General features: G+C 49.1%; 3 protein-coding genes and 1 long non-coding RNA gene across 5 annotated transcripts; 2 read left to right on the plus strand and 2 right to left on the minus strand.

Moving 5' to 3' along the window:
- Positions 1 to 1,625: 1,625 nt before the first annotated feature.
- Positions 1,626 to 29,798, minus strand: ATP6V1B1 (ATPase H+ transporting V1 subunit B1). The gene is made up of 14 exons (XM_014836683.3): positions 29,545 to 29,798; positions 22,233 to 22,288; positions 9,863 to 9,961; positions 9,570 to 9,663; positions 8,904 to 8,981; positions 8,189 to 8,328; positions 7,100 to 7,201; positions 6,362 to 6,459; positions 5,200 to 5,323; positions 4,818 to 4,968; positions 4,486 to 4,568; positions 3,536 to 3,640; positions 3,178 to 3,307; positions 1,626 to 3,089 (listed from the first exon to the last, which is right to left on the minus strand). The coding sequence occupies exons 1-14, from the start codon at positions 29,660 to 29,662 to the stop codon at positions 2,926 to 2,928; spliced, it is 1,542 nt and encodes a 513-aa protein (XP_014692169.2). The 5' UTR covers positions 29,663 to 29,798; the 3' UTR covers positions 1,626 to 2,925.
- A 1,883-nt stretch (positions 29,799 to 31,681) lies between these two features.
- VAX2 (ventral anterior homeobox 2) lies at positions 31,682 to 58,817 on the minus strand. The gene is made up of 3 exons (XM_014836608.3): positions 58,486 to 58,817; positions 40,404 to 40,591; positions 31,682 to 32,355 (listed from the first exon to the last, which is right to left on the minus strand). The coding sequence occupies exons 1-3, from the start codon at positions 58,721 to 58,723 to the stop codon at positions 31,918 to 31,920; spliced, it is 864 nt and encodes a 287-aa protein (XP_014692094.3). The 5' UTR covers positions 58,724 to 58,817; the 3' UTR covers positions 31,682 to 31,917.
- Positions 58,818 to 60,127: 1,310 nt separating this feature from the next.
- LOC139045507 (uncharacterized) lies at positions 60,128 to 93,212 on the plus strand. The gene is made up of 3 exons (XR_011503940.1): positions 60,128 to 60,362; positions 90,087 to 90,207; positions 92,608 to 93,212. It is a non-coding gene; the product is annotated as an uncharacterized lncRNA (long non-coding RNA).
- A 19,871-nt stretch (positions 93,213 to 113,083) lies between these two features.
- CD207 (CD207 molecule) lies at positions 113,084 to 120,432 on the plus strand. 2 transcript variants are annotated; one of them, XM_070512780.1, is made up of 7 exons: positions 113,084 to 113,221; positions 113,319 to 113,435; positions 114,837 to 115,211; positions 115,806 to 115,957; positions 116,992 to 117,110; positions 117,612 to 117,625; positions 120,298 to 120,432. In XM_070512780.1, the coding sequence occupies exons 1-7, from the start codon at positions 113,146 to 113,148 to the stop codon at positions 120,390 to 120,392; spliced, it is 948 nt and encodes a 315-aa protein (XP_070368881.1). In that variant the 5' UTR covers positions 113,084 to 113,145; the 3' UTR covers positions 120,393 to 120,432. The 2 variants fall into 2 exon arrangements, with proteins under 2 accessions (XP_070368881.1, XP_014692304.2); XM_014836818.3 differs by lacking the exon at positions 120,298 to 120,432 and having other exon boundaries at positions 117,612 to 118,575.
- The last annotated feature ends 1,464 nt before the right edge of the window (positions 120,433 to 121,896 follow it).

Consider the following 121,896-nt stretch of genomic DNA (forward strand, 5'->3'; position numbering starts at 1 on the left):
GTATATTGAAAATCTTAAGGAATCCACTAAAAACCTATTAGAACTAATAAATGAGTTCAGCAAGGCTGCAGAACACAAGATCAATATACAAAGGTCAATTGTATTTCTACAGATTAGCAAAGAATAATCAGAAAATGAAATTAAGAAAACAATTCCATTTATAATGGTATCAAAAAGAATAAAATATCTAGAAAGAAACTTAACAAAAGAAGTGCAAACCCTATTCTCTGAAAAGTAAAAAACTTGAAAAGAAATGAAGGACCTAAATAAATGGAAAGATATTCCATGTGCATGGATCAAAGGGCTGAAGATTGTTAGGGTACTAATAGGTCCCAAACTGATCTACAGATTTAATGCAATCTTCATCATAATTCAAGCTGTCGTTTTTGCAGAAATTGACAAACTGATTCTAAAATTTATATAGAAATTCAAGGGATCTCGAATAACCAAAACAACCTTGAAAATGTGGGAGGACTCCTACTTCTCAAATTCAAAAGTTACTACAAAGCTAGAATAATTAAGAAAGTGTGGTACTGGCATAAGGGTAGACATCTAGATCCATGGGATAGATTTGGAATCCAGAAAAAAGCCCCTCACGTTAGAATTTTTGACAACAGTACTAAGATAATTCAGTGGGGGAGAGAACAGTCTTTTCAACAAATGGTACTGGGACAACTGAATGTCCACATGCAAAAGAATGAATTTGGACCCCACTTCATACCATAACAAAAATGAACTCTAAATGTAAAAGCTAAAACCATAAAACTCTTAGAAAAAACTTATAAGCATAAATCTTTGTGACCTTAGATTAGGCAATGGGTTCTTAGACATGACATCAAAAGAAACAAAAGAAAAAACCAGATAAACTAGACATAATAAAAATTTAAAACTTTCATGCTTCAAAACCACCATCAAAAAAGTGAAAAGACAACCCACAGAATGAAAGAAAATATTTGCATGTATTGATTAAAGACTTTTGTCTAGAAAATATAGAAAACTCTTACAATTCAACAATAAAAAGATAAATAACCCAATTTAAAAATGGGTGAAGAATCATTTCTGAATAGACATTTCTCCAAAGGAGATGTACAGATGGCCAATAAGCACATGCAAAGATGCTCAACATCATTAGTCATCAGGGAAATGCAAATCAAAACCACAAGGAGATATTATTTCACACCTACCAGGATGGCTATTATCAAAAAGTCTGATAATAAGTGTTGTTGAGGATGTGGAGACACTGGAACCCTCATCCACTGCAGATGGGAATATAAAACGGTGTAGCCACTTGGAAAGTGGCTTTGTTGTCTGGCAGTTCCTCAAAAGGTTAAAGAGAGCTAGCATCTGACACCAGGATTTTCACTCCTTGGGATACCCAAGAGAAATGAAAACTTAGTCCACAGAAAACCATGAATGTTCACAGCAGCATTCTTCGTAATAGCCCAGAAGTGGAAACAACCACATGTCCACAAACTGAAGAATGGATAAACCAAAGGTGGTATATTCATACTGTGAAATAGTATTTGGCAATAAAGAGAATGAAGTACTGACACATGCGACGACATGGATGAACCTTGAAAACACTATGCTAAGTGAAAGAAGCCAGACACAAAAGACCACATATTATATGATTCCATTTATATGAAATGTCCAAATAGGCAAAACTATAGAGAGAGAAAGAAGATTAGTGGTTGCCTAGGGCTGGGGAAGAGGCAGAAGAGGGGTTTAAGGGGTGATGGCCAGGGGTGCAAGGTTTCTTTTTGAGGTAACGAAAATGTCCTAAAATTGATTTTGGTGAAGGTTGCACAACTCTGTGAATATACTAAAAATTGTTTAATTTTACAATTATAAATAGGTGAATTGTATGGTATGTGAATTATATTTCAATAAAGCTGTTATTAAATAAAAACAACTCTATGCCCTGTGGACACCCAAAAGCTTTCCCTAAAATGACTGCAAATTGGCTCGGGGATGGGAATTTTATTTGTGGGCCTCCTTTGGTATCACCTCTTGATCCAAGAATTCTGGCCTGGTTCCACAACGCATTGACCCAGAAATGGAACTCGGCCCTTTGCTGAAGTCTTGTCCTCCCGCCCTGCACTGCATCTTAAGAAGCAGTGGTGACTGCACTGGAGATGGGGCAGAGCAGAAGGAGGGGATGACATTACAGAAGAGCAGGCAGCTTTCCAACGAACATTAGGTATCCTGGGTTTTAGGACGCTCTTCACCCATTTCTTAACTGGGGAGGCCTTTCCTCAGCCTTCTGCACCCCCCAACCCTGTCCCTCAGGCCATCTTCCCAGCAACTGCCCTCCCTTCCTGTCTGGAGCAAACCAAATACCTCCCCAGCATCTCTCAGGCAGAGCCGTTTATAATCAGACACTTCTCTTGTGGCCTTCATTGTCCTTTTTATGGCCCCTGAGCTGAGGTTCCACCCAAGAAATCTATCAAAATATTTCATAACAAAGATAAATATCTCCCTAAGAGGAATTCTATTGTCAGTTGTTAAGATACCAATGTGACTTTGTTTTTTTAAAGTGGAGAGAATAGTTTAATGAACCTCATGTATCCATCACTTCCAGCTTTAACAATTATCAGTGTTTTGTTAATCTTGTTTTCACATAAGACAAATACTTCATCTCATTTACTTCTTATTTTGGGGGCTTTTAAAATAAAAATTCAAACGCTCCTGTCAGAGCCAAATAGAATACAGACGGAACCACCTTTTGTTCTTTCCCACTGCCGGGAATCCAGGGCGGGGGATGGAGCGTGGGAGCCCCCACCCGTAGCCGTCGGGGGGCTGCAGGTGGGCGCGGAAGCAGTTGGTTCGGGTGAGTGCGACCACGGCGGATGGGGAGGGGCGCGTAGACTTGGACGCGGAGCGCAGGGTCCCGGGACCCCGTTCGCGGGCCAGGCTGCAGGAGGGCTAGAGCGCGGTGTCCGACATGAGGTCCTGTGGCGCCCCCTCGCGGGAGTAGAACTCATCAATCACGCTCTGCGGGATGCGCTTCAGCATCTCTTTGGGGAAGATGCGCAACAGCTTCCAGCCCAGGTCCAGCGACTCGAACACCGAGCGGTTCTCGTAGGGGCCTAGCGACAGAGCGGGAGGGTTAGGCGTGTGTGTGTGTGTATAGCGGGGTAAGGGGCTTACTGCCTTAACGCCCCCAAAGCGCCTCACCCTGGTTGATGAAGTTCTTCTCGAATTTCTGCAGGAATTCCAGATAGAGCAGATCCTCCGAAGTGAGAGCCTCCTCCCCGACCACTGCCTTCATGGCCTGCACGTCCTTCCCGATGGCGTAGCAGGCATACTGGGTGAAGACACGGGCAAGGGGACGGGGGGGGGGGGGGGGCGCGGGGGGGGGTCGGCGGTCACCGCAGGCTTACCACTGGAGCCCAATGGCCCCCAAACTGGCCGTGCGTGGCCCCTTTCTGGGGGAGTGACTTTTCCAGGAGAAAAGCTCGTGGTCCAGACAGGGCTCAAACCTCCAGCTTCTGAAACTAGCTTACCCGCCAGCCCTGCGCCCTCTCCTTCTTACCAGCTGGTTGGAGACATCTCCGTGGTCCTTTCTCGTCATGCCCTCCCCGATGGCGGACTTCATTAGCCGCGACAGGGAAGGGAGCACGTTGATGGGGGGGTAAATCTGGGGGGGAGCGGAGCAGAAGAAGGGAGTTGCAGAGGCAGGGTCCGAACTTTCCTTTTCTTCCCACTGCTACTTCTCTCCCCTCCCCCTACTGGTTCTCGGGAGACTGGTCCTCATTTGTCCTACAGAGAGGACACTGGTCACTCCCTGCTCTCCTTCATCTCCCACGGATTCTAGGTCTTGGGTATGCTGGTGTCCCCAGGTGTGCTCCTAGACAGGAGAGTATCAAGGGAGATGACATGACCTTAGTGAAAGGCTTGCTATTTCAAAACTTTTGATTATTTGGCCAAAAACCAAGTTGAAGCTTAATAGTTAATAGCTGCAAAGAAAGAACGTGCCAAGCGAAGAAGAAAAGGTCGTGGGGTGCCCTTAACCTCAGATAGGACAGACACAGTTTCTAACCCGTTGGCACATTATTCACTATCTATTTGTGTCAGTTACCCTTGTTTCCTTTTCACCAAAGCAAACTACTGGCAAGGAAGAGAAATGGTATTTATTTAGTATATACTATCTGCTAGATGCTTTCTATATGCCAACTTATTTTATCCTCCACAATGCAACTGTGTGATAAGTATTATTGTTCCTATTTTATAGAAGAGGAAACCTAGTATCAGAGAGATGAAATTATTTTCTCCAGGTCCCACAGCCAGGTAGGCTGGCTTCTGCCCTGACCTGCCTTCTGTCTGTGGACCACACAGTCTTCCAGGGATGGGGGTTATCTCTTGTTTGGGGTTAGCCTTGCCTGGCCCCTCCTAATTCACAGAGAGACAAAGCACAGGGGGTGGGGGTGGGACATCTGTTAGTCTGTGTCTTTGGGGTGGAAGTGAGTATGGAGGGGACAGTACCTGTCTGTTATGAAGCTGTCTGTCCACGTAGATCTGTCCCTCTGTGATGAAGCCCGTCAGGTCTGGGATCGGGTGGGTGATATCTACAAGGAAATGCGTTGGCCTCAGTGTAGATGGGGCCCACGTCTCTACCCCCTCAGGGCCATCTGGGTTCTATTCCCCTCACTGGAGTGATAGGGGTTGGCGGGGGGGAGCAAGAAAAGGATAGTGTCCACCTTGATGAAGGAACAGAGGCACTGCACATCTATGCAAAGAAGCATGGGCCCTTTAAGGGTCCAGGTGGGAAGAGAGGGCAGGGGGCTGTGGAGGTAGTGGGCAGTGAGGAAGCTCACCATCATTGGGCATGGTGAGGATGGGGATCTGAGTGATGGATCCGCCCCGGCCTTCCACACGGCCCGCCCGCTCGTAGATGGTGGCCAGGTCTGTGTACATATATCCAGGGAAGCCTCGGCGCCCTGGCACCTCTTCCCTAGCAGCCGAGACCTGTCCGAGGGCAATAGGGTAGGAGAAAGGGTGAGAGGCAGACACAGGAAGGGTGAGTGGGAGGGTCAGCAACCGTGTGAGAAGTGCGTGGGGGGCAGGAGAGGAATGGCCAGGCTGCTACTGCTCCCTGGAGCTCACGGGAGTAGGGGCAGGCCTAGGTGTGTGAGCTCTGGGGTCCAGGGGCTAGGGAGAGGCAGGGATGAACCTGACACCCCTTGCCGGCCACCTCACCTCCCGCAAGGCCTCCGCGTAGGAACTCATGTCCGTCAATATGACCAGCACGTGCTTCTCACACTGGTAAGCGAGGAACTCAGCAGTGGTCAGCGCCAGGCGCGGGGTGATGATCCGCTCGATCCTGGAGGTATGACCAGTGTTGAGAGAGCCTGGAGGCCCAGGCCTCTGCTCCATTCAGCCCCAGTGCTGAGTGGAAAGTGAACTGGGAAGCTGGTACTGTGCATAGCAGCAGAGTGGGTATGCTGAGCCCCTGCTCCCAGCCCCCAGGTCAGGGCGATGGTTCCTGGGAGTGGGCACTCAGCCAAGTATGACACTCCCTCCTCCTACTGTTCAAGGTAGGAAAGGGGCAGAGGCTGGGGCAGGTGGGGAGTTGGGTGAGGGTGGGACAGTCAGGGCCAGGCGTGTCTAGTGAGGACGACAGTGGCCCACCTGTGGCATCTCAGAGCCAGGTGGGGTCTGCTCTAGCTCCCTCTTCGCCAGGGCACCCTGCACTCGGGTCACTGGAGACTCTCCCTCCATGTCCTCAGGATTCTTTCCTCACTGTTCCTCCCTGCTCCTAAGCATACCCAGTCTGCGCGGTCCACGCGCTCCCTGGCCCGCAGCCACTGGCTGGCGGTCCCTCTGGCTCCAGCCACTCAGTCCTCAGGCTCTGCGCCTGTGAGTCTTTCCTTTGGTGACTCATCGTGGCCCCCAGAGCTCTGTTACTTAGTTTTTAAGTACTCTTAGTACCCAGGATAGTTTATTAGAATTTTTTTTCATCCACCTGATCCCCAGATTTAAACTCACTTTTTCTAAACTTTTAAAATAGAGTTTTTCTAAACAAATGGTTTAGGGAAATATCTCTTTAGGGGTGACTTTGTGGAAGGGACCTAAGGATGAGGAGCCCTGATTCGGGACAGTGGCTGGACGCAGGTTGTGGGCAGAGCAGAGGGGCTGCAGGTGGCAGGCAGGGTGGTGGCCTGGCTCCCTCTGTCTCTCCGTGGGCTGTCCCTGCCCCGTGCCCAATCTCAGCTTCCCCATGTGCACAATAAGGGGTTGTTGTCCCAGCTCTGGCCCGTAGCTGTAGTTCTGGCATGCCCCTGAGCTGTGGTACTCTGAATCTTGGAAGGGGACAGGGCCTGCTGCCTGAGGGCGGTATGGGCATCAGGGGAGGGCTCACGTTGGGTCGTTGGCCAAGTTCAGGAAGAGGCAGACATTCCCCATGGTCCCGTTCTGCTCGAAGTCGGACTTGAAGAATCTGGCTGTCTCCATGTTCACCTGGACACACAGCAGGGAGGGCTGGAGGCAGGGCCTAGAGGCCTGAGGGCGGGGACCCGGGTTCCTCCCATCTCTTCTCAGTAAAGCCTATCAACTGACTGGCTACCAGTCACTGGAGGTGAAGATGCCATGGTCACTGGGGGGACCCTGGGGCTTGAGAAGGCAGGGGCTGGGGTTGCTGCCCAGTCCTGAGTAGGGTCTCATCAGACCCCCAAAGAGAGGTTCAGACTCCAGGTTGAACTCTGCTCAGTACCATCTGCACCACCTTGGCCAGCTGCTTCCCCACTAAACTCCCATCCCCCCCTGGGGCCCTTCTCAGAGCCCCCTGGCATCCCCCTCCTGAAGCTGTCTTGTCTCCCCAAATTCTCTGGCTTCCCCCTCCTCCGGGCCAAGCTGGGCTCATCTTGTAGGTACCATGGCCTTTGGGATGCTCAAGGGACACGCGGCCCTGGTCACTGAGCCTGCCACACCCCCTCTAGTCATGCTCTTGCCTCTCCCACCAGACAGACCTGGACCGGGACGCTTTCCAAGGAGAAGACTTGTGCCTCCCCCATCAGATCAGGCCATGCCAGGGGCCAAGGGAGACAAGGCTGCCCGTCCATGGCTTCCAGAACTTGCCAATCTGCCCAGCCCCTCTTACCCCCATGGCTGCAAAGACGATGGCGAAGTTGTCGTCGTGATAGTCCAGCACAGCCTTGGACTTCTTCACCAGCCCAGCCTGGCGGCAGATCTGGGCGGCAATCTGGGGCGGAGCAGGGGCGGGGGGGTTGCGCATGTCAGCACCAGAGCCCAGAGCCCACCCCACTGAGTACCACTGAGGAGGATGGATGAAGCAATGTCCAGTCCATCCTCCTGCCAGGACCTCTGGTGGGAAGGATCCAAGGCCTGAAAGGTGAAAGGGCTGCCCCAGGTCCTACAGCCTTTTGGGGAGGGGGGCACCCTATTCCGTGGCTGTTAAAGGGCTGAGGGTGCCTGTCAGGAGAAGCAGGGCAGAATAACAGTTCCAAAGAGCAATTGCCTCAGCACGGGTTTGGGGCGGTTTGGCCCTTCACGCCCCCGGTGCCTCCCTGAGGCTGCTGGGGGTGATCTGAGTGCAGAACTGCAGGCCTGCAGGGTGGGGAGCTACCAGTCACACAGGTCCAGATGTGCGTGTGCAGGGGGAGGGCGGGGACGCCTATGCCCTCTAACCACTATTTCGAGGGTGCACTGGGACACATCCAGGATTGGTCATTATGTGGCTGGTTAGGGGAGGAGCATCCAGAAACCTTGTCACCTGGCTGCTCTGAGAAGAACCGGCTGTTCACTCTTGGTGGTAGGAGAGGGGCAGGGAGCCTGCAAAGAGAGGCTTCAGATGGCCGTGGGCCGGCATGAGAGGGCTTCACCCAGTGCAGGGAGGAAAGCCCATTACAAGGACCAGTGGGGAGCGCTGTCAGCCCGGCTGAGCAGGACTCTCAATACTGGGGCTAGCAACGGGCTCTCTTATGAGCCAAGGAGTGCCCCACTCACTCAGGCAGAGGCTTGAAGACCTGCTTGGGGACAACGAGGGGGTCTTGTGCAGCCCTGAGTCCCTGAGCTACCAGAGGACAACTGCCAGTCTGAATGCTGATGGTCCCAGCTGGGCCGGCCCCTGACTGCTCTGCACAGGCGGCCCTCCTTGCTCACCCACCAGCCCCGGCCTCAGCTCTGTCCCTTCCACCTGGCCCTGTCTGCAGGCCCCTGCAGGCCTCACCTCGTTGTGGGGAAGCCCGGCTGCTGAGAAGATGGGGATCTTCTGCCCACGGGCAATGCTGTTCATGACATCGATGGGAGAGATGCCCGTCTGAATCATCTCCTCGGGGTAGATGCGGTCGTGGGGGTTGATGGGCTGGCCTGGGAGGTGATGATGGACCAGGGTTCAGGTCTCTCTCTGCCCCCCAAACCTGGCCCCCAAATCTGCCCCAGACTCCAGAGCAGCACTGTGTAACAGAACTTTCTGTGATGATAGAAATGTGCTCTGATTCCGCTGCCCAACACAGTAGCCCTAGTCACATGTGGCTACTGAGCACGTGAAATGTGGTTTTCAAATGAAATTTTATTCTATTTGAATTCATTTGTATTTAAATGGCCACATGTCAGCGCTCCCTTTGGACAGCGCTGCCCTGGTGCATTAGAAGTGGCAGGCAGGCGGGAGCTCAGGCTGGCCCCCGTGGGCCGAACCAGGGCCCTCTCCAAGATCGATAGGTACTGTGTGGGATTCGGAGGACCTGAGGGCGACCCAGAGACCTCTTACCTGGGAGATCCACCTCTTAGCCTGAGCAGCCCTGGGGGTGAGCCCTGGGCAGTTGCCCCTGGCCTGTGTCTGGGGCAGAGCTTCCAAGGGCAAGGTGGCAGAGGTGATGACTGGGGGTGGGGAAGATGGTTAGAGGCTGGCTCCCGAAAGCCATCCAGAGCTCCTGGTCACTCACCATTGATATCCAGGAAGTCTTCTGCCATGACCACTGGCCCCTTGTCAATGGGTTTGCCGGAGCCATTGAAAACCCGACCTGTGGGTGGGCGAGGGGTGTTGTAGGGTGCTCAGGGCCAGCCCTGTGTCTCTCCCTGCTGCTCCCCCTCCATGCCACCACCAGCTCCCGCCGCCCCCCATGTCCCGATTGCCCTGTGTCCCCCTCCCCCTCAGCCCCCAGAGAGCTGGATACAATGACTGTCTCTTTGAAGGGTCTTCCCTTCTCTCCTAGAAACCTTTACAGGCAAGATCTTGGCCCAGGACCATGACTTGAATGGGGGAGGGCTGGTTTAGGGCTGGAAAGAGGAGACAGCCAGGTATGGCAGATCTTGGGAGTAAATTAGGGGACGTACAGTCCATTTCAGCCTGACCCCAAATAAATGGCACCTGCTGTGCCTCTAGTTTATGGAACCCGCCTTCCTCATTTATTGAACACCTGCTATATGTCAGGCCCTGTGCTGGGGTCAAGGATCAAAGAGAAAAGAAGACACAACCCCTGACCTCAAAGAGCTCACAGAGGAGGCAGATGTGTAAAGAGGCAACGACAGTGCAGTGTGCTAAGTGCTTGGTCAGGGAAGCTGAGCTGGAAGGACAGAGGAGCACCCCTTGCCCCACCCCAGCGCCTCACCCAGCATGTCCTCTGACACTGGAGTCCGTAGGATGTCCCCTGTGAATTCACAGGTGGTCTTCTGGGCATCGATCCCAGAGGTCCCTTCAAACACCTATGGGACAAGAGGTTAGTTACTCTAATAAGGAGCTTGCTGGGGAGAAGGGGGCCTCCCATTCTGCCATTTCTGCCCAGCTCTGGGTAAGGTGCTCTCAGAAAAGTAGGACATTTCTTGCCTTTGCAGCTTATAAGATAGTGTGGGAACTTTGTGGGTTCATTCATTTATTCCACCAGCCAACATCTCATTGACTTACTTGCACAATGGCCTTGGTGCCAGCCACTTCAAGCACTTGCCCGCTCCTCTGAGTCCCATTGGGGAGGGTGAAGTTGACAATCTCGGCATACTGGGCAAACTGGTGGGAGGAGTAACCCAGAGTGCCAGTGAGACCACAGGTGAAGTCCCTGTCTCCTCCCCACCCCTCCTTGATCCAGTCTTTAGCTCCCATCTCCCCTGTTGTGCCCAAACACTCTTGGAAATGAACTTGAGGGTCTGGGAGGTGGGATGCTTGCATTCTGTTTGGGAGGCAGTATACCTGGATGGGTAGGAGTGCCGACTTTGGAGCGGGAAGACCAGGGTTAGAATTGAAGCTCTGATGCGTAGAAGCTGTGTGACCTTGTGGAAGTTACTTAACGTTCCTGAGTCTTACTTTCCTCATCTTTAAAATGGGGGTAATAATGATAATACCTACTTCACAGGGCTGCTGTGGGGAGGAAATGAGATAATATATGGAAAGCCACTAGCTGGTGCCCAGCAGCTCGTAACAGCTCAGTAGAATGTAGTAGCTATTATGGCTGTTTAGTTCTCCTGGACAGCACAGTTGTGTCTGCCCCTGGGGGAAGATGGTGAACACACTGGCAAAGCGCTTTCCTTGGCTCCCAGATGTCCCTGTGTACCAGGGGCAGTCTGTCCCTAGCCATGAAGCTGGGATTGATTCACATGTCTTCCTCCTAGGCTTCAGGAATAAAAGGAATCAAGCCAATATCTGGAATACATAAAGAACTTCTACAACTCAACAGTAAAAAGGCAAATAACCCCAGTAAAAAATGGGCAAAGTATCTGAATAGACATTTCTCCAAAGAAGATATATAAATGTGCCAATAAGCACATCAGATGCTCAACATCATCAGTCCTTAGAGAAATGCAAATCAAAAGCACAGTGAAGGAAACAACAAGTGTTGGAGAGGATGCGGAGAGAAGGGAACCCTCCTACACTGCTGGTGGGAGTGCACACTGGTGCAGCCACTGGGGAAATCAGTATGGAGATTCATCAGAAAATTAAGAATAGAAATACCATATGATCCAGCTACTCCACTGCTGGGTATTTACCCAAAGAACACAAAAACACGAATGCATAAAGATACATGCAACCCTATGTTCATCACAGCATTATTCACAATATCCAAGACATGGAAGTAACCTAAGTACCCATCAAGGGATGAATGGATAAAGATGCAGTATATATACACAATAGAATACTGCTCAGCCATAAGAAACAGTGAAATCCGGCCATTTGTGACAAGATGGATGGACCTTGAGGGCATTATGCTCAGTGACATAAGTCAAAGGGAGAAAGTCAAATGCTGTATGACCTCACTCATAAGTAGAAGATTAAAACAACAAACAATCACATAGAGACAGAGATTGGATTGATGGTTACCAGAGGAGGGAGGAGGGAGGAGGGGGGAGGGATGGGTGATTAGGCACGCGTGTGCGGTGATGGATGGTAATTAGTCTTTGGGTGGCGAACATGATGTGATCTACACAGAAACTGAAATGTGTAACCGTGTACACCTAAAATTCATATAACGTTATAAACCAATGTTACTGCAATAAAAAAATTAAAAAATAAGACTGCGTTAAAAAATATTAAAGAGAACTTCTCTGAACAATACCGCTCCCTATCTCCCCATCTCAAATCTTCTCGTTTCATCACCCAGTTCATTTTCTTCACAGAAATTACCTGTATCGGAAATAATCTCATCTATTTAATTGTTTACTTTTTTTTTTTGAGAGGTGAACTTTCATTTAAAAAGCTCATTCTAAAAGGCTGTGGTTGTTTCTTTGATTTTTTAAAAAATTTTTTATTTTTTTCAGATGTGCATCGTGTTTCAAATTCTGTTTACTTTTTTTTTTTTTAAGATTTTATTTTTCCCTTGTTCTCCCCAAAGCCCCCCGGTACATAGTTGTATATTCTTCGTTGTGGGTCCTTCTAGTTGTGGCATGTGGGACACTGCCTCAGCGTGGTTTGATGAGCAGTGCCATGTCTGCGCCCAGGATTTGAACCAACGAAACACTGGGCCGCCTGCAGCAGAGCGCACGAACTTAACCGCTCGGCCACGGGGCCAGCCCCTCTGTTTATTTTTTTATTGTCTCCCTTCACCAACCAGAATGTAAGCTCCATGAGGGCAGGTACCTTATTAATCTTGAGCAACTCATGGTGCCTGACCTTTGGGAGGTACATAATAAATACTGCTGGAACAACAACAAAAAAGCACAGTGAGATACCACTTCACACTCACTAATACAGCTGTAATAAAAAAGATAATAACAAGTGTTGGCCAGCCCCAGTAGCCTAGTGTTTAAGTTCGGCATGCTCCACTTCAGCAGCCTGGGTTCAGTTCCCAGGTACTGACCTACACCACTCATCTGTCAGTGGCCATGCTGTGGTGGTGGCTCACATACAAAAAGAGAAAGATGGGCAGCAGATGTTGGCTTAGGGTGAATCTTCTTCAGCAAAAAAAAAAAAAAAAAAAGAACAAGAAAAAGAAAAAAGATAACAAGTGTTGTTGAGGATGTGGAAACATTGGAACCCTCATAAACTGTTGATGGGAGTGTAAAATAATGTAGCCACTTTGGAAAACAGTCTGTCTAGCAGTTCCTCAAAAGGTTAAACCTTTTTATAGAGGTTTCATGTAGAGTTACCATATGCCCTAGCAATTCCACTCCCGGGTATATATCCAAGAGAAATAAAAACATAAAAACTTGTATATGAATGTTCTAGTAGCATTATTCATAATAGCTAAAAAGTGGCAACAAACCAAATGGCCACCAACTGAAGAATGGATAAAGGAAATGTGATATATCCGTACAATGGCATATTGTTTGATAATAAAAAGCAAAGAAGAACTGATGCATGGTATAACATGGATGAACCTTGAAAATATGCTAAATGAAAGAAGTTGATCACAAAAGATCACATATTGCATGATTTCATTGACATGAAATGTCCAGAATAGTCAAATCCATTGAGACAGAAAGCAGATTAGTATTTGCTGGCGTTGGGGAGAAGGAGGATTGAGGGTGACAGCTAACAGGTACAGGGTTTCCTTTCTGAGGTGATGGAAATGTTCTGGAATTAAATAGTGGAGATGGTTGCACACTGTACATATACTAAAACCCACTGAACTGTACACTTTAAAAGAGTGAAGTTTGTGGGATGTGAATTAGAACTCAATTTTAAAAAAAGACCAGGCTTTCCCTCCAGGACCACCAGCAGCAGGTGGGCCCCCAGGGAGTCCCCCAGCTTTGCTGTCTGCGCATGCTCCCGGAGCCAGGTTCTCAGTCTTCACCCACATCTGGAGAAGGCTACCAGCTGGGCCAGGGAGACTGGGCAGGGAGAGCACCCTCCCCACTGACCCTGGTCCTCGGCACCAGGACCAAGAGCGCCGGGTCCTGTATCTGCACCTCTTCCCAGGGGAGGAACTGGCGAGGATGGTGTCTTCAGCCAGCCTCCCCACCTTGCTTCCCAGCTTGTTGATTTGCTTCAGGGAGTAAATCATAGTCTTAACCCAATAAAAATAAATGATAAAAAGATGACACCCCTGCCCCCACCGAAGTTCCTAATATTCTGGGAAATTAAACTACTTCTCTAAATTACTCCTTGGACAAAACTGAAATGACAGATTATCTAGACAAGAATGAAAGGCATCACTGCGAGCCGTGATCTGTGGAACACATCGAGGGGGACGATGCTTTCTGATCATAATCAAAGTAAGTTAGAAATCAATAACAAAAGAGAGAAAAACCTCATACATTTGGAAACTTAAAAGCATTCTAAATATAGAAGAATTTATGGTCAGAATTCGAAAACATTTGGCACTAAAGAATAAGGAAAAATTATATATTAACATGTGTGTGATGCATTTAAAGCTTTAAATGCTTATATTAGAAAAGAAAAAAGGTTGAGGAAGCTTAAAAGTATGCAACTTAGAAGTTAGAAAAAGGACAGCATTACAACTCCTGGAAAGTAGAAGAAGTAACAAGAGAGCAGAAATCATTAAGGAAGAAAAATATATATAATGGAAAAGATCAACAAAGCCAAATTGGTTTTTTGAAGAGCCTAATAAAACAGACAAATCTTTGGCAACACTGATTAAGAAAAGAGTAAAGTCATGAATAAATAATTGTTGGATTAAAAAAGTCAAAACTAGCTATGCTAATAATTTTAAAAATTATTAAAAAGAATAGAAAGGAATTATGAACAATTTTATGTAATATGTTACAGAACTTAGATTAAATGAATAAAGTCCTAGTAGAATACAACTCAAACCAAAAACAATTAAAAACTAAATAGAAAATCAGAAGAGTTCTGTAATCCTTGAGACATTGAATAATTTAAAATCTTTCCACAAACACCAGTCCCTAATAGTTTACCAGTGAGTTCTAACAATCAAGGAACAATTTAAAATTTACTTAAGCTCTTCAAAAGACTGGAAAAAAAGTGATAGTCTTTAATTCATTTTATGAGGCAAGCATAACCTTGATACCAAGATAAGATAATTATGGGAAAATTATAGGCAATCTCACTCATGAATATAGATGCAAAAATCCTAAACAAAATATTAGCATACCAAATCCAGCAATGTATAAAAAAGACAAAGTTACAAACAAACCAAATAATAAAAGAAAAAAATTAAAAAACAAAAAATGAAGATAAACACACACACAAATAAAAATAAAGAAGACCAAGCTGGGAGTATTCCAGGAATTTAAGGTGAGTCTAATATTAGAAAATCTACTAAAGTAATTTATCTCATAAGTGGATTAAAGGATTAGAAAATTTTTTACTGTGATCAAGTAAAAAAATTTTAAAGAAAGTTAAAAAAAACTATCCATTATTAGAAATGAAAAACAAAGAACAAAACTACTCTTTGAAAACAGAGAATAAAAGGGAAATTCCTTACCTCAAAGTATCCTCAAAAAACCTACAGAAAATATCATAGTCAATGGTATAATGCGTGAAAGATTCCCTTTAAAATTAGGGGCAAAACAACAATGCCTGGTGTCATCACTGTACTCAGCCTTGTGCTGGAGGGACCAGCCAAAGTCATAAGACGGATGGAAAATAAAGATTAGAAGGAAACAGAACCATAAACTGGAAACCCCCCCACCCCAAATCTGAGACAGTTAGTACCCCCCAAAGAAACTATAGACCAATTTCTCTTATAAATATAGATGCAGAAATTATACATAACCTGTTAGCCAGTCAAATCAAGCAGGATATTAAATAAATAAACAAGTATGGCCAAATAGGATTATTCCAAGAATAGAAGATTGCGTCAGTCAACATTTGGGAATTTGTCAACATTTGACAACACAAGTCATAATAATAAAGAGTTTGTCAACATGTATTAAAAGAAAAATCCCACAGGATTATATAAATAGAAACCAAAAAGGCTTTTGATACAATTTGGCATCTGCTTCTAATACAATTCTATGTAAAATGGGAACGGAAAGCAACTCCTCCAACACTAGACTATTTACCAAAACCAGCATCGACATCCTTCTAAAAGGTGAAATGCTCAACTCATTTTCATTTCCAATAAGATCAGTAACCCAGACAGATGCCTGTATCACTGTTGTTACTAATATTGTTTTGGAAATTTTAGTTTATACAATAAGACAAAAAATAAATTAAAAAGTATACCAATAACCATAAATGGAGAATGTTCTATATTTTTTAAAAAGTGGGGAGAGGAGGAGACTGCATTCTCCAAACATGTCAAAGAATGGCTGTGGAAAAGTTCCGGATTACAGGAAGCGGAACAGACATGATGATTAAATGCATTGCCTGGCTCCCCGGACTCGAGGCTGGATCCTGGATGGGAATGCTAGAGAGGACTTCACCAGGTCAGCTGGCAAACTGGAATGTAGGGGGTAGATTAGAGAACACTATCGGTGTAGATTTCTAAGGTTGATAACTACTGTCGGTATCTAAGAGAACATCCTTATTCTTTGGAAATACACACTGGAGTATTTGGGGATAATTTACTCTCAAAAGATCTCGAAAAAAATTATGCACATACACACGCACTCAGAGCAAATGATAGAATAAATGGGATAAAATGTTAACAGTTGGGTATACGGATGTTCTTTGTACTATTTTTATTTCTGCAACTTTTTCTAAATTTGAAATTGTTTCAAAATAAAAAGTAAAATTAAAGTATGCCGATGGGAAAAGAGACATAATTCCCTTTATTTACAGATAATATTGTTTAGATCTAGAAAAACCTGAGAGGCTCTAGTTAAAAAAAAAAACAAAACAATCAAGGATTAATAAGAAGATTTGGCTGTATACAAGATAAAGACATAAAAATCAATCTCTTTTTTTCTATTCCAACAACAATCAGTTAGAAGAGGGAATGGAGAAAAATATTCCATCCCCAATAGGGCCAAAACACATAAAATATCTGGAAATAAAATTTAACAAGAAAGGTATAAGAAAATAATAAAATCATATCAAAAGACACAGAACAAGCCGTGAACCAATGGAGAACAACACTGCTTCCCAAGACAGAATGACTTCCCATAATAAAAATATAAATCCTTTTCAAAAGTTTATAGATTACATGCATTTCCAGTGGATTATTATTTTTTCTGGAACTTAATAAAATGATCTTAAAATTCATATAAATGTCTGAGAATATCCAAGAACAATTACAGAAAAGATCAGGGATGGAGGATTTGTCTTATCAGAAATCAAAATGTGCTCTAAAGCTACTCAAGTCATGTGGTGGGTGTTGGTGTGACACAGACAAACAGATAAGTGCGACAGCCTGGGGTCCAGAAACATCCCAGATTTTACTATCATAGCATGAATGTGGCATATTAGTTCACAGAGAAAAAAAATTTATTCAACAAATGGTGCTAACATAATTGGGTATCTACTTAGGAGATGCCCCCATCAGAAACAAAAATACATTCCAGTCATATAAAAAATTTAAACATAAAGCTGAAACAAACAAAACGCTAGAAGAGCTTTTCTTATTTTCTTTCTTATGAAATAATCCAGTTAAAAGTCAGATAAGGGAAATATCTTTAAGCAAGATAAGAAATCCAGAAGCCATAAATGAAAAAATTAGAAATATTTGATTATATAAACATTTGACATTTCTGAATGGCAAAGACACGGTAAATAAATGCGAATAATAAACAAAGAGCTCTCACCACTCAATCTATACTGCTCGATATGTAGGAAGATTTCACAGAGGAGGAAGTTTTCTAAACAGATAAAAAGATATTCAACTCCCCAAGTCATCAGGGGAATGCAAATAAAAGCAAGCCAGTACTAATTTTCATCTATCAGATGGGCCAGATCATGGGAGATACCGTCCTCGGGGCTAGCTGGGGTGTTGGAAAGTGGCTGCTCTCACACATGGTTGGTAGGAATGCAAATGACAGCAACATTTCTAGGCAAACAATCTTGCCCCAAATCGTCAATATCTATTTAAAAATAAATATACACTTTGAACCAGCAATTCCATTTTGGGGCACGTGTCCTAGAGCAATAAAGGCATCCATATGAAAGAGATACATATTGCTGTACTATTTGTAATCGCAAAACCTGTAAACAGGCTGCATGTCTGTCAATAATGGGACTATGGAATAAATCGCAGTGCATCCATACTATGGCCCGCTAGGGTGCTATCAAAAGGAATGAGTACAGTGTGTATCTACTGACATGGAGGGAACCCTTGACGTGTTTTAAGAGACTACATTTCTGATGAAGTACATTTGCCCATATACAGCAGGATCTTTACGTTGGTTATCTCAATAGGTTAGGGGCAGATAGTTAATCTTATGTGTCCTTTGTTTTACTAGTTACAAGGAGCATGTTTTGTGAGGGGGGAGGGGTTTGGGGGGAGTAATTAAAATAAAAATTTGGGACATGTTCAAGTATAGTGCAAGTGGTTATCACCATCATTACTATCACATTCGCTGCTCCTCACAAACCAGTGACCTTAATGGCTCAGGGTGGCTCAATTCCCCAACAGGCTGTGACCAGCGTGGGGGCCGCTCCCCCAGGGCACCCCTGCTGGGGTCGAACCTGAGGCCGAAGGGCTTGCAGCTCTGGCAGTCACTGAGGGAAGCCCTGGCTTGGGCCCTTGCTTGTCCTGTGAAGAGCATGCCAGGAAGGCACTCTCGTTCTGCTCCGAACCACCCCTCGGGCTGCTGAGTGGGGGCCCTGGGGGAGGGGGCTGGTCCCAAGAGGCACACTCTGAGGGCTGCCCAGTGGCTAATGCCCAGCTGTCTTTGGCTTCTCAACCACAAGAGGGAGCCCAAGAGCAGGAACTGCGAGACCCTGGGAAACAAGTTAAACAAAAGCCCTAGCTCCTTTCCCTCTTCTGCTCTATGTCGGCCTGTGTCTGTCTGTCTGTCTGTCTGAAAGGGCCCCTGGGCTCCCTTGTGTGTGGAGGTCATGGTGGGCTGCTAACCTCAGGAGGAAAGTTGGTGGACAGCAATTTTAGGCCAGAGTGGGCCTAAAAGAATTCAGGCAACGGCCCAATAAAAACCAGGCAACAGAGTGATAAAATGTGGTCATTTTTATGTGGGTTTATGCGGATGAGGGAAAGTGAGAGGAAAGGACAGTGGACAGGAGGTGGTGCACCGTGTGGCCCTGAAACACGAAATCAGAGAAAATGAACTTTTTGAACAGCAGAGAGATTATAGTCAGACACGAGGAAGAACTGTCAGAACCATCACGCCCAGGCTCGGAGAATGTAGTCTGGAATCCGTTAGGAAGAAAATGCCAAGCTGTATGTGGGCGTGCGTTGGGTATTGGTTTTGGGGGAGGGGTGGTCATAGCCAGCTAGAGCAATGAGTGCAGAGGAGAATTCCAGTGTGCAGCAATGCCCTTTTACCCAAAGGGGCCCTATTTCCCAGCCACATACTGAGCAAGCCTGATTCTGTCCACTCTCGCTGCTGGTTACTAGCAATCACAGGGAGTGGGGGTGGCTCCCTGCCGCCCGTCTCCTCTGCCGGAGATTCAGCTGAGTTCTCAACCAGCAGGGGTCAGGCCTGGGGGAGCTGCTGCACAGCTCCTGGGGGAGTTCTTAGCAAGCCTGGCAGGACTTGTCCAAGGACACGCTGGCCTCCAGGGCCTCTCCTTCCCACAGTGCCCAGGGAAGCCTGGAACTCCTCTGTAGAGACTGTCTTCAGAGCTGATGGACACTCTTTTTTGAAAGCTTTTTCCTGTAAGAGTTTGGGAGCAGCCTCAGACATTAGGAACCAAGTCTGGTGGACAAGGTGAGTGCTTGCTCCAAGGCTCCAATAAGGACTGATGTGAATCACAGAAAACAGTAGTTGGAAGATGCTCTGCAGCAGCTGTTCTCAAAGCGTGGTCCCCAGCCCAGCAGCAGCGGCAGCCTCGCCTGGAACTTGTTAGAAATTCAAATTCTTGGGCCTCTGATCTGTGGAATCAGAACTTTGGGTTGGGGTCCCAAGGATCCCTCCAGGGGATTCTGATGCATGCTCAAGTTTGAGGACCAGGGCTCTGGTGACATCTGTCTAGAATATTCCAGGCCGGTGGATATCAGATATCCAGACTCTTCTTTAATGCTTGTACAACCTTGTGTGAGTGTGATTGTGTGTGAGTGTGATTGTGTGTGAGCGTGATTGTGTGCGGGTGTCCTTTTGTGAGATCAGGCCTGTGGGTATGGATGTTTAACGACCCGGGGGAGTCAATTTTACCCTCTACAAATCATGGGGATAGCCTTTTCTGGGTCACATTCCTGGAAAATCAGATGAAAGTGTGGAACCTACCCCCAGAAAAATGCACAGGCACACGAATCCATACCTTCAAAGGTTTGCATACAATTTCAAGGGCTTTAGTCCCCGGGCTAAGAACCTCCGATCTACACAAAATTCTTTCCCCGAATATTTTTCCGTTTGAGAAGTATGGACACAGACGCAGTAATTGGCTGTATGATTCAATGGGGACAGAAGGTGGCGCTGTAGAGACAGAACTGTGGGAATTTGCACCATCAACTCTAGAACAAGGAGAGGGGCGTGGGACAGTGGAAAGCCGGGCATAGAGGTGCCTTCTCCACCTCCTGAATTTATGAGACTATAAACTACTGATTCCTTTCCTTCCCTCTGCAAGCCCAGGGTTCTCTGGGTGTCTCCATCACCCAGTTATTCTGTTCTGCGAGAGTCACAGATGCATGCAACATTCACGGAACCATAGGGCTGGGAATCTATCTCTAGTTTCCTAGTCCACCCCACTCTTCAGCTGGGAAAATGGATGTCGGCATAGGTACCTCCTCTCCATACACACTGGGTCCCCCCTAGACAGACAGGCGTGGTGGGGAGTGTGATGGAGATGGGTGAGGGCACAGAGGAGGGCACGCCTGTTTCAGCAGGCGTATTAGCATTTCTGCATTCCAGGCAGACCTATGGCTAGCTGTTCTCAAGAGGAAATAATAATAATACATTTATCTGATTTGATTCTCATAACAACCCTGATATCATTTAATGATGGAAACTGGGATTTACGACCCTAGATAGATGGCTTTCAAACTTCAGGGAGCATCAGATCACCAGAGGGCTTGTAAAAACAGACTTCTGGGCCCCACCCCCAGAGGTTTGGATTCTGTCAGTCTGGGGTAGAGCCCAACAATCTTTATTTCTAACAAGTTCCGGGGTGGTGCAGGTCTGCTGATCTAGAATTGACAGGTAGCTAGTGTAAGAGGTGGGATGAAGCTGGGATTAAAATTCAAGAAGAGTTTAGACAAGACAAGACCATCTGGCCCCGGTGCACACATGCATAGCTGCTCCAACACACTTCCTCCCAGGGCATCCCTGACACCAGAGGACCAAATTTGGTCCAGATGAACTTGGAATGTGTTTTCCAGAAATGAGTCGGTCTGATTTCTCTACTACAGTTAGCTCCAGTTTTGCCAGGTCCATATTTAGTCACGCTAACACGTTCCTTCATTTGTCTCCCTCATTTATCCACCCTTCCTTTGTACAAACTGAGCACCTACCATGGTCGGGGTTCAGTAAAAGTGCAGCGTGGGGCCCTGGGAGCTCAGGATTAGTAAACACCATCCAGGTCCAACAGGAGGGCACAGGGTGTGGCAGGAAGGGGACATGGAGGAGACACATGGTCAGGTAGTGACCAAATGCCTTGACGGCTGCTGCCAACAGACAGTATACAAAGCGGAGAGCAGGGACAGGCTCACTACCCAGAAAGCTGGGAGAGGCTTCCAGGAGAAGGTGACTCTCTGCTAGCCCTGGGGATGAGTCACAGGGAGGGGATGGAGAAGGGTGGTAGAGGAGGCAGAGGGACAAGTATGTGCAAAGGCCAGGAGACATCCAATGGCAGCTCCATGCAGAGACAGTGTGGGTTTCTAGGTGGGGAAGGAAGCACGATGAGAAGGAAGAGTGGAAAGGTATGCAGGAACCCTGATGGAATGTGGGCCCTGTAAGGTGAAGGTGCTGGGCAGGGCCCTAAGTGAGTTCAAAGCAGGGGAGTGAAGGGGTCAGGGCTGCCTGGTTGCAGAGTGGAGGATGGGAGGGCACCGGGCTGCGGGCCCAGAGGCCATGGCCGTAATAAGGTGGTGGTGGGGTGTGAGATTGCTGACAGGACATGGGCACTGACAGACTGGAGTCCAGAAGGGAGAAGTCAAGGGTGGCCCCCAGATTTCCAGTTTGGGGATGGGGTGCACCCCCCAGGGTGGGGTGGAATGGGAGACTGAGGGGTGGAACTGGGGGTAGGGGGACAGCAGAGTGATCTCGTCCCTTTGCAGGTCTCCTTATGCCTCAAGAATCCCCAACCCCAGGACTCAAAATACTGCCAGTGTCTGCCATGTTCCTCCAGTTCCCCAGGGGCACATCCCACTTCATTTTGTGAGGCCCACGGTACTTCCCACCCACGCTGCTGTTTCCCAGACTGAGATATTCCAAAGGCCTCTGAAAATCATCAAGCTCTGGAGAAAAGTGGGCTGGCATTGATTGCCACCCCCTCCTCTCCCTTTTACAAGAAGACCCCTGAGGACAGCAGGTGGGAGAGTCCCGCCTGGTGAGGAAGTCAGACCCAGCCGTTCAACTGCTGAAGAAGAGTCGCAACAGCCCGAATCCCCACCCTGGTCCATTGATGGTAGAAGCAGGTTTCCCAAAGCCCAGAATGGGGCCCCCACTGAGAAGGCAGGAAGGGGAAACCTCAGAGGGCAGGGGAGACAGCTGTGGCCGGGGGAGAATGTGGGGTGGGTGACAGGGGATCAGAAAGAACAGGGCAGGCCCGGGGGCCATCCAGGGGCAGGACAATTTAGAAGAAATTCTGCACAGGTGCTAGGGAGCCCTGGGATTCAGCCTTAGTGCCTGGGAAGAGGCAGAAGTCTTACCTTGACTTGGTCCAGCACCACCAGGGGCCCGTTGACGCTGCAGACAGTCCTGTAGGCTGCAGGAGGGGCGGGGGTGGGTGAGGGTCTCACACCCAGACACCCAGACACACACACACACACACACACAGAGGCATCCTCTGCCTTCCCCCTCTAGGCACCACCCCCACCTCCTTCCCAGCCTAGGCCATCAGGGTCATTAGCTGTGACAGGGCCAGCCACCATTGCTGTAAGGGTCATGCCCCTGCCCGCAGGGCCCCCGCTGCCTCGGACACCTGCAGGAGGCTGGGGGAGGGCCAGGGCAAGGGCAGAGGCCCCTCAGAGTCCTCCCCTCCCCCATCCATGCAGAGGCCTCTCTTATCCCTGAGGCGGCTTTCTCATCCCTCTGGCCTCAGCCCCACCTTACCCACTCCCTCCTCTCTGACCCAGAACGTTTTCCAAAAGTTTCTGGCTCCCAGCTATGGCCGAGAACTGTCCTCCCTTGCTCCTTCCCAGGACCACACTTCTCTCCATCGCCCCACACTGATGGAGCACTGTGTGCATGGGGAGCTATGGTGTGTGTGTTGGGGGGTGCAGGCAGTGGTGAGAAAAACCAGCCGGGGTGCCTGCTCCAACCGTGCTCTGCTCTGCCTGGGAGGCTCCCACACTCCCTGGGCTCAGTGGGTACCCATGGTGGAGGGGAGATCAATAAGGAAGGAGGAAGAAGCAGAATGTCCCACAGTCCTAGTGGCTGGAGAGACCCACAACAGGAAAACGAGCTCCACTCACAGGGAACATTTGGGTTAGACATCAAGAAACACTTCCTAACTCCAGTGTGGTGGACCACAACAGAAGGCGCCATGGACTGGCAGACAGGAAGCCTATTTTGTTTCCACTAGGGGCTAGCTGAGGGACCCTGGGGTGTCCCTCACCCACAACCCTGGGTCCTTGTGAAGTGCTAATGTGACAACTGAGATGAAGGAACTTGGCAAGGCAGGGTGGGCAGGGCTGTCTGTGAAGTTGCTTGGTCACTCACAGGCTGGAAGGACCTCCGAGTCCAACCCTCCTTCTACAGGCAAGGAGAACAGGGCCCGGCACGTTGAAAAGCCTGGCCGAGCGCCACACTGCACACTTGGGGCAGGACAGGGGCCAGGACACCACCTTGTGCTTCCCTTCAGACCACATGGGCTCCCAGCCACTTACCCTGGTCCTTCCAAGCAAGCCTGGCTCCAAGCCTCTCCACACCAAGGGAAATCAAAGGCCCCTAGCTCACGCCCTCTGCAGTTGAGGGGGAATACTCCTTATTTTTGTCCGATTTAAGTTCCTTTCCCCGAAACTTGGGCTAGGAAGACCTACCGGGCAAGGCGATCCTTGCATGGATATTTGCAGGGTTCTTCCAAGCTTAAGGCCTGTAGGGAAACTCAGGAACGGGAGGAGGGCACAAGAAGATAAGTTCTTCTTGGCTTAGGCTGGAGCAGGGGAACTCCCTCACCTTTCTGCCTTCAAACTATAGGCCCGTGTGCACCTGCGTCACCCTCTTCTTTCTCCTTCCTCGTGGGTTCCCACGGAGGAGGTGTCCCACCTTCCAGCCTTAGAGCTGACAGCTCCCTGGGGTGAAGAGTCAGCACCTTCCTCTCTCTGTGGTCTTCCCAGCAAAGAAGCTCTGGCATCTCCAATCTTAAAAGCCACTCCCTCAGCCCTTGTCCTTCTCCAATGGAGGGATGCCCGATTTCTTTCCTCCCTTTCACATCCCTGCTTCTCGAAAGCACGTCTCCATTGCTGTCTTCCCTTCCCACCTTCCATCCACACCCCACCCTCTCCAGTCTGGCTTCTCTCTAGGCCACCTCTGGCCTGCGCATTGCTGAATCCAAAGGGACTAGAGCCGGAGGTGCTCTCTCCCTCAGCTCCTGGGAGGCCCTGGCTCTGGGTGCACCACTCTACCCCGTACCCCCGGCCTCGGCGGCTCCTCAGCCTATTTTGAGGCCCCTTGGATAATGGAGGGCCCCAGAGCTGAGACCTGGCTCTTGACTTCTCACTCTCCTTCCCCTGGATGATCTGCTTCCCTTCCTTCCCTCCTCCCTCCCTCTCTTTAAGTATATTTATCAGATCCTTCTAGGTACCAAGCTAGGCAAATAAAGGTAGCAAATAAAACATGGAGCCAAAGTTTAAACGAGGGGATAAGGAGGAAACAATTTAACTACAAACTGCAGTAGGTGCTATGAAGGGAAAGAACAGGGTGGATGAGTGAGAACGGGCGGGAGGACCAGACTGGGTGGCCAGGGAGGAAGCACCTTGCAAGGAGTGCCTCTTCAAGGTCAGTTGGAGTCACCCAGCCAGCCCCCAGAGAGCTGGGCAAGGGGCATATCTGGCAGAGGTGAGGAGGCCCAAGGGTGAGAAAGCACTTGGCGCCTTTGGGGGACAGTAAGAAGGGCAGTGCGGCTGGTGTGCAGAGGCTCGCTCTGGGGCGCAGGAGGACACTCAGCCCAATGAGACATGCGGGCAGGGATGTCTGCGATGTTCATGGCTGAATCCCACCTCTGAGGATGATGCCGGCATAGGGTAGTGTGAAAGATGACAGGAGTGGAGCCATATTAAAAGCGAGCTGGAGCAGCCGTTCCAGAGGGATTGCCTTGCACGTCTTGTTTTCTTTATCTTCCAAACTGGACCAAACCACTGACATTCCAAGAAGTCAATAAGGACAAGAATATCCTGTTTGTAAGGACTGATAAAACTAGACTTTGCTAATGACCAAATCGCTAACCAACCTATGAAGTACAAACAGCCTGACCTCATCTAGCGCCGCTGAACTCTTCTGTAATACAACTCACCTCATCCTCCCTTTTCCCCATAAAAACCCTAAGCCCCTCTCCTGTAATGGAAACACGGTTTTGATTTCTACCTCAATCTGTGTCTTCCAAATTGCAATTCTAATTGCCCAAATAAATATCTGCTGTTCAAATTGTAGTGATTTTTCCTCTGTCGACAATAGACACTCAGTGAATATTTATTGGATGAATTATGGACAGGGTCCGCCTGGTCCCACCAGCTCATTCCCCTATGTCCCACATCAGGAGCCATGCGTGACCCCCACCTTCCCAGCCCCAAACCAAATGAGTGTCCTTTCGCCCAGTCTGAGGGCTTGCTCTCCTGGTTCCTGCCACTCCTGTGAAGACAGAGGGTGGAAAGGATGAGAGAGAGAATGCTCAGGGCTAAGGGGGGTGGTGGGCATAGGAAGACCCCAGTGAGGGAGGGCAGGGGACATCACCCTCTCCACCAAGAAGAAAAATCACTAAGCAGCCACGCACCCCTGCGCACGTGGCATTTTGATCAAATTCTCTGGATTTCTAGACCCTTGTGGGGCAGAGAAGAGCATGTGAGCCCAGCGGAGGGAGGATGGGGAAGCGGGGAGGAGGTGCTGGATCGCAAGAACGCGAATGAGCATGGGTGGAGAGCGCCGCGTTTTAAAAAGCCCCGGGAAGAGCTGGCATCTTGCTGACCCTGGAGGGAAAATACCAGACCAGCCAAAAGGGCTGAGATGGCAGAAGAAAGACGCAGGGTGGGTGGGCGTCTAGGGAGGTGGGGGAGGGGGAGGGGAGGGGAGGGGCCCCCGAGGTCCCGAAAGCCCCGGGGAATCATCTCCAATTCCGCCTCCGCCTCCGGAGACAAGTCTTTCAACTTCCTCCCTTAGTTCACAGCCAGCTGCCCCCACTTCACAGCTTCTGCCACGTGAAAACCTCATTAACCCAACAGCCAACAACTCTACGTTCGTGGGCGGGGGGGCGCCCCAGGAGTCGGGGGAGTGATGATAGTGGTGGGCACAAAGAGGGGAGCAGACCCGCTGCCCCCTCACCCACCTTCCCAAGGAGGAGGGCCTGGTCTGGGGACAGCCTAGGGGCGGGGGGCAAAGTGCTTGCCTGCAGCAGAGCCAGGCCCCCCCTGGCTGCCAGCTTCTCAATTCCATGCCTCCCCCAGCCCAAGCCACACCGGGACCGGCATGAGGTCTCTAAGTCACCCGTCTGGTCTCATCTCACCACCATTATCTATAAGCCACCTTCCCAGGCTTCCAGCAAGCAGGGTGCCTGGCTCTAGGGGGGTTTGTAAATAGGTGCTAGATGAATACATCACTCCATGGTCTGGACCCTTCACTGTGGATAATCCATGCACGTGGCCAGTTAGGTCCACCTCAGGCTATTCATCCCTTCAAGGCCTCGCCCTTGACTGACTGCTGCAGCCCAACAGGGTCCTCTTCCCTCTGAAGTCCCACACGCTACAGGCTGGTACCTGAGAGGGCATCCTGCTCTCCAGCCGCTCTGTACCTTGAGGCGGATTGTGTCTCTCCCAGAGACACTAGGGCTCTGTGTCTCCCTGTCAGACTAGAGCATATCTTTTCCTGGAGGCTCTCTGGTTTGGACACAGCGAACTCGGCGGTTGAGCCACAAAGGTGTCCTTGACTGGAAGCCAGGCCTTTGTTTGTGCCCACCCCCAACTCTGATTGTGCCCATTGCGTGGAGTGGCAAACCAAGGCCCAGGAAGTCGGCTGGTTTCTCCTAGGGCATACCACAAATCAGGACAGTATCCTGGGCACTCAAGGTTGAGGGCCACTACCCCAGCCCTGGGACGCACCCTTCCATCCTGGAGATGTGAAGGGTTGGGAGGGTTTTGCTGGAGGCAGTGGCTGGACCGGAAGACCTCTGAGGGGCGCTCCCTCAGTGGGCCTTCCTGAGACTTTGCAGACACTCCCTCCAGCTGCTCTGTCCCCCCCACCCCATTGTCCTGGCTGACACTTCGGGTTGCACTTTGGGCAGCAGGCGAGTGGAGCCCCTCCCTGCCCCCATCTCCCCACCGCCTTCCCTGTCAAAGGCTCAGCAGGGCTCCAAGCAGCCCACTAATTAGGGCCGGGCCAGCCACACCTGCAGCGTCCTGGGAGAGGGCTGAGCCAGGCGCACCCAGGCGTGAGGCCAGGGTGGGGGCAAGCCAGGGCAGCAGGTCCCGAACCTCCTCCCTGATCCCCGCTGGAGGGATTAGGGGAGGGAGGGCAAGGGCTGGAAGCCGAGATGCTTAGAATCAGCCCAAGACCTTGCTGGGTGGAAGTCTCGCAGTGTAACCCCCCTCGCCTTTCAGTTGAGGAAACCGAGGCACTCGAGCCCCTGGGCGAGCTGACAAGGCTGCCAGCCTGTCCATCCTAGCCTTGGCTCATGCTGTGCAACAGGCCCCCCCCCCCCGCCCCCCCGCCCCTCACCCTAGCATCGTCTGACCAAATAAAGCTCCATGCCACCTTCTCTCCGTGGGGAGCAACTCTAGGTCTGAGGGAGGCAGAGGAGTCCCTTCTCTCCCAGGGTGGACATTGTTGGGGTCCCCTCCCCAGCCTGATTCCACCCAAGCCCCTCCTTTTGGGCCCATTCCTTCCCTCAGCCACTGCAGTGAAATCACCTTTACTGCCTCAGGCCTGTTCAGTTCGCCTCCTCCTCCAGGAAGGAAACCTTCTCCTAGACTCACAACCACCTATGGCTGAGCGAGCCCCTTGGTCCTCTGGTCCCCCAGCTCCCCGCCACCAAGGCTCTTTCAGTCTCTACCGCGCAGAGTCCCCAGGGAGGAGGCCAGGCTGGGGGAAGAGGGCAGAGAGGGACTCAGGAGTCCTGCCTCAGCATGCTGGGTGCAGTAGCTCTGGGGGGTCTCCAAGCCCTCCCTAGTCCACAGCCCACTATGCCCCCGCAGGGAGAAAACTGCCCAGGGCCCTGAGGAGAGAGCTGTAGGTGCAGAGGTGCACGGGGGAATCCAGCCTGCCCCTGGGTGAGAGTGTGTCCAGGCTGGGCTGGGGCGGGCCCCTGGGTGGACCCTGTAAGGATGCTGGTGTGCAGCAGAATCGAGGGCAGTGGTCTTTATCACTGCAGTGACATCTTTAACACAAGCATTGAGCAAAGCCCCGTGGGGCTCCCCTGCTCTGCCTCTTGTCTCTGGGTCAGCTGTTGGTGTGAACACACTTGCCTGGGTGGGGGCCACATGGAGCAACACACATGCAAACGTCGGGCACTGCCACCCGTGCTTCCAGCCAGGGTCAAACCTCCAGGGTGCGTCCCTTGGGCCAGGGCTTGTTGACTCTAAACAAGGGCCTGGCTGGGACGGAGCTGGAGAGAGGGAACAGTCAGCCCCCACAGTAGACCCAGCTCTCAGCTGCCCTCTCAGGTCACTCCCCTCCCCCACTGGACTGCAAGGAACTGCAGAGGGAGGGAGGGGTAGCTGGGCTAGGCCAACTTCTCCCCACACACAACCTGTTCAGAGCCTCTGGCCCTGCTTAGCTGGTGCCGGCCAGGCCAGTTTACTCCAGTGAGCTGGGCTGTCTGAGAATTCGAGAATTCACCAGGCCAGGGAGGGTGACCTTGGACAAGGAGAGATGGGGGGACTCCCTCTGGTCCGGGGGCCTTATTGGTCTCTCTATCCCAGACCTCTGGACTTGGCCCACCCCTGCAGGACTGGCACTCGAGCCACACCGGGGGATGGCGCCTGTACACTCCAGCCCCCATGGGCACAGGCACTCCCACACCTGGGTGCCAGGCTCTCGCTCTGCCCCTAGCTGTACCCACACAGACGTGTGATATCACCCGACCACACACTCACCCATGTTCTCCTCAGGAGTGTGCACACTCACACACGTGCACACACACACTTGCCCTCATGCTGCGCACACAAGCATGCACACACACTTATACATTTCCTACCTCTGATCACACACACACTCCCGCTGTCACATACAAATTCACACATATCCTCGCCCAAGTGAAGGTGGGAGCACCCACGCACCAAGACACATGTCTTCCTCTGGTTATATACACAGGACATGCGCCCACTGACGCGACACACACAGTGTCACATGCTTCCCCATCCTGAGAACATGCACGTACTCTGCATTGCCACACACATTCCCCAAGAACACTTGGTCATGCATTTCCTCATGCTGAGTGTTCTGGTGCACACACACACATAGCCCAAACACACACATTCTCACAGGAGCGTGTACACACACACACACACACACACACAGGGGCAGTTGGGAGCTCTCTGGCCTTGGGGTCTTAGTGCAGGATCAGGGTGATGGCAGGGAGTTTCCGCGGTGACTCCCCTGCCCTTTCCTCTGGGGTAGCCTGGGCTGGGGATCCCCGTCCCTCCACCTGCAGAGATGGCCCCTTTTCCAGGCAGCCCGCTGCATCACTCCACTGGATCCAGAGCCCCCTAGGTCTCCCCAAGTCTCAGGTCCTCTTCTTTCCCTGAGGCTAAGAAGCAAGACCTGGGGACCCAAGCAGCTCATCCCACCCTCACGCTCTGGGGGGGTTGTACTCACTGACACGGGGACGGGTGATGTAGTTTCGAGTGACCGCCTGCATGTGCTCGCGGGCTGCGCCCAGGTCACAGCTCCTGATGGGGAGCCCACCAGGCCTACTGTCTACCTTCGTGGCCATGGTGAGGTGTCCGGCTGGGAGCCGAGTGCCTGAGCCTGCTGGTAGCAGGTCCAACACCTCAGGCTCAGCTGGAACTAGAGAAAGCTGACCAGCCAGCCCCGTGGCCACCCCTCCCCTCCCCTCCGCCCCTGAGTTGACTGTAAACAGGGAAAGCCGTGCTCTGGCTCTGGAGCTCTTCCAGATCTGGGAGCTGCCCTAGGCCACCTGGGAGCAGGAGGGTGGGGGAGGGAGGGGCAGAGGGGCGAGGCTGGCTTCTCTGACCTCTGCTCCTGGCTGTCCCTCCACCTGCAACCTGCAGCCACTGTGTACTCAGTTCTTCCTCCTGGAACCTCAGGTGCTCTCCCAGCCCTGCGCGCCTCAACACTCGTCCTGCTCTCCCCCCACACACCCAGGTTCTGGCAGGCTGCCCTCTCCTCAGGTCTTCTCCTCATTGTCCCCCAAGCTGCCCTCACCCTGCACCCCTCTCCTGGCCATACCTGGGTACTTCTTCCCCTGCACAATTCCATCATCATCTTTTTTTGAACATCTGTAGAGGGTTATTCTTGGGCCAGCTTCAGCGCCACCTCCTACAGGAAGCCTTCCCTGAACCCTACAGCACCCTGGATTCACCACACATCTGGTCTCTTTCCTATATCTCTTCCCCTTTTGGAGAGTTCTCTTTTGTTCCTGCCACTCAGCTCTGAGCCCCCACAAGCTGAGCCTGTGTGTCCTCCATCAGACTTGGGTTCCTTCAGCCTTTCTGTCTCACAATATTGAGAGCTCCCTAAGAACCAGGACAGGTCTCTGTTCATCTGATCTTACGACCCTGTCTCAGCTTCTTATATTTCACCTCCAGGATCCGTGCTGCAGGCCTGCCCTGACATTTTCAGCCCAGGGCAGAAAGTACAAAGGAAGGAACCCCCTCTGAGCTGTGAGGCTAGAGGATGTGTCTGTTCCCCTAGGGCAACAGTGTGGTACACGTCTGCCGGGCAAGGTGGGTGGACACTGGGTGGTGGCTAGTCCCGCCCAGCTCAGAGTCTGCCCCAGTCACCCCCATGCCTCATTCTAGACTCAGGATTTCCCTCGCAGCACCCACTCTGGGTGACTCAGGGCAGTCAGTGTGAAACCAAATATGTTTCCCAGAGCAGACCGGAGCAGACTGTGCTTGTCTTTTCTCCCCACAGAGTCAAAATCTCACCCTGCATCCTCTGGTCTCAGGACAAACATCAGGTCTTGGTCTCCGCTCTCACAAGTCCCATTTTTCCAAAGAATTCTCTTCGGGGGGAGGGGGGTGGGTGTGACTATGAAGAGGAGCACAGGGTAGACCTCTGTGGTGATCAGCAGTTCTGTATCTTGATTGTGGCGTTGGTGCCATGAATCTCACACAGGTGATAAAATGACATGGAACCTCATACACACGTGGTGCCAATGTCAATTTCCTGGTTTCAATGTTATGCGATAGTAGTTACGGAAGGTATAACAATTGGGGGAAACTGAGTGAAGGGTACACAGGATTTCTCTGGACTATCTTTGCAACTTCCTATACATCTACAATTATTGCAAAATGAAAAGTTAAATAAAAGCATCTTACTTGAGCAAAAAAATTTTTGAAGTGCTTCGTGTTGTAGTATTTGCGAGGGGTGGGTCCTCTAAGGCATGCGGGGTCTTGCCTGGGTTTACCTTGGCGTCTCTCTCGGGCTCTCTGGATCCTGGTCTTGCCTTTCCTTGTCTACCCTCTTGAAGGACTTCATGATTCCCCCTCTCCAGTGCTATGTTTGAAAGAGGAGCTTGTAAAGGGCAGTGCTGAACCAGCAAAAGCACTGATGTTGCTACACGGGCCTTGGGATGCTTGGGTGGGAGCTATCAGAGTCACGTGCCTGTCGCCCACCCACGTGAGTACCCCGATCCCCCCACAACTGTGAACATGACCCTGGTTTTTGCCCCCTCCCATTAGCGGTGGCCCGATCTTTGACCATTTTCCTTCCCAGTGGGGGTGGGGAGGGGATTGAGGGCAGTGGTGGTGCTGTGGGGACTCTGTTTCCCTTCTTGTCATTGTTTTCCTTTTATTTCAGTGAGAGGCACACGCACACTGCACTCACACACACATCGTGGGACCAAGGCGGTCGTCTGGTCGAGTCTCTGAGCCGGGGGGGCGGGTGGGGCAGGGTGTGTGGCTGCCACCCCTCCTCTGGGGGCCTGCTCAGGGCAGTCCGCTGGGGCACAGGAGGTGGGGGCGGGGCTGTGCTGGGGACTCGGTGTCACACAGGGGTGGAGGCTTAAGCATTAGTTTTCTTGTCGCCAACCGGGCTGCCTACTCCTCGCTCTGGCCGGCTGTAGGGCTCAAAGGCCGAGGAGCCCAGTTCGTAGCCTGCAGGCAGGTCCAGGAGCGGGGCAGTGGAAAAGCAGAGGGCTGGCAGAGGGGGTGGCAGTGGGGGGGACGCCGGGGCCGAAGTCAGAGGGTTGAGGCGTGGGGAGGAGTTCCTGGGGCCACCCAAGGAGGTGCTTCTGTGGCCGGCAGGCAGGCCAGGCAGGCTGGGGGTCAGCGCCAGGAGGCTGGGGGCCCTGGGCACGGACAGCAGCCGGCCCTGTTCCAGCAGCCGCAGGATGTTGGAAGTGGCAAAGGCCTCAGAGGCTGAAGAGGACGCCCGCTTCTCCAGGTCTCTGCTCTGGTCTTTCTTCTGCTTGGTACGGCGGTTCTGGAACCAGACCTTCACCTTGGGGCAGAGGGTGGGGTGGGGTGTCAGGAAGGGAGAGGGGACAGGCCAAGCCAAGTGGGGGCCAGTGGGAGGAGAAAAGGAGGGGAAGGGCATGGGGGTGTAGGGGAGTGGGGAGCAGGTGGAGTGAGAGGGGAAAGAAGAGCAATTCGATTGTCATTAAGGCCTTCCCACAACCAGCCTGCTCTGGGTGAACTGATGATAAGGAACCCTGGCCCCCCAAATCATGGACACCCCTCCACTGCTGAGCCTCAGATGGAAGGGCTGGCAGATGGAGGGTGGAGTTTGGAGGGCACACATGCAGTTCCCCTCTTGGCCCACACACATTCCACTCTTAGGCAGGTCCGTGGCTTCAGCCACCATTTATGTGCTGGTCAATCCCAACTCTACCTCAGGCCCAGGCCTTGGAACCGAGATCCAGACCAGCTGTCCAACTGCCTGTTAGACCTCTCCATGGATGTCACAAAATACCCAAACTCCACACGTTCAGACCAGCTCGGATCCACTCCCCTACACAGGGGCCTTTCCCGCCTTCCCTCTTCCATGAGGGCCATCACCATCTGTCCAAGCAGAAACCTAGGAGAGCTCCCTAAGCCCCCCACTCCCCAGTGCAGGCCCTCTGCTCTTCCCCTGCCCACTCTGGCCTGGACTGTGGCCGCAGTCTCTCCAGCATGGCCTCTCAACTCTGCCGGCCCCTGAGAGACCCCTGGGGAGCCTACCTCACTCCTAACCTCAGGCTGATCAACTCAGAAGGGGGCTGGCTGGGACCCTGACACTAGTTTTGAAAGCTCACTGGGAGATTCCAAGGTGAGAGAACCACTGTTCGAAGGGTCTCTGTGCCTCCATCCCAGCCTCACTGTTTGCAGGGCCGGGGCAAGAGGAAAACTGGAAGGCCTGGGTCATGGCCCTTCCTGACTCTGACCTGCACATGTGTGGGCACCCAGCCTGTTCACACCCTGCAAACAGCCCCTGATGGTTGCTTTCTGGACCTGGGGTTCTGGATAATGGCTGCGTGGTCTGTCCTTGGGAGGACTGACTCAGGGAGAGCCCAGGGAGGCACTGGAAGTGGGCTCAGGCCATTTGGTAGGCAATTCTGGAATCCTGGACACCTGGGGTGTGGCCTAGAAGGTGGGCACGGCTCCTGCTGGGCATGACTCTTCGGCCTTACAAAGTCCTCACCCCATAGGAAGGGACATGGCCAGAGAAGGGCCAGAGTGGGGCCCTCTAAAGCATGGGACCTAGGGTAGGGGCCAGTAGCCCGGTCTGAGGACGGTCCCACCTCTCCTCATCTTGGCCCCCACACTTGGCTCTCTAACCCAGTCTGCCATTCCCGTGTTTGAACCTTTCACAGCCCCCTCCTGCCCCCTCACCTGTAAAGGCCGGGCTGCTCAGTGTGATACCAAGTGTAAGAGGATGTGCCAGGGTGTTCAGGGGAACTTCCAATGGCCACACACTCAAAGCTGGGGACAAAGAGGTGCCAAGTACCCTACCTCTTAAATAGAGCCACCAACAGAAGGGCAGAGACACCTTTTTCCAGGCCTCTGAGAGGAAGCCGATCTCGCCCTCCACCACCACCCAGCACTGGGCTCTGGAGCCCCTGTCCTGTCCTTAGAAGAAAAGGAGGCTGGGAGGGAAGCCAAGTGGTCAGCCCTCATGGTGACAGGGATCTCTTCCCCTCTCTGAGAAGGAGAGGGTGCCCCCCTGCCGAAGGCAAGTCGGGGGGCCCTGAAAGAATCACTTGTAGGGACTGGAAGAGCCTGAGAGAAGGAGAGGCTGGGATTCCCTCCCCAGCTGGAAAACTTGTCAACTGCAGGCCCATGTCACCTGTGCCCAGACTTGTGTCCCCAGGAGCACAGAGGCTGGCCTTGCTTCTGGCCTGGAGGTTTCAGGAGGCTGGCAGCCGCTGGGCAGTGTGTCCCAGCAGGAACCATGGAGTGGAGGGCCTGGAAAGAAAAGGATAGGGAGGCCTCGCCGGTTCCCTCTCACTTTCAGAAGACCTAAGGGAGGCCAGCAACGCCTGTGGCTCCGGATGAAGGAGCCGAGAGGTGAGGAGGAAGCAGGCATGGGTGACGAGGAGGGCAGAGCTGAGGCTGCCCAAAACCTCCTGCAGGAGCAAAGGCCTCCAGCCAGGGACGCCTGGGTGCCTCCCTCCTCACACCAGAAGGGCCCAGTATGTAAAAAGCTCTCTGCCTCCTCGCCCCCCCCCCCTCTCCTACCCTCCAACTCTAAGGGAGTGCATTGATGGGGGGAGGGAGCAGGTGGCTCAGACAGGTCACACAGGCCTTCCAGAGGCCACAGCGGGAGGCGTTCAGGACAGCAGGGGCCTTCCTCCAGCAGTGAGTCAGGCCTGTTCTGAGTGGGGAAGTGGGGAGAAGAGGAGCTGTGAAACAGAGGTGAGTCTGATGTTTTAAACCCATTTCAGTTTCAATAACTGAAAACGACCAGAAAGACACGGGATCTACTTGAGACGGACTGCTTCATTCATTCACTCACTCACTCATTCATTCCGCAGATATGTATGGAGCGCCTATTACGTGCTGGGCGCTGTTCTAGGCTTGGGAGTTGGCAGTGAACAAAGCAGAGCAGGCCCTTGCCGTGTGGAGTGGACAATGTAGGGTGGGAGATGGATGATAAAGAACAAATACGGACAGAGAGGCAGGGCGGGCAGGTGCTTCGAGCAATGCCTCTCAAATTATTTGTGGTGAAGGACCACTTTTTAAAGGTTCCAGTCTGCTGTGGACCAATACTTTTATAAAATACAACTAAAATGAACTACTAGAGAAATTGCTATATACACTTCTGAACCCTCTCCATTTCTGAACTTGTCACGGACAGACAGCAGTTTGTGGGCTGGCACCAGCCCCAGGACCACATTTGGGGACAGTGCTTTAGAGAAAGGATAAAGCAGATAAGGGGGAGGGGTGGGGTGGTGACCATCATTAATGGGGTAGCAAATACTGAAGAGGTGACATTTGAAGAAGCTATCAGGAAGGGATCGTAAAGGGAGAGTTGACCCAGTCCAGCCGAAGGAAGCAACTAGAAAGAAGAAAACTCTTTTATGTTTGTCAGTCTGGGATCTTGATTCCTCCAGGAAGTGGTCCCAACAGATCCTTGGGGACCATGGCTCTGCATGTCACTACATTCCTTTCCCCTGCTGAGAAGCTTCTTGTCTTCTCTGCCCACTAGCACCCACCCTCTTAGGACCTCAGGCCAGGCACCACCTCCAAGAAGCCCTGAGCTCAGTTTCTCATCTCTAAAATGGGGACAGAAATACCTGGCCTTTGCAGGGGTTAAATAAGGAAATCCAAGCAAAGGGCATAGCACGGTGCCTGACCCACACAAAACGTGAGTTATCGTTCATTGCTGGCTTTCTCTGCTTCTAGCTCTGAGAGGGGAGAGGACAGACCCAGGAGTCATGATTCCTGCCCTTGGGGAGCTGAGGGTCTAGTGGGAGAGCCCCCACTCCCAGCAAAAGCAGGGCAACTAGGTACAAAGGGAGTGGCAGTGACGGGGGGTCTGCTGAGGACTGATGAAGCTTTGACATGGGGCGCTCCCACACACCTGCTGCTGCAGCTTGTGTGGTGTAGCAGGGAGAGGTGCCCACGGGCTGGCGCAGGGTGTGGCTGTCTCTCGGGAAGGTGGGCCTGCAAGGGGAGGAGAGGGGAAGGCGGAGGGCAGGTGGAGCTGGGGCGAGGGCGGCATGCCCCTTTGTTGGGCACTTATGGGCTAGCTCAGGGACTCTCAAGCCTGGCTGCACTTTGGAATTACCTGGGGTTTTTTTTTTTTTTCTAAATCCTATTGCACATACCCAATCCCAACCCATGAAATCAGAATCTCTAGGGCGTGGGGCCCAGGCATGGGTATTTTTTTAAAAGCTCTGTGGGTGATTCTAATGTCGCAGACTGTGGAGATGGATGCTGGAGCTGCAAAGGTGGGAGTGAGAAGGTCTGCCCGTCCACTTCCCACCATCGATCCCATGGGCCCTAAGGGTTGACTCCTAAGGCTCAGGAAACAAGGGACAAACTGAGTGAGAGACAGGCTTAGTGCCTCTGAACTGTCTCCTCCTGCAGGAGAATCTCAGTTCCGTCTGAGGGTCAGCCTCTTCTCAGGGTTAAACCCAAAGTTATTGGTCCTTTCAGGCTCATTTAATCACACTCTTCCAGGGGACACAGGTCCTATCCTGCAGCACACTGCTGGGGGCATCGCCCTCTCCTTATCTTCCCAGCGCCCTGCTGTGGTCTCTCTGTGGGCTGCCATCTTGCCTCCTCTCTCTCCTGGTTCCTCTGGAACTCAGTGAATGCTCAGTGGCTTCATGCCCTGATCTCTGTGATTGCCAGACCACGCTGGGACCCCTGGCTGCACACCAGGGGATGGGGGGACGGTTTCCACTTGGCTGCCAGGACTGGGGGAGCATCTTCTGGGAGATGATCCATCACCTTCTTCGGGCTTATGGTCAGTCTTAAATTCCAAGACTCATTGTTGAGTTGAAAATGACACTAATCTTTGAGAAACTTCTTCCTGTGACTGGGGGTCTCACGCTTAATCTGAGATGAACGGTACCTGTGTATCTGGGATGGCCTTGGCTTTTGTAACCTGGACCAGGAAGGTACCACCTATTCGACTGTTCTGGAAGAAGCCATCTGGGGCAGAGGCGATGGGCATGGGGCTGAGGACAATTGCTGAAGGGCCAGAGCTGCTCTTACCAAGCTAAGTGGTGATCCTGTCACTACTGGGTCTTGGCTGCTTGTCCTCAGCATGGCCCCTGGCCTTGAAAAAGTCCCCTAGGGCAGCGGAGTGAGGGGGATCCCAGAGCCAGCCTCTCACCTTCCCTTATTCCACAGCCACATCTTTTCTTGTTCCTCAGCTCAATGTCATCTCCTCAAAGAGGGGACCACTCTGAGCACTCCAATAAAGCATTTCCTCCTGGTCTCTGTCATGTCCTGCCTCATCTCCCTCACAGCACTCAGCACTCCTGTAAATGCTGTGTGTCTTTCCTGAACAGAATGTCAGCTGTGTGAGGGCAGGGGCCTGGTCTGTTTGCTTCTCTGCTGTATCCCCAGTGCCCAGAACAGGACCAGGGACACCGCAGGCCTTCAGTAATAGCTTTGAACAAAAGTATGGGTGAATGTACTGAGAATTCCACAGAATTCTAGCTATATAAGCTTGGGCGAGTTAACTAACCTCCCTGAGGCTCAGATTTCTGAAATGGGGATAATATTACCCATGAAGCCATCTTTCTATAAAGATTAGATGAGCTAATGAAGGTGCCTGCTTTACATTTTGAGCCTATTTAATTTCTTTGTGCCTCAGTTTCCTTCTCTTTAAAGAAGAGATAATAAAGACTTGTTCTGGTATAATAAAAAATATATTTGGTCCATGTCCCTGGTTCTAGGCACAGAGCTACTACAACCCCAGGAATTTCCTGGGTGACAGGAGTGTCTTTTGTTAAGCATAAGGAGCCCCATTTGAGCACACTGGAGTTTATGCTAATGAGGTGACTCAGGGTAGGCCCCTAGATAGCCTCAGGGTGGGGCTGGACCCAAAAGACCAGACAAGTAGACCTGTGATTAGAAAGTTGAACTTCAGCCCCATCTCTGACATCAGGGAGGGGAGGGAGGCTGGAGATGGGGTTTTAAAAACTCTTGAAGAATGAGATTTGGAGAGCTGGGCTGGTGAACACGTGGAAGTGCTGGGAGGGAGGCGCACCCAGAAAGGCGTAGGAGCTCCCTGAGTCTCCTCCCAGACCTGACTCTATGCATATCTTCCATCTGGCTATTTCTGAGTTGTGCCCTTTATAATAAAACTGTAAATGTATGTAAAGTGTTTTCCTGAGTTCTGTGAGTCATTCTAGCGAATTATCAAACCTGAGGAGGGAGTGTGGGCACCCCCAAGCGTACAGCTGGTCAGTCAGAAGTATGGGTGGCCCCTGGGACTTGCAACTGGCATCTGCTGTGAACCTGCCTGTGCACCGAGCCCTTCACCTGTAGGGTCTGTGCGGACTCCTGGAGCTGGTGTCAGAACTGAACTGACTTGAACAGTTGGACACCCAGTTGGTGTTGCAGAATTGGTTTGCTGTTGGTGTTGGAAAACACCAGACGTTTGGTCTCAGAAGAAAAACCTCACACGCATCCCCCCAGGTTGTGGTGAAGCCTAACGAGTTAGGACACGTCCAGCACTTAGAGCAGTGCCTGGTGCCCACAAAGCTCGATAAATGTTGGCTCTGCCTTATATTATCTGCAAACCCCCAGAACTGGGGAAAGAGAAAGGAGGCGGTCAGCAATAATCAGTGAGTTAAGGATTCGTTGAGGGCTCACGGTGTGCGGCTGTGTGCTGGACTCCCCAAAGAGGCCTGAAGAGGGCACGTGGCCTCCAAATACATTCTTGTCCTTGGGAAGTACATACTAGTTGGTGCCCACTACACACCACACACACTCACACTAAAGGTCAAGCTACTTTGAAAAGTTCTCCTGGGACAAAGTCAAGAAGCCCTGGGGAAGGCTTCCTGGAAGAGGAGGGGCTTGGCCTTGATCTTCAAGGGAGGGTAAATGTAAGATGCATGGGGGGCAGGGCAGGGGAAGAATGAGGACCCAGAAGGAGCTGCCGACCTGGGCATCTGAAGTGCCCTTGAAGAACAAAGTTTCAGGGGAGAGTGTAGGGGCAAAACTAGGCAAGGCAGAGGGTAGTTAGGAGAAAGAGGAGGGGCAGGTATTGAGGGGTGACTCTATGCCTAGGCCTCAGGGTTTGAGGCGCCTCCCTGACTTCTCCCAGGAGCTCTGGCCTGGCCCAGCCACCGCAGCCCCGCTCTGAGCACAGCCCGGCTTTCCAGCCCCCGTCTGAGCCTCACTGGAGGAAGCACCCAGCTGCCCTGGGCCATCTGCTGGGTTGTTTGGGGCCCTGCAAGGCAGCTGGAGGAAAACAGGTCCAGGCGGAGAGGACCGGAGAGGACCCGTGCCTGCAGGACAGCAGCTGCTCCCCAGCAGGGCCAGAGCCTGACTTAACTGCAGCGGGGTCCCTGAGGGAGGAACAGCAGGAGGCGGCTCACGGAGAAGCCTCACGTACCCTCCTTCCAGGCTGTCTGCGTCCTTCCTCCTCTCCTTCCTCTCCACTTCCCTTTAGAAGTTCTGTTTGGGCCACTGTTTGCAGTACATCTGTTGACTGATCTCTCTCACACATAAGATTAAACTACCAGAGTTGTAGCTAACGAGGGGTCTCTGCGTCACTCTGACAAGCCCAAGGATGGCTGCCCAGTTTACAGGCAGCATCAAGATGCCAGACTGCCTGTCCAAATTCTGGCTCTGGAAATTATTAGTCGTACCACCTTGGGCATAACCTCTTCTCATCTGTAAAATGGGATGATACTGGTGGCTCCATCAAAGGGTTGTTGGGAGGGATCAGTGAATGAATATACGCAAAGCACTTAGAATAGTGCCTTGGTGCCAGTGCTACTAAGTAAGTATTATTATGGTTATTATCACTATGTAGCTCTATTTCCAGCTTGAAATGCCTCCCTTTACAGAGTAGGTGCTCAGTTTACTAAAGTGTTTCCTTTGGGTTAATCATAATATTGTTATGTCTTAACAATATTATGTTAAGCCCTTCTTTCCACAGGAGGTTCTGAGGCACGCTGGGATGGAAGGAAGGGGATGGAGGGTGGAAAAGCCCAGGATGGGGGATGAGAGATCCCTAACCCACTTTTGTAATATCTCCTCTCTCCCCACTCCACCCCCTCACCATCCCTTCCTGTAGGCTCCTCTCGAAGTCCAACACCCCCCTAAGCCACTCCCTGTATTTGAGTGTCTCTCCCCCCTTGTTTCTCTGGCCTTTTCCCCGTATCCCACCCCAAGGGCCTGATGCATCAGAGACCGACTCTCGACTCTCTCCGTGCACCATATTTATTTGCTCTGGTTTGCCTACAGCTTTAAGCCTTTCCCTAACGCATGTCTGAACTCTGAAGTTGGGTCTCCCTGTAGCAGCCCCTGGGCCTCATACCCCAAGGAGTTCCCAGGCTGCCAGGGCAGGGGCGGAGCGGCCTGGCCTTGCCCTCTTACCTGGGTCTCCGAGAGGTTCAGCTGGCGGGCCAGCTCGGTGCGCTCACGGCCCACCACATACTGGCAGCGCTGGAACTCCATCTCCAGGCGGTACAGCTGCTCCGCTGTGAAGGAGGTGCGTGTACGCTTGGGCCTGTCCAGGTCCAAGCCTTTGGGCAGGACAATTTCTCGGATGGTCCCTTTGGCATCTGCAGGGACCATGAAAGGAGGCAGGTTAGTTTTCTGCTTAAGGAGTTAGGCCACCAACAAGCATCTCCGTAAGAGGCACTGTGGTCTAATGGGGAGCTCCTCAGGCCTGGGCCTGGCTGTGTGACCTCTGACAAGTTACTTACCCTCTCTGGGCCTGGGTTCCTTAATCACCCAAAGCACTATGTTGTATGTAATGGGTGTATGCATGTGAAGGGGCCTCAGTACAAATGTCAGGTCTACCATCATGGCCTGAGCAGAAAGGACTCACTCTGATCCAGCCAGGATTCTGTTCCCTTAGCAGAATCAAGAAGAAATGGAAGGGGATATACTGAGTCCTCAAGTGCAGGAAAAGATGGCTTAGAACGGGGTATGGTCAATCAGGTAAGGCTTACTGGAGGAGACGTCCAGAGCCAGGTCCTAAGCCATGTGTGTTTCTGTGTGTGTGTGGGTGGGTGGGTGTGCGTGTGGGCATGTGTGCGTGCCTGGGTGAGCACTCTGCCCACAGACCCTCCTGGGGTCCATGAAGAGGCTAGCTGGTATAGGGTAGAGGACAAATTGGGGAACTGGGGTCCCCAAGAGGAGCCCAAGGACCATTGCTACTACGTCAAGCTGCTGGGGTGCCTTCCAGAGAGGGGACTTTCTGCCACTCCCCATGTACCTAGTCCTGAACAGCAGGGCTGCCCTCCTGGGCCCTGGACCATTGCCGTCCATACATGGGGCCTCCGATATTTTGGAGCCCACCAAGAGAGGCTGAAAACCCTGCAGCCCACATTCACCTGATATTCCCACTTAAAGAATTCAGTAACAGCAACAAAGCATTCGGCAAAAGTAAAATATTTTTGGAGAGGTGGTTATATATATATATATACACCAGCTTTAACCATGGGGCAAAGATGATCCATGTTTTAACCATACACATTGATGGCTTGAAATCTAGTTATTAGAAAATTTTATGTCAAAAGTTAAAAGCGTGAAAATCTGCAGCATCATATTCTGCAGGATTTACCAAACCACTCCCAGCACATGATGTCGATAATAATGAAGCAAAACTAACAGCCATTTATCATTACATAGGAAGAGCAGTGTCAGTGGAAAACTTAGCAACGCAAGGCAGCCTGATCGAGACACCCTCCACAGGTGTAGCAATTCCCACCGTCTCCAGGGGGCGTGCACAGTTGGACTGTGCAATGTGGCCAGAAGCGTTAGGAGCTGTGGCTGCTCATGTTGTAGTCATAATAACGGCTGACACCTGTGCCAGGCCTGCTCTGGGCCAGGTGCTGCTTTAAGCACTTCCACCCTCCCAATGTCTCAATGAAGTTGGAACCATTGTTATCCCAATTTACAGATGGGAAAATGGAGGAACAAATTTTAAGTACTTGCCCAAGATCACACAGATGGTGTTCAATAAGCTCTAGAAACCCTCTCATTTTACTTTATGAATATCCTCTTTTATTAATCCCTAATGATTCGATTGATAGGTTATAAGAGGACTTTGGTCATGGGTGAAAAATGGAATCTTCTGGATGAGTTCATCGTTGCCCTGGAAGATGCAGGAAAGGACCTGCATTTGGGAGATGTTGTCTGCCAGGAGGTCTTTGTGAGCCACAGGATGTAGATCCTACTTTTGGAATCCTTGTTCTAGAGGCTGAACCTGAGACCTCCCCCTCAAACCCCCACCATGTGATTTATGAAACTGGTTCTTCCCGGCTCCCGCCAGGGCCAGGGGATGTTCGCTCCTCCTGGGGGTGCTCTAGCTCCTCATGGGCTCCAGGATCGCAGGTCCTTCCCTTGATATCAGAGGTTCTCAAGCACCTTCGTGTTCACACGAAGAGGTGAGTCAGGGAGAAGGTGAGTCAGGGTGGGGGGACGCAGTCACTGCTCAGAGGTGGCTGCCTCCCCTCACTGGGCAGGTCTTGTGAGGGAGCTGGGCAGAGGGCATCAAATGGATGTGGGCTCAGCTCTTGGAGCATTGGTGGGAACCACAGTCCCTTTGGGACAACTCAAGCTTCCCCAATTCAATCTTTCTACATTCCAAGAAGGTGGGATAACATTTGTGACCCTATTGTGACTGGGTCCCTGGTTTCCAATTGTGAGACCAGTCTCAGGACTTCCTCATGACACCCAAGTGATTCCATCTCCAAAGGCAGTGATTTTATTAAAAGCGTCTTTGGGGGCGTGGACTGGTGGAAGGGTGATGGGCATCTTACGTGATGCCAGAAGCTTCCCACCCTCTCCCTAGCAAGCCTCCTGGAGTCCCCTGGAAACTCTGAGATTGTGCTCCTAACCGCTGGAGTCAAACCACACATGCCCCCACACTTGCCTTTTCGTAGACGAGCTAAGAGGGGCACTCCCACCTCAGGAAGCAGCTAAGTTTAGTTCCCTCACTCGGGGTCACAGGAGGCAGGAACCACATAAGAAAGGCAACTTCAGACTTGCTCGGCAGTTATCAAACATGTCGCACACATAAGCACGTGAAACGATGCTCAACATCACTAGCCGTTAGGGAAAGGCAAATGAAAACCAAGAGAAAGCTAGTAGGATAGCTAAGACAAAAATACTGAGAATGCCAAAGTCTAGTGAGGATGGAGAGAAACTAGATGGCTCATACATTAGTGGTGGGAACGTAAAATGGTGCAGCTGCTCTGGAAACTGGCCTAGCCGTTTCTTTTTTTTTTTTTAAAGATTTTATTTTTTTCCCTTTTTCTCCCCAAAGCCCCTCTGGTACATAGTTATATATTCTTCGTTGTGGGTCCTTCTAGTCGTGGTATGTGGGACGCTGCCTCAGCGTGGTTTGATGAGCAGTGCCATGTCCGCGCCCAGGATTCGAACCAACGAAACACTGGGCCGCCTGCAGCGGAGCGCGCGAACTTAACCACTCGGCCACGGGGCCAGCCCCTGGCCTAGCCGTTTCTTAAAGAGTTAAACATATATTTACCATAGAACCCAATGATTTCCCACCAGGGCATTTATCGTAGAGAAATAAAGTCTTGCGTTCTCATCAACACCTGCACACAGATGTTCAAAGCAGCTTGATTTGTAGTAACCCCCAAAGGAAACAATCCAGATGTCCTTCAATAGGTGACTGGTTAAACAAACTCTTGCATCATGGAATACTACTCAGCAATGAAAAGGAATGACTATTGATAAACACGACAATTTGGATAAATCTCCAGGCAACTATACTGAGTGCAAAAAACCAAGCCAGTCCCCAAGATTACATACTGTATGATTCCATTATATAACACCATCAAAATCACAAAGTTATCAAGGTGGAGAACAGATTTGTGGTTGCCAGGGGTTAGGTAAAAGAGGGTGCGGCTGTAAAGGGGTAGAGGGAGGAAGTTTCCTGGTGGCGACAGAACAGTCCTGTGTCTTGATTGTGGTGGTCATTATATGGATCTCTAAGCGTGGTAAAATGTCACAGAACTATATACAAAGACCAAAAAAAAGTGCACACTGAAATGGGTGAAATCTGAGGAAGGTCTGTAGTCTAGTTAACCATATTGTGCAATGCTAATTTCCTGATTTTGGTAATGTGGTATAGATATGTAAGATGTCACCATTGTGAGAAGTGAGGTGATGGACACATGGGACCTCTCTATACCATTTTTACAGCTTCTTGTGAATCTATAATTATTTCAAAATACGACAGTAATAAGTAAAAACAAAACATGCCATGATGTTTTGTCACAGAAATTGACAAACCCATTAATGGAAAGCATATAATAGTGTTTCCCCAAGAAACACTATTTGTAAGGCGATTTTTGTTTGTAAGATGATTAAAAATGGTACATAAATACACATTTGTCATTTCAAAAGTTATGCAGTTATGTTAGTATTCACTAGAAGAAAATTTAAACCTATAATTTTAAAGCCTTAGGATAAGGCTAGAGTAGGTATTTAATTTTCAAATGTACTATGATAAAATGTTAAGTAAATAAATGGAAAATTAATATAATGGAAATGGTGAAGATGATATCCAAATAAATGCAACTGGAAAACACTGGAATAAGGAGTGCACAATTAGACCCAGGTGCACACAGTGACAGAGTTTATGATAAAGGGAATCTTCTAAGTGAGGGAAGGTTGGTCTAGTCTATAAGTGGAGTTAAGCAGATTGTGACCATAAATTACCTGTTTGGAATAAAATTAAGTTAAATTCATGTCTCACACCATAAATAATGTTTCAAATGGACTAGAGAGCAAATCATAGACTATAAAATGATAAAGCCACTAAAAGAAAATAAAGGAGGATATTTTTATAATTCTAAGCTTGGGAAGAGCTTTCTAAGCAAGATACAAAACTGGAGCTGTAAAGGAAAAATGAAGGATATATTTGTTTATATTAAAGCTAAAAACTTTTGTATGACAAAAGCACCAAAACCAAGGTAAAATACAAAAGACAGAATTGAAGAAAATTCTTTTTAAAAAGGCAAAGAAATAATATCTAGAATATATAAAATGCAATTATAAATACATGATTTTTTTAAAAAAGGGAAATAGTCTAGTAGAAAAACATGGTCAAGTAATTTATCTGAGCCATTCACAGAAAAGTTATCCGAATGGCCAACAAACTCATGAAAGGATGAGCATGGCCTCACCTAATCAGGATTATGCAAGTTCAAGCAACAATGGATTATCATCTGTCTCCCATAAGAGTAGAAGCACATTAGTAGATGATTAATAAAACAGTGAGGCATGGTAGGGGACTCGGAACTCCCATTCACTGTTGGTAGGATTGTAAATTGTCATGACATTTTAAGGCTGCATTTGCCAAGATTAAAGACGTACATAACTTTTGCTCCAGTAATTTTATTTTAGTAGATATTTATCAAGAAAAGCACAAACTCACGTGCTGTAAGTATATATAAGGATTTTGTTGCAGCATTGTAAAAATATTGAAAATTTGAAAGCATCTTCAATGTTCCCCTTAAGGGAAATGGCTGAATAAATTATGGTACATTCTTACCATTCCTATTTTATAAAACACCATGTAGCAATTAAAAAGAATGAAGCAGGGGCTGGCCCCGTGGCCGAGTGGTTAAGTTCGCGCGCTCCGCTGCAGGCGGCCCAGTGTTTCGTCGGTTCGAATCCTGGGCGCGGACATGGCACTGCTCAACGGACCACGCTGAGGCAGCGTCCCACGTGCCACAACTAGAAGGACCCACAACGAAGAATACACAACTATGTACCGGGGGGCTTTGGGGAGAAAAAGGAAAAAATTAAAATCTTTAAAAAAAAAAAAAAAAAAAAAGAATGAAGCAATATCTCTATGAACTGGCATTAAGTGACAAAAGTAAGTTATAGAATAATATGTATAGTACTATACCATTTATGTAAATAAAACAACTGTATATATTCAACCATTCAACATAGATTTACTATACACCTACTATGTGCCAAATACTATTCTAGGGTCTGAGGATATAAAAATGAGCAAAATCGACAAGGTCGCTGTTCCCATAGACCTTGTACTGGGAAGAGAGACAGATAATAAATTAAAAAACTAATATGTAAGGTAATGATAAATGCTGAGAGACAATAAAACAAGATAGGAGGCTATTACAGACCCACTCCAAATAACCAAAACCCAATAACTATAGTGTGAGTGTTTGTACTTGCTGTTTTCACTAGGACGGTCAGAGGAGGCCACTCATCCAAGTCAAGTTAGTGTAAAAACCATGAACGCTGTTCACCAGTGTGTCCAACTCCTTCCAGGCACATGGTGGGGTTGCACTAATTTTCTGCCATTTGAAATGAGATATGACCATATGACTTGTCTTAGCAAAGAGGAAAGGATACAGTCACTTTCGGGTGAACACTTTAAAAGCTGGTTCATACTTTGCCACAGCCCCTTCTCCCTACTGTGATGGTCACGGAAGCGGGAGCCAAGATGGAGCCTCATCAGCCTGGGTTTCTGAGTACCACGATCAGCCCTGCCCGCTTGTGATGGATTTATCACGTGAGTGAGAGATCCACTTGTGTTTCGTTAAACCTCTGAGATTTTGGGTGGTCTCGGCAGCAAAATCCAGCCCAGACTCTCTGATGCAGCCCACTTGCCTAAATTGTTCCTTTTCTGGGTGGAGTTTAGGGGAATCCCCAGGAAGGAGGGACAGCCTTAATTCTAGGGCCTCTTTGTGGGGAGGTGCTTGTTAGGGTGAAACTGCAGGGCTCTAAATGGAACAAGTCCTGGGGTTTGCTGTCCTTCCGGTCTCCTCAAAGAGAGGTGAGCCCTAGAGGTACAGGGGAGGGTGAATTCTGCCCAAGGAGCCTTTGCCTTGCGACAGGTGGTGACCCCTGCCTGATAAGAGGCAGCTAACGCTCCTGACCACCAGGACCAGAGTACCCACTGTGGGTACAGACCTCAACGCCCTACTGACTTCATCTCCCAGCACCCCGTAGATCCTCTACACAAAGAGCTGCTAAGGTGCTGATTTTTAAGCGTGACAATGACCTTCCTGCCTTCATCTACCAATATAATGTGATTACTATAAAAATTCCTTGTGGAAAATTTATTCTCAAGTTTATTGGGAATGTTGAAAATGAAAGAATAGTTAAGAAAAAAACGTTAAAGAATGAGGAGAGAATACCTGCATTACCACACAGCAAAACATGTCACCAATCTGCAGCAACTAAAATGGCATGATGCTGTCACCAGAGCTGTGACGCCAACCCACGCAGACAGGAGGGCCTAGCAGTTTATAAAGATGACATTTCAAGTTAGTTGGAAAAAAGACAGGATTGTTAAGGAGCTGGCTTTTGGACAATTAGCTCATTATTTGGAATAAACCATTTTATCTCACACTGCATGCAAAAATAAACACAAGATGGATTAAAAATGTAAATGTAAAAAATAAAGCTCTAAAAATGGGGAAAAAACAAAGAAGAATTTTAAAAAATAAATGACAGTTTTGAGTATCTAGAAATAAAAGCTTCTGCAGGATGAGAGACAGTTAAAGGACAATATGATTGGGAGAAAATATTCGTAATACATGCATAACAGAGTCTTAATGCCTAGTACACAGTCCCCACAGACCAAGAGTAAAGTTGAGTAGTCTGGCGGGACACTGAACAAATTGTATGAAAGGGTTATTCAGAGGAGAAGAAACACAAGTGGCTAATAAATATGAAAACATACTTAAGCTCAGAGGGAATCAGAGGAAATGAAAGTTAGAACAGTGATGAGATATAACTTTTTTGAGATGCCATATTTTATCAATCAGACTGGGAAAATTGTACTGGCAAAGAAGAGGGAAAGTAGGTTTTCTCAAGCTCTGTTAGTAAGAATACAAATTAATACAATATGTGTTTTTTTGGCAAGCAATTTCATAATGCTTAGCTAAACTAAAACACGCATAGTTCCTTTGTTCCAAAAATTTTATAGAGGGTTTCTACCCCAGAGAAATATTGGTATGCTTTGATAAAGAGAGATCCACTGTTTGTAGCAGAGTTTGTAAGAGAAAAAAAGGGGAAAAAGCTGAGTGTTTATCAATAGGAATATTGTTGATGGAATCAGAGTATAGTCACGCCTTTGGCTATTATGCAGACATTAACAAGAACGAGGTACATCTCCTTACACTGACCTGGACGGATGCCCATTATATATGTACTGCTCCTGGAAAACAGCAAGAATGTATGAAACCATTTTTATAAAGAATAAAAAGTAAAACTAAACAATGTGTGTGTGTGTGTGTGTGATTATACCTACATAGGATCGAGTCTAGCAGGATGAACACCTCTCTTTTCTGTTGCCTCTAGGGAGTAGAAGCTGGTCAGGGAGGGAAGACTTCTTCCCTCTTACTTTCTGTACTTATTTACCATTTGGTTTGTTGCAAATGCAACAATTTTTTTTGGTAACAAAAATTTTGCAACAAAAATCTTGAGTATTATAATTACGTATATTACATATACACATATAATATATTATAATATTTTTATCTTTAGTTGGAGAACTTCCTAATCAATTGAGAACTAAAATCTAGAAGCCAAAAAAGAAACGGCCATTAGATGTGATTACAGTTTAAATTTCAGTTCAGAAAAAAAACCCCAAAACTTCAGCAAAGTTTAAAAAGAGAAAAGATCTGAGGATGTTTACAACATGTCACAGAAAAGGGAATAATTTCTTTAGTATGTAATGGCTAAAGCACGTGAAATGGCTAAGTACATGAATTAGAAATTCACAGAAGAGGAAATAAAAATGAAGAATAAGTGTATAACAATATGCTTAATACTAATAAAAATATTCTTTTTCACTTGCAAAGATTTCACTCTAAAGATTGAGTAGATCCTGGGTTGGAAGGATGTGGAGAGATGGCACATTTATATGCAACTTCCGGGAGTATAAATTAGTACTTTTTGGCATAAAATTTGGAAATGCCTATCATAATTTTAAGTCTATATACTTGGATTTCATAATTTCACTTCTACAAGTTTATCCTGTAATTATATTCATACCAGATATATGTGAAATGATATTTATTATTTTAAATATTTTGTTTTGAGAAGTTTCAAACACACAAAGTGAGAGAGGATAGTAGAGTGTGCATGGATAGACCTGTCCCCCGGCGTCAGCAGTTATAACCTCAGGAGCAAGCCGATTTCTTCCACATCCTTATAATTTTAAGAAAATCCTAGACATCACATAATTTCATCCATAGACATTACATGTATCTCTAAAAAAAAAAAAAGAATCCTTTTAAAAAGCAACCACAATTCTATTATCACAACCAAAAAAATTAACAATAATTCCTTAATATGATAAAATGTCCCACCTGTTATCACATTTTCAGATTGTCTCATAAATGAGACTTTAAGAACACTCTTTTCAAATTAGGATACAAAGATGTTCACCGGAACATTGTAATAGTGAAAAAGTAGACGCAGCTTAAATATCTATCAGTAGGAGACTGGTTAAATTAATTATATTTTATTGGCATAATGGAATACTAAGCAGCTGTTAAAAAGAATGAAGCAGTTCCAGATAGAAAGATTTCCACAAATATTTGGTAAATGAAAACAAGGAGTTTGCAAAAAAAAATCCCACTTTTGTAATACATAACTTACATATTTATGGTTTTCAATTACTAGGGAAAATTTGGGAGATTACACCTTGGGAGTGACAATGTATTATGCAGGGGAAATGAAGAACATTCAACTTTTACATGATATAGCAAAACAGCAAGGATTCATTTTTTCAGTTAGAAAGATATTTTATAATTCAGAAAACAAAAGACGTCAGAAATAAAATTAAAAGACATTATAAACTAAAAAAATTGCAACACATATTGAAAGCAATCGACTACTATCCATAATACAGAGCTTCTACAAATCAAAAAGAAAAGGGATATTTGAAAATTAAAAGGGTCAAAGGAAACGAATTGACAGATAGATAGCAGAAGAAATACAACTGGCCCATAAACATGAAAAGATGCTCAGCTTCACTAATAATAATAATAATAATAATAAATTAGAATGCTAGTGAGGTACTTCTTATCAACTATAAGTTTGGCAAAAGTAAAAAAGATACGTAATGTCCAAAATGGGGAGAGGGCAAAAGTAGGGGTATAAATTGCTAAACATTTTCCCCCTGCAGAACAATTTGACAATATCTATCAAGATATAAAGTGTAAACTGTGATGGCAAGATTTGGATATACAAGCACTTTCAGGCATTGCTGGGATGGGGAGAGGGTACCATCTTATGGAGAGAATTTGGTATGATCTTCCAAATTATAAACACAGATACCCTTTGACCCAGTAACCCACTTTTAGGAACTTCTCTTAGAGATATACCCACACATGTGAAATGAGCAAGGAACAAGTTTATTTACTGCAGCCTTGTATGTAACAGCAACAGATAAGAAAAAAGCTAAACGTCTATCAATAGCGCAGCGAGTATGTAACATCCATTATGGTCTGCCCAGTCCTTATAAACGGAATACCAAGCATCTGTAAAAAACGAGCAAGAAATTCTTTATATCCCAAGATAGATTGGTAAGTGAAAATAGCAAGATCCAGAAAAAGCATAGAGAGATGTCACCATATAAGTAAAAAATAAAAGCAAGAAAAAACAATATAGCTGCGCTGACTTGCATAAGCCTAAAAATTACTTGGAAGGACACATGAAAAAGCAGTAAAAAATGGCTGCCTTTCAGACAGGCGGGAAGTGGAGCATGACGGACAGGGATGGGAGAGAGATTTTTCACTGTGTACTTAAAACAACAACAACTTTTTGATGTTCGGATCATATGAATTAATAACTACTTTAAAATTAAAGGAAACAAGTTTAAGAAAATTTTAGTGTGTGTAAACCTTTTGAAACAGCAATTCCGTTGCTAGGAGTTTATCCCTCGGAAATACTCAAGGCGGTGCGGGAAGACCTGAGCCTTGAGATCGTTGCAGTGTTTATTTTTAGGGAAAAACAAGCAAAACATCCTTCCAGAGGTTAGGAGAATTCAGCTTTCCCCAACCAAAGGAATGCTCTATTGTCACGGCGCAGCGCGAAACGGTTGAGCAGAAAAGACGACCTCTGCGGGTTAAATTTTTTTAAAAGGTACGTTGTGCCATTTGCGACGATAGGAATGGATCCTGAGGGTATTATGCTGAGTGAAGAGAGTCAGACAGAGAAAGACAAATATCGTGTGATTTCACTCATATGTGGAAGATAAACACACATAAGCAAGGAGAACAGATCTGTGGTTACCAGACGGGAAAGGTGGGGGGAGGGCGAAACGGGTAAAGAAGCGCATATATATGGTGGCAGATAAAAACTAGACTGTTGGCGGTGAACACGACGAAGTCTTTACAGAAGCTGGAATATAATAATGCACACCTGAAATTTGCACAGTTATAAATCGATATGACCTCAAAAAGAAAAAAAGATACGTTGCAAAACAACTTAGGTAATACGATTCTGCGTTTGCTAATGTTTGCATGTGAGAGGGGGAGAAACTGCTGGAAGGGCGCGCCTGAACCTGGGAACCGTGGCTGTTTCGGGGAGCCTTCTACCGCTTCGGGTTTTGTTTTTACGGTTTGAGCACGTAATACGTTTTGAATTTAAATCCTCTATCCTATCGACCTGTCTACACTGTAGGCGTGGCCCTGCCCGAGGCTGGGTCCTCTCGGGGCGTCCTCCACCCTCCCAGCGCTGGTTCCCCGCAGGTCCACGGGTGGACGCGGTGGGCGACAGAAGAAGCGAAACACAGAACAAACCCTGGCTTTAATTATCTGGTGATTTCCAGCTCCAGCGGAGAACTGGAAGCTTGCGAATTGGACGGAGATGAGGGGCATGGATTTATCTAGTTATTTCTCTCACTCCCTGGCTGGCTTTGCGGGGGGCAGCCGCAGAGATCCAGGAGACTCACTGCCGATCTTGCGGCCCACCGCTCTGCTTCCCACGACCTCCTGCTCCGGCCCCGCCGGCTTCTAGGCGGCCTCCCCCGCCTGGGGATGCAGCTACTAGTAAAAGAACCATATTTGAGGTTTTTCAGCTTTTATATTTCGGCGGTTCCCAAAGTCGAGGATTGCACAAAGTTCCAAGAATATGGCGTTGCCCACTTTATATTTTAACAATTATTCTATGTTCTGGCAGCATCGCCATTTCATTTAAGAAACGAGACTGTAACGTCAAAAAATAAGATCATCTCAAAACAGACGGTCTTCCCCTGGAAAGGGCGTTGCCAAGTCCTGCCTAGTGAAACACGCCAAGTAGACGATTGTCTCCCTTCATTCATTTGACTAATATTTACCAGTGCCTACTGTGTGCTAAGCACACATGTGGGGGGCTCGCGTGGATTGGGTGGGCGCGGTGACAACCCCCTACGTGGTCCCGGCGCGCCATCAAGGGAACCCGGCTCCCGCACCTGCCTGCCTCGAACTCAGCGCCGACATCGGTCCCCTACACCCAGGCCCGCCGCGGGTGGGTCAGGAGGCAAGGCTGTCTCTCGGACGGGAAGCTGAGCGCCAGCAGCCCAGCCGGATCGGTCTGGCACATAGTAGGTACTCATTAATGTTTGTGGAATGAATCAACCAAGCGAAGGGCAAGGCCGTAGGAGAGGTGGTTAGAGGGGCCTTCGCCGACCCCAACTAGACCTTACAGCCGACCCCACAACTCCGCCACGCTCGCAGCCCTGGCTTTCCGGGCCCACTCGCTCCTCGGCTTTGTAGGCCAGGTCTCCTCCAGGCGCTGCCACCTCTTTCTACAGCGTCCGATGCCACCCAGGGACCCCTCGCCGAGAGACCCTCTAACCTCCCTCCCAGGTCGGGGGTGGGGCGAACCCGGCGCCGAGACCGCCCGGGTCCCGGGGATTCCTGGGCAGGGCGGTCCGCCTCGGCGTCTTCTATCAGGTTCTCAAACTGGGGGCCGGCACTCGGCGGGACGCGCCGCCGGTAACCGGCTGCCGCTTTCCGAGGAGAGTCAGGCCAACCTTTATTGTATAGTAAGTAAACAGGAAATAGAAGGCAAAATTCGTAAGCTTTGTATGCCCTCCCCAGCCTCCGCGGCCTGCCTGCCTGCTTGCTTAAAATATGAATCAAAGAAACAGCGTACAGAGAGGGCGCTGGCGGCTACCACGGCCCCAGACCGGAGTCGGGGGTAATTGAGGAAACGGCGGGGAGCCAACAGGACCCACAGACGCCCTCTCTCCATAGTGCTGCACCATCGGTGAAGACTCGAATCTGCTTGGTGCCAGCGCACGCAGCCCAGGGACACGCTCCGCCGCGGTCCGCTCCCTCCCCGTCAGTCCTAAGTACCCGCACTGTCCCAGCCTCCGAAGGACTCGGCCTTCCTGCCCAGCTGGTCGCCTGGGGGGGGGGGGAGGGGCCACCTGGAAGCTCCGACCCTGCAGGCATGTGTGTGCCCGATGCCACACGGGTCCACAGGCGTCTGAGTCCAAGCGACCCCCCAGGACGGCAGAAACAGCATGAGAACACAAGCAGCCGCCCGAGGCCCGCACGGTTCCCTGAAAAGGAAGACGGTGCACGCAGGACACGCCACCAGAGACATGTTCAGTTGCTGGGCTGCTTCTGGGGGGAGGGTCAGCAGGGATAAAAACCAAAATGATAGGGCCCGGCAAAGACCCGCCAGGAGAATGTCGGTCCTTCTGCCAAAAATAAATAAAGCAAAAGAATAACAACAAACATTTAAAAAAGCTCAGGAAAATAAAAAAGAAACCAAATACACCCACAAAACCCAAAATTAAAAATTGAAATAAAACAGAAATCCCAAAGTGCAGTCCCCTGCATGAAACATTTAAACCTTTCAGCGCTGCCTGGGGGTCCTGAGTAATGGCTTCTATCCACAGACTCAGATACTAAGGCCATATTCGGGCCCAAGTATATGATGGCCCAAGTGCCAGGACTCACAATCCAGTGCTCCTTCCGATATATCACTCTGTCCACCTTCTCTGTTGCCAGAGCGACTGCCGGGCAGGTGGGCCCTCATGGAGCTGCTGTGACCTGCGGGGGGCAAGGCCTTCGGGGTCTAGACCAAGACACCCTAGGTCCAGTGGCATCTGTAAATCCAAGGAGAAAGCGAGTGGATGCTGCGTCTGCGACTCTGAACCCAGACCTGGCTGCTGGAGTGGGGAGTCTGTTCCCAAAGGCCGCTCCCAGCTCAAGCCCCCCAGAAGGGGTGGCCTGGCATCTTCAGAAGCATCTGTGGCAGCCAGGGCCCCACCTGACTGCATGCGCCATCGTGCTGTTCGGAGGTGCATGTTTCTGGAGTGGGGGTCCAGCACTGCCCCCAGATTCTCAGGGGAGGCTGGACCCCTCTAAATTCAATGCCCCCTTCCCCACACCCACATCCATAGTGGGAATTGTCCAGCCACAGCCGGAGGCCCTGGCCTTCCTTCATCCTCCCGGTCCCTGGCCACCGGTGCATCCATCAAGCTCTCAGGTGAAAGCATTTTGGCTAGTGGGTGATGGTGTCGGGGGAGCAGTCATTCACTCAGTCAAGGGATCCCGCAGTTCTGCTGCCCTCCTGCTCCCAGACGGAGGGTACAGAGCCAGGCAGGGAGCACCGTGGGCCTCACAGTGCGAGAGCGCTCTTATGAAGGCCTCTGAGTCTTGCCCTACCTGGGCCACAGTGGCAGCACAGAGTTAGGGGCAGAGGGTGTGGCCCTAATGTGGTTTTGAGACCAGCGGGCCTGAGGGATGGCTTCAGGTGAGCAGGGTCTGGCTCCACGCATTGTTTACAAAAGTTGCTGGGTGGAGTGATGCTGGCAGAGGGCCATCCCTGCTCAACCCAGACGGGTCATTGAATTCACGTCCGGATTAATTTGGGGAGCATGTAGATGGATTTGAGTGTGCGGGTGCGACTGTAGATTGTGAGGTTGCAGGGAGTTTTGGGTGAGAGTTGTCCCATCTCTTCTGACTGCCAGGATCCCGGCTCCACCGAAAAGGCAGTTGCACCGAGCCTGCACAGTGCCGTTAGAGCCACGGCGGGGAGGCTGCCTGTTCCTTCCCACTGCTTCCTGCCCCCGGCCGGCGAGGCCTTTCCAAATAGAAAACAAAAGGACCCCCATCCTCACCCCTCACCCACCAATAGGCCGTGCACGCAGAGGTATGGGGCGGCCTACTCCGCTGTAGGGTCTCCATGGAAGCCTAGCTGTGTCCGCGGTGGGGTGTGCAAGGTGCCTGTCATGCACACAGGCCTGTCATCCCGGTGGCCTTGTTTGCGCCCGCGTGTGGCATGAAGCAGCCTCCATTTTGAGGCAGGGGATTCAGTAAGGTCAGCCTCCCTGGCTCCCTGACCCACATTTCACAGAGGCAGCCGGAAACTTGAGTGATTGGTTGAGCGAGGGTTCTTTGAAGGGGATTGGGGAAGCCCGCACCGTGTGGTCGGCAAGGTAGCGCTGATCCGCCTTTCATCAGTGGTTCTTGACCCCTTGGCTGCTCACCTCCCCACACATGCGCAGCCTCTGGGCCCAGGGCCAGAAGGAGATGTGTCCCTCATGGGGAGCTGAGTTGGGAGAGGCCTCTGAGGAAGGAGGCCCACCCCCAGAAGTGATCTATGAGTCACCTCCGAGCTCCTCCCCTTTCATTCAATGGAATATTTATGGAGATCCAGCTGGGTGTTTGCAGTTTTATAGACATCATCCCTGACCATTAGCATAGCCCTTCAAGGTAACAGTTTCTTTGTACAGACGAGGAAATTGAGGCACGGAGAGGAAAAGAAACTGCTTCAAATTGAAAGGGCTATAAGGCCAGTATTCCAAACTAACTTCACAAAATCCCAATGCCCGTGCTTTCCTCCTACTTCCCCATGTCTTGAGCCTCCCACAACGGATCTGCAACCCTGGGGTGGGGCCCTCAGGGGAGCAAAGGTGGGGTGGAAAAGAGGCAGAAAGAAAGGCAAACACCCAGAGAGAGTCGGGCTCTTTCCCAGAGTCCTCACCCCACCGGCAACCTGCACCCGCGGCAACCTGAGGCTGCGATGGCAAATGCCTCCCTCCACCTTCTCAAGGTTTCCTCCGAAGGCACCTTGGCAGGATGTGTCCTTGAGGCCAGGGGCAAAATGTACTCCCAGTGAGAACATCCTGGAGGGATATTCATCTGGGGGGGTGGGGGGTGAAAAAGGGCTGCAGACGTCCCTTCACCAACGCTGGGCCTTTCACGTGTCAGAGCCTCTGCCCTGGGCCCTGGTGGGGCCAGGCGTGAGCAAGGTGACCCTGGCCGGGAGGGATTAGTAGTAAATGACATCCCGAGTATCTCAGGAGTATAATAACCTCCTCATCATTAATTGGGAAAGGACATAGGGATTTATGAGGGATCTGTTTACCTTTTATTTTTCGGGTGTGTAAATACACCCTCTATGCTACGTTTCTATTATACTGTACAAACATAACGGCTTCGCAGTATGTGCGCACACGTGTTTATAAAAGTGCACCTCCTGAAAATGCCCACAAGCTGCCCACACACATGGGGTCCATCCCTGCCTGGCTGTGGATGGCGCCCAGTGTGGGTAGCCCCCACCCCACACGGTGCAGGGTCACTTTTGACTCCTACCTTTTATGTGTCTACACTTGGGAGTTATCTAACTGACATCTATACACAAAATGTATTTGTTCCACATGCAGGATTTGTAGAGCGTACGGGATGGTAGATGGGCACAGAACTCATAATTGTCCAGGCAGAAGGAAAGGCCCACAGAGATGGGGTGCAAGGTGGTAAGTGTCATGGTCAGGACTTGAGGGCCTTAATCTGGGAGCGTGGGCTTGGGGGGCTGAGTTCTCCATTTCTGAAGGCCCTGAAGATGCCATTAATAAGGAGCTCTAAGTTGGCTTAAATATCTTGCGTTTAAGACACCCACCGTCTATGCAATGAGATCTCACTTAATCCTAGGTGCCCAACAGGTCCACATACCCGCTGGAATCCCTGCTGGATGGGGACACCCCCCCCCAATGCTCTGTCCCCAGAATAGCGCTGGGCACCCCATCTCTGGGCGACCACACCTGGCACCAGGAGCGTTTCTGGAAGTCCAGGGTCCCCAAGTCTGTGTCCAAGACTGTCATCAGTCAGCTTCACATTGGGCTGCTTCCACACTCTACCCTAGCTCTGTCCCCCATTTCCAGAGCCACCCCAATCCAGTGGCGTGGGGAAGCTGTGTGCAACCAGGCCCAGGGGTCCCAGTCTGTGTGTGGGTAGCCCAGCTCAGACCAGAGAAACTCGGGATCCTGGCGCGAGAACTACCTCGAGCCGGGGTCAGGCTGGTTCCGCTTCCCCAGGCGGTGGCCGTGGAAATGAACTCGGGCCGTCGACTCCCGAGGCCCCGCGGCGGCTCGCAGGACCGGCGCGCAGGAAGAAGAGGCAGGAAAAAGGCAGCGAGCAGGAGGAAGCCGAGCGAGGCAGTTGGAGAAGGAGGCCGGGAAGACTTTCCCAAGAGTGGCCTCTTCTGGGCGCTGGGTCTCCTGGTCCCGGGGCTCCGGGATGGTGGGGCAAACAGACCTCAGGCTCTGGCTGCGGCCTAGGGATGGGCCGAGAGCAAGACCCCGGGACCCCCTTTCTTCTCCCATCTCGCTGGGCGAGGCCCGGAGCCGGCGAAAGCCGAGCTTAGAGCCCCGCGTGAGGCTGGCTCTGGGGACCGGCGGAGCCGCAGCCTCGCGGCAGGGAGGCCAGGCAGAGCGGGGCGCTCGGGCGCAGTCCGGAGGCGCTTGTAGGAAGAGAGTGCTGAGAAGGCGAGCTCGGCGGAGAGAAATGGCCAGGAAAGAAGAGAGAAGGACGAAGGGCGAGGGAGAAAGGGAGAGACGCCGGGAGAAAAGGCCAGGCCGGGAGAAGGCCGCACGGAGAGCCGCCTGGGCCCGGGAGCCGAGAGGCAGTGGAACCGAGAGAGCGAAGCGCAGGCGGGCAGGCGCGGCGCACGCCACCCTCCGCGTTCCGGGGTCCCCTCCTACGAGCGACCGCTGCGGTCGGCGTCGCTGGGAATGGGAAACAAGGCTGAGCAGGAGGCGGGGAGGCGCCCGGCCGCTGAGCAGAGCCCGGGCCTTTTCCTCCTGCGGTTCCGGATGCCGGTCCCTCCTCATCCTGACCCCGCGGAGCGCTCGTGACGCTTTTCTCTGCGAGGGACGCGGGGCGGGGACCTGGCTCTCGGCATCCCACACTCCCATCTCTGCCACAGTAACCGGCAGGATGGCCTAGGGTGAGGGGCTGGCCCGAGAGGATGAGAATTGTAAGGCAAAGAAATAGGGATCTCTTCGGTCTCATTTGCTGCTTTGTCCCCTGCCCTCAGCTCAATGTCCAGCACACAATAGACGCTCAAAATAATTTTTGCTGAATGAATGACTGAATGATGAGTTACTGAGCACGTGAATTGGGAGGTGGAGGCTGCAGGAAGGTCGGAGGCCCCAGTAGGGGTAGAGTGGGGTCCAGGGGGTCAGGGCCGCGAGCTGTCCTCTTACCTCGTACCAGGATGCGGCGGCAGTGGTCTGCCTCGCCGAGCCCGGGCTGCCCGTCGCTGTCGGCGCTGCTCTCCTTGGAGCCCGCGGGGCTGGAGGCGGATGTCCCGGCAATATCCCTCGGGCTGCGGCCGCCGGCATCAGCGCTCGAGTCCTCCGCTCCGCCGCGGTCCCCGCCCCGCCCGCCGTGCGACTCCCGGCGTGCGGGGCCGCGGTCGCGCTCGGCGCCCCCATCGCCCATGCCGGCCGCCACCGCCGCCTTCGCCACCGCCTGGCCAGCCCGGGCTGGCCAAGCCCGCGGCTCCCCGCCCCTCGCGCCTCCCGCCGGACTCCTCCTCCTCCGGCCCCGCCCCCGCCCGGCGGATCCACCCCTCCCTGCTGATTGGGCCGGAGTCGGGGTTCCCGACTCCCAGTCCCCGGCCCAGCGGTGTGCCGGGGGGTTGAGGGGCGAGGGCCCCCACTCCTCCACCCTAGCCTAGCTCTGCTCCGAGCCCGGCAGAGGAGGCTGGGGCGGCCCCGGGGTACTGAGGAACGCCCTACATCCTCTCCTGAAGTTTATCATCTCCCTCCCCCAACCGCCAGCCTACTCCCCGCCCCACTCCGCCCCCAGGGAAGCGCAGCCTCCGCGCTCCAGCTCTTTCTTCGGGATCAATAACCAAAGTGCTGCAGAAAGGCGACCCCGGCGAGACCGAACAGAACACAAGAGGTTGGCCTTGCTCGGGTGCTTGGCGAGTGGGGACTGGAGGCGGGGGCTCAGGCCCCAGCTCCCAGATTCATACCTCCACCTCCACTCCTGAACACAGACCACAGGCCCCTCTCGGCGCTCCTGGGAGAGCAAGGCCAGGAATGTGGTAAACGAGCCTGAAAGAGTGAGGCAAGGGGATGGACAGAGTGACCCAAGCTCGCCGGGGGAGAGAAAACAGACGTGCAGGCAGACAGCCGGGTCCAGGAGCCCAGAGGGTCGAGTGAGGCCGAGACTGTGGAAGGCAGCCAACGTCCGGTTTCCCTGCGGCTCTGAGACCTTCACCCAGGGGACTGCACCCCCAGACAGGGATAGAAGGTGGGCATTTCCTTTTGCCCCCCTCTTCCCACTATGGATCTCCCCCCGCCTTCGTTGGGCTGGCGAGAGGTGAAGGGCAGAGGTGAGCGCGGCTGGAAGCCAGGCTGGGCTGTGGAGCTCAGCCGTGGGAGTCCTTGGGCATAGCGCTCAGCCCTCCGAGGCATCCAGGTCCCCAACACTGTCTGATGAGCCCGCACTCGCCAGAGTCTACCTTCTCTTTTGACAGCGCCAGGAGAGGCCGGGCCCGAATTTCCCTTCCTTTGACTCAAAAAGGGGCTTGGAGGAAAGATTCAGAGACCCCAGGAAGACATGTGTGCAAACGTGTGTGTGCCCGCGGGAGGTCCGCTGACCCCTCCCCAATAGCGCTATAACTGAAAACTTTGCTTCCCTTTTCTTAACCTCAGGCTAGAGTGAGAAGGGTGCTTCAGTCTGTCAGAGGGTCTGAGAGTGTCTGTGGGGGCAGGGCCCGTGGAGGTGCAGGATTTACGCGGCTGTGGCAGGGCTGGCTATGTTGCTGATGCCGTCTCCATTGACTCCGGTGAGCGCGTGGTCGGGTATATGAGTGTGCGTGTGTGTCAGTACCTTAGTGTGTGTCCAGTGTGCATGTGAGCAGTTGAGTGTGTGTATGTGTCCAATCTCAGATGTCCCCAGCAGAAGGAGAGGTGGGCGGAGGAACACCAATTATTTAATTGGGTGACTAATGGCGCCTCCGCGCAGGGGTTGAGACTCGGGGGTGAAAAAGGGAGGGTAAAGGGGGCAGAGGAGGAAGCCTGCTAACGGAAAGGAGGGAAGGAAAGAAGGAAAGAAACTCCGCCGCAAGGTAATTTGGGTGGGGGAGGGGAGCGGTGGGTTTGCACCCAGGGTGTGGGGCAGGGTGTTCAGAGGGAGAGCAGCGCGGACCAGAGCCGAGTGCTCAGAGTTGGTGGCGCCTGGGGCTCTGGTTTATAGCTACAGAAAGGCCCTGAGGTGTGTGACCGAGCGGACCCATGCCGCGTGTGCCACATGAGCCCTGCGCTTGGTCCTTCTGATCTTGGCCCCTGGAGGGGCTGCTGAGCCCCAGCCCAGTCTGATGCTGAGCGCCTGATTCCAGCCCGTCATCTCCGCTCCGCACCTCAGTCTTTTCCCTCTCTGGCTCTCTCAAGTTTACTTTTTATTATTCAAGTAAGACGCGTCTAGTATAGAAAAATTTAGCAGAAAGCAAACGCTCGGGCCAAACCTTCCGGCCACATGCGAGGCCCAGGTTTCCGTTCGAAGAAAAATGCAACAGCACCTACTGAACCAGCCAGGTTTTGTTTGCACCCTTTTAAGTTTTCGTTTCACGAATGATGTCTTTCCATGCCAGTAGCCCAGGTCTCGGTCCAGCGTCCTCTTCTGAAGTCCAGGGATGGGCTTCCGCGTGCGCGCACACGCCCGGGTGAGCCTGGCCGTTCTGCCAGGAGAGGCGGGCGGCCTCTGGCAGCGTCCTCGGAGCCAGGACCTGGGAAGTGGGGGCCGCTTCCCTTTCCCCGGCTGCGGGAGGAGCGGGCAGGGAGCACGCGAGGCGGGCTGCAGGCCAGCTCCAGGTTAACTCTTTGACGTTCCCAGTCTTCTTTCTCCCGCGCCCTTTCTTCTTTCCTCGCATTCTCCTGGCGGTCCGGGATTTGGCGTCCCGCAGAAGTCCCGGCTCTCTCTTCTCCGCAGGCCTGGGATGTGCGGACTGAGGAGGGAACTCGGGGCTTCTGCGCGCTGAGGCGGAGGGCGCCCATAGTGAGCGTGTGTGTTTCGAGTAGAAGGCGCTGCATCTCCTCGCCAAGCCCGGGCTCTGGCCCCGCTGAGAGACTCCGGCCAGGCCAATCCGGGCGCCTGGGCGGCCTCTTGTGTCCTGGCTCTTCAACCCAGGCCGCCGCCAGCCCCTCAGTTCCTCCTGGGGCACGCTGCCAGGGCGGCCCTGTTCCCCGCCCAGGAGGCGGGTCGTGCAGAGCCACTGGGCTCCCATCCGTGTCCTTCCCTCTCTGGAAACTGCATCCTGCCGGGATACCTCCTGCGTATGCTGGATTAGGAAGGCTGGGAGTGCCTGTACCCAGGGACCTCAATGTGGCAGGGATGGGGGGCGGTTGGCCTTGCTGTGTCTGTGTGTGTGTGCACGAGCGCTTGCATAGTTAGGACAGTGTTTGGCTCTGGGGGGCCTTCTGCCCAGGGTAAGCTGGACGCAGCTCTCCAAGCGTCCTAAGTCCGCCTGGTGCGAATTCACTACGTTTTGGGATTCCTCACCCGCAGCCGTTGGTCCGGAGGACTGGCGTCCCATGCCTGCTGCCTTGCTCTCACTGCCAGTCTACACACTCGTTCTCATTGTCATCTCAGCCCAGCCAAGATCCTAGGGACCTGGAGAATGTCCTCTGCTTCTTGAACCCCCTCCCTTTTTGTAAAGCGATTCAAGAGCCTGGAGTGAGGGATGTTGGTTGGGGAAGGGGGGATGCTAGCCGATAGGAGGCAGGGTGATGGCCTAAACTGCTTTCTCAGTGGCTCTAAACCTGCCAGGACTCCAGTGTAGACAAACCCCAGGTGCTGATCTGGCTTTTCCTGGATCCTGTGGGGCCGCTGCCTGAGGCCCAGCTCCATCCCCCCATCAGTGTCCATGCAGGCCTCCACCCATCCCAGGGAGTTAGTGGACTTCAGCTTTGCAGGGCGAGTGGGTCTGGTCACAGGGAGCTGCTGTGTTCTGGGCTGGAGTCCACAAGTTCTCTGCCCCCCCACCCCCTCCCGTGGTGCAAGTCCTCCACTCACAGTGGGGGAGGGGGCGTAGTGGGAAGAGGGCACATCATGAAGGGGCACTACCAACCCCAGCTCCACTCACATGCTCTTTAGGACTAGGTCTCCAAAGGACTTCTCCAAGGATCGGCTTGAGTTGGGGAAAGAGGCTATCCTCCCTCCAGCCTCACTTTGCTCAGCACCATCCACCACCCTCCAATTCCTGCTGCTTTTTGGGGGTTTGGGCCTGATCTAGTCTTTCTCCAGGGACCCACTAGTCTCTTCCCACCCATCTTTTCCATGTTCAGTGGGTCATACTGACTTCCTGAGCCTCAATGCTTCTGAGAGCTGGGTCCCTGCCTGCCTGTGGGTAAATAGCATCCTCTCACGCCTGCCAGTGGGCCCTCTGGGATTGGAAATGTGCCCTCTAGGATTGGAAATGTGCCTCCTGTCCTGGGTTCTAAAGGAGCCAAGTTGTGTGCTTGGTTGGGTGGGAGTCGGAGCCTGGGTTCCAGCAGGTGCTACTTGGACCTCATAGCCAAGCCCTCCAGCCTTCCACTGCCAGTAGTCCTGCTGCTCTGGTGGGAGCCTTCAGCATCCTCTTCTGGTGCTCAGAACCTGGAACTTCAGAGACCTGGTCCTGTGTCTGGCTGTTATTCCTTCTTCCGTATCCCTAGGGTGCTCTGGCAGGCACACCAGGCTAGCTCTTCCGGCCTGGGCCCCTGGCATCAGCTCAGCCCCACTCCTTCTGCTGCCTCTTCCCTTTGCTGAGGTGCCTTCTCTGGCTGAATTCTGCTTCTTTCTTGTCATCCCCCTTGGCCTCTCTGTCTCTACCACCCTGCTCCCCTCCACGCCTGTGTATCTCCCCAGCCCATTCCTGGGGGCTTAGAGGCTCAGGAGGTCTGGGTTTCTCTGCCCTGCCTCACCCCCTTTCTGTCTGGTCTCCTGTCCACCTTTCTTTTTGCTGGTTTCAGGACCCCATCAAAAGGTCCCTGGGAGATCCTGTGTGGCACTCACTGGGCCCCCAGACATCACTGCTGAGATAGGGGGCTCCCCTGCAGCTTAGGGGTGCCAGGGATGGGGGTGAACAGAGAAGGACACTCCTTGCAGACTCAGCTGGGAAGCACAAGCCTCAGCTGGCAAAAACAATCGGTGCCTCCCTTCCCTCTCTGACCCCGCCTGCGCCCCACTCCTATGTGCCTGGGAGCCAGATCTCTGCACTGGTGCATAAGGGAGGGACCCACTGTCCCACTTGCTGGTGGGGAGGGGTTGGCATTTTAAAAGGAGATAGGATGCTGTTGGGGCCTTTTTTACAATGAGCATTATTATTTTTGTAAAACACAATAAAATGTACTTTTTTCTGAGAAGAGTAGCGGTGCTGGAACCCAAGGAGGGCAGTGTTAACAGTGAGTGAGGTGGTTCCTTGGGAGGGCAGGAGAGGTGCTGGGGCAGAGGGAGCCTCCTCCCACCCCAGGGTTCAGGCCCCTCCTAGATGCCAGCTGCCTGCGGGCTCAGTCACTGCAGTCACTGCCTCATTTCAGGCAACACAAAATGACGGAGGCCTGACTGTGCTCAATGCTGGTGTTGAATGCTGAGGATTCTGCTGGGAATAGGACTCTTGGGGCCTTAGTGGTGCCCACTCTGAGGGTGGAGGTCACCCCTGTGGGAAGAGCTGGGCTGGGCTGGCCTAGTGCAGGATGAGATGGGGAAGGCCACAGCTGCTGCACCACCTCGGCGGCTGCCTGTCCTACTGCCTGGCATTTACCCTCTCTGGCCATGGCCTATGGACACCCAGTTGCCTCCAGTTCACTTGTGTGCTCTAGGCTGCAGGACGGGTAGCCTCAGCTGCCACCCCAGGGTGCCACACCAGTCCGGGGTCCTGGGGTGTGAGCCTGGACTCCTTAAGCTGTCTCCTAGGCGAAGCTTGGGCCCTCCAAGACAACAGCCTCCTGCTTGGCTTTGTCTCCTCTTCCACTTGGGCTGTTGGAGCTCTAGGGTCATCAAAATCTGCTGCCAGTGCCAGGTCTGATACAAACCCGCTGGTGCCTTTCCTGAGCCTGAGTCTCGGGGCCTGTTGGGGAGGGCTGCCCATAGGAGGCTGTGGGTCTAGGCCAGTCTGTAAAGAGGGCCAGACTGGAGGGACTGTTGCCAGCAGGCCAGGTCTGATGAGATCCTCCAGGTACATACCACCCAGTGGGTATCAGCTCCTGCCTTGACTTTGGTCCTGGACCGGGGCCAAGAAAGCTTAAGAGAGGAGGCAAAGGAGTTCTCAACACCTGCCACACAGCATCACCTGGAGAACTTAGAAACAATTATTAGTGCTGGACTGCAGACCAAATGGTTTCAAATGGGGTTCCCAGCAGGCTCCTCATATTTCAAAGGCTTCCAGGTGAAGCCTGGTTGGGAACCCCTGAATTGGGCCAAGAGTAGGGGAAGAGGGCATTGCCAGATGAAACGCAGGAGCAAGGTCTGGAGGTGGTCAGTAAGTAGACTCATGGAATGAGAAACAGTTATTTTGACCAGGACTTGGGGTAGGGTGGGGTGTGGTGGGGTGGGCTGGGGTGTAGGGGGGTGGGATGGGGGAGGGGGAAAGCCAGTAGTGGTAGGGTCTGGAAGGTAGGGGCAGTTTGGGGGGTAGGGGGGTCAGAGAGAGTGAATAGGCCTGGCCAGCACCCAACCAGACCCAAGCCACAGGTATCCAACTTGATCCAAAAAGCTCCCCACCCATAGGACTCAGGATTCTCTTGAGGAAAGGCTCCCCAAGGGTGAGGGGGGAGGTGGCTGGCCAAGCAGGAACGGGGGTGGAGTCAGCAGCCACTGTGGGAATGGGTGTCCCCAGGCTCTAGATGGAGGCTTGGGGACTCCCCATCTGGTGATCTTGTCTTCCCATCTGCTTTCCTCCAGACAGTCCCTCCAAAGCTTTCTCCGCTTCACTCCTCTTCCTGGGTAGTTCTCTGCAAATCTTCCTTCCTCCCTCCCCAGCTCCGAGGATTTTGCCACCTCATCCTGGCCTTTTCTTCTTCTGATTCTCTGGCCTTCCTCTCTCCTCTGGGCCATCCCTTCCCTGTGCTGTCCTCCCCACCTGGCCCCTCAGACCTCAGGAGTTTCCCTCTATCTTCTCTCCTGCCCCCCTGCTCACACCCTGATTTCCCTTCTTCTCCAGCAGCCTTCTCCCCACTGGTGCAGGAGCACCCTCTTTATTAGTCTTTCTTTGGAAATTACCATCCCATCCAGGTGCGGAGTTTAAACCAACGAAGAGAAGCCAGAGACTTGAGAAAATCTTCTAAAATATTCCCTGCTTTCTTAACAAACAGAATCTGTTCACTCCTATTACATTTTGCTTTTACCTGGATCATCCCCTAAATTGGTCGGCCTTTGATTTGTTTTCTAGCAGGGCTACATGGCTAAGCGCCCAGAGCTGTGCTAGGCTCTGCTACCATGAAATGGTCATGACCACCCATAGGGTGGACTTGATTGCCCCATTCTGCAGAGGAGGAAACTGAGACCAAGTTCATACAGCTGGTTTGTGTGGATTCAAAACTAGGCGCCAGATCCTGAGGTCATGCCAAGGCGAAAATCTCTCCCCTCCCTCTCACTTCACTCTGAGAACTAGGCTCCCTCCCAATCTCACTCACGGGGTGGATTCTGCTGCTCGGTGGCTCTGGCACAGCAGCTGGGGTGGCGGCTTTCAGATTTAGGGACACGGGGCCCTTGCAGGGAGTGGTGGCCTCTGCAGAGACAGAAAGAAACCTGGACTTCGAGGACGCAGGCTCTTGAAGAGCAGAATCTGCATTTACTGTGGCTGGCATTGGCCTCACCGGCCAGAACAACGTATGTATTGTTTTGCTTTTGCTGTTCTGGTAACAGTTTTATTGAGATATAATTTACATACAGTTCACACATTTACAGTGTGCAACTCAATGGCTTTTAGTATTTTCGCACATATATTAAAATATTTAGTACATGCACAGATATAGTGCAACCACCACCACAGTAAGTTTTAGGACATTTTCATCACCTCAAAAAGAAACCTGTACCCTTTAGCTATCACCCCCAACTTCCTGTCCCCCTTCAGCCCTAAGCAACCACCAGTCTACTTTCTGTTTCTATAGATTTGCCGATTCTGAATATTTCATATAAATAGAATCATAGAATATGTGGCCTTTGTGTCTAGGTCCTTTCACTGAGCATAATGTTTCAAGATTCATTCGTGTTGTAGCATCTATCAGAACTTCACTCCTTTTTATGCCCGAATGACACTCCATTGTATGGTTCTACTACATTTGCTTATCCATTCCTCATTGATAGGCATTTGCATTGGTTCTGCCTTAACTGTGTGAGAGTGTGGGTGTGCCCTGGGCTCGGGGATCCCTCCTGGCAGCTCAGCCAGAAGGAGGAAGTTTTCTAGGAGCAGCTGGAGGAGCCTGGTGAGGCTCAGCGACAGGCCAACCACTGGCTGTGTGTCCCCAGCTAATCGGTCACCTTCCGGAAGCCTCCTTTCCACTTCTGTCCAATGAGGAGGGGAGGGCTAGACTGGGAGGCTTGTAGGAATTACAGGCTTTTTTTTTTTTTTTTTAAAGATTTTATTTTTTTCCTTTTTCTCCCCAAAGCCCCCTAGTACATAGTTGTATATTCTTCGTTGTGGGTCCTTCTAGTTGTGGCATATGGGACACCGCCTCAGCGTGGTTTGATGAGCAGGGCCATGTCCGTGCCCAGGATTCAAACCAACGAAACGCTGGGCCGTCTGCAGCAGAGCATGCGAACTTGGCCACGGGGCCAGCCCCGGAATTACAGGCTTTGGAGTAAAGATTCAGAGCCTTGACGCTGGAGTAGGTTGGGTTAGAATCCTCCCTCCACCACTAACTAGTTGCTAATGGGGTGCTTGATCTCTCTATGCCTCAGTGTCTCCATCTGCTAAATGGAGATAATATTAGTACCAAATTAATAGAGTTGCTATGAGGAGTAAGTTAATCCACGTTGCCATTTTATCTAGTACCTGGCACTTGGTGGGTGTCAGAGGAAAGAAAACGTAAGCTTTTATCCTTTAAGGCTTAGAGCCAGAGCACACAGGCAGTACTAGTTGGCCCCCCCCCCCCCATCCTCCTCCCGCCCGGTGGATGAAGGAATGACGAGGTTAGCCGCACCCATGGGGACAGGGAAAGGTTGTGTGTCTGTGAATTGCGAGCCCAGCTTCAGGGCCCTCAACCCCAGCTGCCTCGGTGCAGTCTGGGTGGGCGAGCGGGAGAAATAAATCTCCAGCCGCGGGAGAGCACATCTCCGGCTGGTCCCGCCCAACCTCGCCTTTCTCGAAAGACGTTGAGCCCAGAGAAGACGCGAGCCGAGGCCCCGCTCCGCGACTGGAACCCCGACTCGAGGCATCCAACTCAGGGCCCTGGCGGGGACACCGCCAAGCTTCTCGTGTTTATAGCGCCGCAGCGCAAGCCAGATTCTCCCCTTCTCAGTCGGGGACCCCCGGCAGCCCGGCGGCCTTTCCCCAGGTCCTGGGAAGAACGACTCAGGGATATGCGAGGGAGGGACAGCCACGCGAGCCCGAGAAGTATCCAAGGACCCAAGTCGGGCGGCCCGTAGGCAGGGGCACGGCGGCGGGCAGTGTCCTGACCCCCTTCCACCCTTCCCAGGCATTTCCCCCGAGGCTCCCCTGGGAGAGAGCAGGAGTGACCCCCTGGGCTGCGCCGGTGGCTTCTACATCCTTTGAAACCTTTTGACTGTCTGAGGTGTCACAATTCAGACGAATCTAGTGAAACCCTTTTCAACGTTGTTGGAATAGGTTTCAAAAGCCATTTTGTTTCGATGCTTGCCTCGAGGGCAGCTGCTGGTCTTCCCTCCCCGATTTCATGCGACTTACCATAAAGACACGGCCCCTTTTTGTCTTGGCCGCACCCACCGCAACACTGTACATTCAAGGTCACCAACCACCCTCCTCCCAAGTCCCCAGGGCAGGGGAACGCGCGAGTCTTGGGCCTTGTTGCCCCAAGAAGCGATCGTTTGCGATCAGTGTCACCCGCAGGCAGGTTCCAGGCTGAGCTCGGCGAAGGGAAGTCAAGGAGGCCACGTCTGGCATGCTTTCTGCGGTGACCCTGGCTCTGCGGACTCCCCTACCTCATGGCTGAGGCTTCCCTGCTCTCGGGGTGAGGTGGGTCCAGATAGTAGGGCCTGAGGATTCTCCACCGCCAGGCCTGGCGCTGGCTGTGTAGTAAAGGGAGTTACCCAGGGACGAGGGTGCAGAGGGCCTGGGAGAATTCTCCGTCTCCTGACGCTGGCAAGGGACTTTTGAAACGGAAGGATGAGGAGGTGCCTGGCAGCTGGTGTTGGGTGATTGTTGGGCCTCTGTCAGAATGCCTGGAATGCCCTGATCTAGCCAAGGTCCGCTTGAAATTACCACTTAGAGAGACTGTCCTCGCACCCCAGATGTCGTCAGGAATTTATGTCTTCTGGGAATGATTCTCCAGGAGCTGCTGTACACTCTTTGGAATAGCCTTCATTCAACAAGTATTTATTGAGCTACTACTATATGCCCAACGTGCTGCCAGGTACTGGGGGACAGTTGTGAACCAAACAGACCTAAATCCAGTGGTAGGGCAGCGTACTGGCTGGAGACTGTTAACCTTCCCTGGGACAGTCCGACCCAACGGGGAGTCAAGGCAGGGGACCTCTGAAGTTGATCCTTTGGGACCACTCCGCCTGGTGGTTCAGAGATGTACCTGCCAGCTGGCAACTAAGCACAGATTTGTTTTCCTGGCTAGAATACTGCCTCTGAAAATAGTTCCCCTTAAAGAGACTCTTTTGCACAGCCTCAGAGGCCTTGTAATAAACGAAGGGCCAAGAAGGGAAACACATTGCCTCGTGTTCAGTTGGCAGAGGAAACAAGACAAACATACAGACAAAAACCCCAAACAAACAAGCAGACCCACACCTTGGGGGTGTGTGTGTGGGGGGGGGTTTTGTTGGTAAGTGCGTATGGAGTGCACTAATTCCATTAACTTTTAAGCAGTTTTTAAAAATCCAGTTTTTTTAAAAAAGGAAAACATTCATCTGAGGGAAAAAATTCTAAACAGCACAAAGGATTATAAAATGAAAAGTGGGGGTCTCTTCTCCAGACCCTCAGCCCCATCCCTAGAAACTACAAGTTCTTGCCCCATCTCAGACATGTATCCACACCCTCCCCCCTTAAAAATAGGAGTGAAGTCACGCTGGCCTCCGTTCTCGGTCCTGCCTTTTCCGCCTTGGCCCGCGCCTGGCGCTCGCTCCGGACAGCCCGCCTCCGGCTTACCCTTTCTGCGCCCTCATGATTCTCCAGCTCCGTGTGAAGGTGCCGGCTTCCCCACAGCGTCGCCAGCTTAGCATGTTACCCAACATTTTGATCTTTGTGGGTCTGATAGGTTTCTTAAAGAAACGAGTTAAACTAAGGGGAAACCAGCCAAAGCAAGAGAAGGAAAGAATGTTTGCAACACGAGACTGTTTGGGTCCGAGGGCGTGTGAGCGCGGGCAGGGGCGATGCCGGGCGGTCCCAGCCCGCGCATCAGATCGCACCGCACTCGGAGGCCCGGAGCCCTCGCCGCCGTTCAAAGCCCGGCTAGCCGCGAGGGGCGGCGGGGTCAGCGGGAATTAGAGCGCCGGGGCTGGGGCGAGGCATGGCTGCGGGGCGAGAGTTCGGGACAGGATTAGCGGGTTCAAAAGCAGGTCAGGGAGAGCTAAACGAGGCGACGAGGTCCGCGCGAGGTCAAGGTCCTCGGTAGTGGCGGGCTCCGGGCTGGGCGCGGGAAGGGCGGCGGGGGCGCGGCGATCGCGGGGAGGCTGGACCGGGAAGCCCGAGTTCCGAGCGCGCGGAGGGGCTGGGCCGGCTCTCCAGGGAAGGCCGTGTCCTCTGGAGGCCGCAGGACGAAGACGTCGCGGATTCTGGGCCTCGGCCACGGGCAATGGGGGGCAGGGGTGGCGAGGTGAGCCCGGAGACGAGTCCGAGGCAATTTCAGCGAATAAAACGCAAATGTATCCAAGCTCCGATTGCGCGCGCGCATGTCTGCCGAACCGGGTTGTTTACCTACTTTTAAAAAAGACTTTAATCCCATGTCCTTTTCATCATTAACATCTTTTTTTTTTTTTTCTGGGAAAGTAGAACGTCTCTTAGGCAAATAGTTCAACAAACTGCATCGAACTGTGCAAAGGCATTTCTCGCCGGGAGCTGGTCTCTCTCCCTTCCTGGGGCAGACACCTGCGGCCTCTGCTGAGGAACAGTCTCGGAGTGTCGCACCGTTTGTGTAAGAATAATCACGACCCACGCTCCGCACTTCTGTGAGACCCGTAGAGTATGGAGGGAGAGCCGGAAGAACAACTGAGCGAGACAGCTTTTCCCGAAAGAAGTGAGTTGGGGGAGTGAGCGTATGTCATTCTCTGAGGCCCTGACTGCATGTTTTTAGGAGAGTAAGAATGCATTCACGTGTTACTTGAGTTCGTGCTCTCTCTCACTCCTGGATACTCCTGGAGAACAAACTTTTGGGGATACTGCGGGATGCGAAGTGGGCGCTCCGCTCTGAAATCCTAGCCTTGGTAGACGATCCCAAAACCCCAATAAACAGACGGGCGGATAGACGGATAGCGTTCAGGGTCACAGGGTGGAGTTGGCTCCGCCCCGTCGCCATCTCCAGTGTCCCCGCGCCCGCTCCGTCGTTCCTTCCCCAGGGACCTGCCTCGCCCTTCCCCAGACTCGGGCTTTCGCCTTCCCTTCCCCACGGGCGAGGCCGGCGCCGCCTGGAGAGATGGAGCCGGGATGCTCAGGCGTGTGTCTTCATCTCTGGACTGGGTGCTGCCAATTTTCTGTGGAGAACCCTCGGAAGAGTCCACTCTGCAGGGGCAAAGTTTGCAAATCTTTGGGGTGATGGTGGTGAAGGCGGTGCTGGAGGTCGTGGTGATGGGGGGACGACTGTGTGCGTGGAGAAGGCAGAAAGGGAAAGAGGGAGGGGAGAAGGAGGCCGGCGAGAAGCGGAGAGAAGCCGCGAAAGCTGGGTTCCCGGAGCCCGGGCGCAAGAGCCGGGCTCGGGGCTCCGGGGCGGGAGAGTGGGGAGGGGCGGGGCCGGAAATGGGGAGGCCGCGACCCGAACCGAGCGCTGGCGCCTCTCCGCTAGAGAGATCTGCCTTTTCCCCAATTTTTCTCCATCCTTCGTTTTGGTCAGCGCGCCAGCTGGTCTTGGTGGGGACGTGCGGGTTGCTAAAGGGGAAGCCAGTCTAAAGGGACCGATCGCTGAAGGAGCCCCCCTCATTCCGCTCCACCCCACCGGACTCGGGTCGCGGCTGCAGAGCGGTGGGCAGCGGGCGCGGGGCGCCTGTCCCCCCGGTTCGTCCAGGTGCACTCGGTGGCTGTGGCTTTGTTCCGAAAGACGCTGGGAATCCCATTCCCAGGCCCCGGCCTCCACGGGCCAGTCAAGGTGCCAGAATCCTTCCGTTAGAAATGCACTCCTCTGTCTGAAAAACACCTCTCCCGGTTTTAAGTCGTATAGACTGTGTTGAGACCTCTTAACGCCGCTTCCAACCTCTACACACTGTTCGTACGGTTAGAACAACAATGATAGAATTAAAGAAGGAAAAAATCCCAGTGGCCAAACCTGAATTCATCATCCTCTTTCTTTAAAAAACAAAACCAAAACCCTCAGTCTTTTTTTCACCGCATACTTAAGTTACATCATTTAGTCATGGTGAATATGCAGTTTAGTATTCAGACATTTCTACTCGAGTCCTCGCCTAAATGTTTGCCACGTGCCGCAGTTCTCATAAGTCCTCTTCAACGCCCGAGAAATACTCTGTTACTGTGTAATTTACTTAACCATTCGATTGTTAGATATTCCGGAGTGTCCAGTTTTTCAGCCTTAAAATAATGCTCAAAAGAAATCTTCAAAGATACGGTTTTCTCCTTTGGGGAGGACTATTTTTTCAGGATCATTCCTGGGTCAACAAGATTTGGACATTTTCATTGTTCTTAATATATTGCCAAAGTGCTTTTCAAAGCAATTTACACGGGCACGTATTTTCCAGTCATTAGGGCCAGGCGTGGTGCTAGGGGTCAGGCCTTAAGGCACTTTTTCCGCACCCTGAGCCTCCCCCGGGCAAGAGTTACTGCCCGAAGTGTGAGCCCTCTAGGGAGAGGAACCACGAGGCAATGGGAGCATGGCTGGGATGGGAGGCGGGTGTGGGGATGATGGGGTGGAGTGGCGGGGTGGCGGTCGGGGGAGAGGAGGACAGGGGTTCCCTCCCCAGCCTCGAGAAAGTCAGGTGGGATTTCCCAGTGGAGGTGGCGCTCCAACAGCCTCAGGCAGGAGTTTGTCAGGTGGAAACTGAGGGAGGGACAAAGGGACATTCGCGTGCACAGGCAGGGCAGCCCCAGAGCTTTGTGGGTTTGGAGATGCACGGAGTGGCTTATACTTTGCAAGAGTGTCAAGAGTGGGTGGGAAAGTCAGGGAAGGTGAGAGTCTGATCATCCTCTCCTGGGAAATCGGAAACCGACGACATCACCACTGGGCGTTTGCACTATTTTAAACGGTTGCTATATTGATAGAAGCATAGTTACATAATCATTATTTTTTCAAATTGTGTTTGGTTGAAAAGGAGCTTATCTTTCCTTACTTAAAAATGCCAATTGTCCTTTAAGAAAATTCTTTCTCTTTCCCACAGTAATGTGTATCTTAAAAGCAATACATATACTATTGATTTTTTTCTTGAGAATATGTTCATGCGTTATATGGTTAATTAAAAATCATAAGTTAGTGCAAACTCACTGTAAAACAATCGGACTGAAGCTATAGAAGTCTCTTTAATTCTTTCTCCAGAGTAGGGTGACTGATAGTTACAGTGTTGCATATACAAACTGTTTTTTGCAACAATGATTCATACTGTCTCTGCTACTCTACAAATTGAATTAAAAATAAATTTAACAGTAGGCCATGATGTTCTTACATATCAAGGGATGTAGCTCTATCTCACATTTAATAGCTGTCTAGATAACATTATATGGATGTTCCACCATTTTTCCTCTATTTAAAAATTACATGAATAATATGTGAACATATTTTATATCATAAAACAATTCAAACTATGCTAAAATATAAAGATAAAACATGCGACAGTGTGGGTTTGGCTGATGTTTCCCCTTTTCGTGTTTGCCTCCACTCCTGTCCCACCCCATTCCTCAGAAGTGTGAGGTGAGAAATTTGGTGGTTATTCTTCTAGGCTGCCAGTCTTTAAAAAAATTGTTTTATTTACTCTTTTTAGCCAGCGCATGCCCATTGTCTTCTCCTGGCCCAGTAGGGAATAACTGGGTTGTGGTTACTGTGTATGTTTTTGTTATTATATGTTCTCACAAAATATGCGTTGTTTTGTGCGTGTTTTTCATTCATGTGCATTGGGTTTTATATTTCTTTTTTTCACATTATTTTAAAAAACCTTCATTGTTAAATAATTTCAAATTTATGGAAAAGTTTCAAGAATAGTACAAAGAACTCCAGTATACTCATTTCTTAGGTGCATTTGTTTTCTCTTTCCCTATATATTTATAAAATTATTGTTATTGAAGTATTTGAGAATAAGTGGCAGACGCCATGCACTCTTGTTCCTAAATACTTCAGTGGGTGTTTCCTAAGAAGGAAGACCTTCACCTACATGTGACAGTGCAATAATCAAAATTAGGAAATTTAATATTGATACAATGCTATTATGTAATCTTCAGATCTTCTTCAAAATTTGCCCATTGTCCCCAAAATGTTCTTAATATTATTATTTTTTTCTGGTCCAGGATCTAATTCAGTATCACTCATTGCATTTAGTTTTCAAGTTCTTGTTAGTCTCCTTTAGCTGGAAACAGTCCATCAACTTTTCTTTGCCTTTTGTAACATAGATATTTTTGAAGAACACAGGCCAGCAATTTTATATACATTATGGTTTATTGTTTTATTTTAAACAATCTAAAACTCATGCAAAAGTTGTCAAGTATAAGGAACTTATCCTGCCCCAGATCCATTTGAGCATAAATTGCTGACATATGCTTTACTTTGTATTTCCAAAAAACAAGGACATTTTCCCTCATAATCACAATATAATCACCAAAATCATAAAATTAACAATATCACCGTCAACTACTTAGACCTCATTCAGTTTTGCCAATTGTCCTGACAATATCCTTATAGTGAAGGGATCCAGTCTAGATTATGCATTGCATTTGCTTGTCATCGTCTCTTTAGTCTCCTTCAGTCTGTAACAGTTCCAGTCTTGTCTTGACTTCCATGGCCCATTATTATGTAGCATGCCTGTCACTGTGGGTTTGTCTGATATTTCCTTGTGATTCAATTCAGATTATGCATCTTTGGCAGGAACATCACTGAAGTGATGCTGAGTTCTTCTCAGCATCCTATCAGGTGGGGCATGATTTTGATTTATCCCATTACTGGTGATGTTAACTTTGATCATTTGCGTAAGGTGGTGTCTGCTAAGTTTCTCCCTGTAAAGCTATTATTTTTCCCTTGGTACTTAATAAGTATTTTTCAGGGAGGAACTTTGAGTCTGTATATATCCGGCTACTCATCAAATTCTCTATGCATGGTTTATATCAATAAATACAATGGATTCCTATTGTATTCAATGGATTATAACTTGTTACTATCATTATTTACTTAATTTTCAAGTTGTTCCAAATATAGTCAGTGAAGCCCCTTCAAGCTGGCCTCTGTCCTTGTTTTTTTGTAACAACCTTATTGAGATATAATTCACATACCACACATTCACTTATTTAAAGTGAATTCAATGGCTTTTATTATATAGACAGAGTTGTGCAACAATCCCTATAATCACTTTTAGAACATTTTCATCACTTTGAAAAGAAACCTCGTACCCATTAGCTCTCTAATCTCCATCCTCTCATGTCCCCAGGCCCTAGGCAACTATTAATTCACTTTCTGTCTCTATAGTTCTGCCTATTCTGGACACTTCATATAAATGGAATTGTATGACATGTATGGTCTTTTGTGACTGGCTTCTTTCATTTAGCATAGTGTTTTCAAGGGTTAGCCATGTTGTAGCATGTGCACATCATTCCTTTTTAATGCTGAAAAGCATTCCATTGTAAGGACATACCACATTTTGTTTATCCATGCATCAGTTGATGGACATTACGGTTGCCTCCACTTTTTGGCTATCATGAATAGTGCTGTCATGAATGTTCTTGTAAAAGTTTTTGTGTGGGTATATGTTTTCATTTTTCTTGGGTATATACCTGGGAGTGGAATTGCTGGGTCAAACAGCTAACTCTTGTTTAACTTTCTGAGGAACTGCCACACTGCTTTCCAAAGTGGCTGCACCATTTTACATTCCCACCAGTAAAGTATGAGGGGTCCAATTTCTCCATATCCTCGTCCACTTACTACCTGTCTTTTTGATTATAGCCATCCTAGTAGGTGTGTAATGGTTTCTCACTGTGGTTTTGATTTGCATTTCCCTGATGACTAATGATGCTATTTTTTTCATGTGCTTATTGGCCATGTATATATCTTTGGAGAAATGTCTATTCAGATCCTTTGCTCATTTTTTAAATTGGGTTATTTGTCTTTATATTATTGAGTTGTAAGAGTTGGTCGTATACTCTAAATATAAGTCCCTTATCAGATATATAATTTGAAAATGTTTTCTCCCATTCTTTGGGTTGTCTTTTTGCTTTGCTAATAGTGTCCTTTGAAGCACAGAAGTGTTTATGTTTTTTTCCCCCTGCTTTATCTTCCCAAATCCCCCTGGTACATAGTTGTATATCTTAGTTGCAGGTCCTTCTAGTTGTGGCATGTGGGACGCCGCCTCAACGTGGCCTGACAAGCAGTGCCATGTCCACACCCAGGATTCGAACTGGCAAAACCCTGGGCTGCCGAGGTGGAGCGGGCGAACTTAACCCCTCAGTCATGGGGCTGGCCCCGAGAAGTGTTTACTTTTGAAGAAGTCCATTTTACCTATTTTTTCTTTTGTTGCTTATACTTTTGGTATTATATCTAAAAAACCATTGCTAAATCAAAGGTCATGATCATTTAGGCCCATGTTTTCTTCTAAGAGGTGAATTTTAGTTCTTACATTTAGATCTTTGATTCATTTTGAATTAATTTTTGTATATGGTGTGAGGGGAGGGTCCAACATCATTATTTTGCTTGTGGCTATCCAGTTACTCCAGCACCATTTGTTGAAAAGACTATTCTTTCTCCATTGAATTGTCTTGGTACAATTTGTCAAAATGTTCTGCTTCCTTTTGACTTGTCCCTCTCATTCTTTGAGCATTTCCATACTTTCTGGCACAAGGTGCTTTAATTTCACCTTGTACTTTTCCATCCTCTAGCCCTTGAATCAGCCATTTTTCCCAAGGAGTTCTGATTCTTTTAGTGGATAATGTTATTTAGAAGCCAAGATCTGGGTCGTAGCTATGGCCATTGCTGTTGGGGGTCACAGCTACAAGACCCTGGCAGCAGACAGAGCCAGGGAACATATGTATGTACTTATAACACATTTATGTTTACATTTATTGAGACCCATAAATTCACACCAATAGCTCCAATTCCAATCCAACATCACAGGACTCTTTCTAGTTTTCCTCTTTTCTGTATTCGTAGCTCCCTTCCCTGACAGTGAGACACCTGGCTCCTATCATCCTCACTCTGTCTATTTGATCAATCCCCCACGTGTCTAACCAGTTTCCTGTTGCTGCCTTGCCTCCACTCACCCCCTGGCCCAAATGCAGGGGCCCTTCTCACCCTGTGGGGATGTGACACCCGGTGCTGAGACACTAGATCTCCCTACTTGGATCCCAACACCCACACCAGGTCACTGTGGCACATAGCCTCCCTTGTGCAGACACTTGCCTTTCTGGGCCCCACATAATTGCTTTTGGGTGGAATTTTCAGGAAGAAAGAGCAACCTTATGCTTTTAAAGATCCACCCTTCTTGCTCCATGCACATCGAATCTGTTGGTCCCACTGCTGTGTAGCACTCCACAGTGTGCGGCTATCTTGTTTTCTTGTCTGTTCTTCCACGGAAAGATACCTAGGTGCCTCCAACGCCTCTGCCACCTGAAATAATGCCACAACGAATGTTCTTGTACAAGTTTCCTCAAGCACCTATGGGAAATACCTTTGGGATCCACACGCAGGAGTGGCATTTCTGGGTCACATGGCAGGAAAATGTCTAACTTGCTTAAACACTGCCAGCTCGCTGTCCAGAATGGCTGCTCCAGTCCACACTCACTGGCAAGGCACATGAGTTTCTGCATCCACATGTCCCCTTTGCCCCTTGGTATTTCCCACTCTCTAGTTTTTGCCAGTCTACTCATCATCAAGGGATATTCTGTTATTTAATTTTGATGTCTCAATTGCCAATGATCTTGAGCATCTCCCAGGTGCTTGTTGGCCTTTTGGCTTTCCCAGGTCTGTTCCTATGCATTTAGCCACGTGTTAATCCTCTATTTTCTTAAAACCTAAATGGATTCGACTGTTCATATTGTTCTCCAACTTTCTCCCTTCATTTCAAATGTTTTGAAAATCTTTTTGTCAGCTGCATGGAAGTCCACAGCTTGGGTGACCCAAAAAGAATTAAGCATTTTCCTATTAATGGGCATCTGGGCGCTTGTAGGGTTTTTACAACCACAAACAAACACTCCCATCACCGCCCTTGAACACACATCTTTGCACCATGGCAGAATTTCTTTAGATAAATTCCTAGAAGTGGTGTCTTTAAGTTAGTGTGCATGTTTGAAGACAGTGGGTTTAGTCACACGTACCAGTGTCCTCAAGTCTGTAGTGGACACTGGGGACTTAGTCAGGGACAAGAGTTTGGGGAGAAAGAAGGTGTGGCTGAGAAGCGTTCCTGGTTTTAGAAATATAAAGAGGTGTTGAAGGTGGAGTTAGGTGGTGAGGAAGGTCTCCAGGAGACAGAGCTGAGCACAGGGGACTAGTCAACCATCTTGGCCAGGATGTGCCAGACAGCAGGGGAGGCGGCCACAAGCTTCTTGAAACTGCCCTGTAGACTCCATCAGGTCTAGAGTCAGAGGCTCTGAAGAAAGCCACAGGGAGTTGTGGCTCCACTGATGGGAGTAAGATGTGTTATGTTCTCATACAAACAGTGACTTCCTTCCCCTCTACCCCCTCCCCCCATGGCCCCAGAGTGTGGAGGTGGACAAGTGGACATCTGCCTAATCACTGACTTATACACAGTCTGAGTTTCCACTCTCCATGAAGCATGGCAGGATGCAGTTTTCTGCCATGTACAGTTGGGCAGTCTGTGCACTATAAAGGTCACCCGGCCCAGAGGGTACATAGGAACTGAAAACGAGCCTGAGCTAATTTTCACAGAGGTGCTGCATGGGTCAGAGGTGGACTGCCTCTGAGGCATGAAGGAGAAGGCAGTGCCCAAGGTTCCCTGGCCTCAGGCCAGCCACATGGAACTGTCCAGGGGAGGGGCCCCAGGACCTCTCTCTCACCAGCCGTCTCTTCCTGAAGAGGACATGTTTCCCTCCCCAGCAGTCCGTCAGGGAGGGCAGCCCAGGCTCTCTGGGGAGATCCCCCCCCCCCCCCCCCCGCCCCATGCCTCTTTGGGCTGGGCCTGAGTGGGACCATACAGTGATCAAAATAGTAGAATTTCCACAGGCTGCAGGTGAAGCAACTGGGCTGAGCTTCCAACCAGCTTTCTTTGGAAGAGAGTTGAGGAGGGCTAATCATATATACCAACATCTGGCATTTGATGAAGGAGCTATAAAGAGATGGTGTTCCCTCTTCCTCCTTCAGGGTCCACAGCCTCACTGACACCTCCCAGCACAGGCAGAGTTAGGCAGAGCTGGAGACAGAAGTGGGTGGAGACCCAGGCACAGGCAGAGCACTCTTAGGGGGACTAAACACCCAAGGTGAGCTAGATGGACCACAGGGGCTGTGGGAGAGGACAGTGCATCCTTCACACAGCAGGAAGGCCAGGCTGCCCGGACAGAGCAAAGCCTTTGGGCTCCACGGGGCTGGCATCTGAGGGTCTGAGTGTCTGATTTGGACTGAGATCTGAGTGGGGACTCTGTGAGGCTCTGCGTGGAATCCCCATAACCTCATCCCAACTCAGCTCTTTGGCTTCTCACTGGCTTCCTGACAGTTATTTTTATCAGGGCTGGTGTTGGGCCCTGGTAATGCCAAGATGACTGACTCTGAGTTGTCTACGCAGGGGAGCTCATAATGTGAGCCCCTGAGGTGGGTCAGGGTGGGGCGGGCGGAAGAGAGACATGCACAGACAGGCAATTATGATGCAATAAGAAAAGTGCTGAATATTTTCAAGTACCATGTCTGACTGGGCAACGGAAACAATAGAAAAAATAAACAAATGGGACTACATCAAACTAAAAAGCTTCTGCACAGCAAAGGAAACTATCAATAAAACGAAAAGACAATCTAACAATTGGGAGAAGATATTTGCAAACCATATACCAGATAAGGGGTTAATATCCAAAATATACAAAGAACTCATATGTCTCAACAACAAAAAAACCAACAACCCAATTAAAAAATGGGCAAAAGATCTGAACAGAGATTTCTCCAAAGAAGATATACGGATGGCCAACAGGCACATGAAAAGATGTTCAACATCATTAACTATCAGGGAAATGCAAATCAAAACTACAATGAGGTATCACCTCACTCCAATCAGAATGGCTATAATGAACAAGACAGGAAAAAACAAGTGTTGGAGAGGATGTGGAGGGAAGGGAACTCTCATACACTGCCAGTGGGAGTGCAAACTGGTGCAGCCACTATGGAAAACAGTATGGAGATTCCTCAACAAATTAAGAATAGATCTACCATATGATCCAGCTATTCCACTGCTGGGTATTTATCCAAAGAACATGAAAACATGAACGTGTAAAGATATATGCACCCCTATGTTCATCGCAGCTTTATTCACAATAGCCAAGACTTGGAAGCAACCTAAGTGCCCATTTTAAGGGACAAATGGATAAAGAAGGTATAGTATATATACACAATAGAATACTACTCAGCCATAAGAAACGATGAAACCTGGCCATTTGACAACGTGGATGGACCTTGAGGGTATTATGCTAAGTGAAATAAGTCAGAGGGAGAAGGTCAAGTATCGTATGATCTCACTCATAAGTAGAGGATAAAAACAACAACAAAAAATCACATAGAGACAGAGACTGGATTGCTGGTACCAGAAGGGAAGTAGGGGGTGGAGGGGCAGAGCGTGAAAAGTGTGGTTAGGCACATGTATGTGGTGATGGATTATAATTAGCCTTTGGGTGGTGAGCATGATGTAATCTACACAGGAATCGAAATATAATGATGTTCACCTGAAATTTATATAATGTTATAAACCAATGTTACCGCAACAACAACAAATATATATATAAAGAAAAGTGCTGATAAGGACTAACACTTATTAAGCATTTACTTGTGTGCCTATGAGCTCCATAATGACTCAATGAGATGGGCTCTACTACCCTCATTTAACAGAGGGGAAGCCAAGGCTCAGACAGGTTAGATAACTTGCCCAAAGTGACACGGTAAAGGTGAGACTGAAATTCTTTAAGTCTCAGGGCAAAGCTTGTTTCCTCCACCCCTTGCCGTACCGTAACGCCCATGGACTGAGCATGTAACTACGCTGTCCTGGGTGTCAGGGACCGCAGGACGTGCGCCAGGCATGCGCACTAATGCCCCGTCCCCGTCTTTCCGCTAACTACCCGGAGGCTGGACGCCCTCTCTCCTTCTCCCGCTGCCCTCAGTCCGGGGGCAGCCCGCGCTCCTGCAGCGACGCCGCTAGCGTGCTGGCCGCCTCCAGGGAAGCGGCCTAGTGCTGCCCCCTGCTGGTCGCAAACTTACGGAGACGAGGGGTTTCGCCCAGAGCCTACTTCCCTGCGCATGCGCCCTGGGCGAGGGGCACCCGCCCTCTCGGTTGCCCACGCCTCCCCTTCCCGCCCAGGATCCCGGGTGGGCGTGGAGGTCGGGGCGGATGTCTCAGCCGAGGCCAGGCCCCAGATGCCGCTCGCGTGTCTTACTTCTCTGGTTTACCTGTCTGCTCCCAGTGCAGGGGTCCGCTGTCCCTAACCCTGGATGGACGGGAAGGGGCGGAACCGAGGCCCCCTTAGGACCGGGAGCCCAGAGGGCTGTGGCCGGGGCAAGGGGGCGTCCTGTATTTCTTCCGGAAGTACATCCTGAGTACTGAGGGTACAGGGATGATGAAAACACCCACCTGGATGTACTGAACAATGGCAGCCCCCACCCGAGGCTGCCCCGTGGCCTGATGTCACCGTCCTCCTCTCAGTGATTGGAGGCCATTTTGAGAGTCTGCTGGGGGAGACAGACATTGGAGCAGACGACAAAGGATGCTACGTGGGAGAATAATTGTGGGTGTAAAGTACAAGCATGGTACCAGGAGGGTCAGGTGTCACCAAGAGATTGCACCTGAGCACGCAAGGTAGCAGGTATAGGAGCCCACCAGGCGGACCTTTCTTGTGCAGAAGGGCCCCAGGAACAGAGATGTAGGGGGGCGGTTCTAATATGTACATCTGTATCTGCTCTGTTCCAGGCGGCACCTGTCTCTCCTGAACTTCCTGCCTTACATCTTGGCAGGCTGTGGGAGACTGGGTCCTTCGAGACCATGGGGTGGTAGTTTTTTACTGTGTTTGCCAACTTGAGGACAATTATTGTCTTTAACTGAACAGATGAAACATGACAACAGGAATACCAAATATTTCAGGGGAAGGTGGGGTGCCCCTAATGCTCAGGAGGATGACAGGCCTTTCCCAGCCCCCTCTTCTGCTAAGAGAGGACATCCTTGGCTGAGAACTCTTCTCCAGGAGAACAGTCACAGAAGGGAGTCAGAGGCTGCTGCTCTCATTCCTAAATCTGGCCACTTTGGACTATTGGTTTCTGTGGCTCAGTTTTGTCTTATGTGCAAAATTGGAGGAAATGGACTGTGGCTGTTATTTCATCTGTCTGAATGTGGGATCCTGGTGCTCCTCAGGTTACTGGCCCAGGATGTCGGTGGACCTCTGACCAGGACAATGGCTACCAGGGGACATTCATAAGGGCAAATGTGTGTCTTGTTTGAGTGAGAATCATCTAAAATGGTCCTGGAGGATGCTACTGGGAATCTGTGGTGTTTTAGAAACTGTGCCCATTTCAGCACAAAGTACCCTTGTTCAAGGCAGTGGAGATATGACACATAATGCAGATAACTAAATTATGGGGTTGAAGGTGATGAGGACCTTAAAATAGTTGCCCCCAAAGTGGGCCGAGAGTTCAGAGGAGAGAGGACCTTCTTATTGTGGTGTTCAGAGAAGGCTTAATGAAGGAAGTGGCATTTTTGATGGATTGTGAAAAATGGGGATGATTCAACAGGCTGGGATGACATGGGCAATGTTGTACCCATCAAGACATTAGGGTCACAGGCTGGGAGAGGCTCCTGGAACCTGAAGGTAAGACATTGTGTGTGTGTGTGTGTGTGTGTGTGTGTGTGTGTGTTTGAGATATTTATTAATTTTAAAAATCATATGGTTTAAAATCAAGAGTTACAAGAAAGTGTAACAGCTTAAATTTCCTACCCCAGTCCCTAGTGCTCAGAGGCATTCCATAGTGTTAGTTCCTTGTGAAACTTTCCAGGAGTGTCGTGTACACATACAAGCAAATGCACATGCACCCACACATGTCACCCTCTTTACACAAATGGCAGCATGTGACAGTGTTCTGTACCCTGCTTTTTCACTTATATTTTGAAGATGGTTCCGTTTCAGTTTGTGGAGCACGTCCTTGGGCTTGCTGGGGGACACTGGAAGCATTTCCACTGAAGCCAACAACAGGACCCTGTGGTTTTTGAAATGTGCCTCGAGCTACACTCAACAACCCTGCCATTAAAAAGCTGCAAAGAGGTGGAGCTGTCAGTTTAACGTTGGGTAGACTGTTATTTTAATTTTGATTTGCCCCGCTCCCACCACATTGCTTTGGGACAACCATTGTGTCCTCCTTCAGTCTGTGAAAATGGCCCATAGGGCTTTGTGGGGTATCCATGGGGTACTGTTAGGACAGAGCACAGGCCTTGCTGGGGTAATTGGGAAAATCCTTGGGGACTGACTGGCCTCCTGCATTTATCCCCTATATTCCTCCTCCACTTCCCCAGGGCTAGTAAGTCATAATCCAGGGAGACCACCTCCCCCCAGTGCTGCTTCTCTGTGGGGTCTGAAGTTGAAGCCTTGACTTGAGAAGTTGCCTGGTGGGATGGTAGCTAATAGACACGATTACCTGTGGGTCTGGTGCTCATCCCTTGGGCTCATTCCCACCTTCTTTTTGTGCTCACAGGGCTGACATGGACTAAGGTCTGAGCTTCAGTCCTTCCCACAAACTCACTGTCAGATGGAGTAGTTGGAATTCTGTGAGGAATATGAACTCACGGGCCAAAATAACTAGACACCTGAGGAGAACAATTATCTCAAAAGAAAATAACAAATGAGGCAATATATATCTTTTGAAGCATTAGAATAGATGGATCAGTAATGTAAAATAAGCTTGATAAATATACTTTAGGAGACAAGGGAAAATATTAGTAATACGAAGTGAGAACAAGCTCTCATAAAAAAGAAGCAAGAGGAAATATTAAATGCAAACAATAATTGAAATAAAGAACACCACAGATGGGATAAATAGTAGAATAGGCAAAACTCATTCCTAGATATGTTATAATGAAAGCTAAGACTATCAAAGACAAAGAGAAGATTCTAAAAACTTCCAGAGAGTAAGAGCAGATCACCACCCAAGAAACAACTCAGGTTGACATCAGATTTCTCAATAATAACACTGGATGCAAACAATAATCAAGCAGGACTTCTAAAATATTAAACAGAAAGAATTTTGAAATTAGAATTTTATATCTAGGCAGGTTGTCATTCAGATATGAGGGTGTAATGAACATTTTTTCTCAGTATATGCTGAGGAATGACCTGCACTGAAAACAATTTTGGAGAAAGAACTCAAAACAGAAAAGAAACAAACCTAGCTATGTATCATTTAAAACAGGCACACCTAAGGCATAAAGGTACAAAAAAGCTGAAAGTAAAGAGATAGAAAAATATATATCAGGCAAACAACAAACAAACAGCCAATGTGGCCTTGTTAATATGCTACCAAAGGGCCTTTAAGGCAAAAAGCATCGTTAGAGATGGAGAGGGACTCTAGATATCAATCTATATCTTCACCAAGAAGATATAAAAACTCCAAACATGTATGCACTTAATAACATAGCTTCTAGTGATAAAGCAAAAACTGATGGCATCACAGGGAGAAATGTACAAATTCATCATCCCTAGTGGGGGATTTCAGCACACTTCCAGATTATTCATAGGCCAAACAGATGGAAATGATATCTCTGTGGCACATCTGAAATCACAATCAGATCGGAAGCGTTATGCAAGTCTAGAAATGTAGTTTCTAGCCTTCCACCTGCTATGATATAAGGGAGAACGTAGCAGGAATGGAAACGAATGCCGAAAATCGTTAAATAACATTTGGCACATCAATTCAGTATTAATATTAGTATAAGTATGTAAACATTATTCACAGCTGAATCACAAAGTATATTTTCCTTTCCTGCTCTATTTTTTGGTGGGTGGGGGGAATGAATAACTGTTTTCTCTTTTTCATTTGTTTATTTTTCTGTGTACTTTGAAATTATTCAAACTCCAACTTTGCCAGCTCTCTGAAACTCCTCTTAATACCTTCAGAAAGATCTATGATTTCATCCTCTTTGAGATATTTCTCCTAGGCTGCCCAGATTCCCCAGAGAAGCTTCTCCCAGTCTCCTGCTGGGAGGGAAAGGCCAGGCTGCCAGCAGTTTGGGAGCCGGCAGAAGGGGGCTGGGCATGGAGAGGAGGTCTCAATATCTGGTAAACAAACCCTGCTTCCCTTGCTTCTTTAATCACTTCTGAAGGAAGTTGGGATTTTCATAAAATAACTTTACCAGATATTGAGGCAGAACAATAACAACAAAAAAGACCAAAAGAAAAAAAGAAGAAAAATGCATTCTATCAAAATAGCCAGATTCTAAGGATCAGGCTTCTGACTCTGCCGGAATGGCTCACCGTTAAGACCCCTGGGTTCTTTCCTGGCTCACAGCCCCCTGCCCAGGATTACCACACTCCAGCCCAGAATTGAGCAGAGAAGGCTGATCCATAATCTCCACTCTGATTGGTTGAGTGCGGCTGCTTGGGGCACTGTGCTGGGGACTCCTTTTTTTTTTTTTTTTTTTAGTGCCTTTTATTATTCATTCTCAAGCAAATACAAAAGTAGAGAGAATAGTATAAAGATCCCCATATACCTATTACTCAGCTTCAACAATTGACCAATCTTATTTGATCTACATCCCTATTGTTCCCCCTCAAATTGTTTTAAAGTAAATCCCAGCGATTTTCTACTGTGAATACTTCAGTGTGTATCTCTAACAAGGCAGAACTCTTTAGAAAAACCACGATAATTACAGCTACAAATTAGTTCTAATTCTTTTTCTTTCTTTTTTTTTAAGATTGGCACCTGAGCTAACGTCTGTTCCAATCTTTTTTTTTCTTTTTCTCCCCAAAGCCCCGAAGTACATAGTTGTGTATTCTAGTTGTGGTCAGTACTAATTCTTTTTTCCTTTTTTTTTAAAGATTTTATTTTTTTCCTTTTTCTCCCCAAAGCCCCTCCAGTACATAGTTGTATATTCTTCGTTGTGGGTTCTTCTAGTTGTGGCATGTGGGACGCTGCCTCAGCGTGGTCTGATGAGCAGTGCCATGTCCGCGCCCAGGATTCGAACCAACGAAACACTGGGCCGCCTGCAGCGGAGCGCGCGAACTTAACCGCTCGGCCACGGGGCCAGCCCCCTCAGTGCTAATTCTTAACATCACCAAATATCTAGTCGTTGTTCACATGTTCTATACTATTTCGTATGTGTCTTTCTATGAGTAGCTTGTTTCAGTCAGCATCCAAACAAACTCCACGCATTTTGATACATCGTTGGGCTTTTAAAATCTGTAACTGTTCACCTTCCTCTGTGTGTGTGTGAAAACTACATCATATGTGCTTAGAATTTTCCACTCTGGATTTTGGTGGTCTCTTTGGTGTCTTTTACCATGTTGCTCTGTCCCCTGGCAATTAGATTTTGGGGTCTAATCACATTCAGGCTTGACTTTTCCTTTTTTTGGACAGTAGACCCTCAGGAGTGGTGCTGGGTGCCTCCTCTTGTGTCGCATCAGGAGGCACGCACTGTCCTGCTGTCTTTCTTTTGTGCTGGAGGACTTCCGCTCTGACTATAAGCCCTTCTGGTCAGGGTAGCAAGGGAAGAGTGCCCCTTTATTCTTGGGCACCCACCTGGGAATCCTGCAACTGCAGGTGCCCTGTGAACCCCCTGGCTCCCTGGCCCTTTCCTGGTAAGTTCATAGCAACCCCAGGTCTAGGAGTTTGAGGACTTAAGTCAAAGTTCTGACGTCACTAGGTGACCTTGGGAAAAACTGGCTAACTTCTCTGGGCCTTGGTAGCTCCATTTTACATTGGCTAACTAATTAACTAACTAAATCACTAATTAATTATTTCAATAAATATTTGAGTATAGTGTAACGGTTAAGAGTGGACTCTGGAGCTAGGCTGCCTGTGTTGGAAAACTGGATTTGCCACTTAATAGCTTTGTGACTTTGAATAAGTTGCCTAATCTCTCTGTACCTCAGTTTCTACATCTAAAAAGTAGGAGTAATCCTAGCTAACCATCTCACGGGGCTGTTGCAAAGAGCAAACGGGTTAATGCAGGTGAACTGCTGAGAAGGGTCCCTGGCTTACATGGAGCGCTCACGACGTGTTCTTTGTGGTTGTAATTGTTGTATGGCAGGTACTGAGCTAGGGGCGGAGGCCGCATAGAGAACATGACTCCGTGTCTGCTCTTGAGGAAGACACAGGTAGGACGGTATGCACAGCTGTGCTGGGGGTGGCCTGTAGAGCTGGGAGAGCCCCAGTGGGAATCTGCCCTGGTTTGGGGGTCAGCGATATCTGAGCAAAGGAAGCCGAGTCTAACTTGAGACTTGAAGGAGTCAGTGAGGTGGCAAGAGAATGGCATCCCAAGATGAGATCCTCCTGGATTTAGGGTGGGTCTAAATCCACCTTCCTCAGTTTGTGGTACTTTGTTCTGGCAGCCCTAGAAAACCAATATGGGTGTCAAGGATGATACTCAAGTTTCTGGCTTAGGTGACCTGGGACATAGGGCCAGGGTCAGACTTGGTGGCCGGAGGAATGGGAACTGTGGCAGATGGTGTTGAGGTTTGGTTCAGGTTTGGATATCCTGCCTTTGACGAGTCTGTGTGATAAGCAAATGACCCTCAGCAGCTGGGTTCACGAGTCTGGTTCAGACTGAAATAGAGTCAGGGAGGGAGGAGGGAGAAAGGAGACCGCCCAGGGAGAATCTGTGTGGAGAGCAGGGAAGAGCATCAAGAATAGACGTACAGGAAGACCAGTGCCAGGGCAGACTTGGAAGAAGAGGAACTCATGGAGGTTCTGAGGAGGAGCAGCGGGCGAGCAAGGCAGAAACCAGGAGCAGGCGGGGCCTCAGAATCCAAGGGCCTGGGGAGCTTCAGGGGGCGGGATGGGAAGGAATGCTGCAAAGAGGTAAAAAAAGGCAAAGAGAGGAAAGTGCCTGTCGAATCTGGAAACTGTCTTAGTTGCTGCTGTAACAGAATACCACAGACTGGGAGGCTGAAACGACAAACATGTAACTCTTACAGTCTGGAGGCTGGAAGGCCAAGATACGGGTGCCAGCGTGGTCAGGTTCTGGCAAACCTGGTTTACCGACGGCCGTCTTTTTGTTGTATCTTCACAGGGCGGAGAGGGAAACCATTTCTCTTATGTTTCTTCTTATGAGGGCAGTAATCCCATTCATGAGGACTCCACCCATGTGACCTAATCACCTCCTATAGGCCCCCCTCCTAATACCATCACATTGGGGGTAAGAGTTTCAATGTATGAATTCTGGGGGGCACACACATTCGGACCATAATGAAACAAAAGGGTCGTTTCACCGTGTCCTTGGCAAGAACATCTTTGGTGGGGGGATATGTGGAGCCCCCCACTGCCTGATTCCGGTTTGTGGGAGTCTACTCATAACAGGGAACTCTGCCTTTCTAGACGGTCTGAACTCTCAGGACTGAACTTGCCAGGGCTTGCTGTATTTAGCAGTCACAATCTGGTGGGAGAGAGGCCACTTCCATGCTGGCTGGGTCCTGAAGACCAAGACTGATCGTGTGTGTCTGCTCTCTGGGGACGAGGCCCACAGTTGTCTGCCTGCCATGAAGCCATCACCTGCCTCTCTCTGTTTAAAGAATATGGCAACTTTGTACATTTACTGAAGTCTCATGAGTCCTGGCCTAGGGAGAGAGCCATAGGGATGGTATTACTAGTATTACCAGCTACATTTATTGAGGGGTCTGGAATGCCTGGAAGGCCAGGATTCCATTATATCTATCGTGCAGTCCCACAAATTTCAGAGGGGACCAGATTCACACACATAGTAAAAAGATTACTCTGAGCAGTGGCCAGTCCTTCTGTGCCCAGCCGAGGGTAATGGTGCCATCTACAGGTCACTGAAGGAGAAGCATGGGTGTAATTGTAATAACAGTGGCAGGGCGTTCAGGAATGGGATTCCAGGTTCTTCCTTTTGATTAGTGAGAAGTGAACTCTACGGTGACATGATCTTTGTTTAGTGACCAGGTGTTTGAAAGTAACCCAAGAGATGGATGGTGCAATATTGAGCCTGGGTGTGAATTAGGGAGGGGGGAAGATCAAGCTTGTGGGTGTCTGTGTCCTACAGAAGCAGTGCTAAAGGCTTCCTTTCTAGAATATGACAAAAAGAGTGGTGGGATTGGGGTATGTCCTTGTGTGGGGAGAGGCAGTGGGTCACAGCTCGGGGCCAAGTTTGTGGCCAGATGCAAACAAATAGAGCTGGGGAGGTGAAGTCTGTGTGCCTCAGTTATTTAATAATACCCACCACTGCTCACCAAGTGCCAGACATCTTCCTAAGCATTTCAAAACTCGAATTAACTCATTAACGCACAACATTCCTGCGAGGTAGATGCTGTCTTAGCCCCTGTTGTATATATGAGGGAACTGAGGCACAGGGAGGTTAGATAACTTGCCCAAGGCCACACAGCATGGGGAAACCAGGACTGTAACTCTGGCTGTCTGGCTCCAGGCCCAGGTCCTAACCGCTGTACTGTCCTGCTTCTCTGACGTCTGCCACCAACATGCGCTCCATGTCCTTCTAAAGTGCATTGCATGTTCCATGGCTTTTAACTTGGAGCATGATGAACATAAAATAGGCATTTATTGATGGTTTAGATTAAAGTGTTTGTCACTCACGACTGCACTAATCCAGCCCCAGGTTCAGGGGCTGCTGAGAGGTGGCTCTCAGCTGCCAGGTCATGTGGGGTTCTTGAGTCTACTTTTTGTAGACTTTGCCCTTCGGGGATGGAAAGCTATGGAAGTGGTTTAAGCAGAGGAGTGGCATGGTCTGATTTAGGTTTTAGAAGCCGATTTAGGTCTCCAAGGGTGATGGACGTGGAGACCTGGCAATGACTGTGAAGCCAGAGCCCCTACAGGGGTGGTCTCCTGGCCTGGCTTCTGTGGTCTTCTAGGAGCTGGCACAGAGGTGGAATTTGTGAGTGAGGAGGAGAGGGGCATGGAGGGCCCAGGTGAGTTGGGATCAGATACCCTATATCTTATTCCCTGTTCTCTTCCCCCAGTGCCTCCCGAGGTGACTGTGTTCTGCCAGAGTGCTCCAGAAGACAGTGTCACCCGTCCTGCTGGCCACTGGCTTTTGCCCTTCCTCTGTCTTGCTTCACTGGAAGGAGGACTAGTTGCTGGGTGAGTGGGGCTGGGGGACTCTGCTGACATTCTGCCCAGTGGAGAGGGCACATTCTACCTGTGCATTGCCCTGGCGCTGCTGACTGGGGATACAGGGACGGGCTGTGCCTGCCTGATGGAGCAGATCCAGCTGGCAATGGCTGCTGTGTACCCTGGTGAGTGCCTTACCTCCTAGTCCCGTGGGCACCCCACCCAACCCTTTTAGAGAGGACAGAGCGCCAGGCAAATAGTCCTGCTGGTTTCTCCGGGAATCTTGGGATGGGAACTAGTATGGGAGAATCCTCAGAGCAGGCCAGGCCAGGGCCCAGGGGACCAGGAAGGGACTACACTCAGGAGGGAGAGTCTTGTCAGGTGCGTCTTCTCCCTCCTCCTTCCTCAAAGTGCTCCCAAGGCATGGTCCTCCCCCAGGATGCCTACTGGACACAGCTTTCCTTTCTGGGCTCCTCTCCGCTCTAGCAGTTGTCTCCCCCTGCAGCTCTAGGAAGTCCACTGGGGAGGATTTGGGCCTTGTGCTTAAGCATCTTAGCAGCGGTCAGTCTAGTGCTGGGTTCAGCTGGGGACGTGGAAGAAGAGGAAGGCAGGAGTGTGAAAGAGTGCCGAGAGAGGGATGATGGTGAGAAGGGAGATGTTGCTGACCTCCCGATGGATCTAGCGGCAGCTGAGGGTAAATTTGGAGGAAAGGGTCTTTTATGGGTTATCTTGAGAAGTCAGTCCTCTCCCTGTCCAGAGTTGCAGAGCCCTAGTTGGGGAGCAGGTGGGAAGAGTCTGATCTGGAGACATGAGCTCTGTTGTCAAGTGCTTGTGGTCTCCTGGGGGGACATATAATCCTGACACCTGTGGTACCAGCACAAAAACAGACACTCGGATCAATGGAACAGAATCGAGAGCCCAGAAATAAAACCACACATCTGTGGACAGCTAATTTTCAACAAAGGAGCCAAGACCATAGAGAGAAAGGAGAGACTCTTCAATAAGAGTTGTTGGGAAAACTGGACAGCCGCATGCAAAAGAATGAAAGTAGACCATTATCTTTCACCACACACAAAAATCAACTCAAAATGCCATAAAGACTTGAACGTAAGACCTGAAACCATAAAACTCCTCGAAGAAAATATGAGCAGTACACTCTTTGACATTGGTCTTAGCGTCTTTTTGAATACCATGTCTACTCAGGCAAGGGTAACAAACGAAAAAATAAACAAATGGGACTACATCTGGCTGAAAAACTTTTGCGCGGCAAAGGAAAGCATCAACAAAAAGAAAAGACAGCCTAACAATTGGGAGAATATGCTTGAAAATCATATCCTATAAGGGGTTAATCTCCAAAATATATAAAGAACTCATACAACTCAACAACAAAAAATGAACAAATTCCCCTGATTAAAAAAGGGAAAAAGGATCTGAACAGACATTTTTCCAAAGAAGATATACAGATGGCCAACAGGCATACAAAAAGATGTTCAGTATCACTAATTATTAGGGAAATGCAAATCAAAAGTACAATGAGATATCACTGATGCCCATTTAATAATGACTATTATTAAAAAGATGAGAAATAATAAGTGTTGGAGAGGATGTGGAGAAAAGGGAACCCTCATACACTGCTGGCGGGAATGCAAACTGGTCCAAACAGTATGGAGATTCCTCAAAAAATTAAGAATAGAACTACCATATGATCCAGCTATTCCACTGCTAAGTATTTATCCAAAGAACGTGAAAACACTAATTTGAAAAGATATATGCATGCCTATTTTCACTGCAGCGTTATTCACAGTAGCCAAGAGATGGAAACAACTTAAGTGCCCATCAACAAATGAATGGATAAAGACGTGGTGTGTGTATATATGTATATATATACCAAATGGAATACTACTCAGCCATAAAAAAGATGAAATCTTGTCATTTGTGACAACATGAATGGACTTTGAGGGTATTAAGCTAAGCAAAATAAGTCAGACAGAGAAAGACAAACACCATATGATTTCACTCATGTGGAAGATAAAAACAACGACAACAACAACAACAAACAAACACATAGATAGAAATTAGATTGGTGGTTACCAGAGAGGAAGAGGGGAGTGGGGAGGACAAAAAGGGTAAAAAGGCATATGTGTATGGTGACAGATGGCAATTAGACTTTGGGTGGTGAACACGATGTAGTCTACACAGAAGTCGAAATATAATGATGTACACCTGAAATTTACATAATGCTATAAACCAATGTTACCTCAATAAAAACAAAGTCCCTACACCTGGGTTGCCCCCTCCATAACCATAACAGCAGTTTTCTGGCCTCGGCCTGCAGGGACCCCCACAGGCAGGGGGCCAGATGAGATGACTCATGAGTCCTTTCTGGAATGGTCATTTTCTTCTTTCTCTTTCTCATTTTGCTGTGTGCAGCAGGAATCCGAAACAAGTGAAGGCTCCAAGAGCAAAGAGGAGGTGTCCTGATGTGGCAGAAAGATTTGAGCTACCAGCTTGGTGAGAAGTTCACAGCGACCTTCAGAGAAATTTCACACCCTGTGGAATTTCTGCAAGAACCCCTTTCCCACTTCCTGCCCTTAACCTCCACTCTTTGCTAGACCTTCCCTGTGGCGATCACAAAAATGCAGCTGTCGGATCTCCAACTCCGGGGGTGTAATTGACCGAGGTCCTCAGCTGCTGCGCTCTGAAACCCATCACTTCCTTGGTGCTGAGGCCACGGTTCCCACAGCTGCTCCCAGCCAGAGGCAGAGGGCAGTGGGGACACTATGGCGGGATACTAAGGGAATGCCGGGGAAATGTGAGAATCCTTTGACGGGTCACTTTGGCTCCAGGACTTCCCATTGGCCTTACCAAACACTCCTTAGATGACCAGCAGCCTGGAACACTTCCACCCAATCTCCTCTCCTCTCTTCTTCCTTGGGGTCATACTTGCATTGGTGGTCTGATGGCTCCCATCCTCTTCCAGCCCCTTCCAGATTTCCCCCCACAGGCATTTCTGCTAATAAACCTATTGCATGTTTCATTGTCTCAGCATCTGCTTCTTGGAAGACTCAGCTTAACACACTCCACTTGCTCAAGGATGGGAGCCCCCTTTTGGGCTCTTCCTCCCTGGGGTTCCAATCCAGATCCCCACCTTCACCGAGCTGCTGGCACTGAGGGGTAATGTGGAGCAGGGGGAGCCTTTGAGGTGCTTGGTACCCCAGATCGGATCCTGCCCTTCGGTATCCATCACCAGACCTCCGAAGCCAGGAAATCCTGTGTTCAGTGAGGCAGCTGGTCTGGTGTGACCATGGCGTGGGCGGCTGCAGCAGTGCCTGGAGGACATTGATGTCCGTCTGCACGCATTGTTTGCCTCTGTGCCCTCATTCACTGCCCTTTGACTTCAGCCATTCTCCCAAACTGCTTGTTCTGGGGGGCAGGTAAATAAGAGACGGGCAGAGCTTCCAATGGTGTCTGCACCTCTTCCCTAGCCCTCTTCTTCCCCACTGTCAGCCTCCCTCTTGGCGTCCTCATGGAAAAGAGAGGGCCCATGCACCCTCCATTTTAAGAAAGTAAAAAATTGTGAAAGAAAAATTCTCCCACAAGAACAGAGCCAACATAGGTGGCCAGGGAGCCTTCCCAGGTTCCTTTATTTACTTATTTTAGTTTTTTAAACATGTATTGAATGTTGTAATAGACACTGCTAGTCATTTTTATGGATCTCTACAGTCAATCCCTACAACTCTGGGAGGTAGGGACTGTTGGTTATCAACCCTGTTCAGCTGAGAGGACTTGCTCTGAGGTCATAAAGCTAGGAGATAGTGGAGCCAAGATTTGAACTAAAGTTGTTTGACTTCAGAGCCGCTGATCCATTCAACAGATATTTACTTGAGTGCCTTACATTGTTCTGAGCACTTGGGATGCAACAGAGAGTGGAACAGATGAAGATTCTTGACCTCATGGAGCTTGTAGCCAAGGGCTTGTTATGCTTCACCAACTGCCTTTGCCAGAAAATCATTGATTTCAGATTCAGGCTGGGTTTGAACACTTGCTCTGTTGCATATCATCTGTTATCCTGGGCAAACCACTATGGCTCTCTTTCCCCCAGTTTCTTCTCCTGTTCAAGGGGGCTACATGGGTCCAGCTCAGAGAGGTTGTTTCGGATGAGATGAGGCATGTCATAATGAGTAATATACTCTGGGTACAAAACAGGATATCCCTAAATAGTAGACAGAACTGAAAGAATGACTTTTCATGAAAAAGTACAACTGGGACACAGGCTGGGAGTGTGGGTGAGCTCATGTTAGACTGTCTGGTGTGCTGTGGCAGTAGTGGTGAGGGCCCTGGCCCTACCAGGGCCTGGGCTGGCTGCACTGACTACTGACTGCCGCTGCGGCTTGGTAGTGGCCTGGCTGATGTCTCCATAGATGCTGGTATCATCTCTTTAACTTCCCCTCAAGGCTTCCTTGGCTGTCCTGACCATTTGGAAGGGTCTTCACTGTCTAGCTCAGCTAAGATGTATTTAAAACTCTTCATAATATTGACCATGTTAATTTGAGCAATTTGAGTATGATGTGCCTTGGTGAAGTATTCTTCATGTTTCTTGTGCTTGGGCTTTGTTGAACTTCTTGGATCTGTAGATTATAGTTCTGTGTAAGTTTGAAAAGTTCTCGGCTATTTTTCTTCAAAATTTTTTCTGCCCCCTCTCTCCTTGGGAAATCCATTTGGCTGCTTAAAGTTGTCCAGCAGCTCACTTATGCGCTTTTCATTTTTTCAAATTCTTTTTTCTCTTTGTATTTCATTTCATTTGGGATAGCTTCTATTGCTATGCCTTCAAGTTTACTAATCTTTTCTCCTTTGATGTCTAATCTGTTAATTTCATCTGGTGGTTTTTTTGCGTGTGTTTTTAAAAAAGCTTAGACTTTATAGTTTTCATTTCTAGAAGTTTGATTTTGGACTTTTTTTGTTTGTTTTAATCTTCCATGCCTCTCCTTCACTTTTTGACCATATGAAATATAGTTATAATGTCTGTTTTAATGTCCTTCTCTGCTAGTTCTAATGTCTGTACCAATTCTGGGTTGATTTCAGTGGGTTGATTATTCTCCTCATTATGGATCTTGTATTCCTGCCTCTCTGCCTGCCTGGTAATCTTTGATTAGATGCCAGACATTATAAACTTTTCCTTTTTGGACACTGGCTATTTTTGTATATTTGTGAGTCTTCTTTACTTTATCCTGAGGTGCAGTGACGTCACTGGGTCACAGTGAGCTCCTTTCAGGTCCAGCTGTTCTGGTTTGTGAGAGAAGTGCCCTGTCTAGGGCTGGGTGTCCTCTACAGCTGAGGTAATACCTTCTGAGAACTCTACTCGGTGCCTGGTAAATTATGAATGTTTCCAGTCTGCCCAGCTGGAACAGACACCATTCTAGGCTTTTTGTGAGTGCTAGCCTTTGGTCCTCCTAAGCTTTTTGAATGGTACTCTCTGCAGCCTCACATGCTTCCCTCACACTCGTGCATGATCAGTACTCTGCTGGATACTCCAGGGGGCCCTCTGCAGATCTCTGGAGTTCTGTATCTGTGCAGCTCTCCCCTCTTGAGTGCTCTGTCCTATGTTCTCTAGCTGCCTCAGTCTCCCTGGACTATCAGTTCTGCCTCCTCAACTCAGGGAGTCTGCCTGGCCCTGCCTGTTCTTCTTCCCCATGCTGTGGAAACTCTCAGGATATAATCTGGGGCAATCATAGGGCTCATCTCACCTGTTCCCTTCATCTCAGAGATGGCATCCTTCATTGACTAAGGTCCAGTGTCTTAAAGACCATTGTTTTCTGAATATTGCCCTTTTTTCGCCCAGGTGGGAGAGTAAACATAGTCTCTGTTACTCCATCTTGGCCAGAAGTAGAAGTCTTCATTTGACTTCTTTAGTTTTGAACTAGGCCAGGCCAAATTCCTAAATGGCTTTGAAGATGCCACTTAGAGGAGTCCTAGAGCATCTCAGTAGACTTGGGCCCAGCCCCTGTTCTCAGGGTTCACACAGTAAAGGCATTGTTCCTCCCCATCCCAGCTGGATGTGGTTGGTATTGCAGGTGTGTGATGTCTCTGGTTCTGTGGTCCCATAGTGGAGTCCTCAAGGATATACACCCAGTGGCAGCACTGGCAGGAAACAGTCTCTCTGCCTAGTGGGACATCTTCTTGTTCTGGGTCAGTGGTCCTTGAGATGAGGGCTTCTGGATAGAGTTACTTCCTAATTTCTATTTCCTCCATCAAGACATGTTTGCCCCAGGGTTCAAGTATTGCTGTCAGAAGGCAACAAACACTTGTCCCAGGATCTCCAGAGCACTTGCTGGCCCAGAAAATTCTTCACTATGGTTCCAGCTGAGGAGGGCTCAGGACCTGAGCAGAGTCAGGGTTGTGGAGCCCAGGGGACACCTAGAGGCCAGACGGGGCCACAGTTGGTGCACACTTGCTGAGTTTCCAGCTCAGTCACCACTCAGAACCCTGTCCATGAGGGGCTGTCAGGCTGAACTAACAGTTTTTTTAAAGAAGAAAACCATAACTCGAGTCTAATCACAAGGAAACAATCAGACAAATCCAGAACTGGGGACAATCTACGAGCAACTGGTCTGGACTCTCTGAAATGTCAGTGTTATGAAAGATCAAAAGAGGTGTGTGTGTGAGTGATGGTGGCCGCGGTGAGGCTGTTCTAGATTACAGGAAACCACAGAGACCTGACAATCAGATGCAATGCACGAACTCTAATTGGATCCTAGAGTCAGGGAAAAGCTCCAGCCATAAAGGACTTCTTTTTTTAGACATGTATGTACAGTTTAGATATTGTAGCCACGTTAAATTCCTTGGGTGTGGTAATGGTATTATGATTATGGTGGATAATGTCCTTGTTTTTAGGAAATAAATGCTGAAATATCGAATAATGCTACAATGCTGCAATTTACTTTCAAATGGTTCAGCAAGAAAAAAATATGTATATGTATATAGACACATACATGCGTGTGTATGCGTATATACACGCACAAGTGCGAAGGACCTGCGGAAGAAACAGGCATGGCATATTTCCCAACATAAAAGAAGCCACTGAGAAGTGCTGAGGGATGGGAGTGCAGAGACAGACAGGCGCCAGATCCTGAAGGGTCTTGTTAAAGATAACAAAGATTTTTTCTTTTCTTTTAAGGGTAATGAGAATCCTTTGTAGTAAGGGACTGACATGATCAGATTCATGTTTTAGAATCCCATTCTTCATCTCATTTCTTCCCATGTACCTGGGCAGTGTCCCTAGGTCCCTGGGGTTACTGCACCCATGGAAAGGGTTTTTGTTCCTTGTAGACATGTAGCTGTTCCTCCACCCATCTCTCTGGTGGCCAAACACGGGGCCTTTGTGGTCCTGGTGGTTCTTGTTTCAGGGAGACTACCCAGAAGCCAGGGGAATTTCCTGTCAGGTCACCCACTCCTGAGAATGTGACCATAGGCTACACCCAGGAAAGGGAGCCATGCCCATGTCCAGGAGTTGCCATCATGGGGGAGGGGCAGCCAGGTCTCTTACAGTCACGGAAGAGGAATGGTTCATTCTGGAATTTACAGAGAGAACTTAAAACAAGCAACAGCACATTATTGGTGGAAATTGTTGAAAATGGACAAATAAGTTCTCAGAATAGAGGATCTCCAAGAAGGATGGGAACTCACTCCTTCCATTTTATACTGGGTCTTTGCATCTTTTCCCCACTGTGGGTCTCCCTGACAGCATTTAACAGTACCCCTGTTTTCCCATCCCAAACCTACAGCTGAATCCCTTCCTCTCTTTCCTGGAGCAAGGCTGGAGAAAACCCACAAAAATGGGTAGATTGGGGCCATAGGAGGAAAACAGGACTTGTCCCTTAGTGGTGTGCTGGAATTGGCCCTTACAGGCTCTCAAGAGTCTATTGTATGCACTTCTTCTCAATTCTGCATTCAGTGACCTCCTGTTGGTAACTTGATGGCCATGGTGGGAATATTTACACAATGGTAACTGGCAAATATTACAAGTCAAGGTTTCCCCTTTAGAACTAGAGGACCAGTGGTTAAACATCTTTGAAGATACTGCTGGATATTCTATTTGTTTAAAATTCTCTTCTCTCTCTCTCTCTTTTCTTTTTTTCCATATTGAAGTTTCTCAGGACTTTTCTTTTCTCCTGGACTAATGGATTTAACCTTGAGAATAGGCTTAACTTTGAGTATGATGCTCACAAAAAAAGATCTTAGAAACTTAAGGAGAAAATATTCCCTCCCACAAAACTATAGGAAGGCAGACCTATTTAAAGTGAGTTCTGATGAAGAGTATATTGAGACTATTCACAAAGAGCATCAGTTTTACTCTCCTGCCCAGTGGGAAGACTTGTTGGAAGTGTATAATCCTGTTCTGTTTTCATATAGCAGAGAAGTCTTTTAAAATGCCTGGACTTCAGAGATTGTTGTTATGTATTGTGAAGTGTAAACTTTAACCTTTGAAAGTCCATAATTCTGACTGGTTATCACTCAAAACTTTGATGCCCTGATAACAATATTTACATTGATATATTTTTTTCTGAGAGTATAGTGTGCAAAGTTAGTCCAGAAAAGGAGCTTTGGCATTTCCCTTGCCTACCCCCATTCATTGCTAGATTCCTTATTCAAAGGGTCTGAGAGACTTTGAAATTGGCAGGAGCACTTTGAACTACAGGGCCACTGTGAATAAGTGGTCTCAGGGGTGCCTGTCCATTTCCCTGTCTTTGGTGAGTTTCCCCTTCCATTCTCCTGTGCTGCTATTCTGAATCATCACTCTTCTTTTCAGTTCCCCTAGGCAATGCCAGCAGACGATCCTTCTCATTTCCAACGCAGTCTTTCCTTTTCCTTCATCAAACAACCAGAAAAGAGTGAGGGGGAAATAGTCACTGAGAACCTTACAGGCAAATTTCTGGGAATAATGGTGGGGTTGGAGCTGACTAGCTAAACACAGCCACTTCCACCTGAGCGAAACGAATACAAGTTGCAAAGACTTCACTAGCAGTGCTGGAACTAGGAATGCCAAGAATTCCGAAAAATGTCATCTAGACACAAAAATTTGGGCTCTAAAATTGAAATGCGATTATGTAATCCAGTATGATTCTTCTGGAGAGTAATAGTGGGGCAAAAGGAGGCATGCAAAATTCTGAAAAATTTCATTGTTACTGCCACCTCTACATACTCTGGACCAGACCCATTCCCAAGTTCTGTTCATTCTGTTCCTAAATATGTGTGGAATCCTCCCAATTTCTCTGTATATCCATATTTTTAATGGGTTGTTTCTGGTATACAGGAAAGTTATTCATGTGGATTATTTTTGTCCATATGATTATTGACCTCTCTTATCAATTTAAATAACTCTTCCAGATGATTCTTTCAGATTTCATAGGTAAAAATCCAAGCTTCCAAGCTTCCAAGCTTAGAAGTTATGATAATAACTTTGTCTTCTTCCTTTCAAAAAAGGCTGGGACTTACAAGAAGAAAACTAAAAAATATTGACTGACACATAAAGGAAACAGAGGGACATCAAGTGCATCTAGGTATAAAGACTGTTTTAAGGATATCAAATCTTCCTAAATTATTCTACAGCTTTACTAAAATTACTAAATTTGCTAAAACTAAGCTTCACTTAAAATTTCAATAGGATTTTGTTTTTGTAACTTGCCAAAAGGTAATTTGAAAGGACAAGTTAAGGATGGCTAAGAAAATTATAGTTTAAAAAAATGGTTAAAAGGGGAGCTGCCATATTTTGAGATGTTTTGCAAAGTAATTATTAGCTTGGTAATATTAAAAGAATTCAAAGATCAGTAAAACAGAATAGAGAGGCCCTTAAGAGATCCCAGAATACAGCACTTTATTAATGTCAAAGAAAGCATCTGAAATTAATGGGGAAGGGGCAGATTACTCAACAGAATGGTGCCGATATTCTGTGGGTAGTGGGGCTTCCTTGGAAGAGGGCGATGATTCTTTGTGTGATTCAACTGGAAAGTGGCGACATGTCACAGAGCAAACAGAACTGCAATCTCTCTCTGAATCTTCCTTTCTTGACTTCAGGCCAGTGTTTCTCAGAGTGAGAAGTGTCATCCGTTAAGTAAGTGTAACAGAAAGATGGTAATGGAAACCCTGTTATAAACAATGTTAAACAGATTTTCTTAACACAGGACTTCACAGAAGCTTTAATATGTTCACAGTTACCAAGAATCTTCAAGAAAGGCATACAGCATGGAATGTTTACCAAACCTATTTAATCTTCAAATCCATTTTGAGCATATTTCTGGACTAATGTTCCATACAACGCACTTTGGGAAGACTGGATCAGTTTTAATAGGAAAGGAGATGTCTTGGTGGGTGTATCAATCAGTGCTCTTGATTGGAAACAACAACAAGCCCATGTCTGCATAATTTAAGCATAAAAGGAGTTTATTGGGAAGGTAACCACTTGTTCTCAGACTCAAGGTGAAGGCTTGGAAAATGGGGCAGGAACGAGGAAGAGTGGGCCTCAGAGAAGAATCACAAGACGTCCTTTGAACAATCTCAGATATCTCTGAGACAATGCATTATTCTCTCAGTCACACAGGTGGTAGCATCTGGTTGCCCGAGTCCGGGTAATATGCCTGAGAGCCAGCTGCCAGGGGGTTCGGCAGAAGAAATGTCTGAGCCTCTTTGTCTTTTGACTTGGAGTTGGAGTCCTGTCTACCACTGATTTGGGGATTTCTCTTTATTAAGAAGGGTATTCATATCATGGACAGTCAAAAAAGACAACCATCTATGCAGCCCAACAGCCATATACACCTCTTTCCTCATACTGACACTTCCTCAAGCTGCTGTCACCTGACCTAGTGCAGCTATATCTTATCCAACTGAAACTCACCCTCTTTCCAAGAGTAGACAACCCACTGTCTTTTAAGTTATTGCGTCCAGATCCAAGTGCAGCATCACTGAGCAACAGATCTTCCTCTTTAGTTCTGTCATGGTCCCTTCTGGGTATTCTGAAGTGTTATATTCAACGGTAAGTGGGAGGAAAAAGAAATAAAAATGAAATTAAATAAAATATAAATTAAAAATGTAAAAATATACATGACACAGCAAGAAGGAAATACAAGCTCTGGCTTTAATCCTCATTTTTGCCCTCATATAACCATTTATTCCGTTTTCCTTTTCCCGCTAGTCAGCACATCAACTGCTTGGGTTCTTTACTTGGTGGGATGAATCAAACATCTTACTTTGTTCGTCATCCTGTTTGCCAAGAGTTCCAGAAGAATTCCAGATTTTACAGGTTGAACTAGAAGATCCCCCAGGGTATCTATTGCTTCGGTTCCAGTCGTGGTCTTCCCTGCCCCTGTATTAGTCATCTATTACCGCATAAAAAATTACCCCAACGCCTAGTGGCTTTAACAAACATTTATTATCTCAGTTTTTGTGGGTCAAGAATCCAGATGCAGCCTACGTGGGAGCCTCTGACTCAAGGTCTCTCATGAGGTTGCATTCAGGCTGTTGGTTGGAGCTGTGATCTCATCTGAAGACTCAACTGGTGGGGGAGGGTCATGCTTCCAAGCTTACAAGGGCAGGAGTATCAGGAGGCAGAGATCATTGGGGGCCATTTTATTTTATTTTATTTTTATTTTTTTAAATGAGTTATTGATAGGTTGCGATCTTGTGAAATTTCAGTTGTACATTAATGTTTGTCAGTCATGTTGTAGGTGCACCACTTCACCCTTTGTGCCCACCCCCCACCCCACCTTTCCCCTGGTATCCACTAAACTGTTCTTGGTCCATAATTTTAAATTCCTCATATGAGTGGAGTCATACACAGATTATCTTTCTCTCGCTGGCTTATTTCACTTAACATAATTCTCTCAAGGTCCATCCATGTTATTGCAAATGGAATGATTTTGTTCTGTTTTGCAGCTGAGTAGTATTCCATTGTATATATGTACCACATCTTCTTTATCCATTCGTCTGTTGCTGGACACTTAGGTTGCTTCCACGTCTTGGCTATTGTAAACAGTGCTGCAATAAACATTGGGGTGCATAGGACTTTGGGGATTGCTGACTTCAAGCTCTTTGGATAAATACCCAGTAGTGGGATGGCTGGATCGTATGGTAGTTCTATTTTTAATTTTTTGAGGAATCTCCATACTGTTTTCCATAGTGGCTGCACCAGTTTGCATTCCCACCAGCAGTGTATGAGGGTTCCTTTTTCTCCGCAACCTCTCCAACATTTGTTGCTATTAGTTTTAGATATTTTTGTCATTCTAACGGGTGTAAGATGATATCTTAGTGTAGTTTTGATTTGCATTTCCCTGATGATCAGCGATGATGAGCATCTTTTCATGTGCCTATTGGCCTTCAGTATATCTTCTTTGGAGAAATGTCTGTTCATGTCTCCAGCCCATTTTTTGATTGGGTTGTTTGATGTTTTGTTGTTGAGTTGCGAGAGTTCTTTATATATTATGGATATTAATCCTTTGTCAGATATATGACTTGCAAATATTTTTTCCCAGTTAGTGGGTTGTTTTTTTGTTTCAATCCTGTTTTCATTTGCCTTGAAGAAGCTCTTTAATCTGATGAAGTCCCATTTGTTTATTCTTTCTATTGTTTCCCTTCTCTGAGAAGGCATGGTGTCCGAAAAGATCCTTTTAATACTGATGTCAAAGAGTGTACTGCCTACATTTTCTTCCAGAAGCCTTATGGTTTCAGGTCTCACCTTTAGGTCTTTGATCCATTTTGAGTTTATTTTGGTGAATGGTGAAAAAGAATGGCCAATTTTCATTCTTTTACATGTGGCTTTCCAGTTTTCCCAGCACCATTTGTTGAAAAGACTTTCTTTTCTTCATTGTATGCCCTCAGCTCCTTTGTCAAAAATAAGCTGTCCATAGATGTGTGGTTTTATTTCTGGACTTTCAATTCTGTTCCATTGATCTGTGCACCTGTTTTTGTACCAGTACTGTGCTGTTTTGATTACTGTAGCTTTGTAGTATGTTTTGAAGTCAGGGATTGTGATGCCTCCCGTTTTGTTCTTTTTTCTCAGGATTGCTTTAGAAATTTGGGGTCTTTTGTTGCCCATTGGGGGCCATTTTAGAGGATACCTACCACACCCCATTTGTGTTTCAGTGAACCTTCTTCCCTTGGTTGTCAGTATCAACCATCCTATGTGGTGGACATGGAGGTATATTTCCAAGATCCCCCTTCAAAGGAGAACAAGTTGCCCCAACTGTTGGGAGGGCTGTCAACAGATGGTCTCCAGCTGTCAACTCCTTCAGGGAGCCTCAGTTACACAGATTCCCTCAACCAAGGGCATGTCCTTCTCTGGGTGGCGTATACCCAATGATCCAGGGCTAATCAGGTGTGGCCATTTTGGCCCAACGTAGGACAACTCTGGTGGGTCATATGCGCTCCAGAGCTTCCCGTGGGGTTAACTGAGGTTTGTTGGGCCTGCACTACAGTTCAAAAGTTCAGTTTCTCTCTCTTCCCAATCCTGCTTCCTCCCACTCCCTACCCCAGATGTTGATCCTTCATATGTATCCTTTACAACAAACTCCATCTCAGTGTCTGCTTCTGGAAAACTCAGTCTGAGACATTGCCAAACCTGTGATCATTTTTTTAAAAACCTGTTTTCCCAGTGGCATGAGATGATTGAAATAGCCTTGTAGCAGTCTCAGCTCCTAATTCAGGGGAATCATTGTTGAGTGCCCTGTTAGAAATATTTGTCCTCTGGCCACCCTAAGTCAGCAGATCCAGAGTTTCAGAAATAGGAAGTAAAACCCTGGAAGATGGGTCATTATATGACAATGTGAGAGATATTACCTATTTATACTCCCTGGTACCCAGGTCTATGGATTTTTTTTTGAAGAAATAGTCCTTTTATGCTACATGCTGCAGAACAGCTCCCAACATTTCAAGATGTTGTCTCCCAGCTGGTACTAGAACTGACTCTTCAATAGACGAGTCCACTCTTCTACAAGGCCAGCTGTTCTGGGTGATGGAATACATGATAAGTCCAGAGAAATGGGCACAAGCCCTTTGCCTTTCTTCTTTCACTCTGAAGTGAGTTCCTTAGAGAAGGGATACGTTGTATGGGATGCTATGACTTTCAATAAGTGGCTATGGATGGTGTTGCTGACAGAAGCATGGCAAACAGTGAGAACAAACCCAAATCCAAAACAAGTTTCTTGGCAATGAAGACAAAGCACTGCCCATTCATGATGGCAGGTGTCTAAAGCAATCAATCTGCTATTAGGTGGCAGTTTGATTCACCTAGGGAATGGTACCATTTTGAGGGTTCAGAGTTAGCTGCTGTGCTGGCAGATTGGGTACTCAGCAGTGGCAGCACCAGTGAGGAGAAATCCGTGCTGTTGAGCCTACGAATAGCTTCCATACATGACACTTTGAACATGAACCCAGTGAGTAATTACTAAGAGGCTGGGCAAAGAAGCTGACTTTCATCCACAGAAGGGTCATCTGGTCCACTGATTATTAAGAGTGTCTTCTTCTAGGGGACTCTTAGGTGAGTATTGATGTAGGACAAGCATATTCTCACACTCTGGGCCAATTCGTAATCCTACTCCTCATGGAAAAGTTCCAATGTGATCAACATGTTACTAGGTAGCTGAATGTTTCCACCCCTAGGTGTGGAGAAGTAGGAGTATCATTATTATTAATGATGATAGTAACACTTATTGAGTGCTACTATATGCTTGAGTTTGTATTAACTCATTGAATCTCTATCAAAACCATATGAGATAGATATCATTACCATACCCATCTTACAGGTGAGGCAGTTGCAGCACAGAGAAGTTAAGTAACCTGCCCAGGGTTATGTATTGAAAGTGGTCAACCTAGATTTGAACCCCAGTGGTCTGGCTCCAGAGCCCTTGTTCTCAAATGCCATGCTGTGCCATCCCTTTGTCCCAGTCTCTCTGACCTTCCTTCTCCCCTCCAATGTGTCACACTCCCTCGGGACCCCGCTCCTGCGGGAATGCCTCTTTCTCTGTCACTAAAGTTTACTTCCACTTTTCTTTCAGATGTCAGCTCAAATGTCACTTTCCAGAGAAGCCTCTCTAATCCCTGCAGACAAAGTTGGCTTCTCTTTTACGTGGCTCTGAGCAAGATGTTTCCACCTAAAGCTGTCTCACTACCCTTGAACTGACACAGGTGACAGAGGCTCCCCAAATCGTCCACCCAACCAGCATGTGGCAGAGCCAGGATTCCAGGGCTCACGTTTTTCCACTGGATCAGCGGTTTTCAACCCTGCTGTACGTAGGACTCACTTCAAGAATTAGTAAAGATTCTGCCTGAGCCCCATCCCACACTGATTAAGTCAGAATCTTTGGGAATGGGGCACTGGCATTTTTACAAACGTGCTCCCAGGGTTGAGGACCACTGCGCTAGGCCCTAGACGTGTACCTCTCATTCTCCTCCCACCCCACCCAGGGAAGGGGGCTCTGGGCAAGGGCTGTGTGAACATGTGGTTCTCATGTAGTTGAGAGTCAGATATATTGCGAGAAATAGATTTATTTGCAGGAAATAAAAGCACGCACCTATATCTCTGTACTATGTTTTAAACAAAAGTAGTTTGAAAAAATGTCATGTTTTACACCACTTTAAGCTACAGTTTTTTTTGTTGTTGCTTTAGGCTTAATCAGGGATATACTTTATATATGAAGTATGTACATAATATATATGTATTTTGTATATATATATATACTGCAAGAAGGCAGGTAGATGCTAAGAATTATCTAGAGAGAATTGCACTCTCCTGCAGGGCAGGGAGCATGGCTGTTTTGTTTGAGGCTGAATCCTCAACGCCTAGCATACAGCTTGGCACACGGTAGGCACTTGATAAATTTCTCTGGATGAAGAAATGAACGCCTGAGTGAATGAAGGAGCAGCAATACCATCCATTCTGTGGGGAGGTTCCCAATGGAGATATGGTGGGAGACTCCCATTCTAAGCATCCTGGGTCAAAGCAGCAGCTGCAAGGACATCTCTAGGGAGCAGCAGAGGCAAAGGAAGGTTTAAAGTTCCACTTAGGGAAACTGACTCAGCTAATGAGCCAGCTCGAGAGCTTAGTGGGGGAAAGAAGTTTGTAACCTTAGTAAGATGGGAAAAGAAACTAAAAGCAGAAAATTGCAGCTGAGAGCAGTTATCTCACTTACTTTGTGAAAAAGAGCAAAATGGAAAAGTTTGGAAAAAGAAAACTGATGTTGAAGTTGAAAAGGAGAGTTGGAGGGAACCATACACAGCATTGGTGTGTAAAGTGAGCAGTGTTATGATTTATTAGAATGCGGGTGTATGTTGGGGTTTTGTAATTTATTGGCTGGATGATTTTAGTTTGTAGAGGACAGTATGTCCTGTTGTGGGACTGAAGTTATTATTGTGGGATTCTGGGTTTGGGTGTAGGTTTGAGTAGCACACGCAGTGCAAAAAAGTCCCATTCAGGCAATATTGGATATTGGGTTTCTTGCTGGGTTTTACTTTCTCTGGGAACTTGACTCTAATCACCAAGCAGGATCCATGAGGTTAAGTACTAAGTGATTATGACACAAGTTATTTATACATTATCCATGGAGGTGAAAGGTCAGCTCTCATTCCATCCCCTCACTTCTGGGGGATGGGACCCTGGCCAAGAGCAAGGTGAAATATGGATGAATGCATCATAGAATATATACCACGGGTTATGCTGTTGTCGTTGTCAGTTCTTCAGTTCCTCCTTGTAAGGAACTAGCGCTAACTCCTGACCAGTGTGGTTAAGCGGACAGTTTCGATTCTGGGGATTCTCTTCTGGGTATTCCAGGAGGTCTCTTCCCCAAAAGGCTGGGGCTACTCTCATTTTCACCTCTTGTCCTTTTCTCTGTCCAAGGCCGTAATCAGCAGTTCTCCATCATAGCTCAGGTCTTGTATGATCTGAGAAGAATGGCTGGGGGTGCAGGGTGGATGGGAGAGGCTGTGATTCTTGTCCCGTGTTGAGCCTGTGGTCTCTACAGCTCTGGGGACCCCTAAAAGTTAACTAGACTTCAATAACCCGCTTTCTGAATGAGCTGGACTGGTTACAAAGCACCTTTATGATTTCCCACCATTTCACCTTCGAATTTGTCTTCCTTCCTTGTTCTTTCTCACACCTGGATGGAACCTCAGGCAGGTATCATAGCTTTTCTGTTCACATTAGTATACCCCCAAAATCCAGTCAAATCATCACAAAAGAACATCTCTCATTGAATTAGCCTTTCTCCTCCTCCCCAGCCAGGCTCCAGTCTTGGAAGTATGAGACGGCAGAGGGGGCTTGACTTTTCGTCTCCTTCCCCTCCTGTCTCTCTTCCTCACTCCTACCCATACCCATCCCTAAACTGCACCTTGCCCCAGGTGGCAGAAAGGTCTTCCATGACCGGAACAGTTGAAATCTGGTATTTGAGACCTCTAGGTGGAGCATATTCTAAATGCCAATTCATTTTCTTCGGCATGCTTTTGGGGGTGTTTGGGAGACCCATATTGTGGAGATGTCTCACTGGCTCTTGGCACAGCGATGCCTCTTCTGGCTGTCTGCTTATGGCCTTGCCTCAGCGCCTGCTTTCCTGTGGGCCCTCCACACACTCCTCCAGGTGCTCCGTATCAGCACAGTCCCTCTCAATCAACAAAGAATAACTTCCTACTAGGGGAGCCCAAGTCTGGTCCATTGACACATATCTTTTCCCCAACAAACTCTGGAAGAGCAGATTTTGCCTTTGAATTTTGCCTTTCTTCCCTACTCTGGTGTCCCAAGGCAGTAGCTAGCTAAAGCTTCTTACCTTAGATTCCCCCCCCCCCCCCACCTTTTGAATAGACCATTTTTTAGAGCAGTTTTAGGTTTACAGCAAAATGGAGCAGAAAGTAGAGAGTTCTCATATACCCCCTGTCTCACCCCCCTCCCCCAGCCTCCTCCACTATCAATATCCTTCATCAGAGTGGTACATTTGTTATAATTGATGAACCTACGTTGACATGTCACTATCACCCAAAGTCCACGGTTCACATTAGGGTTCACTCTTGTTGTATATTTGATGGGTTTTGACAAATGTATAATGACATGTATCCATTATTACAGTATCATACAGAAGAGTTTCACTGCCCGAAAAATCCTTTGTGCTCCATCTAGTCATCTCTCCCTCTCCTATAACCTCAGGCAACCACTGATCTTTTTACTGTGTCCATAGTTTTGCCTTTTCCAGAATGTCATATGGTTGGAACCACATAGTAGGTAGCCTTTTCAGATTGACTTCTTTCACTTAGTGATATGCATATAAGGTTCCTCCTTGTCTTTTCGTGGCTTGATAGTTCATTTCTTTTTAGTGCTGAATAATATTCCATTGTCTGAATGTACTGCAGTTTTTTTATCCATCTGAAGGCCTTAGATTTTCATTCCTGTGTCAGGTACCAGACTCTATATCTCTCAAACTCCAGGGATATATAACAAGTTTTCTGAATGGCTCTGTTAAGGCTACTCTAACTTAATACGGTGAGGAAGTGTGGTAGGTAGAAAAATGGCCTCAAAGATGTCCCTATCCTAATCCCCAGAACCTGGGAGTATGTTAAGTTACGTGGCAAAGTGGAATTACAGTTGCTAATCGCCTGACTTTAAGATAGGGAAATTATCCTGGATTACCTGAGTGGGCCCAATGTAAGAGTCTTTAAAAGTAGCAGCAGGAGGCAGAAGACTCAGTGTCAGAATGATGGGATGTGATGAAAACTCAACCTGCTGATGCTGATTACGAGCCCAGCAATGTGGGTGCTAAAAAGGGGAGTAATTTTTCAAGGGAAGAGATTCTTGATATAGAATGGGGGTGGGAAGGATGCTGGAGAAAATACACAGGAACTGTCCCATTCAAGACTTATATAAATATATGCACAGTTTTAGTTAGATATAGCAATCTATACAGATGTAGCTGTAGATACCTATACACATAGATAGTTAGGAAGAATGGACTGTGTATGGCTGGGTTTTTGTTTTCTGGATGGTAGGTAATTTTTTTTCTTTGTGCTTACCTGCATTTTTTCTATAATGAATATCATGTTATACAATAAAGACATAAAAGATTTAAAAATAAACTATGTATACTTCTTCCAAGAGCCCTTTGTAACTTTCCTGACGTGAATTTGCCCACTTAAGGCCACAGGCAAGAGCTCTTTGACTTGGATTGTTCAGAGCCACCTCCTCTGCCTGGAACACAGCGATTCGTCCATGTAGCCAGCTTGCCCACACATATCCATACCACACCGCTTATTATGGCACCAGATAATGGCCTGTTCACTGAGGTCTGGCCCATTGTCACTGTTCCAGAGAAAGCTGCCCCTATATGATGTCCTAAGAAAGGGGAGCACATTCCCAAGATCAAGGGGGACCGAGAGAAGCCCCTTGTAGTGTCCTCGGTCCGTTTCAGTCTTGGGAGAGACTTCCCTTCTCCCTAGGACTAAGGATTCCATATTTTCAACAAGAGGAACACTGTTTCTGAGGGCAGGGCTATGGCTATCTTTGTCCTTGCACCTGGTGCACAGCAGGCATTCCAAATGAATAGATGGATGAATGGTCTCACCTCCCACTCCTTTCTTCTTGGCTTCTCTGCCCTATCCCTGTTCCCAGGGCACACATCCAGAGAGCGACATGGAATCCCTTGATTATCTGGGATCTGCCAGTCAAATCCCACATTACATTATACACGAGAGTCCCCCTCTGAGGCCTGTGGAGCAGGCCTGACCAGCTGTAATAGCATCTCCTTTTTCATTTCATAGTCATTCTCCCCTCTCCTCTCCCCACTTCTCCTCCTCTGTCCTCTCTCCCTGGTTTATTGTCCACTCTAGTTTCCTCCATGCCTTGAGGAGGGACTCAGATTGCTACTCCTTGGGGATGATGCTGGCCCTGCTGGGGCATTTCAAACAACCTGGGCCTCTTTTCCACTCCAACTGATTATGTCGGTGGTCCAAGCCCAAGCGTAAGGAGAGTCCCAACCAGAGAAGAGGAGAAGTGGCCCAACTGCTTCCTTTCTCCACCCTTATCCAGAAAAGGTCCCAGAACCCCAGGAGCGTGACAAATGGGGAAACAGAAAAATGGGCCCGAACTTCCCTTTCTTTCAACACAGCAGTGAGTTTTGGTCACTCTAGGTCTGGCTCAAAGTTCCTCCTCTGTTTGGAAGAGCTGGGACGGCCTGAGTGTCTGGGAGAATCACCCATTTTCCTGGCTGGAAATCATGGCTGAGGCACCCACCTCCTGCTGTCTTTTCTCCTCCCAAGCTGTCAGGCCAGGGGCCACATAGAGCGCCCAGAGGGACAGGCTGCAGATGGACTCAGTAAATACCTGCAGATGAGTATGGCCACAGGAAAACAGCTGTGACTCACTCCTTCCTCACCAAGTGGGAAATGAAACTCCTTATGGCTGGGACTTTATACCCACTATCTCTGAAACCCCAGGGGGCCCACGGCCCAGGATTCTGGTTGCTTCTTTCTCGGTTTCCTCATGTTGGGTCTGGATCAGTCTTTTGCCCAGTGATGAGCAGAATATCTACCTGAGGTCTCCACTTTCATCACTTGGAGTAAATGCTCCCCAACCTTGATGAGGCTTCTGTATCCTTTCCTGGGACAGCTGACAGGGCTTATGGGCATTGCCTCAATAACTCATTCTATAAACCAGCAGAGGTTTGGGAAAAGTCAACTTTTTGACACAGAGGGAAGGGGCCAGACACCCTCAAGTTGTGCTGTGTGTCAGCTTCTCTCCCTCAAATGCCTTAGGGGGAGACCAGGACCCCCAAGGGTGCCTTTTACCAGAGTCTTGAGTAACTCAGATTCTTATCCACCCCTCTGGGCCCTGGACTATAGCAAGTGTGTGGATGTAAGGCCAGGAGCCAGGAGCAGAAGAGTGGAGGTGACTCTGGGGTTAGACTGGGTACCAAGCAGGAGAGTCCAGAGGCAGAACATTCTAAGCTCTTCTGAGCCCTTGTGGAACCCAGGCTCTGCAACTAGATGAGCAGCCTGAAGAGAGTGGGTGTAGTTGTAAACATTCAGAGACAGGCAGTGAGTTAGTGAGGCCTTCAATTTGCGGTGTTAGCTAATGTCAAAGATTAGAACAGATAGCAGCCCTGGAAGCTATAGACAGAATGTGGGTAGAAAGGAGATGAGATAGGATGAATGGGTCACCATCATTGTGAGCCAGCCTCTTTCCTAGCACTTGGGAAGTGTGGGGTGGAGCCCTCTTTGCCTTTCCTCTTCCAGTCAGAGAAGGAGCTCCAGTCTGAGGCCTAGTCAGCCTGGAGAGAAGCAGCAAGGGGCCTATAGGTACAATGGGCTGAGCACATCACTCATCAAAGGCAGCAGTGTAGGTGGCTAGTTCCTTGGCCCTGCTCTCTTAGCTTCCAACCCTTGTCCCTGACACTACTCTGTCATCCAGATCCACTGGCTCAGACTCAGCAAGTCTGGGCCAGCTTTGTGGTCCTGTGGCCAGAGTTCTTGTGCATTCTTGGGTAAGGTGTAAATCACACTTCCCTCATGCCTGTGCTACGGAAATGAATGAGAACTGCTGGAAAGAAGCAGTAGCTTCTGGAAGACAGATCTCAGTCCATAGACTATAGGTTTCAGAGTTGAGTAATGATGAGCCATCAACTCTTCCATTCATTTATCTTCCATCTATCCATCCATCGATCCTCCATCCATCCATCCATCCATCCATCCATCCATTCATCTAATTATCTGGACTAACTTCTTTCCTTTTCTCCTTCTCTCCCTCTCTCCTTTCCTCTCTTTCCTACCTTCCAAGAAATATTTGTTTAGAATCTGTTATATACCAGGTTTCTCAGATCCTCAGACTTCTTCAAAGCATGAGAAGCTGCCCAGGAGAAAACTTAGTCCTTCATTGAGCCCCCAAATAGTTCCTCTCTGCCTTGCACATCTCCCATATATGAAAGAACAGTTCTTAGTTGAGCCTACCCACTTTGGGAAGGTGACGTGTGCAGGAAGCGGGGAGGAGAATCCACATCTTACACTTATATTTTGAATCGCCAAGCCCATTTTATAAAGGGATACTGTATCATCTAAGATGCCTTGACAACAGAAAGGAGGATATTCTATTGCAGTGGTCTCTTTATGGTCTCCCTGCCTCCAGGCTCCCCACGCCCTAATCTATGCTGCTCACCATGATCAGAGCAATCATTCTGCAATGTCCCTGTCCTTATCTCTCTCCTGCCTGAAGACATCCATAAGCCAGAGTTCAAGCTTCTTAACATGACCCAAGAGGATTTCCATGATTTGACCCCAGGTGCCTCTTTAGCCCATGCCCTGCCGGCTGCTGTCATATATTGTACATGCCAACATTGCCAAACTACTTCCAGTTTGCCAGACACTCCATGCCGTCTTTTGACTCCATAGTTTTGAATATGCTAGTCTTTCTACTTTTGGAAATTTTCCCCATTACTCCTTTCTCTGTACTTCCTTTGAAGTGTGTATATTCTTCTATTGTTATGCTCATCACCTTGTAGTGTAATTTATTTCCTCAGGCGTGTCTTTCTTACCGGACCATAAGCTGCTTGAGTGCAAAGACTGAGCTATTCAGCTTTGTGGCCCAGTCCTGGTCCAGTGCCTGGTACCTAGAAGACACTCAATATGTGTTTGTGGGATGAATGGACGGGTGGATGGATGATAGATGAGGGGAATCTTATAAGAGAAATAGGATAGCCTTGGGACAAGATGGTTAAAGTGTCTGTGTAACAGACCCCCCCAGAGAAGAGGACAAATGGCTTCTTCCTGAAAGTTTAGATCTTTAAGGGGAAGACTGAGCTGTGGCCTAGGCTAGGCAAGGTGTGTAAGTCAGGAATGGGGAACTTTGGGATGACATGATGGCTTCCTGTGGGACTCACTTCCTTTTTCCTCTAGATAAAAGGTCCTTGGAGAGAGAGCCAGCTGGAAGCACCTGTGCTGCAAGGGTGAGCGTGCGGGATGAAGGCTGCAGAGAGCGAGGTCCCTGATGCACACTTCACTGTAGATAAACAGAACATCTCCCTCTGGCCCCGAGGCAAGCACCAGTCACTGCTCAGAACGGGCTCCGTGCTCTCTGCCCAAACCCGCTGTTTGCCGGTCCTTCAACAAACATTCTCTTCTTCTTTCAACAGAGCCTCCTCCCAAGATGGGTCCGTCTCTGGTTCTGAGGAAACTTCTCACAGTCCGTGCTGCAGTAATCTTCCTGCTGCTGGTCCTGGTCGCCTCCGTCACACTGCAGGCCATTCTCTGTAAGTCCTCAGGCTTAGCTGTCTGGGCCTGGTCCTTCTCCACAGCCAGTCAGCTCCCTCGACATCCGGACCCTCTCTTTCCTGCTCTCCAGTGGTGTCTCCCACCTGTGGCTTTTCATTTGTCTCTTTTCTCCTCCTTTCACGTGCAGTCCCAAGCTCCCTGTCCCCACAAGATGCACTCCTGCTCTCTTCTTCCCAATTCTGGGGAGATTTTCCTGAGTGAGACCAGCACTTACCTGCTTGTGCACAAAGATATGCTCTTTTGTCCCCAAGAAATGTTCACCTATTTCTTCATCCCATGTCATTTTCTCCTCCATCTCTAAGCTCTGTGTCCCTTCGATTCAGAGTCTTTTGGGCAGCCCCCAACAGTCAGCAAAAGGTTTCCTGTCCCCACAAGCAATGGGGTCCCCACTATACCCTCAGCCCCAAATGGCTAGATGGAGAATGTGGCCAACGAGCCAACCCATGGCCATGGTTCATCTGCTCGCCAGGACCCCTTTGCACTCTCTTCATCCTCCTGTTCTTGTGGAGCTCCTTCAAGGGAGGCTTCCTACTTCTTCACTGGTGTGTGACTTATCTTTCTTCCTCTTCTGGCTTTGGCAAGCCTCATGGCCTCTGCTGCTGGCAGAGCCTTCTTGCTCCCACTACGTCTCCAGAAAGCAGAGGGAGGGAACGTCTATCTTCTCCCTTTTAGGCCTTGGGATATTTTTGGTGTCAGACTTAGAGCCTCTGAGCAGAGTCTCCTCTGCTTTGAGACTTTCTGGTTTACTTTTGGTCTCCTCTATGGCACCCGAGCCTGTCACTTGAGCAGAGTGTGACAGTGGGTGGGATGAGGGAAGGGGAAAAGTGGTTTCATAAATCTTCCTGTCTGCACTCTCTGGAGAAGTCACTTCCAGAATAGAAGACTGCATGGCTGGCCCCTCGCATGGTCACGGGGGCCTGTGGACAGACGTGGGAGGGAAACTGCTGCCCTGGCTGATGGCCGCTGCAGGGGTCTCTGAAAAGACAGGGCTGGGAATCAAGTGACGGGGCCCAGAGGGATGTGGGGCAGGGACGAGGGGGTGGTTGAGGGCATCTTTTTGCCAAATATGCCCTGAACACTCAAAGAAAACTTAGGACTGGGTACTAATCCCCACTTCTGCTCTAACAGAGGGCCTGTGTTTTATCAATCTCTGCATTATCTGCAGCCACCAGAGTTCCTGGCACAGGGTAGGTGCCTACCGCAGGTTTGTTGAGTGAATGCATTATGAGTGAATGGAAGGTAGGTGACAGCTCTTTGGGTTGGGTCCTTGAGAAGCTTGAGCTTGTCCCTTCCCTTCCCTTCCTTTGATCACCCTGACAACACCCTCCTCCTGCCCCTGGGGATCCCCTTAGCTGACCTCTTCACTTTCTCAAATCCAGATTCCTGGTTTATGGGCACAATATCAGATGTAAAGAGCAATGCCCAGTTGCTGAAAGGTCGTGTGGACAACATCAGCACCCTAAGTTCTGAAATTAAGAGGAATAGAGGTGGCGTGGCGGCGACTGGCGTTCAGGTCCAGATGGTGAATGCCAGCCTGGATCGTGTGCGTTCTCAGATGCGGAGGTTGGAAACTGATGTGAAGGAAGCCAATGCTCGGATCCAGACGTTAACAAAAAGTTGGGAGGAAGTCGATAATTTAAACGCCCAAATCCCAGAGTTAAAAAGAGACTTGGACAAAGCCAGCACTTTAAATGCAAAGGTCCGGGCACTCCAGAGCAGCTTGGAGAATGTCAGCAAGTTGCTCAAACAGCAAAGTAAGTGACTCAGAAAAGAAGTCACTTTGCAAGCTGACTAGCAGCCCATGGGACCTTGCCAACTTCAGGCCTGAGGCCACTGGTCTGGGGTGTGGAGAGAGGAGGAGGGCAGAAATGCCTGGAAAGTTAAGAAGAGAGGGCTCAGCACTGGCACTGGGGAGGATTTAGGGACTGTTCAGGAGAGAGGCGACCAGGGACCAGCTAGGGCTCCCATACCAAGGCACACAATATACAAGCATTAGGGAGGCCTCTGTTCTGGCCCAAACCTAGCCATTTTCTATTACGTTCCTTGCCTAGAGACCATAGGCTCAGCGACTTGTGATGGCCAATCGAGAATTGTTTCTCCTTCGTGAGAGAGACAGATTCTTGATCCATCTTCTCTCACTCTCCCCTCTCTGAGCCCAGGGTCTCTACTAATCTCAGTCAGACTTTCAGAACCTGAGAGAGTGTCCCCTAGCCCCTACCCAAGGACCCAAGGACCCCAGAGCCCAGCCCCATTCACTGTTCCTCTGGGATCCCACTCAAGTACTCCTTCCCAGCCAGCACCCAGAGGAGACAGGACACCGGTGGTCACCTTTCACACTTGTTCCCCAGATGACATCCTCCAGGTGGTTTCTCAAGGCTGGAAGTACTTCAAGGGGAACTTCTATTACTTTTCTCGTGTCCAAAAGACCTGGTACAGTGCCCAGCAGTTTTGTATATCCAGGAATTCACATCTGACCTCAGTGACCTCAGAGAGTGAACAGGTGAGTGCTGTTGCCCCCATGGGCTCTAAGAAGGGGCTGTATGAGTAGCTGTACCAGGCAGGAGGGGCAAGATTATACTGTGGTGACAAAAATCCCCAAATAGCAGTGACCTAATGATGAAAGATTATTTCTCATTTATACTACACCTTCTGCTCATGGTGGTTACTTGAAGATCCAGGTCAAAGGAGACTTCATCTCAACAGTTGTTTCCACGATTGCTGAGGCAGGAAAGGGAACATGACAAATTTGCATTGGCTCTTGAAGCTTCTGCCTGGAAACAACAGATGTAACTTCTGCTCACATTTCATTGGCCAAAGCAAATTACGCGATACTCCTAGCTTCCAAGAGGGCAGGGAGGTACAATCTTTCAAGTGCCGCAAAACCAGAAATATTTTTGAAATGCGTTAATGACACTATATAACCCAAGAAGCCTCCCACGTGGTGAGGCAGAATACGGAATAAACCCCTTCCATACAGGAGGTGGGCTAGCAGCACAGGAAGGAGCATGGGCCCTGGGGTCAGTTTAGAGTCCCAGCCCTGCCTCCAACTGGCCCCAGAGCCCAGGGTAGATTATGCAACTTCCTTAGGCCTCAGCTTATTAATTGACAAAATGTTCATGATAATGGTACCTCCCTCCGAGAATAAATGAGTAAATGCATACCTGTGCATCTAAATGCATAGTGCCTTGTGTATATTAAGTGCTCACTAAATATAGCTATTATTAGGGGGGCTGTTCTCCTGGGGTCCCTGCTCTGGGGTTTAGCTGAGTCTTTCCTGTGCCTGAGCCTCTGCTTCCTGAGGGGCAGAAAGGCCTGAGTCCTGAGTCTGTCAGCTGCAGGGCAAAGACAAATCATAATTTGGATGATGGACTCTGGGCTCTGGGCAGGGACAGGAAAAGGTTTGAGAGAGGTCAGCGTGCATGGTGTGTCTTGGGTTCAAGGACTGTCACTGAGGACAGGGCAAGAGCACCCAGAGAGACACATGTGTCCACTGTGAGTCATGGCAGCGTCTCTGCTCATTCGTCTTCCCCACAGGAGTTTCTCTACAAGGCAGCAGGTGGCCTTCTCCACTGGATTGGCCTGACCAAAGCAGGGAGTGAGGGGGACTGGCACTGGGTGGATGACACTCCATTCGACAAGGTCCAGAGTGCCAGGTGAGACCCCAGAGCCCTCCTTCCCAGCCTGGCTTCCCAGGCCAGGGCCAGGGCATGAAGGGTTAGGTGACATTTCCCCCAACTACAGAGTTTGTGATTCTCCCCTGTCCTAGGGTGGCAGGAGCATTGAACCGAGATCTAGTTCACTTCTGCCACTAATTGGCTGTGGGACCAGGGATGAATCCATGGCCTCCCTGTGCCCTCTAAGGTTTGGCAGCATGGCCCTCCACCCTGCTTCAGCAGGGACCCTGTGCTCGGTTTGGGTCTTTGCACTGTGGTTTGCGTAGGACCGGGAGAGTGGTGGGCTGGTTCTCCCCTAACTTGGGGGGTGATTGTAGACTCACAGGTTGATAGGTCACCAATCCATCCCCTGCCTCTCTGGCTTGGGTACAAAAACTCGTGATGCTATCACCTAGGACCAAAGTTGAGATTGAAGTGACTCATTTCTTCACTGCTCTCCAACTTTGTAAATGCATTTTTCTTGTTTTTTTCTCATGGTAGATTCTGGATTCCAGGTGAGCCCAACAATTATGGAAGCAATGAACACTGTGCCAATATAAAGCTGTTCTCGCTTCAGTCGTGGAATGATGCCTCCTGTGACATAACACTCCTTTTCATCTGTAAACGGCCCTACACCCCATCAGAAGCGTGACAGGACTGGCCCCCAAGCTCACGTTTTGAGCTCCAAAGCTAGTCAAACTCAAGGAAATGCTGCTGTTTCCTCCATACTCCAGGGTCACTTTGCACCTTAATTTTTCTTGCTTCGAAATTGTCCCAAAGGCATCCTGGAGTCTGTCTGCCTTGGCTGGGAATTCTCCAACCCCATAGAGATAGCTGGAATGGAAAGGAGATCTTGGGTTAAAATGGGAGGGGAGGGTAGAGAGGATTTAGAAGTTCAAACTGCCTCAGTAAGGTAGATCAAGACCCATAATCTGGGGCAACACCCTGGGGGTCGCTTCCTTTCAGAGAAGCCTCAGTTTCATCACGTGGAAGTTACTGCAGACCACCCAGGCAATTTTCCTGATACCGAGACTCAGGGCTTTTCCAGCTGATGCCCCAGAATTCCCTGCTGTCCGCTTAGGCTGCCATGTTCTCAGCGGGAAGAGCTCTGCTCTTGGTGACCCTGTGCATGCCATGTCGCATCACCCTCTTTGTCACGTTGCTTGAGGTCTGAGCCTTTTCTTCCCTGGGATGGGCTCAGTTGGTTCAGATCAGGGGCCGACAAGAAACATGTCTCTTTTAGAGCTGGACCAGCAACCACGCTTCTTCTCCCCCGACGTCCCTTACTCGGTAAACTCCCGGCCCAGCTCTGTCTTCGTCCTCTGCCCAGCCCTCTGCCTCACCTCCCCGCACCTCTTCTTTCTTCCATATTTCCTCTCTTCCCATGCCCTGTGCAGGCGAAGTGGCCCTCAGTACCTACAGAGTTCAAGCCTCATTAGAATAAAGCTCTGCCCGGGTGAAGGCCTGCCTCAGTGTACCTTTTTATTCCTGGGTGTAGGGGTGATTGTGTGGGAAAGGCCATCTGCTTTGCTGGCCATGCAGTTCTGGGACAGTCTCAGGAAATGGTTGAGGGGTCAAAAACAACAAGGAGTGGGGAAGTTCCAGCCCTGGAAATGCCGCAGACAGCGCGCAGTCCTTACCCCTGGTTTTTACTGAAATCAAGTAGAGCGAGCTCTGCAGTGTCACGACTTTCTTGGTGGTCTTTCCTCTTGGATGTTCAGTGGACCATCTTCTAGCCTCTGGCTTTACTCCCGAGGGGCGACGCCTCAGGTTTCCCACTCTTCACAGAGACCCTGTTCACAAGCATTGGGTCCAAATCCCACCTCCGGCAGCCGAGGCAGGAATCCAGACCACAGCAGACAGAAGGGGAAGCAGGAAGGAACGCGATGAGCACAGGGGTGGGCTCAGCAGGGCGGCCTTCCCCTCCTTGGGGTCTTCGTTAGAGCCCTCCTTAGGGAGAGGACATTTTCCTTCAATGTCTGTGGCCAGCAGCATGGCGCTCTGGGTGCAAAGGGGTCGGGGCTTACAGCACTAGGAGAAAGCTTGAAGGACAAATGGGGATTTTAAAATGTGATGGATGAGGGATGGGTAGTCAGTGATTGCATCCATGCAGGATGCATTTGCAGGCCAGTTCCAGAGACTGTGGAGGTCTGAGGGGGTGAGTGGGTCAGGGAAGAGAAGATGGGCAGCCAGAACTGGGCTGCTGCGGGTATAAAAGAATTCTTCTACATCGCCCCTAAGGAATGTTTTGTTGTTCCTGCTCTTCACAGATTCAAATGAGCAATTACGGGAGGATTTTACTTCTTCCCCGTGTCAGCTATCTGGGCATAGCACAAGCTGATGTAGAAATTAAATACAAGTGATGGGCTCCAGAGCTGCCTCTAGGGAACTGCCCCTTTGTGTTTCTAGACATCGCGCTGCTCTCCATTTTGCTCTCATACTTGACGTATTAGTCACAATGTCTGGGCTGCCATGTTGAGTAGCATGGGACCCTGCTCCGCACTCCACCTTCCTCCCTGTGGTGGGCACTCGTTACTAAGGCAGCTGATTCACAGGCTCATATTGCAAGGCCTAAAAGTTCATGTGCTGCTGTGATGAGCCTTGCAGGGCCCCAAAAGCCTCATGTGAGTTCCCTTGCTCTCACCAGATATGCTGCCCCACCTGGAAAGTTCCCCTATTAACTGGACCACCTGCACTCAACCTAGTTTTCAACCTAGTGGGTTCCACCAACCCAGGAAACTATTCAAACAAGCCTGTCACATCCTCCTGCTGAAACCCGGGACACCTTGTCCTCTTGTTACTACAAAGCCTGCCTCCCACAGCCCTTGCTGGTTCACTCTGCTCCCAGGTGTAACCCCCGTGTGGCCCAAATGATGTGCAGTGTACTCTTCTTTGCACTGTGAGTGTATATGACTAATAAGTTAGTGTCAGTCTCATCTGTGTAGTGTCAGATGTCAAGTGTTCAGCCATATTGTACTATTTGGGGTGGGGAATTCCTTCCTTACTGCTATGAATTGAATGTGTCCCCTCAAAATTCATATGTTGAAACCCTAATCCCCAATGGGATTGTGTAGGAGGTGGTGACTTTAGGAGATAATTAGGTCATGAGAGTGGAGCCCTCATGATGGGATTCGTGCCCTTAAGAAGAGACACAAGAACTTGCTTCTTTCTCTCTGCTGTTCTCCAGGTGAGGGTACAATGAGAAGATGGTCGTCTGCAAACCAGGAAGAGAGTCCTTACAAGGAACTGAATCTACTGGCACCCTGGTCTTGGACTTCCTAGCCTCCAGAGCAGTGAAAAAGAAATTTCTCTTGTGTAAGCCTCTTAGTCTATGGTATTTTTGTTATAGCAGCCTGAGTTGATGAAGATTCTCACCGGTGGGGTGAATAGAAGGTGATCAGAACAAGGCTGGTCAGAGATCTCTGGTTGGTTCTGGTGTGAAGGGATGGGCGGGACAATCTGACCACTTCTCTGGGGAAAGAATGTGAACCTGAAAATATCCAGGGGATGATGCGGTTAACAGAGGGAAGTCGTGCTGGAAGGCCCTGAGTTAGAGAAAGGCTGGAGGGGCCATCATGGGGCATCAGCAGAAACCGGGAATAAGCAGAAGCCAGGAGGCAGAGAAGGAAAGCACGTGAGGAGTGTATCTGGCAGAGAAGGGAGAGTGGCGCAGAGGGAAGAGTAGCTGAGATGCGGAGAGGAGGGCAGCAGAGTGAACGCCCAAGGGCTCTGGCTGCTGAGGTTCCTGGTGCCACTCAAGATCCAGTCAGGCCCTCCTGATCCTCCTGGGTTCTGTGCGTGTGGATCCCATGGCAAGACTTGCCTCCTGCCCCCACCTGTTGCTGTTATTCCAAAGTGACAGAGCCCGAGTCAGTGAGGATGTGTTTTTATCTGGAGTCTGTGACCCATCCTGTAACTAGCCAGCAGAGCATTGCCATGGCCTCCTGCCTTCATGAAGCTGGGACGGCTGTTGCTTTGCCTTGTCTTGTGACCCTGGCTCACTTACCCCCACATGCAGGGCTCACCTCTCCAGTGAGGTCACTATATGGGTACCTGCCTTCTGCTGACAACCGGGCCTCACCCAAGAAGTCCCGGCCTTGACAGTGCTTCAGTCCCTATCTCAAGTGAGGGGCGGGCATCAGCAGTACTTGGCTCCTCAGGTCATGGACACTGTAATATTTCTAATAAAATTCCAGGAGTTTTTCCATTGTCAGATGGAAAGTTGGGAGCCAAAGACCAGTAAGAACTTAGTCTCACCTAACTTGTGTATTTATTTTATTACAGTAATTTTTTTCTGATTCAGCAGGCTAACAATTCTTGACACACTGTCTCTCAATGTTGCAATAAAGTACTATTGAAAAATCTGTACTTTTGTATTTGAATATAAAAGAAGAGGGACAAAAAATATTGGACTCATTCTTATGGATTGACGGATCCCAACTCTTGTGAACAGGTACTTACTGTAATATTTTACTTCTGTGTTTTCATGCTTCATCTATCTATCTATCTATCTATCTATCTATCTATCTATCTATCTTCTATCATCTATCTATCATCTATGTATCATCATCATCCATCTATCTTCTATCTATCATCTATCGATCGATCGATCTATCTGTCATCTATCATCTTCATCTATCTATCATCCATCTTCCTTCTTTCTGTTTCTTCCTCTCTTCTCAATTTCTTTCTTTCTCTGTTTTTCTCAACATTTGTCATGCTTTTGTGGTCCTTCTTTCACACTGAGTAGCCTCTTGCTGTAGATAACTTAGGGTTTCTGCCTCCC

This window comes from Equus asinus, chromosome 6 (assembly GCF_041296235.1).
Source record: "Equus asinus isolate D_3611 breed Donkey chromosome 6, EquAss-T2T_v2, whole genome shotgun sequence".
Lineage (NCBI taxonomy): Eukaryota > Metazoa > Chordata > Mammalia > Perissodactyla > Equidae > Equus > Equus asinus.

Excerpts from the sequence above, each read along its gene's own strand:
- ATP6V1B1 (XM_014836683.3), bottom strand. The coding sequence starts at position 29,662 with ATGGCCACGAAGGTAGACAGTAGGCCTGGTGGGCTCCCCATCAGGAGC. Across the intron at positions 9,664-9,862 it reads GCACCAAGGCCATTGTGCAA|GTGTTTGAAGGGACCTCTGG; the intron begins GTAAGTCAATGA and ends CTTGTCCCATAG. Across the intron at positions 3,308-3,535 it reads GAGATGTCTCCAACCAGCTG|TATGCCTGCTACGCCATCGG; the intron begins GTAAGAAGGAGA and ends GTCTTCACCCAG.
- VAX2 (XM_014836608.3), bottom strand. The coding sequence starts at position 58,723 with ATGGGCGATGGGGGCGCCGAGCGCGACCGCGGCCCCGCACGCCGGGAG. Across the intron at positions 40,592-58,485 it reads CCGCCGCATCCTGGTACGAG|ATGCCAAAGGGACCATCCGA; the intron begins GTAAGAGGACAG and ends TGGTCCCTGCAG. Across the intron at positions 32,356-40,403 it reads TGAACCTCTCGGAGACCCAG|GTGAAGGTCTGGTTCCAGAA; the intron begins GTAAGAGGGCAA and ends CTCTGCCCCAAG.
- CD207 (XM_014836818.3), top strand. The coding sequence starts at position 113,146 with ATGAAGGCTGCAGAGAGCGAGGTCCCTGATGCACACTTCACTGTAGAT. Across the intron at positions 113,222-113,318 it reads CATCTCCCTCTGGCCCCGAG|AGCCTCCTCCCAAGATGGGT; the intron begins GCAAGCACCAGT and ends TTCTTTCAACAG. Across the intron at positions 115,212-115,805 it reads CAAGTTGCTCAAACAGCAAA|ATGACATCCTCCAGGTGGTT; the intron begins GTAAGTGACTCA and ends CTTGTTCCCCAG.